Raw genomic sequence first — 143,352 nt, 5'->3', positions numbered from 1 at the left:
TCCCCATTCATTCTTTCCTTTACGCGGATCAGTCGTCCTGGTCCCTTTGCAGAAAAACAGCCCCAAAGCATGTTTCCACCCCCATGCTTCACAGTAGGTATGGTGTTCTTTGGATGCAACTCAGCATTCTTTGTCCTCCAAACACGACGAGTTGAGTTTTTACCAAAAAGTTATATTTTGGTTTCATCTGACCATATGACATTCTCCCAATCTTCTTCTGGATCATCCAAATGCTCTCTAGCAAACTTCAGACAGGCCTGGACATATACTGGCTTAAGCAGGGGGACACGTCTGGCACTGCAGGATTTGAGTCCCTGGCGGCATAGTGTGTTACTGATGGTAGGCTTTGTTACTTTGGTCCCAGCTCTCTGCAGGTCATTCACTAGGTCCCCCCGTGTGGTTCTGGGATTTATGCTCACCGTTCTTGTGATCATTTTGACCCCACGGGGTGAGATCTTGCGTGGAGCCCCAGATCGAGGGAGATTATCAGTGGTCTTGTATGTCTTCCATTTCCTAATAATTGCTCCCACAGTTGATTTCTTCAAACCAAGCTGCTTACCTATTGCAGATTCAGTCTTCCCTGCCTGGTGCAGGTCTACAATTTTGTTTCTAGTGTCCTTTGACAGCTCTTTGGTCTTGGCCATAGTGGAGTTTGGAGTGTGACTGTTTGAGGTTGTGGACAGGTGTCTTTTATACTGATAAATAGTTCAAACAGGTGCCATTAATACAGGTAACGAGTGGACAGAGGAGCCTCTTAAAGAAGAAGTTACAGGTCTGTGAGAGCCAGAAATGTTGCTTGTTTGTAGGTGATCAAATACTTATTTTCCACCATAATTTGCAAATAAATTCATTAAAAATCCTACAGTGTGATTTTCAGGATTTTTTTCTCATTTTGACTGTCATAGTTGAAGTGTACCTATGATGAAAATTACAGGCCTCATCTTTTTAAGTGGGAGAACTTGCACAATTGGTGGCTGACTAAATACTTTTTTGCCCCACTAACTGGCCAATGGGAGCCCACCTGAGCGGAGGTGGTGCATGCGAAGGAAGCTGAGCGTCACCCTCATGATGGCGGCCTTGTCCAGGTCGGCGGAGACTCTGCGGGGGAGGGGCAGGGTGTGGGCCAACTTGTAGAACAGCTCCGTCTCCAGACTTCGCCTGCAGCGCGCCGCATCCCGGGAACGCACCTTCCGCTGATCCGTACTCGACCTGGATAGAGGGAAGAGGGAGAAGAAAAAAAATTGTGAGGAAGTGATAAGATAGGAAGAGAAGTAGAAGAACAGACCAAGACATACTGAGGAGGTGTTCATTCAGGAAGATAAATCCTTTGAAATTTATTGACATCCCTGCGCTCACAAATGTAATCAAATTTTCCGATGTGTGAAATTCTGACCATTCAAACGACTAAAAACCTTTAAAACAGATTTCAATATATTTTTTTTGTTTAGTCAATCATTGTGTCCACAATGCCAAACTAGATATTTAACATCCACTTCGTATCTACAGTGTAATATCCACTTCCTTCTCAGACACCAAACAAAATTCTAATTTCAAACATTGGTTTAATACTCTTCATTATCAAACTTCTGACCTTTTTACTCTCGCTATCACACCTCCATAACCGAATAAGCAAATATGGAAATATTCAAACTCACACATACAAACAGATGGAACAAAATGTATTTCCTAAATTGTTTCTGCTTTGATTCAGCATGTAGGGGCCACCATTTGTAGTTTACGTGTTCACCAAGTCACACTATGTCTGGGAGGGAGAAGGGAAACGATCCTACCTAAACCACAGCCCTCAAATCTCCTCTTACCTCCCTCCCCTGATTTCCTCCCTCGCTCCACGGGGGGACAGGCAGGCTCTGTTAACCTGTTTATGGCATCTGACCCCAATCAAGTCAGACCCCCACTTCCGCTTCTCCCTCATGTCCTCCATTGTCGTTGCCCCCCCCCCCCCCCTGAACATTTTACAACAACAAAACTGTGCAGATGCAAAGTTTGGTACCAGAGGTTTGGTAAAATCTCCCTTTTTATGTGACCACGTTTTTCAAAATAATTTGCCCCGAATTAAGATTCAAAAGGTGCAGAACTACAGTAAGTAAAGTGGATTTACACCCGGTAACAGAAATGCGGTAACGGAATTCCATCATGGGTCCCTGATCTGTACCACACAGAAATGCATAATTATGGATGCCATTCTCTTCATGGTGATGCATACTAAATATGTACACAAAAAGGTAGAAATGTGCAATATCCTCCTTCGCATATTTGGGTATTATTCTACACACTGGCTATTATTTTAATGCCATCCGCTACCAAACAAATATGGTTGGTCCAGACCGGACAAAATCTTAACCAATCATAGAAGTCTCTGTTTCACAAGTTTGGACATCAAAGTACAGCTCAGTAGAATACAGTACAGTGTGGGACTGATTTCTTCATTCCGCTCCTGCTGCTTTTCATTCCACACCCGCCCGCTCCCACTGATGTCTTGTCCGACTCCCACCTCCACCCGCAAGAACTGGTCCTGAACCCGCCCACAGTCCCACAAAGTTATTTTAGGTGTATGTGAGGCTACTTGATTAGCAGTCCTGGTCTTTAGTTTTGAACAATTTGGGCTACAGATGAGCGGTTTTCTGCATTGTTAAGGTGCAACCAGGGACACAAACCATGCTCCGTTTGTTTCTATAGCAGAGGCTATGCCCAAAGCCATACATAAAGAAATAAATTACTTTGGCTAAGCCTAATCAGACTTTCCTGTGCTAATTGTTTTCAAAGACAAAGTAAAATAATCCAAATGACTCATGATGTGTGCCCCTCAAATGATACATTTGTAACAGCCTGAGCGCACTGGACCTGAAACAAGGGTACAGATGCAACCATGTGCCATTTAAATGATTCTTACCGACACTAGTGCTCCCAAGTAAAAATTCCATGTGCATACCACATCTACAAATGAGTTTCAAAAAAAAAAAAAAGTTTAATCAAGATTAGGAAAAGTTTCATGGCACACTTAAGAGTTACTCAAGGCACACTAGCGGGCATCGGAAAACCGGTTAGGAACCACCGGCCCATCATACCTAGGAAGTTAATTTCCATGGAAAAACAACCACGTGATTCTCCGCCCATGCATATAGCCTACAGCAGGGCTTTCCAACCCCATTCCTGGAGACCTACTGGAAGGTAGGTTTTAGCTCCAACCCTAATCTAGCGCACCTGATCCTAATCAATAGCTGGTTGATAAACTGAATCAGGTTAGTTCCAACTGGGGTTAAATCCTACAGGAGGGTAGCTCTCCAGGAACAAGGTTGGAGAGGCCTGGCCTAGTTATTTAACTGAGAACATGCATGGGCACATTTGATCTTGCACACCCAACACAAAAAAAGATGATGTAAGCAACTGAACATGAAGAATAATTATCCTGTGAGAGTTTGTGAATAGTGCGACAGGTGCTTTAATACAATCGATTACAAACAAAAAATTAAACAAAGACAACCATTCAAAATAATCTGCAGGACTAAAAAATCTGATAATGCCAAAGTTGTCCGTCTGACCGCCCGCTCCCAGCATGAAAGAAATGCTACCGAATGGCAATGCTCTCTGTAGGGACCCGCAGGTCCCGTGGGATTCAATGCTCTACAGTACAGCAGGGAACAGAACAATAGAGGTCAGTTCAGTCAAGTAGAGTATAGTTCAGTAAAGTTCAGTACATTCGTGTACACAACTCTAGTGTACTCGTGTGCTGTACTGAACTCTACTATTCTTCCTTACTGTACAGTACTAAACTATACTTTTCTTGAATAATGTACTGTACTATACCACACTGTGCACTACTGTACTGTCCAAACTTGTGAAACAGACATCTATGATTGGTTCAAATTTGGACCTGACCAAATCTGAACCAATCACGGACTTCTAGATTGGGGCAAATTAAAACCAGCCTTAATTTATCAACCGTGCGTAAATGTCTTACTAGGTTCTGACATACGTGAAGATTCTAAGATTTTTGTGTGCCACAAATTGGGATTTATCAAACTGTCATATGCAACATACATGCATGTTTTCATTGATAAATCAGAACCATATTATATTTACTCTCTTGTGAACGAGCGTTACAACCCCCCTGAAAAACACAACCCCCCCCCCCCTGAATAATAAACACTGGCCACGCATTCACCTTTTATGGTAAGGAAAACACCCTCATTTGTTGTATGATTTGGAAATGTTTAAACTAGGCCATGTTACTTTCTAAAATAAAGCACAATGGCAAATTTGATTACATTTCTGTAGAGGTGTGGCCAGAATGTTTTAATATTTTACAGTCACCTTTCCCAAACACACTGGCCACGCATTTTGCACGATTGATTGTTATTCAATTATTCAAACAATTTAAAAGTAAATGCTACAGCCCACACTATGCAAAATAACATTTTGTTTGTCAATAGATGATTGTGTTTCCATCTTCTGCCTTGGTATAGGCTATGATGTCACACTCGTATCTCACAGCAATACTGCAGCCGGCCCATACTGTCCCATAATGTACTTGTTGCTGTTGAAGTAACAGTTGTTGTGTTGAAGGGGTCAGAGTGCATTGCCTGCAAGGCCCTGACTGCTGATTGGTCAGTTCATTGGAGCCAGATCCTTTTAACTCCTGGGATCTTTATAGCTCAGTGGCTGGTATGCTGGGATGGGGGAGGGGTATTTGAGTGAGATGGAGCCTCTCAGCCAGCTCGTTCGTCTGCTTTTTTTTACATGAAGAAAGAGTGCAAGATATTTTGTGAATCTGTCTTAAAACATAATTGTATTTGTAGGGGTTGAAAAAACATGAAGGAAAAAAAAGGTCTATATCAAAGAATTTAATTTTGGCCATAAAAATACTGTCTTAAGTTACAGGAATGAAAAGATTTTATACAATTTGATATGAGATTTTTGACACCTAAAGAACACTTGGGCCTTGTTACAGTTAAACATTTATACAGACAGATTGTTATGAGATATCTGCTCCCTTTTCTGTGCACATGTTGACAAGATGTTGGGGAATCACTGAAGTGGAATATTGACCCACTGAGCTTGCCTTATGACTCAAACTGAATTTTTCCACTGCTCTATGTTCGCTACATACTTCAATTTGAGACTACCATCGTTGAAGTAATTTGTGGTGATGTCAAAAGGAGGGGTATTGTACAAAACAAAGTAATCAGCGATTGGGTCATCTCTAACCAGAGTATCAAAGCCAATGACTAATTTTCAAAATGCCGCTTTATCCACGTGTGTTCTTGCTCTGGCCCAACCCATCGGTTTCTGGGACCAATGAGAATGGTTAGAATGTTTTTGTGTTCTAGAAATCGTCGGGGAGGTACTCAGATCCGGACTCATTGCGGAGAAGAAACTTATGTCCATGGGTGTGGCGTAGCATTTGGCCAGAGCAAGGAGTTTGGGTAGCCAGCAACCACTGAGCATTTCTGAATAGTCCTTTCATGTACAGCTCAATAAAGAAACAAGGCATTTTGTTATATTTCAATGTAATATTGGGATGTAAACTCAAACTTAAATACATTTAAATTTGTATTTGACATGGTATATGTGTCTTCAATTGAAGCCCATACTGTGTGAGATGTACACTTTTGAAAAGGTAGATTTGTTTAAGACTACCAAACACTGAACCTGTCTAAGCCCTCCACAGAAACATGAGAGTCCTATAAAAGGTGTTTAGTTCAGGGATAGTTCAGTCAAAATGTATATTTGGGTCTAATTATCCTGACATTGAGTTGTGTCTGAAGGCCCATGGTGAATCTACAATCATATATCTATTACTTCTGCCACAGCCAGCATGGCCAAATTTCATGAATGTAAACAACCAAACCGATGTTAACAATGCCGCATTGCAAGCTGAAAATTCCCACCCAAAAAATATTGTTGTGGACTCTCGTCACCATGGGCTTTCAGTTCAGACAACTCAAGGTAAATCTACCCAAATATAGATTTTGACTGAACTAAGGCCTCTCTCTTTAACCTTTTTGAAAAAGATTTATATTCGATATATATATATTTTTTTTAAAGTTAGCTTCTAAAGGGTTCCAAAACCGTAGATCACAATCGAGGGGTATCAACATTTAGATAGAGCATTTGGGCAGCATCAGACCATTTCCCACACCCGGCATATAAGTAGCCTACATGGAATGACCCAATGCAATGCAACTGGAGTCACGATAAGGGCAAGATTGATGATATTGAGGTGTGTAAATTGGGTAGGCTCAATCCTATCCTGAATTATAGTTAATCCCTCAACCAAAACTATGTATCAAAATAAATACTTAAATATGCTCAACGTGTCCTACAACAAATAAAATAAGGTTGTCTAATAGTTGTTGGACTATTTACAAAGCCAATATCTAAATGCAGTGACAAATAGGTGTCATGGCCATTGGGGGGGCACAAGCCCCCGCAGAGTTGTCATGTGTAAAAACATATATATATATATATATATATTATATATAAATGATAACATTTGTCTAATACTACTAGCCATAGTTTTTATCAAGTTGGCTTTAGCTAGCCCAGATAGGTTCCTAATCTCCCAACTTCATAACTAGCTACCAAGAAGCCATTTCAGGCTATCAATCAAGTTAGAGTAGGTAGCTTGGCTGACTAGCTTAGCTGGCATGTGTAAAGGACATCACGCTGCTTGCTTAGCGAGTACCACTTCGGACCATACCTGGAGCGAGCTCAGATCCTCTGCCTTGCTAGCTAGCACAAGTAACCACTCTCCTGAAGAGTCTTACCAGTCAACGCCACATGAAAAGATAGCTGAAGCCTGAAGTGGGGACCCTTCAGGCTGAGGAGTAAGTTTCACACATCCCCATCAGCTACACATGCCTGTGCGGCAAGGTTGGTAGACTTCAGAAATGCAAGCAAAAACAAAATGTACTGAATAAGACTTACATTCCTTAACCAGATGTTTGTCCCTAAATAGCAGGAAAAAGCAGTTCCTCCTCATGGACTTTGTGCCCTCTCAGATTGTGGGGGTACATGACGCCCCTGGGAGACAATACTTGAAAAATGGAATAAGTGAATTGTACTTAAAAAAAATATGTTTTAAAAATGTGTTAAACATTTTGATATTTCGGATGTGTACATGGGTGTGCACGTCCAAGTTATTTTGGAGTCGGCAGACAATAGGCTACGATAACACTTGGAATACGTCGTCGACGATGTCTAACTGAAAACATACATGTAGAACTCATTTAAAAATGTCTTACCGTTTTCCAACAGGCTCTTCTTTCGTATCCATATTCAAATCGTAAACGTTAAATCTAACACTTCAGGTTTTATTCTATACTGACCTGTTCTACTCGAGAAAGATCTAACCACAACGCCTCGTACCGCCTGCCTTCCGCCTTTGCAGACATTATAGCCAATGAGAGGGCAGATTCCCATATGAACAACAGGGCTGCGTTCAGTGCGAAAAAAAGTACGGCAACGTTCAATTAAAGGGAAATGGTGCTGTTCTAAACTACCATTTGAAAAACTAAGAGGGTTTGGGGTTAGAGAACGCTCCGCTTTCCTTTAAATGCGTACCTTATTGCTTCAAGCTGTTTAAGAGCGTTTTGAGCCGTTCGGTACAAACGGTCACGCAACGTAGCAAACGTTCAATCGACCTGAAGGCACCCCAAGCACAACTTTGATCTATTGGGCTTGTTTGATATTGTAAGACTGAAGCAACCGACTGTAGAATAAATTCGAGGACGAGGAGTGAAGTCGGGTGAGGTGCATTTGCGACAGCCTAAATCGGACACTAATGTGGTTTTCCAACAGCAAGGCTCAGTTCAGCATGGCAGGGTCATTGTTAATGAAAGTTTGTCTTTATAATGTCGAAATGAATATGCCTCCAACCCCCATATCACACACTCACAAACTTATATCAAATGTGTGCACATTGTACATTCAATTAGTGACGGTCTCAAATCTCACATTAATTTGTATATATCTACTGTGTACATGAACGGCAGCTAAATTGGTTCCTGTTTCAGTAACGTCTTTGATCACGTTCGTGTAGGTCAGACAAAAACATCCTAATTGATTGGTTGAACTTGTTAAAGAGCAACTGCAGAAACTAACAGTTGACCGTAGTCAAAACGTCATGAAATCGGATCACATGATTTATGTAAAGTGCATGCAGTCGACATGTAGTTGCAAGTCAGGCAATGTGTGTCCCCATAATGCAACACACATTGGAAGCCGGTGACTGACAAAAGTGATCAGTTTGAGCACGCCCATGATCCTTCCTATGGATGCGTTTCGCTAAATAAATGTCAAAGTGTGTTGCGTTATAGGAAGAAAACAAATCTGACTTGCATCTACATGTACACTACGTGAACTTTGCAAAAACATGTGATCAAAGGTCATGCATTTTTTTTTATGCAGTCACCTTCAAGTCACTGCAGTTGCTTGTCACCGACTGCACCATGCAGTTAGCCTACCAAGTGGGAGGCACTATTCATTATGTTTTTTTTTGTTTGACCCACGCAAATGGGACCAAAGACCTCACTGAAACAGGGACCACCTTTACCACGACTCATATGTAGGCTATACAGTGGATATGTACAATTTAATGTGATATTTCGAGGCTCTCAGTCTCACTAATTGATAGTACAATGTACACATATATATGTACAGTTTGTGAGTGTGTGATATGGGCGTTGGATATTGTCACGAGAATTTTCAATCTCTAATAAATGTCATACAATTATATGGTTTCAGGGTGGAATATTCTAATCATTACCTTTAAGCATATAATTCCCTTATCAGATATATGTTTATTTCGACATTACAATGAACCTTTATAGACAATGGCAACACTATCATGCTGCTAGGAGCCTTGCTGTAGGGAAAAGGCATAGGACACTCCTGACCTGCAAACCGATATTTAATTTCAGAATTTGTAAAAAATTAGGTTAGGGTCTATGTCCCAACCTGGCCCTAATTTGAAAGCTTTTGGAAGCGCGATCCAAGTGGGAAGATAAACACACTAGTACAGCCTTTCTTAAAGTATCGGTCGCGACGTGTCAGAGTATAATGATTTAATTCATTACTGGAACGGATTTGGCCAGGTTCAACTGCGTTCTCTTTTCAATGCACTCTCTGCCTAGCAGCCGTGTCTCTGCTCAGTTCCGCAGCTGCGCGAGTGGGAGGGAGATGCCCGTGTGCTTTCGCGGTTCATCGGATCTTTTTTTCTGCAGTTTTATTGAAGATCACTCCGCGACCCACAAGTTGCAGCTTTGTCAGACACTGACTTGTCATTCTCACTCGCCATCATCAAATGGACTCAAGCTAGCCTCATACAGTGATGAGTTCTTGGTTTCATACAAACTTTGAGAAATATCGAGGAGCGCCCACAATGTGTTTTGTGCGGGGAAGTGCTTAGTATTGAGTCTCTCAAAACGACACGCACTGACCAAACATCCACAGCATGACGGTAAACCCAGGGAGTTATTTCAGAACACCTGCAAAGTGGTTATGAACAACATCAATTGCCCAAAGTGTAATTCGTTTATCCTGACTTAAATGATCATCAGAGGGCACCCGTGCTTTACTCCCATCATTCTCCTGATCCTTAAACCAGAGCTCATATGAGGCTGATGTTTCTGTAGATTTTTTTTTTTTCAACTAGATATAGGAAATATAGTTTAACCAAAACATTAGATTGTGATTCTAAAGACCGGGCAGGTTGGAGTCCTCTTATCCACCGAGAGAAGTATGTTCTGTGAAATACTGTTTCCTCAATCGGATCCCTCATTTCTTTAGTTGCTGCAATTATGTTCCTAATAATAATTTGAGAAGCCATTGCTGCCAAACGGGAGATCGCATCAATTGAACTGACTTCAACAAACGTAGAGTAGGTGCAAGGTGATAAGTAGGTGTTCACGGGTGTGGGTGGGTTCAGACACTCAAAAAATGAGGGGTTCATCTGGAGTTCTAATTCCATAACGCTAGCTAGCTACTTTAGTTCAGAATAATTCATGTAAACGTTAGAAAGCCGGGGTTGACCGTTGTATGACCTACAGTAGCTAGTAGTAACGTTATGTCCTAACTAGGCAGAACTAGGTTTGTATTATTTACTGAACGACATTCTGCCCCATATATTTTATATATCGTTTCCATAAAGCCAACATGGCTTTACTGTCATGAACGTAAGTTTCCAATCTAGAGAAGTTCTCACTTTTGTGAGAATTAACTAGTTAGCTTCGTTGACGTTAGTTAGCTAACTAACTACTGTAATTAAGGATGGTGAACTGTCACGACGAACTGAATCTGTCATCATTGTTAATTTGTTCATCTTTCATGGAAGATTCGTTATCCATAAAATGAAGTGGCCAGAGAACAAACCCATTTTCACATTTAAGATAATTTCTAAATAATATTTAAATTCTATCAGTAACTGTAAAAACAAAAAAGAAATAGGCACCATAAAAGTATTTAACTAATTGAAAATTAATATGGATATGTAATACCTTTGTCTATTAGGTTTATGTACTCTTGTTTGTATATTTCAGTTTTTTGTATTTGTGTGTTCATAAAAAATCAAAATAAATCATTTTGAAAAAACGAACTGAATCTGGCAATGGAGGGCTTCCTATATAGCCTGCTGGAGCATGAAATGCCATGAACTCACACGGGGGCATAACATTACATGTACAATACTATCCCATTTTGGAAACGTTACATGTATGCTCCCTTGTGGAGGGAAATTATGTAGTTATACATGGGATTCAAATGCATAATGTTATTAATACAGTGACTAAACTACCTCTTGTATTGCATGCCCTTCAGAATCCAAACACAGTATTGCCATGCAGTAAAGTGTTGCCTATAATCTTTCAAGTCTGCCTGATAAAATATTGAATAAAAGATAGCTTGAAATGTGATAGGCTTGTATGGCAGTACTTGTACTGTATGGCTAGTGCTTTCTCCAATATGTTATTCTATTTAGCATTGAATTGTACGTCAATGCCATTTATCTCTCAATATTTATTTAATACAAATGCTTGTAAGACTATTCTTTGACACATTTTCCCTACCTTTGAAATTGTTATAGGACAGAACATGGACACAATGCAATTGTGATCAAGGAGAAGGTAAGTATTTTATAGGACAGCTGCATTTTGAAGTGTGAATTTAACCTACATAACAGTCAATACAAACTGAAATCGATTCAAATGGTACACCAAAGTGTCTTTGGTGAGTTGGTTTTGGTCATATCATGGGTATTCCTGGTAGGGACATGTGGTATCTTTGCTTAGACTAACTGGACTCCGGCATGAAACCTGATTCTGTTGTTTGTTTTCAGAAATGCCGAAGTATCTGGATGGTCACCTCTCCTTTCCAAAGTTTTACATTTAAATGCATCAATTGCATGCAAGGTCCAACCAAAACCTGATTTCCGCTTTTAACCCAACTACCGTGTAGCTCTTGTTATGGGGGTGTTTTAACTGCCTTACTCAAGGACAGAACAACAGATTTTTTCACCTTGTCGGCTGGACAATTCGAATGCTTTAAATCCTAGGCTACCTGCCAGTCAAAATGCCTGCTTTGTATAACTGCCTAATATGGAACAAGCATTTTTTTTTAGCAAATTTTTTGCTCAGCCACATTGGTCTGTATCACCAGAGTGAATACTGGAGCAATACTACTGTAAAGAAATGGGAATGGTTAGACTGAGTGAGATACATCTGAGTGGTGAAGAACAGGACAGAGGCAGTTTTCAATACATACAATACCTGACCTTTTGAAGAAGGTGGCACAAAATGAAGATGTTTGGGCGAGCTTAAATAGAGAAGAAGAACATGCCAATGATAAAATCTTGAGTGATTTCACAGATGAGGGATTTTTAAAGAGCAATCCCTTGCTCAAGCAAAAACAAACAATGTGGCTTCATTTTTATATAGATGAATTTGAGGTTGTCAATCCACTTGGATCAATAAAAGGAAAACAATATTTCAGCTGTGTACAGTTGAAGTCGGAAGTTTACATACACCTTAGTTTTCCACAATTCCTGACATTTAATCCTAGTAAAAATTCCCTGTCTTAGGTCAGTTACGATCACCAATTTATTTTAAGAATGTAAAATGTCAGAATAATAGTTGAGAGTGATTTATTTCAGCTTTTATTTATTTCATCACATTCTCAGTGGGTCCGATGTTTACATACACTCAATTAGTATTTGGTAGCATTGCTTTTAAATTGTTTAACTTGAGTCAAACGTTTCGGGTAGCCAACCACAAGCTTCCCACAATAAGTTGGGTGAATTTTGGCCCATTCCTCCTGACAGAGCTGGTGTAACTGAGTCAGGTTTGTAGGCCTCCTTGCTCGCATGCTCTTTTTAAGTTCTGCCCATACATTTTCTATGTGATTGAGGTCAGGGCTTTGTAATGGCCACTCCAATACCTTGACTTTGTTGTCCTTAAGCCATTTTGCCACAACTTTGGAAGTATGCTTGGAGTCATTGTCCATTTGGAAGACCCATATGCGACCAAGCTTTAACTTCCTGACTGATGTCTTGAGATGTTGCTTCAATATATCCACATAATTTTCCTACCTCATGATGCCATCTATTTTGTAAAGTGCACCAGTCCCTCCTGCAGCAAAGCACCCCCACAACATGATGCTGCCACCCCCGTGCTTCACGGTTGGGATGGTGTTCTTCGGCTTGCAAGCTCCCCCCCTTTTCCTCCTAACATAACGATGGTCATTATGGCCAAACAGTTATATTTTTGTTTCATCAGACCAGAGGACATTCCTCCAAAAAGTACAATCTTTGTCCCCATGTGCAGTTGCAAACCGTAGTCTGGCTTTTTTATGGTGGATTTAGAGCAGTGGCTTCTTTCTTGCTGAACAGCCTTTCAGGTTATGTCGATATAGGACTCGTTTTACAGTTTTTTTACTGTTTTACTGTTTCCTCCAACATTTTCACAAGGTTCTTTGCTGTTGTTCTGGGATTGATTTGCACTTTTCGTACCAAAGTACGTTTGTTTCTAGGAGACAGAACTTGTCTCCTTCCTGAGCGGTATGACGGCTGCGTGGTCCCATGGTTTTAATACTTGCATACTATTGTTTGTACAGATGAATGTGGTACTTCAGGCGTCTGGAAATTGCTCCCAAGGATGAACCAGACTTGTGAAGGTCTACGATTTTTTTATGAGGTCTAGGCTGATATCTTTTAATTTTCCCATGATGTCAAGCAAAGAGGCACTGAGTTTGACGGTAAGGCCTTGAAATACATCCACAGGTTCACATCCAATTGACTCAAATGATGTCAATTAGCCTATCAGAAGCTTCTAAAGCCATGGCATCATTTTCTGAAATTTTCCAAGCTGTTTAAAGGCACAGTCAACTTAGTGTATGTAAACATCTGACCCACTGGAATTGTGATACAGTGAATTATAAGTGAAATAATCTGTCTGTAAACAATTGTTGGAAAAATGACTTGTGTCATGCATGAAGTAGATGTCCTAACCGACTTGCCAAAACTTTAGTTTGTTAACAAGAAATTTGTGGAGTGGTTGTAAAATTAGTTTTAATGACTCCAACCTAAGTGTTTCAAAGAGAGCCTTAATGAGTTTCCTGCACTGCTTCACTGCAGCATTGTGAGTTAGCTCACACATTTGCTATTTATTAAGTATGTGAATTAAGTTAAACCTCCATAAATACATTGTGTAAAAATTATGTTTTCAGATCTTCTCAGAAATTAAGCAAGAACATGGAAATAGGCAAAATGATAATTCAAGGACTCCGCAAGGCTAGTGGCAAAATGATAGCAGAGGTAGAGAGGCGACGCAGGGGTGAGGACATCATCCTGCTATTTCGACAGTCCCTGAAGGACAATACAGATGAGGCACACAGGTATTTGCTGTTATTCCTTCCCATTCTGTAATGTAGCATATACATAGTACATTAAAAATGTGTGTTTTGTTATATAATTAGCAAGTGTAGTAAGACCATTGCTTTACTTTACTAGGACCTGACACCATAGCAGCAATCCTGCTCTTGCCCTACCTTTTCAATGAGGACCCGAGTGGCCTTTACACTATATCCGTGACAAGGTATGCCGATAAACAAATCATCTTTCTTCATAAACATAAGTGTGCATGCTTATATGAAACTACAGCTGAACATTTATGTTCTTTGTTAATTGTATGTGTATTAATCTTTTCTTACTTTTGTTGACAAAGGCGGAAATCCATTTCACCATAAGAGTGAAATCCCGCTGGCCTATGATGGGGAGAACATGCACGCCCTAGAGGACGTCCCCATGGGACTTGGGGACTTTTCTTCAGTTAAATTTCCCTAAAATGTCAGAAAAACACTTATGTTTTAAATTACTGTGTTCTGGGGATAAGAGAGTTGGGGTGAAGTTACCAGGGCGGTCATGAAGATGGCAAACTTCCTAACATAACTAAGAAGTTGTTGGGCAAGTGATTTTTGGACACACACACTAAAGCAAAAAATTTACAACCTGTACTTGGTGTCAAGTCCACAAAAAGTTTAAGAAACCCTGCACTTGTACACTACAGAGTACATGTAATATCTGCAGAAGTATAATGTAATTACTAGGTGTTACACTTCATTTTAACTAGCTAAATCATGTGTATTTTGAGGGGTACATAATTGTTATTCAATACTCCAGAAAATATGAGGGCAGAGCAAGCAGAGGAAAGTAAGAATTTCAGCTTTTTCTCTGTGAGAATCTCTGAGACCAAAGTAGTTAAGGATTTAGTTAAGGTTAGAGTTAAGGGTCAGTTTTACATTTAAGGGTCAGTTTTAGATTTCGGTTAGTCATGTTGCAGGTCAGCAGTATCCTTATAGTCTCTCTCTTGCTGTAGGTAAACCGTGCCCCTCCCCGACTTCACTCGTCGACTTTCTTCTACAATCGGTAGCGTTAAAGCCTTACTTACACCGGATGTGTTTATTGATCACTCTTTGGAAGTCATCCTCAAGAGTTTCATCAGCAACACGTGACCACGTAGGGCCCTGCGAGTTGGCAGGGGTGAGGGGCTGGTTCGGAATTCACAATACAAAAACACCCTAATGATTGGTTGACAAATAGTGCCAGGCGATGGCTGCATGATCATTTGTCAACTTACTTTGTCAACTTACTGTGCCGTGGAATCTACGTGAAAAATATACTGGATTTGAAAAAAGTCATCAACTGTTGTTTTGGGGGTTACATTTCAGTCACATGATGATGTCATCATGGTAACCAATTTTCAATATAGACACATTTTGTATAACATATGTTGAATTTGTATCTTTGAAACAATGTCAGATCTTCAATGTAATATCCACAATAAGAAAAAAAACTATAGTCTGGGCAGCACCTACTATAGTTATTTCTTCAGTCGCCCATACAGGGTTTTAACCAAGCTTTGGTATTTGTCATTGACTATTACCATTACCAATGTGCTATCGTGAGAATGATTGTTGAGAAATCTCCACTTAATAGATTCACTGTTGCTATCGAAGTCATTCCAAAGGGTAGGATCAACAGAGCAAATGAAATGTAACCATCCTTTATCAATTATGTATAATCAATGATACTATTTATACCGATATAGCATTTGGAAAGTCATCAAAAGCTATTGTTTAAATTCAGCCCAGGATTCAACTAAAAATAGACGATACATATAAGCCTAGAGTTTCAAGCTTTGGTTGATTTCAAATGGAATCTACAAGTTATGTTGGATTCACATCTACATCTCAACCAAAAATAAAAGTTAAAGAATAGGATTAAATCAAATCAAACTATTTAAATGCATTTTAAGTTTGAAATGATTTAGTCCTATTCCTCAACTTAGATTTTTGGTTGAAATGGAGACGTGAATCCAACGTATAATTAAAGCCAGACTCAGTGGCACAGATGTCGCTATCCAAGCAGAAGATTAATCTTCTTCAAATGTTTATATTTGGTTTCGTTGACAACCAAACACAAGTTAATAACTTTTGAGATAATGTAAATAGCCTATTAACTTGTCGACAAGTTAAAAAAAAGTATATGTTGGATACAAGTCTCCATCTCAACCAAAAATAAAAGTTAAAGAATAGGAATAAGCCAATGCCTCAGATGGAACTCTCCTTTAAATGTTGATTTGTTTTGTCAACCAAACACAATTCAATATGACTTTTGTAAGACAGGCAATAGCCTAATGTTAAGGCTTTCTTACAAACAAATAAAACTTTATTTATTCAAACTTAAAATAAGGAACCCATCCATGGACACATTGAGGTTACTGTAACAATACATTTATTTGATTTTTTAAATCATAGAAAGCGTGCACGTTCAGGGTCGCAGGTCTGTGGAAATCTTCACAGTTGCTATAATAATCTGCACAGAATCTCAAACGGCATTGATCACTAGCACCATGTACTTTAATGTCATCTCAACTAATTGCAATCCAGGTCATTTGGTTGTGCTATTAGATCAAGAACAGTGATTAAACAGTCAGTTGTACTTAAATAAACATTTTAGACATTGACTTTCCATTAGTTGTGCTTTTATATGGTTGAAAGCAGAGTGATAACGCATTGGGAATTCAACAAACTTTTTGCTGTCTTTTTGAGTGGGTGAAAATAGGTTGGAATATGATAGATCAACGTTTCTACCAAATATTACCCAATTCAGTGTTGTGTGTTCTTTAAGTTATTACCCAATTCTCCACATTGAAATGTGTGCCCAGTGCGAATGTTTTCATCTGATTAGGCCACTTCAGAAGTCTCCTGGAGGCTACTAGCACACGTTCGCCCACTCCCAATATAATTCCAGCTTTCAAACTGATGAATGGAAAGAGATATCCGCTACAAAACACCTAAATGTTTAATAACATTCGGATATTGTCAAGCCAAGCCTTCGATACTTGGTACAAGGTAGGGAAGGAAGGATTTTGTCTTTGTCGAGATTGACATACAGTAGTCTATTAGATTGTGGTGTTGTAAAAGCAAACCATGATTTTGAAGCGCCCAAAGTCGGTAGTCGGTATGCAGCACTATACTTTGCATATTGATTGTTTGGTGCACTGGCGCAGAAACCTGTTGGTGAAAAATGTGTTCGTTATAGCCCAGTGAAATAAAACTCTCAGTGCCGTCTACACTTACAAGAAAACTCAAACATATATGTTACATTATTGCTCTTTCTTTCAATGTAATATTTCCCTACCAGATACCATTCTCTGGCATGTTTTTAACTCAACATTTGTCATGAAAACCAGTCTCTCATGCAAGATGTAACAAATACATTGAGTAGCTGGCCAGCACAAGTGAAATGTTCTGGGTGCCGGAGATGATGAAAATCACAACAGGGTTTCAATGTTCAAGAAACATAAAATCTTCACATTTATCAAAGTAATGGAAAACAAAACTTTAAACTTTGGTAACAAGTGAATAGATCTTGGATGACAAGATAAACCTCTATTTTGTGATAATTAACCTGGAGTATTTATAACAACAAACTGAATTAGATTCAGATATTCCTATTGCAAATCAATAAGATGGAGATATTCTCAGGCTAACAGGTAGCATTTGGGTTTAGAATTTTATTAACAGATCTCCATATACAAACTTGATACTGTGATATCATTTGCCACTAACTTCATCACCTCAGGCATATGTATAATGCACACTGAATTAAACATTACATGCTATGGTTTGCTGTAAACGGTCAAAAAGAGAAACTAATGGAATGGATTTTCTTCCCTTGGCATAAAATGGTTAGTTCCCATTGTCTTGCGGTATTGAACAAGGCATTCAGTCAGTTGGTAGTCTTCAGTGTACATTAAATGATTTGAGTCTTGGTTTTAGTGTCACCTTTTACTATTTGACAACTGTTATTAGGACATACACTAATAGGACGGTAGGCCCTTGAACTTGCCAGAGTAAACGTTTCTGTTACCAAGTGTTCTTATCTGGCCAGATCTTAAAAACACAGTCACTTCTTCTCCACGCATTTTTTGTTGTTGGTCCACCACCATTTCTAGTCTGGTGTTATCACACTAGTAGGTTTGACTCATTTGTTGTCGCATGCCTTTCAGCACACCTAACCTCAAAACCCACACAAAATCATTTCTAGGTAAAACAATGGTTTGATGCAAGGCCCACAGTTTGGTAGAATATCATGGATATCACGTACAGAGAATCCACAAATAATACAGTCCAGTTAGAATCAGTAGCTTGAAATAACTTGAAATAAATTAACATAACACAAAAGAGAAATCACAACAAGACAAACTGCCTCTAGTTTCCTTCTGTGGGCTAAAATTATGACTGTCGAATGTGCAAAATCTTGCAAGAGGCATTGCAGGTGCGAGTGGAATGGAGCCTATTGGAAGCTACACTGATTGAAAGCATACTTGTGTACAGTGTGTCACTCTGTGCTGTCATGTTAGGAACAAGAATACCTGGGAGCAGACAGTCTCAGCTGAAGAGTACAGTAGCAGCCATAGGAAGATTGCTCTCTGTACTGCACGAGGGTCAAGTCTTTGATGCCGAAGACCCTAAATGCGTCCATATTTATTGACAAACCAAACCAGTTTGCTTCAAGGGACACGACAAATCAGGGACCTCTATCACACAAAAACACTACATCTTCAGGTCCCTAACTGCAGACATTCAATGTTAACTGTGTCGCTATGTACAATATAGGATCTACATATAGTAATATTATTTATTTTTTTCCACTCGCTTGAGTCATTATTTCAATACTCTTTATCCTCTGAATTTATAGAGTATTTGTATAATTATTTACAATATAAATTACTTCAGTCTTGTGATAAGGTCAAATAAATAAATAAAATGACTGACTTTTGTAGTGTTAGCAGGGTGGAGAGGAGTCTGCCTTCTCTATGCTTCTGGGAAAAGAGGGACGGTCCACATTTTGCTTTGTAGTCTTTCTAAAGAGAAGTGGTGAGAGGCAAGGGGGTACATCAGGGGTGCAATACTGTGATGACTGGGTGCAGATGCTGGCTCCTCTTCAGCCATGATGGGGGTTTGGTGGGGGAGGAGGGAGTGCAAAGTTCCACTTCCACCTATACTACCGTGCCACTGGGAGAGTTCCCGTTCTGTGCTGTCAAGTTCTGGAGGAGGGGACAGGTAGCGTCAGGGAGGGGAAAGAGAGAAAGAAAGGAAGAAAGTTTGTGCTCATGGCAAGTAATCCATAAATACTAAAGAGCAGAAGTCCTTTCAAATAACTAAGAGTGTAAACTACTACACTAAAAGCTGATAGGACAGCCTACAGAGCATTATTCATTGACAGATGTTTCGCTGCCATAACATTATGCACGCTGGGCGCAGGACTCACCACTTTACCAGGCCGTGCCCAGGTGCAGATGAGGCCCTCCTGGCACGCGGTGATGATGCAGTCGTCCATGAATACCAGCACGGTCAGTCTCTCGTGGGCGATCTTCTTACACACCAGGGGCTCCAGCAGGGGCACCTCGTGCATCCGCGGACACAGGGTGGTGCCTAGGACCTTGGCGGCGTCCAGGCGACTGCTGCGTGGCGCTACATTGATCTTGTCGTTGCTCTTGCTGATGTTTCCCAGACTATGGTAGCGCTTGTGCTCCTTCTCCCCGCCCACCCCACTCCCTCCAGACTTGTCCGACTTCCGCTCCTGCAGAGAGAGCGTGGCGAAACGGCCGATACTGAAGGGGGTGACGTTGCCCCCTCCGCTCCCTCCCCCGCCCTCTGTTGTGCTCTGGCCCTTAGAGACATTGGCCACGGCGGGGTGCGGGAGGGAGTTGGAGCGCGACAGGGAGCGGGGGAGTGGCAGGGGCATGGTGGGGGGCTGGTGGGGGTTAGTGGTGGGGTGGTGGTGGCCCTCTACCCCGCCTACGACCCCTCCACTCCCTCCGCCTGTAGTGTTGTTGATGGTGCCGCTGACAGAGGAGGGGATGGTGGGACCGAAGGTGTTGGTGAGGGCACGGGACAGGGGCAGCCTCGGGTACAGCACGTCATCCGTTAGGTCCCACAGGCAGAACTGGGTGTCCTGGCCCACCGAGCCGAAGCGGTAGGTGACGGAGGGCGAGCCGCCCTTGGAGCTGTGGCGGGAGAGGCGTGACAGCGTGCTGCTGGTGCGCACGCGGCCAAAGTGCAGCGGCCCCTGCTGTAGGTCCTCCTCGCTGCCACTCAGCTCCATGGGCTCCTCGTCCCCCAGGCTGGTGGTGAAGGGGTCAAAGGCCACCACATTCACCCAGGACTTATGGCCGTGTCCCCGGGCCACCACACGGCTCTCCGTAAACGACCACACCGTCACCAGGTCGTCCTCGCCGCCCGTGGCCAGGTATTTACCATCGGGGCTCCAGGAGACGCACAGCAGGCCGCCGAAGTAGCTCTTCATCACGCCCTGCAGCTCCATGGAGTCAAAGTGGAAGACACGCAGGCAGCCGTCCTGGCCCACGCACGCCACATGCACGCCGTCCGGCGAGAAGGCAAACTCATTAAGGCCTCCGTTTCCTACGGCCCAGCGCAGCAGCGGGTTTCGGGGCGTCTTCGTCTTGCAGGCGTAGACGGCAAAGCCTTCGCCCTGGCGGAGCAGGGAATACTGCGGGGCGGCGGTGCCACACGGGTGCTCCACGTTGTAGAGGTAGAGGTGACCACTGGCGTATGAGGCCAGGAACAGATTCTCTGACTTGGGCAGCCATTTCAGACAGGTTACCTTGGACTTGTCAATCATCCTCTGAAAGGTGACATGGGGTGTGAGGATAATAAGATTTTTATATTAGCAACACGGGAACATGAGACACGCTTATATGCTATTTTCAGCGACAATGGTAGGAGATGTATCTGAAAGAGAACCGCAACTGTCACAACAACTAACTAATATCTGAACTGTTAGTGGTTCTATGTCCTCCTAAAGTGCTTTTAGTCCAGGACTAGGTTTAATATGTGTCTGAAAAACCAGACCTACAGTGCACTCAGTATTTGGACAGTGAAGCTTTAAGCTCTACACTCCAAAAGTTGGATTTGATATGAAAAGGTTGGTATATCTGTTGGTATATCTGAGCTCTGTGACAGAGGTAGAACAGCAGAGGGAGTGGATTTAGATCCAGTGCTCCGGAGGAGGTTCATTGACTTAGAGGAGAAACCAAGCAAAGGCAAAGAAAAGTACACTTGATCATTATCACACTCCAGCTTCGGAATTTAATTAAAGGCCCAGTGCAGCCAAAAATCTGTTAATGTATTTAATATCATATTGTACAACAGCTGATGAAACATTTTATCAATGTAAAAAATCCTGATAGTTGCTGGTTGAAAATACAATCTACAGACCTTCTAATCAGCAGGTTTGCATGTGTGGTAGTTTCAGTTTTCCATGGTGAAATCAGCATTCACTAAATTGGTTAGTAGGCCAATAACAGAGAGTTCCAAACCTCTCTGTCAAACACTACTGGTTTTCAAATTTACCCTCTCCACTCAGTCCCCTCCCAGACAGTCCTAGCAAAATTCTTGCTTGAGAATTTGTTGTTGTTTCTACCCATTTTAATGGAAATCTATTACAGTAAGGTACTTAATTGTTACTCAGAAATTATTTTATATTTATATAAAAATGGCTACATTGGACCTTTAAGAACATTATTCTCCAAAAAGGCAGGCAATACTTCAAAAGAGCTCTTAATAAAGTATTTCAGTGTTCCAAATATTCCTATGAAATAAAGCAAATGGCAACACAGACATAGGCTATAGCTCACCCCCCCCCCAACACAGACATAGGCTATAGCTCACCCCCCCCCAACACAGACATAGGCTATAGCTCACCCCCCCCCAACACAGACATAGGCTATAGCTCATCCCCCCCCCAACACAGACATAGGCTATAGCTCACCCCCCCCCCCCCAACACAGACATAGGCTATAGCTCACCCCCCCCCCCCCCAACACAGACATAGGCTATAGCTCACCCCCCCCCCCCCAACACAGACATAGGCTATAGCTCACCCCCCCCCAACACAGACATAGGCTATAGCTCACCCCCCCCCAACACAGACATAGGCTATAGCTCATCCCCCCCCCAACACAGACATAGGCTATAGCTCACCCCCCCCCCCCCAACACAGACATAGGCTATAGCTCATCCCCCCCCCAACACAGACATAGGCTATAGCTCACCCCCCCCCCCCCAACACAGACATAGGCTATAGCTCACCCCCCCCCCAACACAGACATAGGCTATAGCTCACCCCCCCCCCCCAACACAGACATAGGCTATAGCTCACCCCCCCCCCCAACACAGACATAGGCTATAGCTCACCCCCCCCCCCAACACAGACATAGGCTATAGCTCACCCCCCCCCAACACAGACATAGGCTATAGCTCATCCCCCCCCCAACACAGACATAGGCTATAGCTCACCCCCCCCCCCCCAACACAGACAGAGGCTATAGCTCACCCCCCCCCCAACACAGACATAGGCTATAGCTCACCCCCCCCCCCCCCAACACAGACAGAGGCTATAGCTCACCCCCCCCCCCAACACAGACATAGGCTATAGCTCACCCCCCCCCCCCCCCCAACACAGACATAGGCTATAGCTCACCCCCCCCCCAACACAGACATAGGCTATAGCTCCCCCCCCCCCCCAACACAGACATAGGCTATAGCTCACCCCCCCCCCAACACAGACAGAGACTATAGCTCACCCCCCCCCCCAACACAGACATAGGCTATAGTTCACCCCCCCCCCCCCAACACAGACATAGGCTATAGCTCACCCCCCCCCCCCCCCCAACACAGACATAGGCTATAGCTCACCCCCCCCCCAACACAGACAGAGACTATAGCTCACCCCCCCCCCCAACACAGACAGAGACTATAGCTCACCCCCCCCCCCCAACACAGACATAGGCTATAGCTCACCCCCCCCCCCAACACAGACATAGGCTATAGCTCACCCCCCCCCCCAACACAGACATAGGCTATAGCTCACCCCCCCCCCAACACAGACATAGGCTATAGCTCACCCCCCCCCCCCAACACAGACAGAGACTATAGCTCACCCCCCCCCAACACAGACATAGGCTATAGCTCACCCCCCCCCCCCCAACACAGACATAGGCTATAGCTCACCCCCCCCCCCCCCCCCCCCCAACAACACAGACATAGGCTATAGCTCACCCCCCCCCAACACAGACATAGGCTATAGCTCACCCCCCCCCCAACACAGACATAGGCTATAGCTCCCCCCCCCCCCCCCCCCCCAACACAGACATAGGCTATAGCTCACCCCCCCCCCAACACAGACAGAGACTATAGCTCACCCCCCCCCCCAACACAGACATAGGCTATAGCGCACCCCCCCCCCCCCCCAACACAGACATAGGCTATAGCTCACCCCCCCCCCCCAACACAGGCTATAGCTCACCCCCCCCCAACACAGACAGAGACTATAGCTCACCCCCCCCCCCCCCAACACAGACATAGGCTATAGCTCCCCCCCCCCCCCCCCCAACACAGACATAGGCTATAGCTCACCCCCCCCCCCAACACAGACATAGGCTATAGCTCACCCCCCCCAACACAGACATAGGCTATAGCTCAACCCCCCTCCCCCCAACACAGACATAGGCTATAGCTCACCCCCCCCCCCCCCCAACACAGACATAGGCTATAGCTCACCCCCCCCCCCCCCCAACACAGACATAGGCTATAGCTCACCCCCCCCCCAACACAGACATAGGCTATAGCTCACCCCCCCCCAACACAGACATAGGCTATAGCTCCCCCCCCCCCCCCCCCCCCCAACACAGACATAGGCTATAGCTCACCCCCCCCCCCAACACAGACAGAGACTATAGCTCACCCCCCCCCCCCCAACACAGACATAGGCTATAGCTCACCCCCCCCCCCCAACACAGACATAGGCTATAGCTCATCCCCCCCCCCCAACACAGACATAGGCTATAGCTCACCCCCCCCCCCAACACAGACATAGGCTATAGCTCCCCCCCCCCCCCCCCCCCCCCCCCAACACAGACAAGAAGACAGAGACAGGCGGACGAACAGACAAACGCGCACACACACCTCCTCATTGAAGAGCTTGCTTGTCTCCTTCTTAATGGGATCCAGGTATTGAACCTGGCCTGCTGAAAAGCCCACAATGAGGGCCACACTGTCTGCTGTGGCAGAGTACTGGTTGAAGTCATGGCAGGTGGGCTGAGTGCCCTTGTAGATACGCTTGTCTATGGGTTTACTGAGGTCCACAGCCTACACAGAGGGGAAGAGAGTTAGGAGCAAGCAGCTTTTAGAAAGAACACGTGACAGTAAAGGTCTTCAAAAGAGCCTTTGCAAAAATGTTTCCCTGTTTATGTTCTATTTCAGTGATTCCCTTTGTGGAAGTTCAATTTGGTGCATGTTAAAAATACATTTGAATATGGCAGAATAGAGGAAATACGTGTTTTATATTGAGATTCTTCCCCATTCAGACATTTTTGGAATTCAAAACCACGATTGAGTGGTGTAAAACCGGATGCAAACGTTTGCTGTCACAAAAATGACACGCTACTTGTAACATCACTGCAGCTACATTCTTGAAACTGTATTTCTGAAATGTTGCAACATTGTTGCATTCCAGCCACACCGTCTACACGCCTTTACTTGCATGCAACATTTCCCGTGGTCTACTGATGCTTAGCAAGACAATAATGAATACACGATGATTCGATTGCCTCAAACGAACGTGGCTAACGTTAGCTAATAATCAATCTCAGTCGTCAATTAATTGCAAGCTCCGTTATTCAACTTACTTTCTTTATATTTGTGTAGGTGTAGAAATAAAGCTCTCTTCCGATGTTAAAACACACTCTCTCGGATTCTTCGCTCGGGTCCTCCGGCTGAAGCTTCACCATGGAGACCCTGACAGGAGGGAGGAATCCCGCCGGAGAGGAGTTGGCTGCGGCATTGCAGGAGGCAGCTCCGGGCCCCTGCACCACACCTACACCACCACCGGGTATCGAACCCGGTCCACCCCCGGGGCCCACCGTGGTACCTGCGGACAGACCCCGAGGTAGTCCGCCTCGTTGTTGTGAATCCGAGAGGGTCAGTAGTTTGTAAAAACCCTCTCTAGTCCTGAACTGGGATTTAATCTCATTGATATCCTTCAGAGCGCCTCCATCACCGGCCATTTTTAGAAGCCTACAAACAAGCCACACAGGAAACTGAAATTTTGACCTGGAAATAATACTCGAAACTACAATGAAAATGGGAGCGACTGGCATAGTTAGTGAGCCTGTAGATCCAATAAATTAATGGGTCATCAAGCACATTTATTTTAAAGACTACTGTTCAGTGAGCAAGCTGAGAGACCCTCTTCAAATGTCAGAAATCATTGGTCATGGTAGCCTAGTTATTACAGCCAACGAAACACGGGTAGCGCGCACCCCCTCGAATAGTGCTGCCATACATCTGTAATGAGGAGCTGGAGCTAGGCTACTGATGTTTAGAATGAGGTGATTTAAAGTTTTGCTATTCATCCCTCTGGCTGACCATCATGAACTAGCAAATCATATTCGACTTGTGTTAAAACCACATCAGTTTGCAGCAACCTCCTGATATGATTAAAACAGCCCTCCTTTCCTGTTATCAGGACAATTCACTAATTGAAGGCTTCAGTGCAGTCTGTGCAGACCTCAGAGAAGTGGGAGCTCCATTCAGAATAGTGTCTATGGGCACTATGAAATTAATTGGCCACTTGTTGACATTCCAGTGTTATGAAAAATAAGTCCGATTTGGAAGATCTTTATTGGGTAACGTTCCCCATTTATTTGAATTGATTGTGATGGGAAATGTAGGCCCCTATGTGTGTGAGCCTGTGGATGAAAAAAAGACAGCCTGGTCTCAAAGACTGGACGTAACATAGTAAATGTAATTCCGGAACACTGAATTTAGTATGATAATTAGCAATTTTTCAATAATTTACTACCTTCTAGCTACTTTGCAACTATTTAGCATGTTAGCTAACCCTTCCAATAATCCTAACCGTAACAATTTTAGCTAACCCTTCCCCTAACCCTTTAACCTAACTCTTAAACTTAACCCTAACCCCTAGTCTAGCTAACGTTAACCACCTAGCTAGAATTCGTAACATATCGTACTTTTGCCAATTTGTTACATATTGTACATTTTGCAAATTCAAAACATAATAGGAATTGTAATTTTTAACATATCATACGAAATGAGTGATGGACATTCACATATGAATACATACCATTACAAAACGTAGCATATCATACTAAATGGAGTGTCTCTGATTTACATACAGAATAATATGAAATGCTCTGAGACCAAGTTGCAGTAGAGGGCAAGTACTGTGGTACTGTTACAGGATAAATAGGTATTTGTGGAGGAATGAATGCACATGTGTGTCTGGGCACAGTCTGCCTGTGTGGGCTGGCAGTTGAAGCTGCTCACATATTATGAGGGATGAATTCAGGCTGTGCTCCTTTAAACCAGCAGCAAACAGTATTGTTTGGCATGAATGACACAGTGCCATGGCTGCTGCTTGGAGTGTTCGCAGGGGTGCTACTTTGAGCTCGGTTCCATGTTCTAGAGTTCTCAAGGTACTGGGACATAGTTCTCGGCAATCTCCAGGATGTACAGGTTACAGAGCCCCGAATGGTCCTCACACTGCCGCGTCTCCATGACAACTATCCTGCGGGGTTATTAATGAGTCAATCAAAACTATATTTACTTGATTTGGTGTGTGTAAGAGTGTGTATCCCATGAAAGTATACATGCACACATACCGGTCTGATCCCACTAGACGGTAGGTCTTCTTGGGGTCTGTGATCTCCTGCAGTATGTCTGGGCCCTCTCCTCTCCTCTGCCAGCCATGACGCCACATGGCCAGCAGAGTGTTCTCAAAATACACTGAACCAGACAGACAGAGGGTGAGAATGTAAATTAGGCCATCAGACAGACAGACAGAGGGAGATAATGTACATTAGGCCCTCAGACAGACAGACAGACAGACAGAGGGTGAGAATGTGCAGTAGGCCCTCCATATCCCAATATTCCCCCCACCCCTCAAACCTCACAGCGATTGTATCATGATGACCATACTCCTCTACTCCTCCCCTTCTTACCTACAGCTTCCACATCAAAAGTGAAAGTGGTCTCAGCTTGAAGCGTCCAGTGGCTCCTCTGCGCCCCCTCCAGGCCCACTATGTGTACTGAATCTATTCAGGGGGCAGAGAGGCACACACACATTAGCCCTTCCTACACATTTCATTTTGCTCTTATAGACTGATAGAGACACCGTCATTGGTCTGTAACTAGCCTACTCTTCCTGAGGATGGTGATGATAATAACATGACTTACTCTCAAAGAGCACCAGCAGGGTGTTACAGTCCAGCTGGTTCACCTGCACTGTGCCAGGACACCGGCTCTCTGGAACACAAACACACAGTTACAACAAATCTGTTAGATTGGTCCAAACTAAGAAGAAAGTTCACTACTTCATTTAACTGTATGTCCATAGAAACAAGCCTGTGATGTGTTCAGTTGAGTATTCAGTTCATAGTACCTAAGCCAGTGTTGGTGAACCAAGAGGTGTTGGAGTTGAGGTTCATGTTGTCCAGTTGAATGGGCTGCCCAGGACTGGGGCCCCTGTGTACCCCGAAACACACTAGAGGGTACTCTTGCTGTGGAGCCACCACCATCTCAAACACACGCAGGGGACTGGGCAGGGGGAAGTCAAAGTGCTGCAGGGGACAAATACACAGTCAGGGAAGTAGACAGAGACTGTCAGCTGTGACAGTAGACGTCAATACAGGGTTGTGTCTAGTAGGGAGAAAACTATTTGAAATGGCGCGAAACAGGGAAGAACTACCTGAACTTATCCGATAAGATCTTTTGCTAACTGTTTTGCTACGATGTGCCTACTGCTACGATGTGCCTACTGAATAGGACCCAGGAAGACAGTGGGCAGCAGGATGATGAGAAGGGATGCTGTGAGATTCTGTGTGTACTCACCTTGATGAGCATGAACTTATGCATGGGCTCGTACCACTGCAGGAGCACCACACTGGTCTCCAGGGCACAGCACAGGAACACACAGCCCCGCTGCACGTTACTGGCTGGAGGGAGCGTTAACAGTCATTTAGCAGACACTTGAAGTCAAATCAACTTTGACTTCAAACCCACTCATGTTACAACTGAAGTTCAGTGACTGATCGCCTGGACCCTTTTTAAAAAAATCAAGTTAAACAGAATTCTCAACTCCTCTTTTCTCACCAACTGAGCAGGTCTTGCAGCCTTTGGTGTCCGGTATTTTACATGAGACAGCAAACTTCCTGCAAACAAGAAATAAGATGTATGTTGATGAATAATACTAATTACAGGGGGAGAAAATTTTATAATCAACAACAAACACCAGGGTCGTATTCACTAGGAACCAAGCGAAAGGAAATGGGCCTAAACAGGGAGGGACTACTACTGAGCTTATCCAATAAGAAACGCTTGTTTTGCTCTTCTGTTGGGAAAGGCTTTGCTACGGTGTTCACTAATGAATAAGACCCGGCACTAGTGTGTGGCAATGGATTATAGGGTTACCTAGGCAATAGTCTGTGGGTTGGCAAGGCCACCATTCGCTGCTCCTTTCGGGCCTGCTCATACAACTCCTTCAGTAAGTGAGAATGGAGCTGGGATGACTTACCTGTGGAGAAAAACACACACACACAGATGATTTCAGTTTATTTTATCAATTTATTTTTACAGATGTTAGTATTGTAGAATTACTATGGCTTTGCTGAATCTCACCTGATATTGACATGAGGACATTACTAATGGTGTAAACCCAGTTGCACTTTCCTGGATAGAGCTGCAGGAGAGGGGGAAGAGAACAGCGAATGAGTCAGGCACATGTAGAGTTAAATAGAGATTACAAGCAATATGAAAGCAAAATGCAATAATGTACCTACAACATCCATCTTCCTGAATTGTGCTGTCATACTGTAGCTTGAGCTTAATCTCGAAGACCATAAATTCAGCCTGACTATAGCCCTGGTCCAGGGCTTTGGAATGCGTTCATCTCGCTATTGTCATCACGCAATGCGACCAGATCGAGCCTCGCTGCAGACATGGAAAGACATTCAAGCAGATTCTCACCAGCTCCATGGTGGCCTCTGAGCTGTTCAGGTTGAGGGTGTAGATCCCCTCGTCTGCTCCCAGGATCAGGTGGTGGTCTTTGGTTGTCGGATGGTCCCACATGGTTGAACTATTCACTTTCAACGGACAGCCATGGAATACTTTCTTAAAGTACACCTAGAGACGAGGTGGAGAACAGGACCCATATTCATAAACCATCTCAGTGTAGGAGGGCTGATCTAGGATCATTTCCCTCATGTCTATATAATCTAATTCATTAGGATCTAAAAAAAACCTCAACTGATCCTAGATCAGTACTCCTACTCTGAGACGCTTTATGAACGGGCCCAGGAGTCACTCTCATTGTTCATAGTGTGTGTGTAGTGTTCCAGATAAAGGTGTGAGTACGTCTCAGTGCATCGATACACAGCTACAGTAACTGTCGTAAACTGTAGATCGGCGTACTCGTGAGATTGGTGGACAAACTTACTGGTGGTTTCTTCAGCACAGGGCTGGGACATTCAACCGGATCCTGAAATAGAAAACAAACACCTATTCTAAACATGTATTTTGGAATCAGTTCATCCACATTTCTGCGAGCCAACAAGTGATGCGTTTTCCTGGTCCACCTCTCAGAAGGAAAAATTAAGTGCTGTTTTAATTTCTGGTCCCATCCATACCTGGGGGGGCTGTCTCCTTCTCCTGTCTTTCTTGGGGGGCAGCTCAGGCGGTTGGAGGCCCGCTGATCTGTCTGTTATGTGTAATGGGAAGGAAACAGGGTCTACAGGGGACACAATCATGTTGTTACTGTACATCAGAGAGTATGGAGAAGATGTGCTTCAGGGTAAATGTCACAGGTCAAAGGTCATTCATTGTACATGGTACGCAATTCAGAAGGGACAACCGGGTGATCAAATGAAGATCCTATATCTGTAACTGTAGGTAACAAATAGGGATAAGAGTGGAGTTGACACCAACCGGAGTTGACGTTTCGCTGGGACCGTGGACGAGGGACAGGGCGTGTGTGGGTGCCACTAGATGTCCGCAGGAGCGGCGAGGGGGCGTAGAGGGTGCGCAGTATCCGGCCACGTTCGTCCTCCCCTGTCACAAACTCCTCTGAACTGGTATAAACTTTGGGCTGCGTGGGAATACATAACGTGGAAATGTGGCCTTTATCAACTGTATGTCAACACCATATTTATAGACACATGGGATTTGTAGAGGTCACAAATTGACATACTGTAGTTTAGAAAAATGTAGTTGTTGTATACCTTAGGAGGGAGTGGGGGTGGGATGTCATCTAGTGGGATTTTTTCGCTGTTCAGGGAGAAACAGAAATAGTTCAGTGTATCAGATTGTTGTTTTTAGCCAAATCTTTGAATCAAATTTCCCATAAAGCTCTGTTATATAGACGGGTTGGCTGACAACGTCCCAAAAAATTATGTGCGCATCGATGTGGCTGGAAGGTGGGTGTTGTTATCATTCTGAAAGGTCAGATAGTTAGCAACAATAACAAGAGGCTGCCATGTGGGGAATCGTAGGTATCTCGTTTCAGCTCGTTGTATCTTCTTATTGATACCATGTCTTGTTTTGAGGTGTTTTGACTCATGTCATGTCTATGCTAATATGGCAAAACATTTGCTAGCTTGCTACCAACAACTGTAACGATGTATTTGAGAGACAACACGTGCTCATTGTGCAAATGTATTTGTATTTTCAATGAACATTTACATGTTGTCAACAGTCTAAGCCAACCCCGTCTATTTTGTCCCATCTGTATTTAAGGATCCTCATTAGATGCTGCCAAGGCAACAGCTACTCTACCTGGGGTCAAACGCAATAAATGTAGCCACTACTCCACTATCACATATTTACAATACAACATCCATCTGTACGTGTGTAGAGTGCGTGTCTTATAATGTGTATGTGTGTCTGGGCCTGTGTGTGTGTGTGTGTGTGTCTCTTCACAGTCCCTGCTGTTCCATAAGATGTATTTTTATCAGTTTTTTAAAATCTGATTGTACAGCTTGCATCAGTTACTTGATGTGGAATAGAGTTCCATGTAGTCATGGCTCTATGTAGTACTGTGCACCTCCAATAGTCCTTTCTTGACTTGTGGATTGTGAAGAGACCTCTGGTGGCATGTTTTGTGTGGTATGGATAGGTGTCTGAGCTGTCTGCTAGTAGTTTAAACAGACACCTCGGTGCATTCAGCATGTCCCATAGTTACGCACGCTTCAGTTCTGTTACTAGACAACCAACCCGTCTATGCCACAAGCATGGTAAAGACAATGATGTTGAGAGCAGTCCATCGACTCCATCCCATCCGAGAAATACAGTACACACTTAGGGGGGGGGAAAGGCTTCTTCATCATAGGAAAAACCCTTTTGGAATTCTTCTTTCTAAGAGTGTACATCCAGACCTGTGTTCACTAAGTGTATCAGAGTGGGAGTGCTCATCTAGGAAGAGTTTTACCACAATGGATAAGAGAGGGGGTGCCGACCAATCAGCACTCCTACTCTGGGACGCCTTATGAATACGGGCCCAGAAACATAGGTCAGAGGGAATGGGTGAAGTACGTATATGTCTCAGTAGGATTGCTTACCTCCTGGTGCAGATGGTGGGACTGTGGAGAGAGTGTGGAGAGGAGGAAGAGAGGGTTGTCAAACGAATCAGACAAATGTACAACTGAAGAAATGTCAAGCTGATGAATGAATAATCAAGTGTGCGTTAGGATTACATGTCCACGTCATCGTAGTCATCATCCGAGTCCAGGCATTGGTCCCTACGGGAACGAGATCAACACAGTGCTGGTTAAGATCGGTAGTCAACAGTGGTCTCCTCATTACTCATTGGATCATTTGCCCTGTAAGACTTGGAGATGATGGAGCCGTCAGTCAGTGTGTGATTGGCTTGCTAAGCAGTAATCCACTTACCTGATTAGACTCTTGTCGCTGCCAGTGGATCCCAGTGTGGAACACTGTACTGTAGGTCGTACCTGAAGCACAGAAAGACAATGACAGACGACTCTGATCAATAAGACACGCAGGCCTACGTTTGTACTGGGAAGCACAGTGGTACACAGGCATGGATAGCACCATAGGTACGCACATGGACACACACACACACACACGCTTACGCACAGACACGTACCATTGCTTCTGGTGGGGCTGTCTTTACTGGTCTCTTGGTGTAGAGCTGCTCCACTATAACACACACACACCAATCCAATGATTAGTTGCACATGTATACAACCGATAACATTTCCTGGACAGGTTCACAAAGGAAAAACGAACTGAATATATCTCACAGCTGATGTCAGAGTTGGTTCTCTCTGCCTGGTTGTGTCTGTTAATGGAGTGAATCCTTCTCAAGGAGCCAGGTACCACAACCTATAGGAGATATCACCATATAGCCATGAGTACCGCATTTACATTGTACATGTCTTTTACAATGTGTGATCATGTATATTGATGTGTATTATTCATATTTATTGTATATACAATGTTTATTACTGTATGATTTTATGGTGTGTGTGTGTGTGTGTTTGATTGTGGAAGGCAAGTGTGTGATGCTCTGACCTCCACGTCCTCCTCCTCAGACGGCAGGCAGGGCTTCAGTTTCTCAGGGTGACGCAGCTTCTCCAGCAGATCCAAGATCAGATCCTGTCTCAGACACGGCTGGGTCAGAAACAGGTGCTGCAGGGCAGAGAGACAGAGAGAGAGAGACAGAGAGACAGAGAGAGCGAGAGAGAAATTAGGAAGTGAAAAAGGATTACAGGTACTACAAGACATGAATAGAGGAGCTCAAGCCTTTGATCTGGGTATGGTAGTGGGTGCCAGGTGCACTGGTTTGTATCAAGAACTGCAACGCTGCTGAGTTTTTCATGCTCAACAGTTTCCCCTGTGAATCATGAATGGTCCACCACCCAAAGGACATCCAGCCAACTTGACACAACTGTGGGAAGCATTGGAGTCAAAATGGGCCAGCATCCCTGTGGAACGCTTTCGACACCTTGTAGAGTTCATGTCCCGGAGAATTGAGGCTGTTCTGAGAGCAAAAGGGGGTGCAACTCAACATTAGGAAGGTGTTCTTAATGTTTGGTATACTCAGTGTACACAGTAGGCCTACTAGTGATCGACGTTAGCAGCACGACAAAAGTATAGCAAGCCAAAGTTGCCTAATAAGTAAAGTGCTCAGTGCGTTCTTAGATCATCTCATCAACAACATATAACAACAATGTGCTGACAAAAACTTTTAAAAAACAAAAAAACCTCATCAACGTCAACACCACCATCATCAACAACATATTACCGTCATCATCCTCAAAATCATCGTTCCTAGCCTACCTCCTTCTCTTCCATGTATTGAAAAGGGCAATGGCCATAGGGGGTGAAGGAGTGCTTGTACATTTTAGTCTTAACAGTGGGGAATCTACACTGGGAGCCAGAGGATAGCACCTGGAACTCATGGTGTAGGGGGTGGATACAGTCAGACAGGATGGATTCTGCCTTCCTCACCACTTGTCTGTTGTACAGGTCAGACAGACTACTCTGCTGGATTCTTGAGATTTTGCACCATTCTAGCTAGTGCATTTTTAGAAAAGGTGAGGCAAGGAGAAAGAGGAGAGGTGGGTGAGTAAGATCGAGCAGAGAAGAGAGACATTCTCTGTGTTTCTTGAGGTTTACTCACTGTTAGCATCTTTGAGGCACTGGGTCTCTTCTTAGTGTTCCTGATCAGCATTGTCTTGACAAAGTTATAGAAAATCGAGGACCTAACATGAAAGTGGTAGAAGAAAATACTGTTGTTTTAACCAACTGCATATTACAGACCGTAGATTAATTGACTGAATGAATGAAGGAATACAGGTATCATTTCCACAGGTCAAGTGGATAGTAATGGTCTTACTTCATACCATTTGGACTTTTCCTTTAGTTTAGGAGGCTGGTAGCCACTTTTGGACATGAGGAACAGCACCCTGAGAAAAGACAAGATTTTAATGTGAGGTTTGTGTCTGTCTGTCTGTCTGTCTGTCTGTCTGTCTGTCTGTGCGTGTGTGTCGTCACAGGTCAGTATTGTAAATAAGAATAAATTAGTTCTTAATTGACTTATAAAGTATATAATAAAGGTGAAATAAAAAGTGGGGGTAGGCATGTGCGTAATTGGTTAAAAGCATGAATGTATATCCAACTGGAACATGAGGGGGTGTGGAAGGAGGAAAGTCTAGATTCTTTCTGCGGGCAGCGTGAATGTAAGAAAGAATGTTGTGTGTGTGGGTTAAAGGAATGATTTGAGTGTGTTTGTGATTACCGTAGTGGGTGCACATCGAATAGGGGAGGCTGCAGCTCAGCCAGCTCAATGGCAGTGATTCCCACAGACCACACGTCACACAGCTCATTGTAACCTCCCTTTATCTCCACGGCAGCCACCTCTGGCGCCATCCTGGAAGACACGGGCCACCGCTACCATCAACATCAAGACCATCTGACATCACATACAACCTCGAGAAGAGCCACATGGAGGGGACTCATTTGACCTTCAACCTCACCAGTAAGGAGTCCCGATGAAGGACATCCGCCGTGCCAAAGTAGCTGTGATCTGTGCCGAAATCCCAAAGTCCGCTAAACAGCCAGACAATAAATATGTCACTTATTTAATATGTGAGGACAAAAATCTCTGATTGAAGTGTTATGATTTACCGCCTGTTGAGTGTTTTAGGGCTTCACAGACACACACCTAGCTTCACCTCTCCTTGGTCATTCAGGAGGATGTTGGCCCCCTGGACAACAGGAAGACGAGACACAAGCGATCACGACAGAGCAATGTGTACAGTATATTCTGTCTGGACAGCATGAAAACACACCAAACATTGCATCCTAACTTAAAGCAAGCCTTGTCTCAGCCAGAACGGCCCTTAGCGACAGACTAGCGTCCTGTCTAGGAGGTGTTCTAGTACATCAAGTTGACTCATGCTACTGAAACAGGAGATAGGCTCCTGCCCCTATGGGCCATTCATAACCGTTATAGAGGCCTAACTCATCCCAGCAGACTAGGGAGTCGACCCTGCTCATCTCACCTTTATGTCTCTGTGAATCTTCTTCTGGCCATGTAAATAATCCAGACCCTGCAGGTAGACAGTTAGTACACTGTTACGTGTTGATATCAAAGCAACTATTATCTATAACAACCAAAGTGACATGTTATACACTCTATACTCTATACGTGTGATATGAGTGATCTTACCTGAAACATCTCCCTGCAGATAAATGCAATCTGAAGCTCAGAGAGAGGCCCGGTCACTAGAGGGAGAAAAGAGGGGGTGAAGAAGGACACTCTGTTACAGTAGTAGAGTGTAATCTGCTCCAGTTCACCCACACACATACTCTCACTCACACACAAACACCTGTATTCAACACACATTCTCTAGGGGACGAAGTGATAAAATGTCTTAAGAAGTATAGCAGTCGATAATGATGAGGAACTCACTCAAATCTATAAAAATAGGCAAATGCAAAATATGTTTTGGGCAGAGGGGTTTTGCAGTGTAATGGTGATACACTCTTAGAAAAAAAGGGTTCCAAAAGGGTTCTTCGGCTGTCCCTATAGGATAACCCTTTTTGGTTTCAGGTAGTACTATTTTGGGTTCCACGAAAAATTCTCTGTGGAAAGGGTTTTATATGGAACCAAAAAGGGTTCTTCAAAGGGTTCTCATATAGGGACAGCCAAATAACCTTTTTAGGTTCTAGATCAAATCAAATTTCAAATTTATTTATATAGCCCTTCGTACATAAGCTGATATCTCAAAGTGCTGTACAGAAACCCAGCCTAAAACCCCAAACAGCAAGCAATGCAGGTGTAGAAGCACGTGGATAGCACCTTTTTGTGCTATCTAGTGTAGTTGACCTTTAAGAGTGTCCCTGATGTTCGTCACAAAGTAAACCCGGCTGGTTGTGAGACTGATCTGTATTCAAAGCCTGATCAAACCACTTATTTGTCTCTCATTCACACATACTGTAGATCACCTCTCGCTTTTTATTTGTCTGATATGTTCAACTTCCTCCTCAGAGTTTTCTCAGTTGAAGAGATGAATCCTAAATCAACCTAAGCTGGCACACACACCCACACACACACACACCATGGTAAACGTCCTGAAGAGAGCCTCCTCCACAGAACTCCATGCAGATCGACAGCTTGTTGGCCCTGGAAACACACACGCATGTCACACACACGGACATCTGTCATATGAAAGGGTTATACTCCCGGTAACTTTATCATGATCACAACTGATAATATTTCCAATTAGTCTGTATCATCCTATTCCAACTAGTGTATGATATGTGGTTGTGTGTGGCAGTGCCCACTCACTGTATATAGCTGCCATAGTAGGCCACAATGTTGCGGTGCTTGCAGCTCTTCACTATGACGATCTCCTGCTGGATTACTGAGAAGTCCTCCTCTGTGTGGGAAAAGGTCATATCATCTCATATCATATCATTTTATACCATGTACCACACTGCAGTGCATATGGGTGCCAGATGATGTCACAATATAGCACCACAACATCATTTTGGTTTGTTACCAACTACTTTTGTGGAATGGTAACATTTGACACCAGCATTACTGTAGAAATATGTTACCAATGTGGATTGAAAGGTTTGTTTCTTTCAGACCTGGGTTGAAATACTACTTGAAATAATTTCAAATACTATTTTTGTGCTCGATTGAGCTTGCCTGGTGTAATGGAACCAATATAAATGTCTAGAATGACCAAACCTGCCCACCTGGCACTCCAGACAAGTTAAAGTAAACGCACCAAGTATTTGAAAGATATCAAATAGTATTTGAACCGATGATGTACAGTATATAAACCCTGGATTGCTGATGCTATGTATTGGCCATTGAGAGGCTTTGAAGCCACCATGTTGGCCATATTGGCACTCCCCAGTAGGAGCAGTCCTCCATAGGAATGGATGGAATTCTACAGTATTTCAATGAACTGTTTCAAGGACAAAATAACATTTAAGTATTTTTTGTTGTACACCCAATATGTCCCCCCTGTTGATGATGCTTATTATGCATTATAGTTGAACCAAAAGTTTACATGTAACAAAAAATGAAATAGGAAACAATAAAATATATATGTGAAATTGAATTAATCAATAATATATGTTGATGCTAATATTATGTACAATATTTGGTTATGTTTCCATATGATAACAATAGCCTAATATATTTAATATGCCATAAACTATTGTTTTTTAACCGTTTCAATCAATTCTTTCTAATTAACTTAATAATTATGACACACCCCTCACTATTGTCATTGGTTGCACTAATTGCACTGGTTGTCTACATAACCTGGTTCAAGTATTCATGACATTACCCTGAAGAAGGCAAAGTGTTCATGAAACGTTGGTGATTTACCCAATAAATTACTGGGAGTTTATATATAGAGTGTGCAACTCTTTATTTTTTATAGCTTATAGTTTATTTGCCGTTAGTCAGCACCTCTACATAGAATCATTTTCTTTGGGTGTGCTCCAGCTCATGTTTTTTTTAATCAAAAACGAATGGAGACATTAATAAATGCATTTCTATATCTTCCAAAATACTTTTACAACGGTGTGGGAGTGCCAAGATGGAGGCACGGTGGCTTCAACAAAGCACCCCCTGTCAGTCATCTAGTGTATATATAAACCATTGATGTGTGGTCTCTAGTATCTGTAGTAACTTCTTTACCTGGCTCCATCTTGATGACCTTGATAGCTGCCAGCTCCCCGTTCTGCTTGTTCCGAGCCTGAGTAAAAGACAGCTGCATCAGTCAGTGGGCTTGTTATGGAAGGGGGAGTATAACCTGATTCACTGACCTCAGGACAGATTTTTTTATTTCACCTTTATTTAACCAGGTAGGCTAGTTGAGAACAAGTTATCATTTACAACTGCGACCAGGCCAAGACAAAGCAAAGCAGTGCGACACAAACAACACAGAGTTACACATGGAGTAAACAAACATACAGTCAATAATACAATAGAAAAAGTCTATATACAGTGTGTGCAAATGAGGTAAGATAAGATAGGTAAGGCAATAAATAGGCCATAGTGGCGCAATAATTACAATGTAAACACTGGAGTGATATATGTGCAGAAGATGAATGTAGAGTAGTAGAGATACTGGGGTGCAAAGGAGCAAAAAATAATACAAATAAATAAAAAACAGTATGGGGATGAGATGGATTGGCTATTTACAGATGGGCTATGCACAGGTGCAGTGATCTGTGAGCTGCTCTGACAGCTGGTGCTTAAAGTTAGTGAGGGAGATATGAGTCTCCAGCTTCAGTGATTTTTGCAATTCGTTCCAGTCAATGGCAGCAGAGCACTGGAAGGAAATGCGGCCAAAGTAGTAATTGGCTTTGGGGGTGACCGGTGAAATATACCTGCTGGAGCGCGTGCTACAGGTAGGTGCTTCTATGGTGACCATTGAGCTGAGATAAGGCGGGGCTTTACCTAGCAAAAAATAGATGACCTGGAGCCAGTGGGTTTGGCAACGGATATGAAGCGCGGGCCAGCCAACGAGAACATACAGGTCGCAGTGGTGGGTAGTATATGGGGCTTTGGTGACAAAACAGATGGCACTGTGATAGACTGCATTCAATTTGCTGAGTAGAGTGTTAGAGGCTATTTTGTAAATGACATTGCCGAAGTCAAGGATCGGCAGGATAGTCAGTTTTACGAGGGTATGTTTGGCAGCATGAGTGAAGGATGCTTTGTCGCGAAATAGGAAGCCGATTCTAGATTTAATTTTGGATTGGAGATGCTTTATTTAAGTCTGGAAGGAGAGTTTACAGTCTAACCAGACACCTAGGTATTTGTAGTTGTCCACAAATTCTAAGTCAGAACCATCCAGAGAAGTGATGCTGGACGGGCGGGCAGGTGCGGGCAGCAATTGGTTGAAGAGCATGCATTTAGTTTTACTTGCATTTAAGAGCAGTTGGAGGCCACGGAAGGAAAGTTGTATGGCATTGAAGCTCATCTGGAGGTTAGTTAACACAGTGTCCAAAGAAGGGCCAGAAGTATACAGAATGGTATCGTCTGCGTAGACGTGGAACAGAGAATCACCAGCAGCAAGAGCGACATCATTGAGTCGGCCTGAGAATTGAACCCTGTGACACCCCCATAGAGACTGCCAGAGGTCTGGACAACAGGCCCTCCGATTTGACACACTAAACTCTTTCTGAGAAGTAGTTGGTGAACCAGGCGAGGCAGTCATTTGAGAAACCAAGGCTGTTCAGTCTGCCGATAAGAATGTGGTGATTGACGGAGTCGAAAGCCTTGGCCAGGTCGATGAATACAGCTGCACAGTATTGTCTCTTATCGATGGCGGTTATGATATCGTTTAGGACCTTGAGCGTGGCTGAGGCCCATGACCAGCTCGGAAACCAGATTGCCTACCGGAGAAGGTACGGTGGGATTCGAAATGGTTGGTGATCTGTTTGTTAACTTGACTTTCGAAGACCTTAGAAAGTTAGGGTAGGATATATATATAGGTCTGTAGCAGTTTGGGTGTAGAGTGCCTCCCCCTTTGAAGAGGGGGATAACCATGGCAGCTTTCCAATCTTTGGGGATCTCAGACGATACGAAAGAGAGGTTGAACAGGCTAGTAATAGGGGTTGCAAAAATTTTGTGTGATCATTTTAGAAAGAGAGGGTCCAGATTGTCTAGCCTGGCTGATTTGTAAGGGTCCAGATTTTGCAGCTTTTCAGAACATCAGCTATCTGGATTTGGGTGAAGGAGAAATGGGGGAGGCCTGGGCAAGTTGCTGTGGGGGGGGGGGGGGGGGGGGGGGTACAGGTCTGTTGACCGGGGTAGGGGTAGCCAGGTGGAGAGCATGGCCAGCTGTAGAAAAATGCTCAATTAAATTCTAAATTATCGTAGATTTATCGGTGGTGACAGTGTTTCCTAGCCTCAGCGCAGTGGGCAGCTGGGAGGAGGTGCTCTTATTCTCCATGGACTTAACAGCGTCCCAGAACCTTTTGGAGTTTGTGCTACAGGATGCAAATTTCTGTTTGAAAAAGCTGACCTTTGCTTGACTGACTGTGTATATTGGTTCCTGACTTCCCTGAAAAGTTACATATCGCGGGGGCTATTCGATGCTAATGCAGAACGCCACAGGATGTTTTTGTACTGGTCAAGGGCAGTCAGGTTTGGAGTGAACCAAGGGCTATATCGGTTCCTGGTTCTACATTTTTTGAATGGGGCATGCTTATTTAAGATGGTGAGGAAAGCCCTTTTAAAGAATAACCAGGCATCCTCTACTGACGAAATGAGGTCAATATCCTTCCAGGATACCCGAGCCAGGTCGATTAGAAAGGCCTGCTCAATTAAGTGTTTTAGGGAGTGTTTGACAGTGATGAGGGGTGGTCGTTTGACCGCAGACCCTTTACGTATGCAGGCAATGAGGCAGTGATCGCTGCGATCCTGATTGAAGACATCAGAGTTGTATTTGGAGGGCAGGTTGGTTAGGATGACATCTATGAGTGTGCCCGTGTTTACCGATTTGGGGTTGTACCTGGTAGGTTCATTGATCATTTGCGTGAGATTGAGGGCATCAAGTTTAGATTGTAGGATGGCCGGGGTGTTAAGCATGTCCCAGTTTAGGATCATGTTGGGTCTATGAGTTTATGCTACAATTACTTTCCATTGAAGATGTGTGTTCATTATCGGATGAGAGTTGAGTTGGTGTAGCTTTACTGTGGCGTTCACTGTTTTGTTTACTGCTAAAAAGGTCTAAGGTCTGCTGTGAGGAAACACCTACCAAGACTGCCCAGACTCTGTTAATTACTTCTGCATTGCCAAATCACAAAGCCTACACACACTAGAGCACACCAATGAGGGACCCTGTTTGTTGGTTGACACAACAACACTAAACATAGCCCATGAATGTGCACAGTGGAAAGTAGACAGATAATAGGATGGGGTTGGCTGGCAGGGGGCTGGGTTGAGTGGAGAGATATGGCCACTGAAGAAAAGCCACAAAACAAACAGTGCTCATCTCGCAGACCACTGGAAACGTTGTGATCGAAGCCAGGCAGTTTCCATGGTGACGTCAATGACCTTGTTGACAGACTGACACCACATAGATACACATGCAGACACTCACAAGCTCTTACACTCAGAGGACGAAGTGACAAATGTATTTTAAGAAGCACGGCAGTCGATAATGATGAGTAACTTATGATCACTCAAATTAAATGTCTAAAAATAGGCGACTGCAGAACATGTTTTGGATGAAGGATGGGTTTAACAGTGCAATGGTAAATGGTGATAGGTGACCTTTAAGAGTGTCACTGTGTTTGAACCTTAGGAACATCACAACTTAACTTCCTCCCTGTGGTACTTCACAAAGTAGAACTGTAGATCACCTCTCACCTTTGTTTGGAAGGATTTTTCTCCCTTCCTCTTTCTCAGAGTTTCCCCAGTTAAAGTGATAAAGTCCCCCCCCCCCCCCCCCCCCCACACACACATACATTACTTGTGAAGTGTAGATTCTGTAAATACCAATGACTCTCTCACTTCTTTATTTTCCACTTTCTGTCAAAGATTGCACCCGGCACAAAATGTCATCGCATTTTATTGGCAGAGACACATCACAATAACCCACTGTGGAGTCAATGCCTATGAGCCTGTGGGATAAATTCTATTGCATCGAAAACTTGAGAATTGTGTAAGTAGTTCTTCTGAATGTCACATCAGTAGGATCCCTGCCTACAGATGTAACAAGTCTACTTGCATAGGAGGGTAAATCCATTTGAATTCAATCACTTTTTGAAAGTATCCATAAATGTTTGCCCATGGAAGAAGTGGTCAGAAAGTGACTATTTTGGACATGAATGCCAAAACATTCAGGAGGTAGAGGTGCTCAAATTGACCCATTTTGCATACCCCACCATACTATGAGACATCCATTTCTTTATCACTGGAAAATACCAATGGTTGAATTTGATTTAATTTAAAAGCAAAATAGGTCAACTTTGAGCACCTTTATTTCTTGAATGTTTTGACATTCAGGTCCAAAATAGTCACTTTCTGACCACTTCTACAATGGGCAAATACTGTATGTATGGAAGGTTTAGTTCAAATCAAAAAATGATTGAATTCAAATGGATTTACACTAGATAGAAGATAGGAGTTTAAGTTGAAAAAAATGATTCTTAGTTCAATGTGTACCAACAAATATTTTGCTTTTATGGAAGTGTGCCGAAGCAGAAGTGTTTACAGGAGGCCTAGGGACAGTTGGGAGGCCTGATAACAATGTAGATCAACAGAGATGTACCCACAGTAATGTTGTGGATACATAGAGTTCAGAATTACCAACCTATAAAAACCCACAGCTCTTTGAATTACTGAGAAGCATCATGAAGTTGCCCAACAAGAAAAACTAAAAACTAACATATGACCCATTGACAAATATTGGCAGAAGTCCAGGTATTTTTCTGGTGTTTATTTTTGTTTCCTTGACCCCCCACCCCCCTCCAGACACTGTTGACACAGACAGCATGCTAACCAAACCTATTCTCTCTCTCCCACACATGCACACTCAAGGCTGGCCTGTTTCCCTGACACTGTGGGTAAGCAAAGTGCTGCATCTGCAGGTCTCCATCAGTGTTCAGTCTGCTTGTTGAATCAACACATAGGCCGGCTTCGAGGGTGGATGAGTGTGTGTGTGTGTGCCTGTATGTGTCAGCTTGTGTGTATGCCCCTATGGGTGAGTGTATGTATGTGAAAGCCCCTGTGGCTTCAGTGCTTTGAATGTGTATTTATTCACATTCAACTGTCTGTTCGCAGGCATTGCTACCATAAGTTGTTGAATAAATGCAAACCACTGTGAAAATAGAGCAGAATCTATCGGTGGCCTCCGTTTCTCTCTGGAGAGGAAGTACGCTTCATATCCCCCCTACTTTGCATCAGTCACATGTACAGTGGACAAGCTCCTGAACACAGCAGCTGGCAAACTCTGCCAAATCTTGTCCAGTAAGGCCATTTATGACATTATAAAATCTTTGTCCTTCTTCTACAATAACATTATTGACATTGTAGAGTATACCAAGATTCTGGAAAGAGCATAAATTCCACATAAGATACACATTTTACACAAAATGTTCCTGATGGAATAAAAGTGAAAATGGTGTGCTCCACATTGAATTCATGCTATACGTAGCAACTGAATGAAATTATCATGGCTGGTGCTGAATAGCACACTCATCATGTGGTGTTCAAACAGGTGCAAAACACACTGCATTTCTGCAAAGTTCTGTGACAGGATGCAATATTCAGAGATCGAATGTGTCCTTGCAACTTGTCGGTAACAAGTGTTACTGAAAGATACAGTTGGATATTGCCTCCCAACATCCATGCATATCAATGACAAGCTTCTGGATTTGTTTGAATGGATGTGATGTTCCAACTCACCTATTGGTCACATCCTTAGGCCCTATCCTGATTCGAGGTAAACACATTGTGTACCTAATGTGGTCACAATAAATGTGTCTTTAGGACAGTGAATTGACAGGTGACAGGTTGTCTTGTTCCAACACAGTTACTGACTTAGAACACATTCTGCCCATTAACAAAACTGTTGTATACAAAGGCACAGTGTAACTGACTGGGGTTGAGCTGTGAGGGGTAAACACAACTGACCTCATGGTAAGAGTATAGGACTCAGTTACCTGAAGAAAGACAACAGATCAACCTCTATTCCCTGGTGAGCTATGACACAATCCTTCACTACTTGGGGAAACATATTCCACAGAATTGAGATAATACACTTTCATGTAATATACAAAGGGCCATGTTCACTAACCAAAAGTGAAAGATGAAGAGAAAGGAAACCCGTGTATGAAAAAAAATCGAAAATATCTGATCATATATGCTTTTTCGAAAACCACTTCCTTTTTTGAAACAGGAATTACAAAAAACTGAAGTCTAAACTTCCTGAGAATGTGAATAAACTAATCCAACAAGGTTAATTTACTTGCGACATGATTTAGGCCTACATGAAATCAAACCATAGCTTGCAGCCACAAATAAAATTTTATATTTTATTGTAAATCAGACTATAGACATTCGAAACACACGCCACCAATAGAAACATCACAAAAAAAGTAAAAAGCACAGCAACAAGGTAACATAAAACTCTCTGAAAATGTCCTGGTTGTGAGTTGTTTTTATCTCTGACCTTGTAAACCTCGCCATAAGTGCCTCCACCGACCCGGAGCAGAATCTCAAAGTCCTCCTGGGGGTTCCGGGTGGAGATGTCCAGTGCAGCCCGGTTCTGGGAGTCCATTACTCCTGGGGCATGGCGCAAACTCACACACATACACAAACTCCCTCCACTGACTGCTGTTCCTGCTGCAGGCGCACAAACACCACTTTCTCTCACCTTCCTTCTTCACTCACCAGTTAGACCCCCCTCCTTCTCTCGTCTCTTTTTTCACTCTGTTGCCTGAACTAAATGATCTCTGATTTTCAGTGAAGCTCATTTACATTTTCTCTGGTTTTATTTCCTGTTGGGTGTCAGTCTCTGAAGGTGTGAGTGTATGAGAGAGAGAGGGGTGGGGAGGAGAGACTTAGTTTCACCATTGTCTTTTTGACATTCTTTGTAGTGTGTGTGTGTGTGTGTAGCTGCGTTACTCTTGTTCTCTGTGTGGGTTTTCTCTTGTCACTTGGGCATGCCTGCAGAAGTGTGAGCTACAAATATGCAATGCTGCTCTCGTTTGAAACCATTTATAATGGCCTGACTTCCTGTAGAGCAACAGTAGCATGTCGATACACATGAAAAATTGCCATGCTTCAGAGTGGTAGAGATCATTAGCTAAAATGTTATTGTCAATGAGGAAGTAAATATATATATATATATATATATATATATATATATATATATATATATATATATTGAACTCTGACTACAAAAGGACATAAGTCAAAGGCATCACATTGCTCCAGTATTGGTGAAAAGAAATTAAAACCAAAATAAAAGAGAGGACACATTTGCTAGACCTGCTGACAGCACTAAAAGTGTTGTACTCTAATATGCATCTACTGTTGTTAGAATGACAGCAGGTTATATAGCATGATATTGTCAAATCAAATATTGTCACATGCGCCGAATACAAGACTTGACAGTGAAATGCTTGCTTATGAGCCTTCCCCAACTACGCCAAATTAATAATAATAATTAACATAAGAGGAATAAAATACACAAGAATGGAGGTATATACAGGGAGTACCAGATCAATGTGCAGGGGTACGATGTATTTGAGGTAGATACAGTGCCTTGCGAAAGTATTCGGCCCCCTTGAACTTTGTGACCTTTTGCCACATTTCAGGCTTCAAACATAAAGATATAAAACTGTATTTAGTTGTGAAGAATCAACAACAAGTGGGACACAATCATGAAGTGGAACAACATTTATTGGCTATTTCAAACTTTTTTAACAAATCAAAAACTGAAAAATTGGGCGTGCAAAATTATGAAGCCCCTTTACTTTCAGTGCAGCAAACTCTCTCCAGAAGTTCAGTGAGGATCTCTGAATGATCCAATGTTGACCTAAATGACTATGATGATAAATACAATCCACCTGTGTGTAATCAAGTCTCCGTATAAATGCACCTGCACTGTGATAGTCTCAGAGGTCCGTTAAAAGCGCAGAGAGCATCATGAAGAACAAGGAACACACCAGGAAGGTCCGAGATACTGTTGTGAAGAAGTTTAAAGCCGGATTTGGATACAAAAAGATTTCCCAAGCTTTAAATATCCCAAGGAGCACTGTGCAAGCGATAATATTGAAATGGAAGGAGTATCAGACCACTGCAAATCTACCAAGACCTGGCCGTCCCTCTAAACTTTCAGCTCATACAAGGAGAAGACTGATCAGAGATGCAGCCAAGAGGCCCATGATCACTCTGGATGAACTGCAGAGATCTACAGCTGAGGTGGGAGACTCTGTCCATAGGACAACAATCAGTCGTATATTGCACAAATCTGGCCTTTATGGAAGAGTGGCAAGAAGAAAGCCATTTCTTAAAGATATCCATAAAAAGTGTTGTTTAAAGTTTGCCACAAGCCACCTGGGAGACACACCAAACATGTGGAAGAAGGTGCTCTGGTCAGATGAAACCAAAATTGAACTTTTTGGCAACAATGCAAAACGTTATGTTTGGCGTAAAAGCAACACAGCTCATCACCCTGAACACACACCATCCCCACTGTCAAACATGGTGGTGGCAGCATCATGGTTTGGGCCTGCTTTTCTTCAGCAGGGACAGGGAAGATGGTTAAAATTGATGGGAAGATGGATGGAGCCAAATACAGGACCATTCTGGAAGAAAACCTGATGGAGTCTGCAAAAGACCTGAGACTGGGACGGAGATTTGTCTTCCAACAAGAAAATGATCCAAAACATAAAGCAAAATCTACAATGGAATGGTTCAAAAATAAACATATCCAGGTGTTAGAATGGCCAAGTCAAAGTCCAGACCTGAATCCAATCGAGAATCTGTGGAAAGAACTGAAAACTGCTGTTCACAAATGCTCTCCATCCAACCTCACTGAGCTCGAGCTGTTTTGCAAGGAGGAATGGGAAAAAATGTCAGTCTCTCGATGTGCAAAACGATAGAGACATACCCCAAGCGACTTACAGCTGTAATCGCAGCAAAAGGTGGCGCTACAAAGTATTAACTTAAGGGGGCTGAATAATTTTGCACGCCCAATTTTTCAGTTTTGATTTGTTAAAAAAGTTTGAAATATCCAATAAATTTCGTTCCACTTCATGATTGTGTCCCACTTGTTGTTGATTCTTCCCAAAAACTACAGTTTTATATCTTTGTTTGAAGCCTGAAATGTGGCAAAAGGTTGCAAAGTTCAAGGGGGCCGAATACTTTCGCAAGGCACTGTATGTACATGAAGGCAGGGTAAAGTGACGAGGCATCAGGATAGATAATAATAAGAGTAAGAATAAAGAACAGTCTAGCAGCAGCTTATGATGAATGTGAAAGTGTGCGTGTGGTATCGTTATTCCTGTGTGTTGTGTGTGTATTTAGAGCATGTGAATGTGTGTGGGTTTGTGTGAGTGTCAGTGTAGTGTGTGTATACAGTGCATTTGGAAAGTACTCAGACCCCTTAACATTTTCCACATTTTGTTTTGTTACAGCCTTATTCTAAAATTGACCAAATAAAAACATGTCCTCATCAATCTACACACAATACTCCATAATAACAAAGCAGAGGTTTTTTAGAAAATTCTGCAAATGTATTCAAAATGAAAAGTAAATAAGGTATTTCAGTTTAAGTATTCAGACCCTTTACTATGAGACTCGAAATTGAGCTCAGGTGCATCGTTTCCATTGAGTCCACCTGTGGTAAATTCAATTGATTGGCCATGATTTGGAAAGGCACGCATCTGCCTATATAAGGTCCCACAGTTGACAGTGCATTTCAGAGCGAAAACCAGGGTATGAGGTCTAAGGAAGTATTTGTAGCACTCTGAGCCAGGATTGTGTCGAGGCACAGATCTGGGAAGGATACCAAAACATTTCTGCAGCATTGAAGGTCCCCAAGAACAGTGGCCTCAATCATTCTTAATTGGAAGAAGTTTGGAACCACAAAGACTCAATTTAGAGCTGGCGGGCCTGGCCAAACTGAGAAATCGGGGGAGAAGAGGCTTGGTCAAGGAGGTGACCAAGAACCCGAAACGCACTCTGACAGAGGTCTAGAGTTCCTCTGTGGAGATGGGAGAACCTTCCAGAACAACCATCTCTACAGCACTCCACCAATCAGGCCTATATGACAGTGGCCAGACGGAAGCTACTCAGTAAAAAGGCACATGACAGCCAGCTTGGAGTTTGCCAAAAGGCACCTGAAGGACTCTCAGACCATGAGAAACAAGATTCTCTGGTCTGATGAAACCAAGATTGATCTCTTTGACCTAAATGCCAAGCGTCACGCCTGGAGGAAACCTGCCATCATCCCTACGTTGAAACATGATGGTGGCAGTATCATGCTGTGGAGAACGTATTTCAGTGGCAGGGACTGGGAAAGTAGCTAGGATCGAGGGAAAGATGAACGGAGCAAAGTACAGAGATCCTTGATGAAAACCAGATCCAGAACACTCAGGACACCAGACTGGGGTGAAGGTTCACCTTCTAACAGGACAACGACCCTAAGCACACATCCAAGACAACGCAGGAGTGGCTTCGGGACAAGTCTCTCAATGTCCTTGAGTGGCCCAGCCAGAGCCTGGACATTCTGCAGAATATTTTTGGTACCCTTTCTCAGCTCTGTGTCTCAGCACTCTACGGACAATTCCTTCAACCTCATGGCTTGGTTTTCGCTCTGACGTACACTGTCAACTGTAGAACCTTATATAGACAGATGTGTGCCTTTCAAAATCATGTCCAATCAATTGAATTTACAGGTGTTCTCCAATCAAGTTGTAGAAACATCTCAAGGATGATCAATGGAAACAGGATGCACCTGAGCTCAATTTCGAATCTCATAGCAAAGGGTATGAATACTTATGTGAATAAGGTGTTTTTTTTTAATATACATTTGCAAAAATGTCAACCTGTTTTCGCTTTGTCACTATGGGGTATTATGTGTAGATTGATGAAGATTTTATTTTTATTTAATCAATTTTAGAATAAGGCTGTAATGTAACAAAATGTAGAAAAAGAGAAGGGTTCTGAATATTTTCAGAATGCACTGTAGTCCAGGTAACCGTTCAATTAACTATTGTGTTGTAGATGAGTGAGTGCACACATTTTGCATTAGTTGTCACATATCATAAATATAGAAAAGTATGACATTTAACACCCCGCCCCCTGCCTGGTCTTTGCCACCCCCTGTCTGATCATACAAGCAAGCCCACAGTGTGTCTGTCAAAAGCCATAGCACAAACACCCACTGGTGTTAGACATACACTAAAGTATGCTCGTCGAACATCTCATTTCAAAATCATGGGCATTAATATGGAGTTGGTCCCCTTTTGCTGCTATAACAGCCTCCACTCTTCTGGGAAGGCTTTCCACTCAATTCCATTCAGCCACAAGAGCATTAGTGAGGACGGGCACTGATGTTGGGTGATTAGGCCTGGCTCGTAGTCGGAGTTCCAATTCATCCCAAAGGTGTTCGATGGGGTTGAGGTTCTTCCACGCCGATCTCGACAAAGCATTTCTGTAAAGTGAGGTCCATTAATTTTGGAAATATGTTCCCAAGTATTTTCACGCAAAATAGAGAGCAACATGTGATCGTAATTATGTTTTTGTCAAATATATGTTTGGGATTATTGCGGTCAAATTGCAGTCTACAAATGATTTATGTTCCGGACCCCCACACCATTCGCTCAAGAAGAAAATCGGCCCGCGGATGAATCTAGTTGCTGATCCCTGCTCTAGGGGTAAATTAGTTCGCTAATTACCACAACTTTAACTATAGAGCATATTACAATGTGAAAACAATAATAGATCTACTGACTTTACAGCAACCAACATATTTATCTTCCCAGTTCATACTCCATCACAACAATAGAAGGCAGTAAAATTACCATGCATCTATCATTTTGTTTGTGTAGGAACCAAAGTCATTTGAACCAATGTGGTTCCATCACGTTTACGCTCCTCGGTACATTCACGCCATTCGAAACGTTTGTCGATTATAATATAGTGCATATATTTAGCCATTCGTCTATATGCTCACAAATGAAACATACTGATCTGTTGAATTAGGCTGTCTCCAATGCATGTTTCAGAGACATGTCCTGTGGTCCGTCAGTAATCCAACTTCCCGGTCACGTCACCACAGCCCTTTCCGTCTTTTTCTCCCTCCGCGCGCTCTCTTTTCGGTCCACGTGCGGATGTCTTAGATTTTACAATCAAAAAGACCGCAATAAGAGTTTGGACCAAATGGCGGCATCATTCGAGCAGATGAGAGCTAACGTGGGAAAGCTCTTACGAGGAATTGATAGGTATGGAGACTTGTTTGATAATTACTAGCTTAGCTAGGCCATTCAGTCTGCTACCTGCCTGCTGCTACGTAATGCTAGCAACATGTGATTGTTTGAAATTATGCAGAAAGTTGGTTCTGTTTAATTTATTAGACATATCTAACGACGTGCAGATGTCACAAACCTTTGGTTTACCTAATGTTACTTGTACACGTTAGCTAGCAAGGTACAACTGCTTGTACCGGTAAACTTTAAGGAAACGTTTAACTGCACAACAACATCCTTTGACAGCTGGTTGGTTGTAAGGCAGATTGATTGTATCACTGCAAGTTTTTGCACACCTTGTTGTAGTTTAAGTAGTTAGCTAGCTGTGTCGGCTATCTGAATTCATGTTTAACCGATGTGAAATGGCGAGCTAGTTAGCGGTGGTGCGCGCTAATATCGTTTCAATCGGTGATGTCAGTCTCTTTGAGACCTTGAAGTTCCCCTTTTGTGGAGCGATGGGTAACGATGCTTCGAGGGTGAAATGTCTGTGTGCAGATGGTCCCTGGTTCGAGCCCGGGTAGGTGCGAGGGGACGGACTAAAGTTACAATTTTACACATGCCCTTAATGTTACATTGTTTATGATCTCTTTCAGATACAACCCAGAGAACCTGGCAACATTGGAACGCTACGTGGAAACACAAGTTAAAGAAAATGCCTACGACCTAGAGGCCAATTTGGCTATTCTCAAATTGTGAGTCACCCTACCGCTGACTGACTACTGTCACATTGGTTAAGCCTGTAAAAAATAGTTAACTTATGTAGTTCCATTTTCTTGCTAGTTTGTAGGTAGCCCTTGATCATGACTCTCAGTTCCATTACACAAGAGTCATTGGACAAAGGCTTCTTCTGTACAGGGGAGTTTTGTTAAAAAGAGCCCCTGCGCTCAATAAGAAAATGAGCAGGCGTCGTTTCGTCACGGTTTTGGAAGCATAAGGAACTTATATTTCATATCAACAAGAAATAATTTTCAAAAACCAAAATGTTAAATTGATACACCTTGATAGGTTTCCCACATGACCATATCTCCATATAACATTGCGTGTTTTCACAAGACAGAGGTTGACCACCTGTGCTAATTAGCTATCTAGTAGTGATGTAACGGTACACTGATAATAATAAGTCGCCGGTTCAAATGTTTAAGATGCGAGTGCATCAGTCTGCGGGGGCCCAAATCGATCCAAATGGAACATCCATCGGCAAGAAACCCGATTCAAATAAAAAATGCCTTATTCCCAAAATCCTCGAATCTGTTGTGACTGATTTGATGCGTCCTCTCCTTCAACCTATCAAACTGTTAGGCGTGTATGACATTGATCTTACAAGGCATATAACTGTATACAGTGCGAGAGACGCACCTGCTGAGCTGGTTTTACACTGTGCTAATATTCGTAGACTACATCTCCGAGTCACCTTCAGCATTCAGATTTTTGTAAAAAGGCTTTTCGCAATATTAAATCATAAGCTTTATTAATTTGACAACTAATGTAATTTTCTGGGTCGTTGTTACTAAATAAGCTGTAGAAAATTGTGATTTACCAGTGGAGCTGTGTAGGGTAAAGGAGTGGACACAACTGCTCACGCATCTAACTGTTGATTGGGGCTTTTCGATTGCCAGGTTCACCGTATGAAATAGTGAAACAGTCAGTGCATTTGGGGTTAATTTTTACAGGAACAGTGGTAGCTGCTCGGTCTGCCTTATGGCTCAGCTCACACACTACATTTCACACACACACAGGGCTTCTCAGAAGAGTCAGGTCAGAGATCTAATTCCTGAGCTCCATATTAATTTAGAATGGAAAATGAATGTGTTCATGCAATATTTGTTAGTGCATCGCTTCCCGTTCCACTAATCAAATCTCACAATCGGTTCAAATGTAAAGTATTGTTCCTGCGTCGGAGCGCATGCATTTAGATGTGTATTGAATCATGCTTGTAAGGAGAGATGCGCATCCCTACTATCTAGCATGCTCCCAACACCTGTGTGTAACTGAAGAAGTCCGGCAGAAACGTTTTGTAACTGAAAAATAATGTTGGCTGCTACTGTGATAAAGTAGCTTAACCTCTTGGAACCACCATCCCGGATCCGGGATAATTGTCATCAACTACGCTAAATAGCATAGCGCAACGGTCAAACAATCTTACTAGAAAATATTCATATTCATGAAATCACACGTGAAATATAGCGAAACAAAAGGTTAAGCTGTGTTAATCACCCTGTCGTCTCAGATTTTGAAATGATGCTTTACAGTGAAAACAATACAAGCGTTTAAGTTTATCGATATACTAACAAAACATTATGTACACCTAGCGGCAGGTAACTTGGTCACAAATCAGAAAAGCAATCAAATTAATCGTTTACCTTTGAGCTTCGGATGTTTTCACTCACGAGACTCCCAGTTAGACAGCAGATGTTCCATAAAGATATTTTTATATCCAAATACCTCCGTTAGTTTGATGCGTTATGCCTAGGAATCCACCGGAAATAGCGGTCACGACAATGCAGTCAAATTCCAAATTATATCCATATTATCGACAAACATGGCAAACGTTTTTTATAATCAATCCTCAAGGTGTTTTTCAAATATCTATTCGATAATATATCAACCGGGACAGTTGGCTTTTCACTAGGACCGGGAGGAAAAATGGCTACCTCTCTGTTTTGCGCAAAAATCACACAGAGCCAACAACTGACCACTTATGCAATGTGGATGTTTACGCTCATTCTTCAAAATAAAGGCCTGAAACTACGTCTAAAGGCTGTAGACGCCTTAGGGAAGCCACAGAAAAAGGAATCTGGTTGATATCCCTTTCAATGGGCAATAGGGATGCATAGAAAGACAGGGGTTTCAAAATAAGAGTCACTTCCTGATTGGATTTTTCTCAGGCTCTCGCCTGCAATATCAGTTCTGTTATACTCACAGACAATATTTTTACAGTTTTGGAAACTTTAGAGTTTTTTTCTATCCTAAGCTGTCAATTATATGCATATTCTAGCATCTGGTCCTGAGAAATAGGCAGTTTACTTTGGGAATGTTATTTTTCCAAAAATAAAAATAGTGCCCCCCCTAGCTTCAAGAGGCAGAGTACAGTAAGTGTGTATTTTAGCATTTGTGAAATTATTTTGATATATATGAAGGCATAGGGCTTTGTTTCTAGAACATTATTGTAATTGAGAACTGATTCACATGTATTTTGGCTGCCAGAGCCAGTAACTATGATTCTTGGGCTAGCAGAACACCACTCATGGCTATATCAGTAAGATATGCTGTTCTTGTTCCTGCAGGTACCAGTTCAACCCTGCCTACTTCCAGGTCACAGTGACGTCGCAGATTCTGCTCAAGGCCCTGACCAACTTACCACACACAGACTTTACTCTGTGCAAGTGCATGATTGACCAGACACACGTATCCTTTTGGTGCTCAGTATAATCTAGTAGTATAATCCTGCAACAAGTACAATTTGTCCACTTCTGTACTCCCTGTCATTAAAAACATTGACAATCTTTTAGGCTTAGGCAGTATTTTATTTAACTAGGCAAGTCAGTTAAGAACAAATTGATATTTAAAATGACGGCCTAGGCACAATGGGTTAAGGTATACTGTATTCCTAGAGTATTTGGAAATGGCTACGGTATGTTTTTTTAAATGCTGTTAACTATTTATTTTGAAATGTTTTATTTTAATATTTGTAGCTACTTTTTAAGTAAATACTTGCGGTCAACTTGTGCAATACGTTAGGAGATAAAGAAGATTGTGTTCTTCATGTCACCTGTCAAGTTTTAGTTATGAAACTTACCGGTAGTCCCCAGTCGTGGTGTTTGTTTTGCAATTACACAATGATGAGGGACCAGAGCCTTGAGAGTCAATTGCAGTTGTACAGCATGCGACAGCTGATCTAGTTACAGTATGGAATTCACAACTACATGTTTGCTAGCTAGATATCTTAACTATTAAGTTAACTGTCTAAAATGTGCTAAATGTTCTAGTTGTGCATTTGGTTTATTAACTTGGGCTTCCGAGTTGCGCAGCGGTCTAAGGCACTGCATCTCCGTGCTAGAGGCGTCACTACAGACCATGGTTCGATTCCAGGCTGTATCACAGCCGGCCATGATTGGGAGTCCAAAAGGGCGGCACACAATTGGCCCAGCGTCGTCCGGTGTAAATAAGAATTTGTTCTTAACAGATTTGCCTAGTTAAATTAGGGTAAATAAATTCAATATAAAAAAAGCTAGTTAGCTAAGTTGATTTTGTTTGGTAACAGCAGATAATCCCCTCCTGGATCAAGAGCCTTGCTGTCAATATTTGTTTTGTGCGTGCAAAAAAACTGTCGCTTTTTTTGTTGCTTGTATAACTTTATGAGCTGGGATGTCTGTCCTGCAAATACTTTAGATCAGAGACTGTTCCAAGATGGCATCGCTGTGGGATGTCTGTCTTGATTGTCTTGTCCCGTGTGTATGTATTTATAATCTCAATTTCCATCTACGGACTGAACATACACTCCTGCAACCCGCCTCACACAATGTGGTACGGATCTGCTATTTTTATACTTGAGAACCGGAACCCCCCTTCAGAAGCTATCCAGCTAACTAGCTTGGTTTCTCAAATGACTGCCTCGCCTGGTTCACCAACTACTTCTCAGAAAGAGTTCAGTGTGTCAAATCGGAGGGCCTGTTGTCCAGACCTCTGGCAGTCTATGTGGGTGCCACAGGGTTCAATTCTCGGGCCGACTCTTTTCTCTGTATATATCAATGATGTCGCTCTTGCTGCTGGTGATTCTCTGCTCCACCTCTATGCAAACGACACCAATCTGTATACATCTGGCCCTTCTTTGGACACTGTGCTAACAAACCTCCAAACAAGCTTCAGCGCCATACAACACTCCTTCCTTGGCCTCCAACTGCTTTTAAATGCTAGTAAAACTAAGTGCATGCTCTACAGCCGATCGCTGCCCGCACCCTCCTGCCCGACTAGTATCACTACTCTGGACGGTTTTGACCTAGAATATGTGGACAACTTCCAATACCTAGGTGTCTGGATAGACTGTAAACTCTCCTGACACCCATTAAGCATCTCTAATCCAAAATTAAATCTAGAATCGGCTTCCTATTTCGCAACGAAGCCTCCTTCACGCATGCTGGCAAACATATCCTCGTAAAACTGACTATCCTGCCGATCCTTGACTTCAGCAATGTCATTTACAAAATAGCCTCTAACACTCTACTCAGCAAATTGAATGCAGTCTATCACAGTGCCATCTGTTTTTTTAAAGTATAAAATGTTTGCAAAGCACTCATTAGCGTTATCTATGGGATATTACATGTACTTATCATTGCTATCCTCCCGATTTACAAAGGCTCATTGGGGTTTGAAAATAGAACCCCTTGTGTTCAGTGCTGGTATTAGAGAAGTGCACAAGGTCAATATGAAAGTATGGCAATTTGTATACCGCCCAAGCCTATATTTTGTTTTGGTTGATTCCTGGGGTTTGTGTTGAAGTAATGGTGTGGACATCAGTCTTATGTGGCCAGTTTGCGCTTTCCTTGACTAGCGTGAAGCAGCAGGAGGAGCGCCCCATTAGGCAGATCCTGTACCTGGGGAACCTCCTGGAGACCTGCCATTTCCAATCCTTCTGGGTATACACAATACATATCCCTTTTTGTTTAACCAGCCTTTTGCCCTGCTCATTTCACTCAACTTTCCAGTCATTGTTAGATCATTTTTGGGATCATATCCTTTTACCTTTATTTAACTAGGCAAGTCAGTTAAGAACAAATTGAAAATATTAATGACTACCTAGGAACAGCCTGTTCAGGGGCGGAAAAACCTATTTTGTACCTTGTCAGCTCGGGGATTCGAACTTGCAACCTTTTGGTTACTAGTCCAACGCTCTAACCACTAGGCTACCCTGCTGACCCATGGAGCAGTTCCAATCTGAATGTTGAGGTTCAAGCATGACTGTACATTGACTTGAACTGGAAATGGATGGCTGTGCTAATAGACAACCCCTATCCTGACTTCATTACATCTATATGAAATGTGACCTCCAGTTCTGATTGTATGGTACTCATTCCTTTGTCTGTCACTCAGTCCAGTCTGGAGGAGAACAGGGAATTCATTGACGGCATCACAGGCTTTGAGGACTCCGTGCGCAAGTGTGAGTAGAATATTTGGAAATCAAGTTTAGTTGCAGACTGCATAATATTGTAATTAACGTGATGATGGCTTGTTTAACTGCTGCTCTCTCCAGTCATCTGCCATGTGGTTGGAATCACATACCAGAACATTGAGCATCGACTTCTGGCTGAGATGCTGGGTGACCCCCTTGGTAAGGCCATTAATTTCAAATGTACATCTTTTGGAGAGTGCTGTCCTATTGATTTCCTTTCTTTGTGACTACAGTGTTAATTATCTAAGTCATATCCCACTTCCCCCTGCTCAGTTGACTTCCTGATCCCCATACAGACACACAGGTTAAGGTGTGGATGAGCAAGTACGGGTGGACGGAGAACGAGGAAGGGCAGATCTTCATCTTTAACCAGGAGGAGAGTGTCAAGCCCAAGAACATTGTTGAAAAGATTGACTTTGAGAGTGAGTGTTTCCTTGTCTTGTTTGTTGGTGTCCAGTGACGTCGCTTTGTCTGTCTGTAGTCACTTTTAGCATACATTTTCAAAGTTCAACTTCCTTCCACCCTCTCCCCCTTGTCAGTGTAGCTTTATGTAACCTAAGACTTTTCATGGAAGTACAATTTTGTTGACATTCTTTCCTTTTTTTTTTTCTCCTGCTCTCCTCTGTCTTCCTTTCCCCCTTTACTCTACTCTACTGTCTTCCTTTCCCCCTTTACTCTACTCTACTGTCTTCCTTCCCCCTTTACTCTACTCTACTGTCTTCCTTTCCCCCTTTACTCTACTCTACTGTCTTCCTTTCCCCCTTTACTCTACTCTACTGTCTTCCTTTCCCCCTTTACTCTACTCTACTGTCTTCCTTTCCCCCTTTACTCTACTCTACTGTCTTCCTTTCCCCCTTTACTCTACTCTACTGTCTTCCTTTCCCCCTTTACTCTACTCTACTGTCTTCCTTTCCCCCTTTACTCTACTCTACTGTCTTCCTTTCCCCCTTTACTCTACTCTACTGTCTTCCTTTCCCCCTTTACTCTACTCTACTGTCTTCCTTTCCCCCTTTACTCTACTCTACTGTCTTCCTTTCCCCCTTTACTCTACTCTACTGTCTTCCTTTCCCCCTTTACTCTACTCTACTGTCTTCCTTTCCCCCTTTACTCTACTCTACTGTCTTCCTTTCCCCCTTTACTCTACTCTACTGTCTTCCTTTCCCCCTTTACTCTACTCTACTGTCTTCCTTTCCCCCTTTACTCTACTCTACTGTCTTCCTTTCCCCCTTTACTCTACTCTACTGTCTTCCTTTCCCCCTTTACTCTACTCTACTGTCTTCCTTTCCCCCTTTACTCTACTCTACTGTCTTCCTTTCCCCCTTTACTCTACTCTACTGTCTTCCTTTCCCCCTTTACTCTACTCTACTGTCTTCCTTTCCCCCTTTACTCTACTCTACTGTCTTCCTTTCCCCCTTTACTCTACTCTACTGTCTTCCTTTCCCCCTTTACTCTACTCTACTGTCTTCCTTTCCCCCTTTACTCTACTCTACTGTCTTCCTTTCCCCCTTTACTCTACTCTACTGTCTTCCTTTCCCCCTTTACTCTACTCTACTGTCTTCCTTTCCCCCTTTACTCTACTCTCCTGTCTTCCTTTCCCCCTTTACTCTACTCTCCTGTCTTCCTTTCCCCCTTTACTCTACTCTCCTGTCTTCCTTTGTTTCTGTCCCTCTTCCACAGGTGTATCCAGCATCATGGCCACATCTCAGTGATATCCAGACACATCGGCACAAACACTCCGAATGCACCAAAATTCAACCAGACAGAAGTACATATATCACAAACCAGCGTTTCACAATAAATGTTAGTTATCCATTCATACGCAGGCCCAAAGTGTGCTGATCTTTTCACTGACTACATTGAACTACCCTGTGATGTTAACCTTTTTAAGTCCATTCCAGGATGGTATTTTTAAAAGTTTTAACCTGTGATAAGATGTGGGTGTGCCTAAGGAGAGTGCTATTTAATATTTGACTTGGCATGTCAGTAAATTAACACTGTCTGTATCCTTTTCACACCTGTTCTGAGTGTGGTGACAAATCATCTACATTTTTGCATGCGAGGCCGAATTATCATTTGTCACAACTTCACACAAAACATTCCTTAGTCTAATTTATGAAAAAAATATAAATGCAACAACTTCAAAGATTTTACTGAGTTACAGTTCAAATAAGGACATCAGTTAATTGAAATCAATTCAATAGGCCCTAATCTATAGGTTTCACGACTGGGAATACAGATGTGTTGGTCAAAGATACTTAAAACAAAACAAAGTAGAGGCGTGGATCAGAACCTGTCCGTATCTGGTGGGACCACCATTTCCCTCATGCAGCGCAACATCTCCTTCGCGTAGAGTGGATCAGGCTGTTGATTGTGGAATGTTGGCCCATTCCTCTTCAGTGGTTGTGATGCCGGTTGACCGTACTGCCACATTCTTTAAAAGGATGTTGGGAGGTGGCTTATGGTAGAAAAACAAATATTCAATTCTCTGACAACGCCTCTGGTGGACTTCCTGCAGTCAGCATGCAAATTGCACGCACCCTCAACTCGACATCTGTGGCATTGTGTTGTGACAACTGCACATTTTGGAGTGGTCTTTTAATGTCCCCAGCACAAGGTGTGCCTGTGTAATGATCATGCTGTTTAATCAGCTTCTTGATATGCCACAACTGTCTGGATCAATTATCTTGTTAAATAGGAAATTTTCACTAATAGGATGTAAACAAATTTGTGCTCAAACTCTTAGAAATAAGCATTTTGTGCATGTGAAACATTTCTGGGATCTTTTATTTCAGCTCATGAAACATGGGTACAACACTTTACATGTTGTGTTTATAATTTTGTTTAGTGTTTATGACTTGGGTATCATGCAATAACTTAATCATGGGAATGCGAAGTGCGCACGTAAGCGACTCAACTTTTGGGAAGCTGCACAGGTGAGCTACTGTGCAGTATTAAGGGTATGGCCATTTGACAAGGTACATTTGTTCATGGATAGAAAAGTTAACGGTAACTCCTGGAAAAGTGGATAAAGTTGTAGGATTTCGTTGCACACCGTTTTAACTCTACAACACAGGTTATTAGTTTTGTAAGGGCATACAGAAATAATTGCGACAGTAATGACTCCGGTCTCGGATAGGTTCAGCGGAGGCAACAACGGAAGATCTCAGTATGACATTGTTATAACAGTTAAAGCTGAAAAAATAGACTAATTCATTAATGGAAATACTCTATTTAAATGGAAACCTATTTCTTACATAAGTGTATGAATCAAACCATTGGACATACTGTGTTATGTATAATCACAAAACACTGAGTGATATATTTTTGCATTCTATTTTATTTCACCTTTTTTATTTAACCAGTTGAACAAGTTCTCATTTACAATTGCGACCTGGCCAAGATAAAGTAAAGCAGTTCGACAGATACAACACAGTTACACATGGAGTAAAACAAACACAGTCAATAATACAGAAAAATAAGTCCATATACAATGTGAGCAAATGAGGTGAGATAAGGGAGGTAAAGGCAAAAAAAAGGCAATGGTGGCGAAGTAAATACAATATAAGAAAAACACGAATGGTAGATTTGCAGTGGAAGAATGTGCAAAGTAGAGAGAAATAATGGGGTGCAAAATAAATACAGTAGGGGATGAGGTAGTTTGGGTTAAATTACAGATGGGCTATGTACAGGTGCAGTAATCTGTGAGCTGCTCTGATAGCTGGTGCTTAAAGCTAGTGAGGGAGATAAGTGTTTCCACTGAGATTTTTGTAGTTCGTTCCAGTCATTGGCAGCAGAGAACTGGAAGGAGAGGTGGGCCAAGGAAGAATTGGTTTTGGGGATTGACCAGTGACATATACCTGCTGGAGCGTGTGCTACAGGTGGGTGATGCTATGGTGACAGCGAGCTGAGGTGAGGGGGGATGAGATGAGGGGGACTTTACCTAGCAGGGTCTTGTAGATGACCTGGAGCCAGTGGGTTTGACGACGAGTGTAATGCGAGGGCCAGCCAAAGAGCGTACTGGTCGCAGTGGTGGGTAGTATACGGGACTTTGTTGACCAAACCGATGGCAACGGGTAGACGGATGTCTCACCTGGATAGTTCTTTTCAATGCATGACAAATGCAGGTTTTGAGGGGTGTGTCATATACTGTACTAATCTTCAAGGTCTTATAGACGTGCTAAGAATCATGCATGTACTGACAATGGCCATAACAATACACCCACAGATGCATATAAACTCAGAAAAAAATAAACATCCTCTCACTGTCAACTGCGTTTATTTTCAGCAAACTTAACGTGTAAATATTTGTATGAACATAAGATTCAACAAGTTTGACATAAAACTGAACAAGTTCCACGGAAATGTGATTAACAGAAATTGAATAATGTGTCCCTGAACAAGACGGGGTCAAAAAGAAAAGTAACAGTCAGTATCTGGTGTGGCCACCAGCTGCATTAAGTACTGCAGTGTATCTCCTCCTCATGGACTGCACCAGATTTACCAGTTCTTGCTGTGTGATGTTACCCCACTCTTCCACCATGGCACCTACAAGTTCCCGGACATTTCTGTGGAGAATGGCCCTAGCCCTCACCCTCCGATCCAACAGGTTCCAGACTTGCTCTGAGTGATTGAAATCCGGGCTCTTCGCTGGCCATGGCAGAACACTGACATTCCTGTCTTGCAGGAAATCACGCACAGAACGAGCAGTATGGCTGGTGACATTGTCATGCTGGAGGGTAATGTCAGGATGAGCCTGCAGGAAGGGTACCACATGAGGGAGGAGGATGTCTTCCCTATAACGCACAGCGTTGAGATTGCCTGCAATGACAACAAGCTCAGTCTGATGATGCTGTGACACACCGCCCCAAACCATGACGGACCCTCCACCTCCAAATCGATCCCGCTCCAGAGTATCCTCGGTGTAACGCTCATTCCTTCGACGATAAACGCGAGTCCGACCATCACCCCTGGTGAGACAAAACCGCGACTCGTCAGTGAAGAGCACTTTTTGCCAGTCCTGTCTGGTCCAGCGACAGTGGGTTTGTGCCCATAGGCGACGTTGTTGCCAGTGATGTCTGGTGAGGACCTGCCTTACAACAGGCCTACAAGCCCTCAGTCCAGCCTCTCTCGGCCTATTGCCATCCTGTACCTGTCCCGCAGGTGTGACGTTCAGATGTATTGATCCTGTGCAGGTGTTGTTACACGTGGTCTGCCACTGCGAGGACGATCAGCTGTCTGTCCTGTCTCCCTGTAGCGCTGTCTTAGGCATCTCACAGTACGGACATTGCAATTTATTGCCCTGGCCACATCTGCAGTCCTCATGCTTCCTTGCAGCATGCCTAAGGCACGTTCACGCAGATGAGCAGGGACCCTGGGCATCTTTATTTTGGTGATTTTCAGAGTCAATAGAAAGGCCTCTTTAGTGTCCTAAGTTTTCATAACTGGGACCTTAATTGGCTACCGTCTGTAAGCTGTTAGTGTCTTAACGACTGTTCCACAGGTGCATGTTCATTCACTGTTTATGGTTCATTGAACAAGCATGGGAAACAAGTGTTTAAACCCTTTATAATGATGATCATAGGTGGGTGCTATGAATTATCAGAGAGAACAGAAAACCAGCAGGCTCCAGACTTCGTAGGGTAACAGTTGAATACCCCTGCCATAGCACAACACTTTATGAATACAGGCCCTGGATTGAAGACTTCTGTGTTAGGGCAGGATTAGGTCATAGTGATGTTATCTTCAGAAGGCTTAGCCAATTGTCAAGCTGTCATGGCTAAATGTGAAGAAAAAAACCCACCCTGGGCAATTTTTTAATTTTACTAGGCAAGTCAGTTAAGAACAAATTTTATTTTCAATGACGGCCTAGGAACAGTGGGTTAACTTCCTGTTCAGGGGCAGAACGACAGAGTTGTACCATGTCAGCTCGGGGATTCGAACTTACAACCTTTCGGTTACTAGTCCAACACTCTAACCACTAGGCTACCCTGCCGCCCCAATGTTTCCATACATTATGAACATCCAATCCCTGGACTGGACAGAGCCAAGTCTGTTAGGTTGTTTTTTTTGTCATGAAGACACAAAGTTCTCCTTGCCTACTGTATACATGTTGTATTCACTTTGTTACTCTCCATTGAAGATGGAGTCTTGGGTCAAAACGCCTGTCACCATAGATCTAGGCACTTTTTTCAGTTTATTTGTGGTAGGCCTCGTAGTGATCAGTCAATCATAAATCATAAAAGCAACAGTGAGAACCGGTGGGTTAAAGTCTCTACACTACTTTAGAATATGTAAACAGAGTAGATTTATGTCCCTGGTATGTTGTTATCTACTTCATCTTACCCAGTAAAGAGGGCACTCAGCTAAAAGTTTGTTAAGAGGCATGTAGTGTCTTGCTTTCTCTCCCTTCTCCCAGGATATCTGCCCTTCAGCACAGATCATACTGGATGGACCACCACATATGGACGCGTGTCAACGAGTTCTGAGTAAGTGGAACATGCCATGTGTTTGTTGCCCGACGCAGTGTCTTTTCACCTGCCTCCTTACATATTAGGGCCCTGTTCAATCCGCAATGCGGAAGTTCAGCTTTACTGATTGAATATAGCCCTTAGTCTTGTTTCCAGCCATTGCAGTACCACAATAAACTGGGATGCGGTTGATCTGTTTCCTTCTTACCCAAAGTTTTCTCCCATTGTCTCCCAAAGTGAACAGAATTGCTTGGACATCATGAATGAATTGAATGTCTGACATAATGTACAGTAAACGCCAGGTGGCCATCATCAAACTACTTACACAGTGAAGTGAATGTGATATAATATACCTTTACCTGTTCCTCTGTCCTCCTTTGCTCTCTGTTGATTAGATGATTGCTGGTTCCTGTCTTCGGTGGCATCCCTCTCCATGCATCGCCCGCTGAGAGTTACAATGGCAGCTTTTACTTCCAGTTCATCCTCAGGACTTTAAGCACACCTAATTAGGCTGTCATTATCTGTTGAATTTGCACTCCTGTATATAGGAGATATATTTTTTTACCTTTATTTAATGCAAGTCAGTTAAGAACAAACTCTTATTTTCAATGACGGCCTAGGAACAGTGGGTTAACTGCCTGTTCAGGGGCAGAACGACAGATTTTGTACCTTGTCAGCTTGGGGGTTTGAACTTGCAACCTTCCGGTTACTAGTCCAACGCTCTAACCACTAGGCTACGCTGCCGCTCCGATAAGGGCGAATAACTATTAGGTTGGAGTTTGTTGATGCCCATCGCTGAGATTAAAATTAAAACCTGTGTGTGTTTAACTGACTGTAGTTCTGCAATACGACGAGTGGGATAAGGTGAAGGTTGACATGTGTTGTGTGTGTGGGGGTTGATTTTCCCACAGCGTCCCCTTGAGCATAGAAATGAGTTTGGAATCCTGTCCAGTCATGCCTACTCTGTAACCGGGATTGAACAAGTAAGACTACCCCCTCTGCTGGATACTAAGCACTGTTGTCAAATTCACACTCAGATTCATGACTGCACACCAAGGCCGACAGTGTCCAAATGCCGCCAGCCAAAACCTGCACACATACAGTGGTATTGGGTTTCCTGTGTTTAATAGTCAAATATGTTTTCAGGTTGGGCGACTCTGTCTCCCCCCACTCCTCCACTCCCTCAGGTGAAGACTATGTCCTGTGCGTACTTGTGTGTGTGTGTGTGTGTGTGTGTGTGTGCTTGGGGCAGGTTCCTCAAAGTGTTTGTCCAAAGGCCTGAGTGGAGTTGTCCGTGAGGAGGGGCAGAAGCGTCTGGACAGGGTTCAGAAGGAGGATCGGGGTGGACCTTCATAGACTCTCACTTTGTGCCTCCATACTTCACCTGTTCTCATATATTAATAATCTCTCTCTCCCTTTACTCTCTGTTTGTCTCGCCCCCTCGCTCTTTCTCCATCTCCCCCTTCTCTCCCTCTCTCTCCCTCAGGACGGCGGTGTCAGACTTCCGTTGGAACTTGGACACGGTGGAGGTGTTTCACCTGAGTGAGGAGACCCTGAGCGAGCCAGGCGCCACACAGAGACCATGGAACTGCACAGAGTTCTGACGGAAGTCTGACACCACCACCCTGAGGGAGAGAGGGGGAGAGAAGAAAGAGAGAGGGGGAGAACTGGGTACCACACATCTCCACCGGGGGTTCCCCAGAGGGGGTAAGATAAGGCACAATCCTACTGACCCACACACACAACTATGACATAAAGATGAATTTGATCATACATAATCTGAGAAGAATAGATTGATATCCATGTGTTTCCCTTATTGTACATAAATAGTTAGTAATGTACATATTGCACATAATCTTTATGTACTGGATATGTATGTATCCAAGCTGGTTCTGCCAGAACCCTCAGTTCCACTTGACCCTGTTGGAGGAGGACAATGACCCCAGTGACCTTGAGCTGACCTGTTCCTTCCTGGTGGCCCTCATGCAGAAGCACCAGAGACTTAGAGGAGTCCACCTGGGCATCGGCCTGGATACCCACACACCTGCACATGAACGCATGCACACATACGCAAACACACCCAACAGGAAATACAACCAGAGTAGATTTAAATGAGCCACAGTAAATGTGAGAGAGAAAAGAAGAGGGGAACGAGTGAGGGAATATTTGAGTGTGGCAGCATATTTCTCAGTGTGGAAATGTGTGCACACCCTACGGTATCTAACCCTCTCTTCCCAGGCATGCTCAGAGTGTGCTTACCTGTCCTCTCTGGACCTGAGCTTGCTCCGCCCACTCATCAGCACCCGGAGGTGGTGATTCGGCCATTATGTCATCATCCCCTCCACCCCGGAGACCAATCAGCAGGGAGAGTTAATTCTGTGGGTGTTGACAGAAAAGTGACTGGACCAGTCCATGACTGGAGGTTGGAGGAAGAGTTACCTATGATATATGTTAAAGTATCAGGGCACTCAGTCAAGAAAATGCTCTCTAAATTACACTGAGTTTACAAAACATGAGGAACACCTACTCTTTCCATGACATAGACTAACCAGATGAATCCAGGTGAAAGCTATGATCCCTTACTAATGTATCTTGTTAAATCCACTTCAATCAGTGTAGATGAAGTGGGGAGACAGTTTAAAGGAGGATTTTTAAGCCTTGGGACAATTGAGAATGTGTGTCTTTCAGGGGGTGAATGGGCAAGACAATATTGAAGTGCCACCAGTTTGTGTATCAAAAACTGCTTCACTGTTGTGTTTTTCACACACAACAGTTTCCCGTGTGTATCAAGAATGGTCCACCTCCCAAAGGACATCCAGCCAACATGACAACTGTGAGAAGCATTGATGTCAACATGGGCCAGCATCCTTGTGGAACGCTTTCGACACCTTGTAGAGTCCATGCCTCGACGAAATAAAGCTGTTTTGAGGGCAATAGGGGGTGTGTAACTCAATATTAGGAGAAGCACGGCACTGATAGAAGCCCCACAGGTAGTCATGGCATGCTATTGAAGTCCAAAGTATCCACAATCCATCACCCCCTGTTGAGTGTCTGTGATGTGACTAAATGGTCCTGTGTGTTTCACTGTGGATCTCCTGAAGCCACACGACAGCTCTTTGAAGAAGCACTGCAACAAGGTGAGAACACCACCTCTGTGTAGTAGGTTCCATGTAAACTCTTCCATTCTAGCCTGAGATATGCAATATTTACTCTCCAAACTTTTTCCTAACCTCCCAGCGAAAGGGGAGTGTCGACCTTTGGAGCTTCTCAACCTGCTAACAACGGCCATAAAATGCGGAGGTAAGGGTTTGGCTCCAAACATGGAGACCTATCCTCCCTCAAAAATGGGAGCCAAGACACACCTTTTGTGTACACACTTCCCCTTTTACAACATTGCCTCGTCCACATGCATCTTGGAAATTCTGGAGAGCTCTACGAATCCCTCTGCTGATTTAGTAGTCTTCCATAAGCCATAACCACTGTGGGAACATTCAGGAAAAAAGTGACGTCACTGCAGGAGGAGGTTTTAACTTTTCCTAATTGATGTTATGTCTGTGTGGAGCAAAATACGCTGGTCCTGGAGCACTGCAAGGGCTTTGTGGTCCTCATGCATGTATCCTTTCTCTTGGGGAAAGAAATACATGTATGTCTGAACCAGTGTGCATCATGTCTCAGCATGGCTGTATGGTTAGTAGTTGATATAGATCAATAGCCATGTTAATATAGGTTAAATGTATGCCAGATTCTGGTGTAGCGGTTTAAGCGCATATGTTGCCCCCTGGCGATACGGGGTTCGAGCCACGGCTTGGCAGGATTGTTTGAATATCATAGCTCCCCCCAAAAAAGGGCTATGCAATGTGTAACATTACACACATGCCATGTATGTACATAGACATACAAAGGTAGGGTAACTTGTCCACCATGACCTCACTTGGTCTGCTGATCTACCAAAACCTTCATTTTGTCATGCGTTTTTGATGGAACATTCCCTTGACTGCAGTGTCAACCCAGAGTCGGGGGTTAGCTCACTGTGTTCTAGGCACTGTGGGACAAGATCAGGAAATGTAAATGGACGATAAGGTCTAAACCATACTAAACCGTCTGTCAGTGGAAGGTTTACAGTTTCATTCATTCTGTTCTTTCAAAATGATGAGAAGTTTGGAAAATATTTTGATTGGCTAAAGCATGCTTTGTGTCTTGGATGTCTAATTTGGATTGGCTAAAGGAAATATTATAGTGACTTGTGACTTCTGATTCAATCATGTGTCACTGAGCTAATTCAATCACACAACCTGTTGCGATGCATGTGAAGTGATTGAATTATATTTGTCTGAAAAGATTATGCTGGCCTTGATCTTCCACTTAACAAAAGGATATATTCATGACGTTTGACAATAACAAATCCCAGTTGCTGGAGTACCCTGAAGTCTCACCTGCCTCGAAAGCTGGAGGTAGGACACACTTATGATATGACAAGCTTCCATTGGTGCCTTTTAGGGGGCACCAAAACACCATTCTTCATGTTCAGTCCCTATTGGTCCATATGAACAGTATGCCAACAGCATTTACACTGCTGAAACAGCAGGGGATGTGGTTGAACATGAATTGATCTGTGTTCGTCTGGTCTGGTCTAGGCATGGTGGTGGATGACTTTGTCCTGCAGCTGATTGGCCTGCGCAACACGGAGCCGGACATGACAATCAGTTACCCCGGTTTCCTTTACCTGCTGATGGAACTGGACAACATGATCCGTAAGTGAGGGCAGAGGTGTAGAGAAGGGTGTGGTCCAACAAGGGCTGAAAATAGGAATTTAGGAAGACTAATTGATGTGGGATTTAAAATGAGTGAAGAGAAATGGAAGAGAGGTTGAGATGTTACTTTTGGGGTGCACTTAGGATTTACATATTTTTTTAATTATCATGAAAGAGCTAAATGTGTGTGTGTGAGGGGGGGCTAATTGGTCTAATTCATCATATTTTGTCCATTCACAGATACATTTCAAGACTTTGTATGGCATTGTGGGAATGGGGATCATGTCAGTCAGCTACAGATAGGTAAGAGCATACAGGACAGATAATCCAAACCTACTCTTTTTCTCACAGCCTAGTTATCATGCAGAATACGTCAGACTTAACATGAATTAAAAAACTGCTTTTGCATATGATCACACATATCCAGTGGTGTAAAGTACTGAAGTAAAAATACTTTAAAGTACTACTTAAGTCGTTTTTTGGGGGTATCTGCGCTTTACTTTACTATTTATATTTTTGACAACTCTTTCTACTTCACACATTTTCCCCGACAACCAAAAGTGCTAGTTACATTTTGAATGCTTGGCAGGACAGGAAAATTGACTAATTCAAGCACATATCAAGAGAACACATGGTCATCCCTACTGCCCCTGACCTGGTGGCCTCACTAAACATATGGTCATCCCTACTGCCCCTGACCTGGTGGACTCACTAAACACATGGTCATCCCTACTGCCCCTGACCTGGTGGACTCACTAAACACATGGTCATCCCTACTGCCCCTGACCTGGTGGACTCACTAAACACATGGTCATCCCTACTGCCCCTGACCTGGTGGCCTCACTAAACATATGGTCATCCCTACTGCCCCTGACCTGGTGGCCTCACTAAACACATGGTCATCCCTACTGCCCCTGACCTGGTGGCCTCACTAAATACATGGTCATCCCTACTGCCCCTGACCTGGTGGCCTCACTAAACACATGGTCATCCCTACTGCCCCTGACCTGGTGGCCTCACTAAACACATGGTCATCCCTACTGCCCCTGTCCTGGTGGCCTCACTAAACACATGGTCATCCCTACTGCCCCTGACCTGGTGGACTCACTAAACACATGGTCATCCCTACTGCCCCTGACCTGGTGGCCTCACTAAACACATGGTCATCCCTACTGCCCCTGACCTGGTGGCCTCACTAAACACATGGTCATCCCTACTGCCCCTGACCTGGTGGCCTCACTAAACACATGGTCATCCCTACTGCCCCTGACCTGGTGGCCTCACTAAACACATGGTCATCCCTACTGCCCCTGACCTGGTGGCCTCACTAAACATATGGTCATCCCTACTGCCCCTGACGTGGTGGCCTCACTAAACATATGGTCATCCCTACTGCCCCTGACCTGGTGGCCTCACTAAACACATGGTCATCCCTACTGCCCCTGACCTGGTGGCCTCACTAAACATATGGTCATCCCTACTGCCCCTGACCTGGTGGCCTCACTAAACACATGGTCATCCCTACTGCCCCTGACCTGGTGGCCTCACTAAACACATGGTCATCCCTACTGCCCCTGACCTGGTGGCCTCACTAAACACATGGTCATCCCTACTGCCCCTGACCTGGTGGACTCACTAAACACATGGTCATCCCTACTGCCCCTGTCCTGGTGGCCTCACTAAACACATGGTCATCCCTACTGCCCCTGACCTGGTGGCCTCACTAAACACATGGTCATCCCTACTGCCCCTGACCTGGTGGACTCACTAAACACATGGTCATCCCTACTGCCCCTGTCCTGGTGGCCTCACTAAACACATGGTCATCCCTACTGCCCCTGTCCTGGTGGCCTCACTAAACACATGGTCATCCCTACTGCCTCTGACCTGGTGGCCTCACTAAACACATGGTCATCCCTACTGCCCCTGACCTGGTGGACTCACTAAACACATGGTCATCCCTACTGCCCCTGACCTGGTGGACTCACTAAACACATGGTCATCCCTACTGCCCCTGACCTGGTGGACTCACTAAACACATGGTCATCCCTACTGCCCCTGACCTGGTGGACTCACTAAACACATGGTCATCCCTACTGCCCCTGACCTGGTGGCCTCACTAAACATATGGTCATCCCTACTGCCCCTGACCTGGTGGACTCACTAAACACATGGTCATCCCTACTGCCCCTGACCTGGTGGACTCACTAAACACATGGTCATCCCTACTGCCCCTGACCTGGTGGACTCACTAAACACATGGTCATCCCTACTGCCCCTGACCTGGTGGCCTCACTAAACATATGGTCATCCCTACTGCCCCTGACCTGGTGGCCTCACTAAACACATGGTCATCCCTACTGCCCCTGACCTGGTGGCCTCACTAAATACATGGTCATCCCTACTGCCCCTGACCTGGTGGCCTCACTAAACACATGGTCATCCCTACTGCCCCTGACCTGGTGGCCTCACTAAACACATGGTCATCCCTACTGCCCCTGTCCTGGTGGCCTCACTAAACACATGGTCATCCCTACTGCCCCTGACCTGGTGGACTCACTAAACACATGGTCATCCCTACTGCCCCTGACCTGGTGGCCTCACTAAACACATGGTCATCCCTACTGCCCCTGACCTGGTGGCCTCACTAAACACATGGTCATCCCTACTGCCCCTGACCTGGTGGCCTCACTAAACACATGGTCATCCCTACTGCCCCTGACCTGGTGGCCTCACTAAACACATGGTCATCCCTACTGCCCCTGACCTGGTGGCCTCACTAAACATATGGTCATCCCTACTGCCCCTGACGTGGTGGCCTCACTAAACATATGGTCATCCCTACTGCCCCTGACCTGGTGGCCTCACTAAACACATGGTCATCCCTACTGCCCCTGACCTGGTGGCCTCACTAAACATATGGTCATCCCTACTGCCCCTGACCTGGTGGCCTCACTAAACACATGGTCATCCCTACTGCCCCTGACCTGGTGGCCTCACTAAACACATGGTCATCCCTACTGCCCCTGACCTGGTGGCCTCACTAAACACATGGTCATCCCTACTGCCCCTGACCTGGTGGACTCACTAAACACATGGTCATCCCTACTGCCCCTGTCCTGGTGGCCTCACTAAACACATGGTCATCCCTACTGCCCCTGACCTGGTGGCCTCACTAAACACATGGTCATCCCTACTGCCCCTGACCTGGTGGACTCACTAAACACATGGTCATCCCTACTGCCCCTGTCCTGGTGGCCTCACTAAACACATGGTCATCCCTACTGCCCCTGTCCTGGTGGCCTCACTAAACACATGGTCATCCCTACTGCCTCTGACCTGGTGGCCTCACTAAACACATGGTCATCCCTACTGCCCCTGACCTGGTGGACTCACTAAACACATGGTCATCCCTACTGCCCCTGACCTGGTGGCCTCACTAAACACATGGTCATCCCTACTGCCCCTGACCTGGTGGACTCACTAAACACATGGTCATCCCTACTGCCCCTGACCTGGTGGACTCACTAAACACATGGTCATCCCTACTGCCCCTGACCTGGTGGCCTCACTAAACACATGGTCATCCCTACTGCCCCTGACCTGGTGGACTCACTAAACACATGGTCATCCCTACTGCCCCTGACCTGGTGGACTCACTAAACACATGGTCATCCCTACTGCCCCTGACCTGGTGGACTCACTAAACACATGGTCATCCCTACTGCCCCTGACCTGGTGGACTCACTAAACACATGGTCATCCCTACTGCCCCTGACCTGGTGGACTCACTAAACACATGGTCATCCCTACTGCCCCTGACCTGGTGGACTCACTAAACACATGGTCATCCCTACTGCCCCTGACCTGGTGGACTCACTAAACACATGGTCATCCCTACTGCCCCTGACCTGGTGGCCTCACTAAACACATGGTCATCCCTACTGCCCCTGACCTGGTGGACTCACTAAACACATGGTCATCCCTACTGCCCCTGACCTGGTGGCCTCACTAAACACATGGTCATCCCTACTGCCCCTGACCTGGTGGACTCACTAAACATATGGTCATCCCTACTGCCCCTGACCTGGTGGACTCACTAAACATATGGTCATCCCTACTGCCCCTGACCTGGTGGACTCACTAAACACATGGTCATCCCTACTGCCCCTGACCTGGTGGACTCACTAAACACATGGTCATCCCTACTGCCCCTGACCTGGTGGCCTCACTAAACACATGGTCATCCCTACTGCCCCTGACCTGGTGGACTCACTAAACACATGGTCATCCCTACTGCCCCTGACCTGGTGGACTCACTAAACATATGGTCATCCCTACTGCCCCTGACCTGGTGGACTCATTAAACACATGGTCATCCCTACTGCCCCTGACCTGGTGGACTCACTAAACACATGGTCATCCCTACTGCCCCTGACCTGGTGGCCTCACTAAACACATGGTCATCCCTACTGCCCCTGACCTGGTGGACTCACTAAACATATGGTCATCCCTACTGCCCCTGACCTGGTGGACTCACTAAACATATGGTCATCCCTACTGCCCCTGACCTGGTGGACTCATTAAACACATGGTCATCCCTACTGCCCCTGACCTGGTGGCCTCACTAAACACATGGTCATCCCTACTGCCCCTGACCTGGTGGACTCACTAAACATATGGTCATCCCTACTGCCCCTGACCTGGTGGCCTCACTAAACACATGGTCATCCCTACTGCCCCTGACCTGGTGGACTCACTAAACATATGGTCATCCCTACTGCCCCTGACCTGGTGGACTCATTAAACACATGGTCATCCCTACTGCCCCTGACCTGGTGGACTCACTAAACACATGGTCATCCCTACTGCCCCTGACCTGGTGGACTCACTAAACACATGGTCATCCCTACTGCCCCTGACCTGGTGGACTCACTAAACACATGGTCATCCCTACTGCCCCTGACCTGGTGGACTCACTAAACACATGGTCATCCCTACTGCCCCTGACCTGGTGGATTCACTAAACACATGGTCATCCCTACTGCCCCTGACCTGGTGGACTCACTAAACACATGGTCATCCCTACTGCCCCTGACCTGGTGGACTCACTAAAGACATGGTCATCCCTACTGCCCCTGACCTGGTGGATTCACTAAACACATGGTCATCCCTACTGCCCCTGACCTGGTGGACTCACTAAACACATTGTCATCCCTACTTCCCCTGACCTGGTGGACTCACTAAACACATGGTCATCCCTACTGCCCCTGACCTGGTGGACTCACTAAACACATGGCCATCCCTACTGCCCCTGACCTGGTGGACTCACTAAACACATGTATCTTTTGTAAATAATGTCTGAGTGTGGGACTGTGCCCCAGGCTGTCCATAAATGTTAAAAACAAGAAAATGGTGCTGTTTGGAAGTGTAAGGAATTTTATACTTAAGTATATTTGAGCAATTACATGTACTTTTTATACTTTATACTTAAAACCAAATACTTTAAAACTTTTACTCAAGTAGTATTTTACTGGCTGACTTTCACTTTTACTCGAGTAACTTTCTATTAAGGTATCTATACTTTTACTCAAGTATGACAATTGGGTACTTTTTTCCACCTCTGCACATATCCACATTGGCCTGGACAGCTATTTAAATAAATATTGATTTGATGTGTCTCACCCTTTTTCTGGTTGTAGTGGCTCCACATGACGCTATACAACTGACGATGGCTCCACATGACGATGTACAGTACAACTGACCCGGTGTGCAACTGATCTCACTGGATTTCAGCCCCTCCTCCGCCTGTTCAACTGGTTTTTGTTGCAATATTGTTTTAAATAAAAATTTACCGTAGATTCACTTTGCAATAAAGACTTCCATTTATTTGTTCCGAACATCAGATTTGAGTCATTCCATAACAATGCTATGTCATCATAGCAACTAAGTGCATGCTGTCATTTTGTTAACTTTCTGTTGCCTCCTTTTCAGCAGACTGAATAAGTGTAGAGAAGAGGAGTTTGACACTGAGAATGTTTTGAGAAATTTTTATTCTGCAGAGAGACCTTGACTTTTGGTATGTGTAAATATCCGCTTCAAAGCATCACTCTCTATGGACGGTCTTAATATAGAGTACCAGTCAAAAGTTTGGAAACACCTACTCATTCCATGGTTTTTCTTTATTTTTACTATTTTCTACTTTGAAGAAAAATAGTCATGACATCAGAACTATGAAATAACATATATGTAATCATGTAGTAACCAAAAAAGTGTTTTATTTTATATTTGAGATTCTTCAAAGTAGCCACCCTTTGCCTTGATGACACTCTTGGCATTCTCTCAACCAGCTTCATGAGGAATGCTTTTCTTGAAGGAGTTCCCACATATGCTGAGCACTTGTTGGCTGCTTTTCCTTCACTCTGCAGTCCAACTCATCCCAAACCATCTCAATTGGGGTGAGATCAGGTAATTTTGGAGGCCAGGTCATCTGATGCAGCACTCCATCACTCTCCTTCTTGGTCAAATAGGCCTTACACTATTTGACTCCCGAGTGGCCCAGCGGTCTAAGGCACTGCATTTCAGTGCTAGCAGCATCACTACAGACACTCTGGTTCGATTGCAGGCTGTATCTCGACTGGTCGTTATTGGGAGTCCCATAGGGCGGTGCACAATTGGCACAGTGTCGTCCGGGTTTATCCCGGCATAGGCCGTCATTGGAAATAAGAATTTGTTCTTAACTGACTTGCCAAGTTAAATAAAAATATATATTTTTAAATAGAGAACCTGTAGGTGTGTTTTGGGTCATTGTCCTGTTGAAAAACAAATTATAATAAAGTGCAAACCAGATGGGATGGCGTATCGCTGGAGAGTCACCAGCAAAGCAACCCCACACCATCACACCTCCTCCTCCATGCTTCACGGTGGGATCCACACATGCGGAGGTCATCCGTTCAACTACTCTGCGTCTCACAAAGACACGGCGGTTGGAACCAAAAATCTCAAGTTTGGACTCATCAGACCAAAGGACAGATTCCCACCGGTCTAATGTCCATTGCTTGTGTTTCTTGGCCCAAGTAAGTCTCTTCTTATTATTGGTGTCCTTTAGTAGTGGTTTCTTTGCAGCAGTTAACTTTTAACAAGGCACACCTGTTAATTGAAATGGATTCCATGAAGCTGGTTGAGAGAATGCCAAGAGTGTGCAAAGCTGTCATCAAGGCAAAAGGTGGCTACTTTGAAGAATCTCAAATATAAAATATGTTTTGATTTGTTGAAAACTTTTTGGGTTACTATGTGAGTAGATATGTGTTATTTCATTGTTTTGATGTCTTCACTATTATTCTACAATGTAGAAAATAGAAGAAATAAAGAAATAAAGAAAAACCATTGAATGAGTAGGTGTGTCCAAACTTTTGACTGTTACTGTATGTACAGTGCCTTGCGAAAGTATTCGGCCCCCTTGAACTTTGCGACCTTTTGCCACATTTCAGGCTTCAAAAATAAAGATATAAAACTGTATTATTTTGTGAAGAATCAACAACAAGTGGGACATAATCATGAAGTGGAACGACAATTATTGGATATTTCAAACTTTTTTAACAAATCAAAAACTGAAAAATTGGGCGTGCAAAATTATTCAGCCCCCTTAAGTTAATACTTTGTAGCGCCACCTTTTGCTGCGATTACAGCTGTAAGTCGCTTGGGGTATGTCTCTATCAGTTTTGCACATCGAGAGACTGACATTTTTTCCCATTCCTCCTTGCAAAACAGCTCAAGCTCAGTGAGGTTGGATGGAGAGCATTTGTGAACAGCAGTTTTCAGTTCTTTCCACAGATTCTCGATTGGATTCAGGTCTGGACTTTGACTTGGCCATTCTAACACCTGGATATGTTTATTTTTGAAACATTCCATTGTAGATTTTGCTTTATGTTTTGGATCATTGTCTTGTTGGAAGACAAATCTCCGTCCCAGTCTCAGGTCTTTTGCAGACTCCATCAGGTTTTCTTCCAGAATGGTCCTGTATTTGGCTCCATCCATCTTCCCATCAATTTTAACCATCTTCCCTGTCCCTGCTGAAGAAAAGCAGGCCCAAACCATGATGCTGCCACCACCATGTTTGACAGTGGGGATGGTGTGTGTTCAGGGTGATGAGCTGTGTTGCTTTTACGCCAAACATAACGTTTTGCATTGTTGCCAAAAAGTTCATTTTTGTTTCATCTGACCAGAGCACCTTCTTCCACATGTTTGGTGTGTCTCCCAGGTGGCTTGTGGCAAACTTTAAACAACACTTTTTATGGATAGCTTTAAGAAATGGCTTTCTTCTTGCCACTCTTCCATAAAGGCCAGATTTGTGCAATATACGACTGATTGTTGTCCTATGGACAGAGTCTCCCACCTCAGCTGTAGATCTCTGCAGTTCATCCAGAGTGATCATGGGCCTCTTGGCTGCATCTCTGATCAGTCTTCTCCTTGTATGAGCTGAAAGTTTAAAGGGACGGCCAAGGCTTGGTAGATTTGCAGTGGTCTGATACTCCTTCCATTTCAATATTATCGCTTGCACAGTGCTCCTTGGGATGTTTAAAGCTTGGGAAATCTTTCTGTATCCAAATCCGGCTTTAAACTTCTTCACAACAGTATCTTGGACCTGCCTGGTGTGTTCCTTGTTCTTCATGATGCTCTCTGCGCTTTTAACGGACCTCTGAGACTATCACAGTGCAGGTGCATTTATACGGAGACTTGATTACACACAGGTGGATTGTATTTATCCTCATTAGTCATTTAGGTCAACATTGGATCATTCAGAGATCCTCACTGAACTTCTGGAGAGAGTTTGCTGCACTGAAAGTAAAGGGGCTGAATAATTTTGCACGCCCAATTTTTCAGTTTTTGATTTGTTAAAAAAGTTTGAAATATCCAATAAATGTCGTTCCACTTCATGATTGTGTCCCACTTGTTGTTGATTCTTCACAAAAAATACAGTTTTATATCTTTATGTTTGAAGCCTGAAATGTGGCAAAAGGTCGCAAAGTTCAAGGGGGCCGAATACTTTCGCAAGGCACTGTATAGTCAAAAAAGCACACTCCGGACCCAGGGGGACTGTGGCAAACTTTCAAGCTATTTCCTGTTGCGCCATTATTACGCTTGTGTTAGATAACTCAGAAGCAAAAAATTGAGCTTGAAGAAGTACAGCTGCTCATTTTGTACTTCTCTCAACCCACACACACCCCAGACTTATTAAACTATCTTGAATAACCGAAATTACGATCAATAAACATTGATATTAAAGGAGAACAGCTGTAGATGCACACATTGAATTAATTTTCCTTCTCATCATGTATTAGCTTCACCTGCAACAGGCTGACTTTGGGGATAAAAAAAAAATAGGTGCCAAATATCGGCCTAACTGTCATTACAATGAGATAGAATTCATTATAAAATGGTACGACGCTTTGATGTGTAATCATTTAACCGTGACATTGTACACACCACAATGATTCATTATAGTAATGGGGATGGAGTCCAATGCGAATGGGATTTCTGTATATCAGAAAACTATTAGGAATGTGGCACTATGTGGCAGTCATGGAAACATCACAAAACATGAAAGGGAGCGATGGCGGCCTGCGATCATTTATATGGTATGTTGGGCCTCGATGATGATAATTGGCACAGACACACAGTTAGAGCGTGACCTACTTAATATAGTGTCTGGGCATGTCAGCCAGACCCAGCCCATGAAATTTGAATGGTAAATATAAGCTGCTTTACACACGACAAGCTTTCAAACAAAAGCATAGGCCGAAGTGAATTTCATACGGTTTTTGTTTCGATACACCTGCATGAAGGACTATTAGTTTGGGCACCAGTGAGGTGGCATAGGCTCTCCATGAGGGGACAACAAAAATCTGAGTAGGGTAACAACACCAATGGGCTCACTGGCTAAATGATTCATGGTGTAGCATGTCCTCATTAATATTACATAGACTGGGTGGGTCTTGTTATGGGCTCCATCTGATTCTTGTCTTGCAAGAAGAAGAAACATTGTAGAATGTTGCAGATAGAAATTCCATTAATAAAGCTGCCACAATTCAATTCAGAGAGGCATGTTTGTTCTACATAGTATATTTGTATCCGAACGATCCAAAATGTTGCACTGCTGAAAGCGCCCCTGTGTAGAGTCATATACTTACATATATGACTCTGCCCCGTGTGCTTAAAGTAACTCTCCAGATTTCTATTAAATATGACCTGAAATGAATTACAATATGAGATAAATAGTTTATGTTAAAAATAAGCTTTTCTGTGTTGGAATGGTGTGGGCGTACCCCTACAACAGAATGGTGTGGGCGTACCCCTACAACAGAATGGTGTGGGTGTATACTGGTTGGTAAAAAAATATGACTGTGAGTAGACCCCTGATTGGCCAGCCTATCCTCCTCAGGACATCATCCTCAATGAGGAAATAGCAGGCATTTTTTAAATGTCTGTTTAAGATACAAGTTGAGGTGGGGTTTTTAAAGTTTTTTTTCTCTCAAATGTATGAGAGAAACATATTGGCCACGTATAAGATGAGTCAACAACATTATTTGGATATGAGTTAACAGAATATGAACTTCTAAAAGTGAAATTTTAGCTGGACAGTTACTTTAATATTCTATGGATATTATACAGGTAGCAGTTATCAGAACTATTGTAGTTTAGAGCTCCAAATAATGTTTTAATTCGTAAATCTGTCTATACTGGCTACAAATACATTTGTGCATTATTTTATTTCACCATTGTATCGTTTTAAGGGGCTGGCATAAATTGCATTTTACATTTTGATACAATGTTGCAATTATATAGCAACATGTACAGACTTCCATCTGTAATGATTTGTGCTACTTGACAAAGGCATTAGGCTACATATCAGGCATAATACTATTTAGAACAATACTTTTAGTAGGCTATAGTCTACTACTAAGTTATGTGTTCTCCAGCCTTTCGGGTGCAGTTTTTCATGAGCTCATGAATAATAAGCAGGTCACTGAATATTCATGAGCTATTTGGGCCTGGCAACCTACTCCAGTTTTGTAGGAGCGGCTCTTTGCTTGCGACCACACCATTCCCTCCTCGGTTGGAGATTAAGCGTTCTTGTAGCGGGTATTTTCAGTGTATAGACCGGATATTCCTGACCGAACGTTGAAAGCAAATAGAGTTACCGCAACTGGGTCACATCCCCTTTTATTCCTCTTTCTATAGCTAATAGCTTGACTACCATAGACTATGGTAGATTATCACGCTTCTAATAGTCAAGCATCGTCTGGAGGTCCAGCCATTTACATGGACCCAAGAGAACAAGAAAATGACTGGGACCGGGACCTGCTGCTGGACCCGGCCTGGGAGAAACAGCAGAGAAAGGTAACATGACAGGGAGAGGTCGGGGACTGAATTTGGGCCCTGGTTGCATCTATAAAGCAACGAGATTGTATTCCGTCTCAATGTAACGAACTTTCCTGTGTCGATATACGTTTAACAAGAAATGGGCTATAAAACTCTTTCCACATGCGTCATTTCGACAACTACCGGTATTTTCTAACTCGACTGGGTACAACGGTGATTTTTCTTTTTATTGGAATGAAACATTGTAACCTATATAGTTCTGGCGTTTATTTAGCCTTAATTTTCCAGGCGATATTTCTACCATTTTTCTTGAGAATAACAAGATTCAAGATGGCCAACGTAATATGCATAATTTCGATGTGACTCAAAAATAGCATACGGAATGGTGTCCTCTAAGTCCTATCAGATGTTCTGGGTCGAAGCAGATCAAACACTGCTGAGTTCAATTGTTTTTTTGTTATCTACTTGTTCTGTCGCACATTATCGCAGCACCATTTCCAGCTGAAAATATTTTTACGGTTTTTAGACTTGACTTAATCGTTTAATGTTCGAGCCCATGTAACTACGATCAATCCCTGGAATTGTGAAATGTGGAGTAAGAACAATTGATGATAATTTGAAGCAACGTTGCTTGACAGTCTGGGATGATTGAGGGTGTGTAGTGTTACACATCTCACTGTCAAAATTGTTTGCGTTAATTTAGTGGAGTGACACCACACCGAGCATTATATTACAGCCCGTCGTTACTCAGCGTTTTGACGCTCAGCATTATTTATTAAACTAATTGATATAGCCTAACCCTGCGTTCAGCTTTACCCTCTATGTATGTCGATATACTCCAAATAAGTCTGCCTGTAAAAGAAGGGAGGCCAAAGTTTCCTCACAGGAAGAAAAATAATCAATGATTGACTCAGATGGCCTACAAACGCAGGCAATGGGGACTAATTAACTGAAATCAACACCGGTTACTGAAGAATGTATAGATTTTTGGAACACTTAAAATGTGTATCCTTAAATGTAAGGAATAAAAAATAAAAAAAACACGTTACTTAAATTCAACATGGAGTTTGATTGGACGAGAAATTTGGGAGGAGTGGCATTAATTTATTTCAGAAAAGTCGGCGGGGGAAAGAAGGGCAAATTCCTGTGGTGTTTTCACTGTCGCTGTGCCAGTTGCATAAAGTTAATGAATGCCTCCCACCAATGATTCTACACTTAATGTAGCCAATGTATTTAGACCTACTGCATGTTTGTGGAAATCAGACGTCAAGTGGAGGCATTAAGCAGAGAGAGTATGGACAAAGTGCTCATGTCAAAAGAAACTGTCAATTATCTATGAATGGCCTACCTAAAGTGTTTTTTTTCCAACACCCAAGTTTCGTCCTGCTCAGTCTAGTCCAACTTGGTTACAACTTAACACACTTCAGAGAGCTCCATTTCAGCTTGAGAAACATTAAGTCCAACCTAATTGCATTAAATCAACTGCAGGCTGAGACATGTTGTAGTACACAAAATTCTGTGAGGCCATTCTTTTTGTTTTATTGCAATTCTAGTGGGGCAATGTTGGAATCAGTGTCCATGCAAATGTCTCTCGGGATGTCAGTTTGCCAACCCACTTAAAGGCAAAAGGACATTCAGCCACCAAATATGTGCAAAAGGGGTAAAAGCCACCCAAAACCCAACCACTGTCAGTCTGATGTGATGGCAACACTTTTTCATACACTGTTTTCATATGGTCGCTCACATTATTCAATTGAACGGGAATTTGTATCACTCCTCATTTCCCTATTATCACTGCGCTATCAAAGTACCTGCCTTGTTTGCATGACTGTGATTTGTTGGTGACTGACAGTCTTTTACAACTCAGCCCCACCGAGAGAAACACTTATTCTCTCCTAACCTGACTCACCCATGTCACAGTGCCCTGACTTGCACAGATTAGCACACTGCTAAGGTGGGCAGTGTTCTAAATATCTTACTTCCCCTCCCAGTTCCCAAAGATATTCATTTGACTGGCTGACTCGATCAGTTTGGGGCTGGCTGGCTGGTTTGGTTTCTCCACACGTGGCCACCATGGCTGTTTTAGGGAATTGTGGCACAAAGCACTGGACTACTGGGAGTGGCTGATTCTGATTTCCATGTTAAAATAAGCCAGTTCTCTCTCCTTTGTTGATTTGATGTGACTGGGGCTGATGTAGGGATGAGCAGGAAAGACTTGGTTGTGGGTGTGGATATACCTGTCTCCGCCCATAGAGAAACTACACCTGAGTTTCAATTGTTTCATCTGCCCGAGGGCCTTCTAGCTGCCCACTTTTTTTTTTACAGGTGTGGCCCCTCCCTAATCTCACGTCAGTGTTCGACCTGTCATCTGCCTGGGAGCAATACTGCTGACCCTGATCTGAAATCAGCGGAATGTAAAACGACCAGGCGGCGAGAGGGACAGAGCAGAATGGAATGTAACCCCTCTCCCTCGCTCCCTTTTTCGCTCACTCCCTCTTCTCTCTCTCCCACAGCAAGAGCATGCAGGGGGAAACATTCCATTTGTGGCCCATTATAGCTAGTTTCAGGGGGGTGGGGTGTCCTGTTTTTTTTTTTTTTTTTTGCCTGACTGAAAATAAGGGGGTTTTGCAGGATTGCAGATGTGGACAATGTGGCGCGCTGGGAATGTCCTCCAGGGCAGGCAGGCCGGCTAACAGGGAAATTGCGTGGTCACATTGAGGGCAAGGGGTGTCGTCCTACCCATCTTTGGGTGCACTTGTTTTTGAAGTGGTCGGTGGGGGGCTGTTTGTGTTTTTCCATGTCAGCCATTCTTTCTGTTTCTCGCTCCCCCTCCTGTTTGTTTGTGGGGCTACATTTTAGGGGAGTGTGGAGAGGTCCATCATGCCTTCACATGGTAGACGCCATAGATGGGGTCTTTGAAAACAACCCACACGCTATAGTAGTGTTGCTGTTGGCTAAGGTTAGTGACTTGTACATCTTGTATATCCTACTTATCATTAGTACTACTACTCTGCGTTTCTGTTGGGAGATTGTGTTCTGAGCTGGTGCCAACATGCCACTGTGTTTGGCTATAGATATCAACCCCCAAATCTCATTTTGGATTTGCAGCAGTCAAAAAAGTCAGCAGTCAAATCTGCAATGTGCAGCTCCCCTACTTCCGTCTGTGGTTTCTGTCTGTACGTGTGAGCTGTGATGTATATCACATCACATTTTTACATCAACTAGAAGTACTGCTTGTTTGTACATACTTGTGTGTGTGTTTCTGTGCTGATTGGACCAGGCCCTGTGCTTTTGGGGACTTGTAGGCAATTGGGAGAAAGGAATGTGTGTTTAGGTGTGGTGGTCTGTGCAAAATTGGGAGGGGCTGCATTATTATGGGGCAAAGAGTGGAGTGGGAGGGGGCTTTAGGAGAGAAGTTAAGTTTCTCCACATAGCAGAGAAATGACTGTGGGGTTTCGCCATGGGTTGGTGGTAAACATTGTTCCGTCTAACCAAACAATGTTCCCCCTCCTGTTTCATGTTTTGGCAATTTAGCCAGTCAACGCTAGGAGATTGGTGTGTGTGGAAAAATAAATGCATGAGCATTTTTTTTGTCCCTTCAGTCAGCAAAGGTGTGTGTCTAGCATTTGTCTGTTCTGATAAAAGCCTCACCAAGGACGCAGTGCAGGTAGCATTTTTGGCAGTTGTGGACTAGGCATTATTTAGTCTACCTGTGAGAGCCAAACTTAGTGACGCAGGGGAGCCAGACCACAGTGCTGCACAGCAGGGCTTTTAGCAAGTGGCCCTCTGTGCTGCTATTAAAAGCACCACTACTGCAATCCACTGTCTAATCATGGCCTTGTGTCTGAGACTCTAATTTCATAGACACCCATATATTATTTTGTATGTATTCTAATGCAGAAGTGGGCTAAGTTAGCAGCCTAAGTAACCCATACAAACTATGACCGGGGTAGTCAACCCTGTTTTTGGAGTGCCACAGGTCCTGCAGGATTTTGTTCCAACTCGGCACCACACCTGACCAACTGAGCTAATTGATCAGTTCAGCGATTGCCTATATTCCCCACACCTGGTTTTCCAGGTCGGTTAAATGAAAAACATACCTGTGGCACTCCAGGACCTGGGTTGCCTACACCTACACTATGAGATACTTTTCTTTAGAAGTTCAGATTAAGCATCTTGCTTTAGTGAAAAATGGCAGTTCTAACCAGTTTCCGATCTGAGTCACCACCATCAACACTGGCTTTTAGTCACCAGTGCGTTTGTCTAGCTAGCTCTACCACAACGCTCATAGTCAAGGACTTAAGTGTAGGACCTGAAATACCGTCCTCTAGTGCAGCCTACCAGGTTTCACTAATGTCATTTGTATCTCTGTCAATTGACCCATGTTACTGGTCTTGCCAAGTGCCACCACCGCAGCAGTAGATGTCCCCAATCTGTTCTGGAAGTTAACCCTGGCCTGAACCCTACACATCGTCTGTCCCACAAATCCCCTGAACCCCCCCTCAGGAAAGACTGTCTGGATAAAAGGCTGGTTCTAATATTTGATATCATATCCAGTCAGTGTCAGGCCACAGGGAGACTCTGTTACTGGGAGCAGATGTGCAGAGAGACTACGTTGTACTTTACATCAATATGTTGCTGCAGAGAAACATGTTGTCTGTCTGTATGAGTCTGCTGAAGGCCTTCATCTCTGCTATTGGAAAGGCTCCTCCACAGTGAAACCAAGACATTTCGGCTGGTAGAATGCCTACTACAGCTACGCAGTCCACCTGAATTCACAATGAACCAGGGACCAGTTACTTTTAAAGGTGACCTTTGACTGGGTCATCATCACCAGGGCCATGCCATCATTAGATGGCTCTATCCCAACCACATCAGTGATGTACTCCAGGTGGTTACAGTCTGGCGCTATACCATTTGGTAAAGATCTGCCTTGGACCACACTGTTTTTAAAGTCGACTCGCAATAGAACATTTTCTACCATTGACCCCATCCTCCCACTGACTTGTCATTGAGTTTTTAATGTATCTAGTGTTTGTTTAACCGCAGCACGTGTCTGAGCTGCATCAAGCTCTGGTAGCAGGCTGGCCCCTGACATGATCTCACCGTTATCCCAGCTGGAGGAGAGGCAGCTGGATCAGGGGACTTAATAAGAACATGGCTCTGGTGGAAGGGCTAAGGAGGATCAGGAGGGCATGGTCAGAGACCCACAGTATCCGTAAGCCTTTTGGTCAGTGACTTTCCATAGCTGTGGAGAATGCTGCTCAAATGGTAACCTTGAGCTGAAGGACACATTCCCAACGACCTACTTTACAGATCTGTTTGGGTAGAAGTGATGCAAGTGTTGGCTTATAAACTGCAGGTTTGATGGGTTTAACCGTCGGTCAGCTGAGTTTGGGTCAGGACTGGTTGGTCTGGATAGATGTGGTTCGATCTGATGAACCTGCTGCTGGGGTGATCCTAGCAGGTGTGTATTAACAACCAAAGTGAACTGCTTCCTGTCTTTTTGAAGGATCTATACTAGTTAGTTCATTGGCAGACACTACTGCTTCTCACAACACCTTTTATGGGGCTCCTGATACCCTGTAGCCATGATAAGGGAAGGTCATAAAGAAGAGCAGCTCTTTGAAGTGTTTTCTCTGAGGCCGTCTCTCATTTCTATTGTGGCTTCTCGTTTTATTATTAAAGACCCTGGTAAGTGGGGCACAGTGTGAGAGAGGGTCTCAAAACTAGGCCTGTTGGGACTTGGGATGTTGTTAATTGCTCCCGGCCCTTGGAAAACAACAGAAAATAAACAAGTGCCTGAACACACACACACAGTCCCTGTCTGACTTTGTCGCTGTCTGCCGGTTCGTGGTTTCACCCTGCATCCAGTCAGAGGGCACAGAGAGAATCAACCACAGCAACACTTCCTCTGTCCTTGGCCCATTGTTTGCATCTAATGTCTGCAGCGCCACTGAAAGACTTAAGTGTACAGGGCCCAGACAAAAGACTGTAAGAGGATTAGAGCACTGCCCACGGGAATACACAGGCTTATTTTTAGGATTTAGGCTATATATTTATATTTTTAGGATTTAGGCTATATATTTATATTTTTAGGATTTAGGCTATATATTTATATTTTTAGGATTTAGGCTATATATTTATATTTTTAGGATTTAGGCTATATATTTATATTTTTAGGATTTAGGCTATATATTTATATTTTTAGGATTTGGGCTATATATTTATATTTTTTTGGCCAGCAGCCGGTTAGATTTTGTCTTCATCAGCAAGCTAGTGCGGTTTAACATTTCAGCCGTGTGGTTGGGTCCTCATGTGGGAGGTGCTCTTTCTAGTCAGGCATTTACAGAGGCAGACCTGCAGATTGTAAGGGAGGAAGTGAAATGCCTGGCTTTTTTCCCTCGAGTGTGTTGCAACACAAAGGCAGCTCTTCAGAGACTGTTGCTAGCACACAAACAACCTTACAAAGACCAGAAGCATACAGCTATGCCAGACAGTTCACCCACTAGACTCATAAAGGTTTGTCCTCTAACTTGAGAGGTTATTCGGCCTAGGTTGGGCACAGCCATCACCATCTCTCTAGTATGATGTGTCAAGACTACTGGCTCACCTCGTGCCGTAGATGTCCCCATTTAAACTCGCCCAGTCCCGTGGGCTTGTTTGCCCTAGTTCAGCCCAGTATGTGACTCCTACTAGAGTCCATCTCAAGGGAGTAGCAGGAAAGGGGAAGAAAGGTTGTGGCTTCTGTGGTTTTCTGTTGCTTCCTTATTCAACTCCAGTTGTAGAAGTAACCCTGAGAATCAGATCACTCTGTGCCTTTCAGTTCCACAAAGTAGGAGAGATTTGGGGCCATAAGTGTTGCGTGAGGCAGATTGGGAGCGAATACAGAGTGATGATCCGTGTTCACTGAAGGAGGAGGATTGCCCTTGATGTGTCTCCCCCCACCCTTAACCAGGCCTGTTAGTGGATAACCTGCCGGATGAGAGATGAGGAAAGGACTTGGGGTGATTTATCTCTGTCTGTACTGTGACCTGCCTTTCCCTGTTGGTCACTGGCCAGCTGACAGAGGACCTTATCACAGCAGGCCCAGGGTGTGGGTCAGAGATATGTTTCCCCCCAGTGAATTCCTTCCTCTCCTATACTCACTGGGGAATCATCCAACTGCCTGCATCTCTGTTCTCCTTCCTCAAAGAGCAGTGCAGGCCAGGGAAGTGCACCAGACAATATCTTGGACAAATCAAAGCCCCCAAAGGCATTATTTAACAAGAGAGCTTTTAACAAAGAGTGCTCTGTACAGGGGGCCCTCCACCGCAGCTGTGTACTGGAAAATCTAACAACCTGCAGCAGTGTAGGCCCAGCCAAACAGATGGGTGAATCTCATGTGTGAATGAATGCCTCAGTGTGTCACCGTTCACACCACCAGCGTTCACGCTGTTCTCATGTGTCACACAGTACCACTGTTCTTTGAAGTGTTCTTTACATTGTTGTTGGTATGATCTTGTACAGTCTCTCTGAGCTCAGTCTTTGGTGTTGCTCTACTACCATGGTTTTTAGGGACCAGGCCAGTGTAATTCATTTCCAGGATGTAAGAATGTGAAGATATCGGTTTCTGAAGCTTACACAGGACTGGTCCACGCAGCAGCCCAGAGGGGGAGGGGGGTGACTCCAGTGCATTATGAAAGTCATTAAGAGGGCATTACACTCAACGGCCTTGTAATATCCCCCACCTGCATGTATGGTACCCCCCCCCCCCCCCGGCTTAGCACCCCAGGCCAACTGACTCTGTGGGGGTCATTCTGAGACGGGCTCATTGTATCAAATCCACTTAGATTGAGGGGAGGGAGGGGTTAAGTACTGTACATGTGTTTATGACATGAAGCAGCAGTGAGTCTGATTCAGCGGAGACCCCTGGAGAGGGGAGGGGCGGGGGATGGGGAGGGCGGGGAGGTGGGTCGCAGCCAGTCAGTGATGTGGGTTGTGGCCGAGACAGAGATCCTGCTCCGGGTTGGTCCTTAAGAGGCTCTGTCTGCCCCCCTCTTCTGCAGAGGGGCTGAGCTCCAGGGCTCCCTCCCTGCCCACTCTCACCACATCACACACATCACCTGTCACACACTCTGACTGCAGGAGAGGGGTGTGGTGTCTGGTGATGTTCTCTCCCTCAGCCCCGCCCCCTTCTCGTCGTCTTCATAATGTTTGGGATCAGTGTTTTGTTTAGAAAAGGCTGGTTGGATGTTTATGTGTTGGGTGAGAGTTATGTGAGTCTGCTCTCGACTGTGTATAGGTACGATTAGGCAATGGCCATTTGGATAATATTTAAGCAAGAATCTTGGCATCCTGTGTGTGTAACTAGGTTTGTATATGCCTTTGCAATATGTGTTGAAGAGTTTCTTGGCATCCATTTTGTGTGTGTGTGTGTGTGTGTGTGTGTGTGTGTGTGTGTCAGACATGAAGGGCTGTGAGTCATAAAGGGTCGGGTTAGCTGTGGAATGTCTGTCGGTGGTGGGGCGGGTTCTGACTTCCTCCTCCTGCCCCCCTCCTAATGACCCACAGGACTGTGTAACTCACCAGCCTCCACTGCAGGTTATCTCAGGCCACGCACATGCACACATTGGACTTTGCTATAGGAGACCTTTCCTGAGACCGGGAGCATGACGCCTTCTCCAGTGGCAGGATGGAGGGTGCTGTTTGCACAGTTACAGAAGCTACAGCAGTAATGCAGTGTGTTTTCTCTCTCTTCTTCTTCTGGCTCATAGGAGGTGGGTGTGTGTGTCGTGTTTCACATTCCTTCACTTTAGAACAAACACACACACATCCAGGACACAATTGTTGTGAAAGGATGTGGGGGTTGTCGTTTTAAGATGCAGGCCATTATTTGAACAAACTTTTTCATCTGATAAAGAGGTGTTTTTGAAGAAGAAAATGGTTTGCGGGGGGGGGGGGGTGCACTTTAAGCTGTTACATCATCGCCACAGTGATAACGCCACCTTATAAGGCAACGAGTGCGAGAGGCAGGCAACGACAGGAAGAGGCAGTTAATGTGACAATGCTGTCTACTGGGCCAGCCTGCCTTTCTGGTTTGGTTACATTTTCCTCAGGCTCGCTCTCCCGCTCCCTCTGTTTCCCCCTCTCTGTCCTCCACATTGGATTTCAAAGGCTTTCTACAAATAGCCCACACCTTCCCCTCTGTCACATTCTGGCTTTTGCCTTTGTCTTAAAGCCTTTGCCTGACTTACTGTTAATGAGAAAGATATTTATGATTGATTATTCCACTGCCATGTTTTGTCCTCATTTATTTATTAATATATAATATATTTTTAATCTCCGGCCTCGCAGGAGGCCCTGTGCTAGGCTGTCATTGTAAATAAGAATTTGTTCTTAACGGACTTGCCTAGTTAAATAAAAAATGTAGTCTGAACCAATTTCACAAGATGAAACATTAGTTGAGTAACTTCAGGAGAATTTAATCTATAAGCCTAGGCTATGTTTCATAAAACAGGCCGTGGAGTCCATAAAATCATCAACTAAATGATTTTTATTTTTTTTCTTAAGTGGAAGTTTGGGTTGCAGGAACATAATTACAAATTGACTGCAAGAAGCACAAACAGATATGTTTGAGTTAAACATAACTTCAAACCTTGCTTACATTGTGCACACCATCGTGTGTATACGTGGGAACACTTCAACAGATTTCTTAAATTTAAAATCACGTGGAGCTTATTTCCTGATGTTTTTAGTCTTATTTCCAACCATGAGAAGGATTTTTTGGGGAGGGGGGGGGGGGCAAGTAAAACTACACACTGGCCAGTTAGGGAACCCTGCCATAGACCATTTATGTTTAATATTTTCTGATCTTGCAGACCAGGCTGACTATCGCTATTAAAGAGATGATTCCAGGCTGTGCTATTGCTTGAAGCTGTTTTAGACATCTCCTCTGACTCTGAGAACGTGACAGATTTAGAGGAGGTGACAGATTTAGAGCTAATGAGGCCGGAGTTACACACTCCTGCCCCAGTGGGAATGTCTGGAATAAAGCAGAAATGTCACACTCCTTTTTCTCTCCCACCATCGCTGTGAAACGAGTCCCAAGGGTTACCTAAGCATGTTCATCTGGGCACAAAGGCCAGCGTTCCCACTGAACATCTCTTGTACTTACATCAGTGCTGTTGGAGCCATGAAGTTCAGACTCTTGCCGACCGTTCACAAATTCCTTCGTCTTAGGACGGTGGTCATTCCAGCCCTACACCCATTTGAGGAAATGACTCTCCTCCCCCATAATCCTCTGTCTTTGACTAAATGGCTCATTGGTAGTCCAGTTCAGTCTCAGTGTTGAGATGTTTGGGACAAGGGCAGGCATCAAGTTCACAGTAACCTGTTAAAAATGTGCTGTCTCTTGGCTACACACTGCGAGGAGAATGTCTGTGTGTAGGTGTCAAGCAAACTGCGCACCCACACAATCTTGGCTGCCTGTCCAGCTTTACTGATGGCGGGGGCTGCTGGAGATGTTATGTGGGCCAATGCAGAGGAGGCAGATGTGGTTCTACCAACCAAGCACCCTGTTTGGTTACAGTGAGTCTTGGGATAAAGTTTGAAATAACTCGCGCCTGGTTGAGTAAAGTGAGAACTACCGGTTTGAGGAACGTCCTGCTAATATTTGACCACAGTTGCCTTGTTTAGAGTGCTTGCGGTTGCTGTATTTGTTCCTCAGCTGTGCTTCACTGTCCTGTACTTCTTGTTTCTCTTTGTAATGGCTTCCTCTTTCAATGGCCAGAAAGATAAGGTCAGCAGTCACTCTGGTTGGACTGCTTCACGCTCTGGTAAGCACCTACAGAGAAGGAGATGCTGTGGCTTAGCCTCTGTACAGTCAGGAAATAACACATTTAAACTGTATGTGTCATCCATAATGTTACTCAAATAGTGTTGTTTCATGGTAATATAAAAAATAGCATGAATAGACAACTCACTTCTCATAAATGTGTTAAAAAAAAATCTATTGTAGTTTGAGTGATGGGTGGAACCACACCCTTAAGTTGTGACCCATCCTCCCATCATCGTTTAGCCCACAGTAGGGTAAATCTGCGTGTCTGGATGTATTATGTGGAAAGTCTGTCATCATGATGGTGACCAGCCCCATTGATGCTGTCATCAATCACCGCTTACTCATAGAGGCTGCAGGAAATGCTGACTGATCTGAGCCATATCAAAAGCATCCATCCTGTTGGGTGACTCGCCTCACACTACACATCCTCCCTGTTTGGCAGGATTGGACCTAGATTCCCTCCAACCCAGCACAAACAAACATGCATATCCCTAGAATGAGCCATGTAATGACATCAGCATATTTTGTGATTGGCTGAACTGCTGCGTTGTTATTAAAGGTCAAAGGGTGGATAAAGAGCTTCTGGAAAGTAAATAAATGTATTTTGGGGTGGCTGAAGTCTAATATGTAACTCGATCAAAGGTCTTGCATTACAATCGCAAATTCACTCAAGGCCATTTCTCATTTCAAGCTGTGGTCAAGGTCAATTTTGATACTCTGATTGTATATAATTGATGTAAATACAGTTTCATGACTACTAATATACAGAATAATTCAAGCAGGTGAAGAATCAGACCATGATTTATGGTCTATCAGAATGTCTGGGCCATAGACAATGGTCTGGATGTGCCCCCATAGAGGTCAGTCTGCACGCCTCCATTGTGTGGGATTCAATGGTTGTGTTTCCAGGCGTTGGCCTCGAACTGGGAGGAGACTGAAAGGGATCCTTATCTTATGTTTGCCATTTGAAGAATCTGGATAAGGCACAATCCTTAAGCGCTCGCCTCTGCAGAGGAGTGGGGGTGGAGGGTTTGGGACGGAAGGAAAACCCTTTAATTGAATTTTTCATTTATTTCCGTACCTCCTGTCATGCGTTCTACATTTACCATGTGAACCTTGCCACAGTATCTCCATCTGACGTGATTTATTTGGGTTATGTACCCAATGTATTTAATAAGTGTCCATGTCATAGTGGAATGTGAGTTGGGGAAGAGGTTTAAAAGGGGAAAGGCCCAGTCCTCCCCTAAGCCAACTGCCAAAAGGATGAGGCCTGAGCTCGCTATTTAGTCTGCACACTCTTATCTCCTTTCCGTACGGGCTGGGTTTGTTTACATTTGGCATATACTCTGAAAGTGATCCTTGAGCGGCTATGAAAGCATTTCCTTGACAAAGACGTCGGCTCACAATAATCGAGATGATCATTTGTCTTTGGGCATGAAATAGCTGTAAACTTCACATCTGAGCCATTGGAATTTGAGGATGTCATGACCTGAAAATACCATTTTGAGGACTTTGACCAACTTGTCGCTACCTAATTTATACTAGAGGTGTGGCTCTTGGTCAGGAAAAGTCACGGGTAACAAGGGACACCACTAGACTGCTAGATGTTCACATAGACCGCCGTCTATTGACAAAGCTCAGAATGTGGGGGATTTAACCACTTGACTGTAGTTCCTTAAGGTTTACACTTTCACTTGCTATTATAGCACAAGTTCCAACCCATAAAACTGTAAAATACTTTAAAATACCCTTGTGTTGCTGTACCTAATGAACCCATGAACAAACACGACTATCCCCATCTTATCTTGAAGTGATCTCAGCTATTTACGGCACATTTTAGATGCACCAACATAGCGTGATACTCTAAGGTTGACTTCATTTCCTGTGGTTTAGTTTCCTGGTTTCTACATTGTTAACTGTGGTGGTGTTACACTGATGGATCACTATCATTCCTAATGATTCATCTCAATACAATCTTCTTCCTGGATGGATGTAGACTAAAGGATGGACGTCACACCCCCCCCCCCCCCCCCCCGTTTTCCTGTCCTGTGGCTCGTTAAACAGGAAGTTGATTTGCGGGCTGCCGATTTAGCCTGTGTTTGTGAACGGGTGGTGTGAGGCGTTGCAGTGAAATTTCATACTGACTCAGGGTGACTAAGGCTGCTTACTCCAGTGGCTGCAAGGGCTGTCATCGACACGGTCTCTTAAATATCCAATGTAGACGTTTTTTTTAAACTCTATCAAATTATTTCTGGGTAACAATTAAAGCTACTATATGTAACTTTTTGGGCGACCTGACCAAATTCACATAGAAATGTGAGCTATAGATATTCCATTCTCATTGAAAGCAAGTCTAAGAAGTGGTAGATCTGTTCTATGTGTGCTATTTCTTAAGTTTTGTTTTTGAGTTTATCATTTCGGTTTTGTACACCAGCTGAAAATAAACCAATTAAATTTATGGAAAATATATTTCACAGCTGTTTTAGATGGTACAATGATTCTCTAGACAATGACTGCTTGTTTTGTCACAAACTAAAATTAGGCAAACCATTTTAGCAACCAGGAACTTGCAGAGACTTCTGCATAGTGCATCTTTATGTACCTTACTGTGATTGTTTCCAGTTAAAATGGTTAAAAAAAGAAACCAAAATAGCTCATTAGTTAAGAGCAATTTCTCAAGCAATAATTCTGCTAGAACGTCTGGGAGTGGTCTGAGCAGGGAGGGGAAAACTAGCTGGTATTGGCAGAGAGGTTGGGAACTTTCTTATTGGTCTATCTAATTTTCCACCTGGTGATTTTCACCGGGCAGGCAAAATCTCCATCCCACCAAAACAGGCTGAAATGTCAGGCGGCCTTTTCAAAAAGCTCTTACTGCCCTTTTAGTGTATCACATTTTTCACAATTTCACAGTATTATTCCAACCTCAGCGTGGAAATGTATATTAAACACATGAAAATCCTTTCTAGGGAGTTTTTCCTAGCCACCGTGCTTCTACACCTGCGTTGCTTGCTGTTTGGGGTTTTAGGCTGGGTTTCTATACAGCACTTTGAGATATCAGCTGATGTACGAAGGGCTATATAAATAAATTTGATTTGATGAAAATCACATTTTTGACAGCACTGGGCCTTTAAGGTTAGGTTAGATCTTTTTTGTAGGTAGTTTTCATCTATAGCATCACTAACATATGTCGCTTAAGAAACACGTTTAATGAAATCAATAATTTGCTAGTAATAGATGACGTTCATTCTGTCGATCTCTGAAACTCACTTAGATAATACTTTTGCTAGTGGTAGTAATACAGAAATGTTTATATCACTGAAGGATTTTGAGGCTGATTCCCTGACCTGTCAATGTTTTTAATTTGCTGTTTTATACTCTGGTGAATTCAATGGTTTTTACTCGATTACTTGTAGTTTTTCATGTTGTCGGCCTGTAATTTTTTTGTAATGACTTGGTGCTGCCTATCTTGGCCAGGGCACTCTTGAAAAAGAGATTTAAATCTCAATGAGCCCTTCCTGGTTAAATAAAAAAGAAATGCCAAAGGTGGAGGTGTGGCCTTTTTTTATATTCAGAAGCACATTCCTGTAAAGCTTAAAGAATCTCATGTTTAACACCGTTGCCGTAATATGGCGACAGGTTCATCACCTCACCTCAAGCCCATTCTGGTGGGGGCTGTTTATAGATCACCAAGTGCAAGCAGTCACTATCTGGATAACGTGTGAAATGCTTGATAATGTATATGATATCAACAGAGGTATATTTTCTGGGTGTTTTTAAATATATACTGGCTGTAACCAGTGCCTGCAACCTGGTTCAGATTATCTGTCAACCTACCAGGGTAGTTAAAATCAGCACAGGAATGAAATCATCATGTATTGATCACATCACTATTGCTGCAGAAATTTGCCAAATCCATCGGATGTAGTTATCACATTATATTAGCCATATCTAGGAAGACCAAAGTTCCAAAGGCTGCGCCTATTACAGTGTACAGAAGGTCATACATAACGTTTTGTAGTGATTCCTATGTTGTTCATGTAAAGAATATTAGTTAGTCCGTGGTGTGAAATGAGGAGCAACCAGACGCTGCACTTGACGAATTTATGAAATTGCTTATTCCTGATTCTAATTAGCATGCATCCATTAAAGAAATGACTGTAAAACAGTTAAATCCCTGTGGATTGATGAGGAATTGAAAAATTATATGTTTGAGGGATGAGGCAAAAATAAACAAAGATTTATAGTAAAAAGCTTTAGAGCACCTTAAATGACATTTTGGGCAAAAAGGCAAACTCCGCTTCATCATTAATTGAATCCGATGGCTCGTTCATCGCAACACCCACTGATCTTGGTAATTACTTTAATGATTTTTTTCATTGGCATTATCAGTAAATTTAGGCTTGACCATGCCAGCCAACAAACACTGACACTACACAGCCAAGTATCTCTGATCAAATTATGAAAGAATTACTGAGGATAAATCGGATGATATTGCCACTCCTATTTGCCATATCTTCAATTTAAGCCTACTAGAAAGTGTGTGCCTCCTCAGGCACCTGTCTAACAGAACACAGAGGGTGTTCTTTAATGTAAGCCTCGTCAACATAATCCAGGTAGAAATATGAATTCCCCAGGTCAGCTGTCTAGGCCCATTACTACTTTCAATCTTTACTGATGACACAAGTTAGGGACAAATCATTCACTAAACCTCAACTAAATATTGTAATGACTAATGTGGAAATTGAGCAAGTTGAACTAAACTGCTTGGAGTAACCCTGGATTGTTAACTGTCATGGTCAAAACATATTGATACAACAGTGGCTAAGATGAGAAGTCTGTCCTCCATAAAGTTCTGCTCTGCCTTCATAACAACACTATCAACAAGGCAGATCCTACAGGCTGTAGTTTTGTCGCACCTGGACTACTGTTCGGTCTTGTGGTCAGGTGCCACAAAGAGGTACTTAGGAAAATTGCAATTGGCTCAGAACAGGGCAGCACGGCTGGTCCTTGGATATATACAGAGAGAGAACAATAATATGCATGTCAATCTCTCCTGGCTCAAAATGGAGGAGAGATTGGCTTCATCACTACTTGTATTTGCAAGAGATATTGACTACTGGCACACAGCTCGGACACCCATGCATACCCCACAATATATGCCACCAGAGGTCTCTTCACAATCCAGAACAGATTATGGGAGGCCCACAGTACTACATAGAGCCATGACTACATGGAACTCTATTCCACATCAGGTAACTGATGCAAGCAGTACAATTAGATTTTTTTTAACTGATAAAAATACAGTTTAAGGAACAGCCGGGAGTGTGAAGCAACACACACAGATTTTGTGTTGTAGATATGTGGTAGTAGAGTAAGGGCCTGAGGCCACACCACTTAATGTGTTGTGAAATCTGTTAATGTAATGTTTTAAACCTATATAACTGCCTTAATGTTGCAGGAAGAGTAGCTGCTTTCTTGGCAGACTAAATACAAAAAATGGCCCCCTCCAGCCTCACTGTTCCTTCTGCGTTTTTGCCCAAAATGCCATGACCCAAACCAGCCGCCTCTCAGAAGTTTGCTCTCAATAGACATAGTTGGCATTCCTGACATCTCTATCGTTCTAATTAAGATGACGGTCATTCCTTCGACGGCTCTCCTGGCTCTCGTCACCAACCCTCCCTTTTCCCCCTCACTCTCTCATCCCTCCCCTCCCCTGATTTGAAGGGGGTCTATACTGGACCGCAGATGAAAGGAACGGTGCACATATTTGGAGATTCCCTCTCAGGTCACTGCCACAGCCTCTCATTAAACACTCTTTTATCCTCTCACTGAGCAGGGAGTGGGAGGCTAGGGTGGGCGGCCATATTGCCTGTGTCAGCTGAGCTGCCTGTGGCCTACATACTTTACCCAGCCATGTCCCATGCTGCTGCTGAATGGATGCTACTAGGCCGTTTCACCTCACTGTGACTGCTGCCTGGTGCCTCTTTTAATGTCATCCTTTTAAGGTAACAGAGATTCTCATAGGACTGCCTGCTCGGCCCTACTAAATCCTAGGCCAGTAACTAGAATTACAGCATGTACGTCAAATGTGTGTGTCCATGGTCAGATAAAGTTGTCTAATTTGTTCTGTGTATTGAGCATGGGAGCTGCAGCTGTTTAAGACTTGAGTATTGACACATCGTATAGGCTAATTGGCAGTTGTTGACATGAAGCAACAGACTGTGCTCAGAGCACTACTATTGACACACAGTGTGTCCTCACTGTCCTGAGTGTTGACATGCTGGTCTGTAGGATGTGTGGCCCTATCCTGCTCTACTTCTGTAGCTGTACCTCTCCTCCCAGTCTGTCTCATCCCCCGGGTCTTGGCTTGTAACAGAATCTGGCCCAAGGCAGGTCACTGAAAGGGTTAACAGCGCAGTAGAGCCCCCTTGCTCGGTGCAACCCAACCTGGACTCGCACAAAGACAGGAAGCCACATAAATAAATCAACAAATAAACACTGCTTCCCCCTGCTGGAATTTCCTACGGTGTGAAAAGTCCAACATTTTGACCCCGGTATTTACTCTCTCTCTCTGTTCTACCCCCCCCCCCCCCGTTGCAGGAGACTTCAAAAGAAAGTCCAGTAACCACACAGAGCTGCAGCACTAATACTTCTAGGTCACTACTTGTCTTTAACCAGAGCTTCCTCTAGTTGAGTCTGACCTGGGGACAACCCTCCTGCCCACCACCGTTGTGCAACACTGTGTCCCACTCCCAAGTCTCTAGTTCCGAAGTGTGCAGTTGTTAACGTCCCTTCACGGATTTGAAAGAATTTGAGGAATCTCCCACCAGCCCATGCCTCCACCAATCCAACGCTTTTATTTTTGTGGGCTGTAGTGAACATTAGGAGGAGGGAGTGATTTATTGGGACACATTCTGAGACTCTTCCCTACTAGAGGTGTACCCTACACCATCACATAACATGAGGTGCAGGTCATGTGTGGGTCACTGTCATGCTGCAGGGCTTTGACATTCATGTTACGTCGTACCTTCATGCATTATGCTCACACCTCAACCAAATTGTGTTCCCGCTTTTCATCTCTGTTTTTCTGGGCGACCATAAGAGAGCCCACTAGAGATGTGTCAGGATAAGCTCTCATTTATCAAACTGTTTGTCAGCTTCTGTTTACAGCAGTTTGCCCTAATGGTCACTTCTACTGGCAAACTGAAACAACACTTTCTCACTGGATGAGAATCTGTACTCCGATCAGTTCCTCTTTTTAGTGTTGGCTTGTCAGCACACGAAGAGAGGGAGGTTTGTGTGTGCTATGTTTGTTTTTTAATGATCACCTGTCCAGACCTGACAGGGTAATGAGAGCAGAGTGACTTCAACACCAGGGCATACTCTTTAAAGGCTTCTGTCATAGATGGCCCATCCCAGGGAGGGAGCGAATTGCAGGGAAGAGCCCAGGGCTTCTGTAATACAGGGGCAGGATCAGGGAGGGAGCCAGTCAGGGAACAGCCCAGGGCTTCTGTAATACAGGGGTAGGATCAGGGAGGGATCCAGTCATAGGGAACAGCCCAGGGCTTCTGTAATACAGGGGTAGGATCAGGGAGGGAACAGCCCAGGGCTTCTGTAATATAGGGGTAGGATCAGGGAGGGAGCCAGTCATAGGGAACAGCCCAGGGCTTCTGTAATACAGGGGTAGGATCAGGGAGGGAGCCAGTCATAGGGAACAGCCCAGGGCTTCTGTAATACAGGGGTAGGATCAGGGAGGGATCCAGTCAGGGAACAGCCCAGGGCTTCTGTAATACAGGGGTAGGATCAGGGAGGGAGCCAGCCATAGCGAACAGCCCAGGGATATACTACTCAACCATTAACTATCTCTAACAGAAAGTCTCTGGGAAATGGCTAGATTATTACCATGCGTGAGTTTGGACTGGAGACCGGAGCTATGTAGATGGTCTGTAGGGCCTACAGCAATAAGAACATTCTGGCCATCAAAGAATCCAATTCCCTCAAGGTTGCCTTTTGTGTTGCTGTATTGAGTCATTGATAAAAGGTGGGCAACATGGAAGACCAAGGTGGAGTGGTGCTTCACTGTCTATGGTAGAGCTGACCTTGAGAGAATTCTGATATTGTACAAACAGCTGTTTATGCGTTCAGCTGGCGTGTGGCTCTCTCTCTCTGGTGTGTGTGTGTGTGTGTGTGTGTGTGTTACAGAGGCTGAACACTGGGGGAAATTAACCCTGCCAGTGGTTTTGCATTTTAGTGCACCCTAACCCCCACTACCTCACACCAGTCCTGTGTGCCCTATGGATGTGCTGATGCATTGCATGGTTCCCTAGCTATGTATCGTGTGTGTGTGTGTGTGTGTGTTTGTGTGTGTGTGTGTGCTAAAGGTGAGAGGTGGTGTTATAGAGCAGCAGGGTGTGTTTGTGTGCCTCTCCCCTATAAGCTGCTACAGGGGGTAGGTGAAAGTCAGCAATGTACAGCCTTCCCAGATTACATAGCCAGCCAGCTCCCCCAGTGTGTGTCATGTTAAGCTCTGTTGGGGTACTAGGTGGGTTCGTTCTATAAGGAATGTGTCTAAAATGAAACCTGGGCCCGTATTGATAGTGCCTCAAATCAGGATAGCTGATCCAGTTTGTTTTAGATCATAATGAATCCGATTAGAAAGATCGGGGGGACCTGATCCTAGATCAGCACTCCTGCGTTGCTTTATGAATACGGGCCCTGGTCATTCTTCCATACATGATTTGATCCGAATGGCCAGCCAGCCGTCGAACTTGAAGGAAGTGGTGTTGGATAATCAAGCTTCCTCCTGCTCCAAGTGTGTTTGTGTGCTCTTGTCAGGAAAATGCTATTACTTCTAATAGTCATCTAGTGAAATATTCTGGCTGGTGGGCAGGCACAATGAGCTACCTGTTCCAGTGTGTTTGAACAGAGGGGCTATTATGCGACTACTGACTGAGACGATGGGCACCTCACAGACCTCTAGTGCGTCGGCCACCAGGCAGACCTAGCTAATTGAGCCGTAGCCTAAGAATAGGTGGCCTTGTGTGGGCCAAGGTGTTGACGACTGACTCCCAGACCTCTGCCTGCCTGCTACCTTCCACTCCCTGTACTCAGTCACAGGTGGGCGACACACACCTTTGCTGTCGCCTCTCACGAAATCCTCACAGGATCTCCATAATAGCACACAGCCCCCTCCACACCTCATACAGGAGCAGTTATAATGATGACAATAACTTTATAATCAGTAGCGTGGGAGCTTCCTCCCTGTTAATTGGTTTCCTCACGTCTGTGACTATTGAGAGCACACACTCACTGTACCCACCACCAGTCCATGTCCCTGACTGGGCCTGTCAGCCGTTGTCCCTTAGGCCTTAATGATTTTAGGGCACACACACATGGTTGGGGCGTAGCTACTAGCTGACACTCCCAGAGCTAAGCTGGCCCTGCTGCATGTTGCTGCCTGCCTTGTTTTCTGACTGGGAGACAGCGTGTTACTGACTGGGAGACAGCGTGTTACTGACTGGGAGACAGCGTGTACATGTATGTAGTTACAGAACGAGCACAATATGGTGAGAGAGTGAGCTCATCAGTGAGTGATTGGGTAGGCTGTCATTCATTACAGCAGTGGGCGGGTCATCACATCACGGAGTCATGCGGAATGCACAGCGGTTGTGCAATAGCATTGTGTTGCGAGCCTATGTCATTCTTTCTAGGTGCAGCCAGCCACACCCATACCCGTTTTAGTGTGTCACAAAAGCAGGTGTTTGATTAGGGTGCTGCGTGCGTCGTCAGAGATAGTGTGTGTCAGAAGGAAGGAATGGGTGTGTAGGTTGTCGGTTCTTGCATCTCCCTTGCATTCCTGCTCGGGGAGTGCTGCTGGTCGGTTGGCAGGCAGAGACCTGAGTTGTTTGTCTCCCTGTTGTCTAAAACCTGGGCTATCCGTCCATCTACATGACCCTTAAGTTAACCCTTGTTAGGCCGAAGGTGACCTTTTTTTCTGTCGTCAAATTGAGCAGAACACAGCGGAATTCAGAGTTATTCTGATCCTCATTAGTCAAGCGTGGACATACCGGTAGCTTTGGAAAGAAAAACGCATGGCTTTTATCTCCAGATAGTGAGACATTGTCTCAAGGTTTCCTCTTGGCTGTTGCCCTGTGTGTCTGTGTCCAATTTTAGTCGAGGTCATTGGTTGTAGACTGAGAGAGCAGAGATCCCTGTAATCCACTTGACCTGTTTTACTAGGATCTGTCCTGAGTGGCAATGATCCTGCTCTGTCCTTCAACACGACAAGAATAGTGTCCCCTCACGGACACTTAACCAACACGTACCTGGCCATAGAAGGGCCAACTATTTGCTCACTGCGGAAATGGATTCAACCTTTGAGCAACACTGAGGTGTAAAATGCCACCGTTAATGCTAACAGGTCTGCCCAATCCCTTCCTGACTTAGAGATGCCCACCTGTGTCGCTGTGTGACATCATGCCTGTTGGGGATATGGCGCCGGAGCCTTGGCGCTTCCTATTAGGGTTAGTAGTAACCTAGTGGTGTCGCTGAACACTTACCACAACAAGGAAGTAGAATACAATAGATATTTTCAGCTGGTGGTTTTGTATCATATAGGCTATTGGTGTCTAGTTAGAGTAATTAGAATGTGACCTGGTTTACTCTGTCTATGTTCAAGTTAGTTTGTTGTGTTGGTAATTATCTGTGCATGTTAATGCTGCTGTGCTGCGCCACATCCCTGCTCTGTTACAGAGGCTGATGGCGAGCTACACCGTGCGGGAGCAGTGTTTGCAGGGGATGTTTGTTTGTGTGTCAACCCTCCTCTCCTGCCCCTCCCCTGTCCCCGTGGGTCTCGCTCAGGCAGGGGCTGGAGGGTGCTGAAGGGACTCATTATATACATGCTGCTCAATGGGCCCTTTGTGTGGCAGCCCAGTGGAATGGGGAGAGTGGCAGGCCCAGGCCCAGCACCCTGTCATAATGTTGTCATACTTCAACACACATCGTAACACCCTGCCATGCCTAACCTTGGGGGAGGGAGGGGAGACTGATCCCAACTCGGGGTTGTGAAACGGGGTGATACGGGGAGACGGTGAAACAAAGTTATGGGGGGGGCAGGGCAAAAGGACAAAGTGGTGTGTTCAAATGGTAGCTCAGAGTTTGAATGGAGCCATGTTGGGTCTCGTTGACTCTGGACAAGGAGAAAGGTGTACGAGGGTTAGTGTCCCCCATCTCTACTGTTTAACCCACTCAGGAATCGCTGTGTTTTATTGGTGTTGGTGTGGATTACAGAAGCTATGTTCCAGTCGACTACAACCCACAGAGTTAAGAACTGCAAGTCCTCTTATAATGCCATTTCTGCCGGATAAAGAATAACCCAGTCAGGAAGGAACACTATTTAGCTCACATTTCAGACGCTAGTTTCCTTCTCTGAGGGATTTTTTTCTTTTTTAAAGAAAGACCAGGAGTTTGGGGAGAACATTTTTAACCCTCCACTAATGAAGTGTGTGCCACAACTTTTTCAAAATAAGCAGATTCAAAACACATGTTTTCCAAACACTGTCACTAGAAAGAAAGTGCCTCGTGAGCTAATGTTGGTGGGATAAAATGCAAAAAAAAATGTTTTGCGTTGGTGCCGGCCTACTTTTTAATAATGTGTACAGTTAGCCCGGTCCCATATCTGTTTTGTGCTATCATGTCAACTACTTGTCATGCGAGCCCTTTTTAAAGAATGTGTCACTGAGCAGAGAAACATGTTTGGCATGACGGTGAGGGACTAGGAGTTAACGTGATGGTACAAGCGGATATGTGACCAGGATAGTGTACACTGCAGTATATCAACCTTACAGCTCACTCACTTACCTCATGAAGCACTCTGGTAAATACTGACTGTTAGTTGAATTAAAGAGATCAGGGTCTATATTCACAAAGAGGCTTGGAGTAGGAGTGCTGAATTGGGATCAGTTTTGCCATTTTAAATCCTAATGTATAAGATTGTATGGCCCGGGGGAGACCTGATCCTTCAATAAGCACTTATACTCAGAATTACGTCAACCAATCACAGCGCACTTCCGGTCACCTGTAACCTACTGTCTGTGCGCCCTGAGGAACTGCAGCTCCCCTCTTCCTGTTTTCTGTTTGTTCCTTTGTCTGTTTTTTACATTTTTATTTAACCCTTATTTTACTAGGTAAGTGTACAGCAACAACCTGGGGAATAGTTACAGGGAGGGGGGGGGGGGGGGGTTGGATGTGCCAATTGCAAGCTGGGGTTGACTGGGCCAATTGCAAGCTGGGGATGATGGTGGCGATGATGGTATGGACACCGAGGTTAACACTCTTACGATAAGTGCCATGGGATCTTTAGTGACCACAGAGTCAGGACACCCGTTTAACATTCCATCTGAAAGACAGTGCCTTATGCAGGGCAATGTCCCCAATCACTGCCCTGGGGCATTGGGATATCTTTTTCCCCTGGTCAAAAAGAGTGCCTACTACTGGTACCTCCTATTGGTTACACCAATCTGTGACCTCTCTTTCGCCCACTCTGACCTCACTTCCTGTCTCTCTCCAGACGTTCACGGCCTGGTGCAACTCCCACCTGAGGAAAGCAGGCACGCAGATCGAGAACATCGAGGAGGACTTCAGGGATGGCCTCAAACTCATGCTCCTGCTGGAGGTCATCTCAGGTGAGCCAGCCCATCGACTAGATCATCATGACACATGCAGAGCGCTACTACCACAGCTAAGCGCTAATCTACTTTACTGCACTCAGCACCAGTCTACTGTGGCAGAAAGTGCGGTGCCAGAAAAGGACTCTAACGCATTAGTGTCCCCTGGTCTTTTGATACCTTTCAACTAAGTAGTCTGGTCGTAGGCCATGGTTCTGGCCCTGTAGAGGATGCTGTCTGTTTTGACTGGGAAGGTTGATACTGTGACTTTAAAAGGAGCTGTGCCTGTCTGTTCTGCTGAGACAGTGGAAAGGGCTGTTTTTGTCATGAGACTCTCTGGGCTCACTGCATTTTGTTTGCCTGTGTTTTTGGCTGTTTTTGTGCGTGTGTGTGTGTGTGTGTGTGTGTGTGTGTGTGTTCACCCACAGGGGAACGGTTACCTAAGCCCGAGAGAGGCAAGATGAGGGTCCACAAGATCAACAACGTTAACAAAGCGCTGGACTACATCGCCGGCAAAGGAGTTAAGCTGGTGTCCATTGGCGCGGAGGGTCAGTTTACCTACCACACAAGCACTCTACACACACACACACACACACACAGAGAACATTGACAAACAACTCCAAAGCTCACAGCATCCTGCCAAGTACATCTCCCACTCGGGAGCGAAGTCATTTGGCTGGAGAGGAAGGGAGCTCTAGAGGAGAGGGAGCAAGAGGCCCTTCACAAGGCCAGTAAATCAGCCCGAGAGTGCACGTCTGACTCTGTCGCCGTGACAATGACCTTTCTGCTCCAGCTATCTTGACAAATGGCCCTGCCAGCCTCCACCCCTCATTCCTACTGCATGATACACACGGCCTAGTTGTCAGAGGTTCAGCTTAGCCCCCACCACCCTGACCAGCAGCCCACCACCCTACACTGCCAAAGGTCACCTGCTGGAAGCATCCTGACTCCAGGGAGAGAGGCGGACAGAGATGGAGAGACAAGGACAAATGGCAAGAGAGACCGAGGCAGGCACAGACAGAGAGACCGAGGCAGGCACAGACAGAGAGACCGAGGCAGGCACAGACAGAGAGACCGAGGCAGGCACAGACAGAGAGACCGAGGCAGGCACAGACAGAGAGACCGAGGCAGGCACAGACAGAGAGACCGAGGCAGGCACAGACAGAGAGACCGAGGCAGGCACAGACAGAGAGACCGAGGCAGGCACAGACAGAGAGACCGAGGCAGGCACAGACAGAGAGACCGAGGCAGGCACAGACAGAGAGACCGAGGCAGGCACAGACAGAGAGACCGAGGCAGGCACAGACAGAGAGACCGAGGCAGGCACAGACAGAGGCAGAGAGAGAGAGAGAAAAAAAAAACACCTTGGGACTTTGCTTAAATGCATTATTCATGCTGTACCCAGCCCATCACTGTGCATATTTGTATTTGCACTATTCATATTTTAAGCCTACAAATATATGTAGAACTAGTCCCAGATCTGTTTGCGGTATTATGACAAGGAGTTGACGTGATGTCACAAACAGATCTGGGACCAGGCTAATGCACAAGAGTTGATATTTATTGTATTTCTGAGTGATTATCTTGTCTCCCCTCCTTAGAAATTGTGGATGGCAACGCCAAGATGACCCTGGGCATGATCTGGACAATCATCCTCCGTTTCGCCATCCAGGACATCTCTGTGGAAGGTCAGTCTCTCTCGCTCTCCCCCTGTTAGGCCTCATCAATAGGCAGCTAGGATTTTAATCAGCTCCTAATGTTGCTTTAGAAAACACTTTGCTTTATGTTCTTCCTGTTCTCTTTTAAATCAGAAACACACCTGGAAACATTGACTGTTTTTAAAGAATGTTCTTTGAACCTGGGGGAAGACACTGTCCTTAAATCACCCCTCATTCATTAGATCCTTGCTGCTCCATGTTCTTATGCCAGGAACAGAGCAGGCATTTCCCTCTTCCTCCACACACACACACACACACACACTTTTATTCAAAACACAGCTGTGCTGAGGGGATTCCACCGGGAAGTGGAGTGGAAGCAACTGGGTCTCTCAGATGCAATGCATCTCCCCTGCTCTGAACTGTTCTGCTGAGACCACAGGAGGTTGAGTGAGCCGAGCCAAGTGAATACAAGTCTGGCCTACATGCCTGTTCTGCTCTCACTGGTACTTGACTAAGACGGACAATGGCAGGAGAGATCGTTAACCCCCGGCTCCACGGCTCACTCTGACCGGGAGAGAAGTTAAACACGTTAGCTATCTATACTGCACTCTCAAACATGGTGGAAGATAGGTCTAGGCTGCGTCTGACTCTGAAATGTCAACTTATTCCAAGAGGGCTCTGGTCAAAAATAGTGCACTATATAGGGAATAGGGTGCCATTTTGGACATACCATAGACCCTTCAAATTCTAATCTGGACCTCGAAGACAGTTCCACTGCTTTTTTCCCTTCTTCCCCTCTAAGCAGGGACTGATTTTTAAACCTGGGACACCAGGTGGGTGTAATTTCATGATCAGTGAACAACCGGCAGTACATCACACTCCGGAGCTCCTGCTGTAGACGGGTATCTAACTCCCCTTCTCCCCTTTCCAGAGACCTCTGCCAAGGAGGGCCTGCTCTTGTGGTGCCAGAGGAAGACCGCGCCCTACAAAAACGTCAACGTGCAGAACTTCCACATCAGGTAGCAGCGCACACACACACCACACACACACACCCAAACCTCGACAAGAGCTAGACGTCATTCCTGGCGACAGAACCTGAGACCCGAACAGGTTACAGTATTTCTCCAGACATTCTTGTTTGACCTCTATAAAATTCCACAGTAGTGAAGCCTGTTCAAACATTACGTTACCCACACACTCCACCAGTGCTTCTAGAAAGGCTGCCCTCTGCTGGTGAAACTGTAACGGTGTTGACTTGAGGTTATTATTTATAGGGGTGCCAGGTAGGTTGTGCCTACCAGAGAAAACATTGGTTTCTCCTTTCGGTTTGGGAGGGAATGAGTCCCATCTGGTCCGTCAAGTCTACACCAATACAAAGGACTTATGTAAAAGTCAGGATGGAAATAAACTTTTCATAAACCCTTAACATTGGAAAGAACTTGAAAAACAACTATTATTTTGCGTGGGTTGTATTACCGACATAAATGATTACACACACATATCATAGTATACACAATGAGTTCTGATTCCTCCAGAAATGTCCTGTACCTCGGGCCTAAAAAAGAGTCCAGCCCGGTAAAGGAGTTCAGGGAACTCAAGTGACTTTTGTCACGCAATGTTTGTCCGTTCATTCAAGTGTAGCGTAAACCCAGTATTAATCATACAATCAATATAACAATTATTTTACCACAGAACTTTAAAGCGTATCAACTCTTACTAAGTCCTCAACTACAACTAACTACACAATTCATCACAGTAAAATACATCACATCAAAACAAATGAAATACCGTATACAAAAAGGTTGTAGTCAGTCGGTCAGTCAGACAATCCAATCCAACGGAGAGGTGTAGTCCACGGACACAAAGAGTGGATCCGATCCTGGGTAAACACTATTAGGCTACAAAACACACGTTTAACGGCAACAAAACAACCGGAATAGAGAAGCTTCGGGAACTGAGGGTTGAACACATCCTCTTTCACGTCTCCATCACAACCTCACTTTTGGGCAGCTGATGCTGGCTATTTAATTGGGAATTAAAGGGAAAGTGCCCTATTGGAAGGAGCACTATTTAAATGGGAATTGAAGGGAAAGCGCCCTATTGGAAGGAGCACTATTTAAATGGGAATTGAAGGGAAAGCGCCCTATTGGAAGGAGCACTATTTAAATGGGAATTAAAGGGGAAGCGCCCTATTGGAAGGAGCACTATTTAAATGGGAATTAAAGGGGAAGCGCCCTATTGGAAGGAGCACTATTTAAATGGGAATTAAAGGGGAAGCGCCCTATTGGAAGGAGCACTATTTAAATTGGAAGGAGCACTATTTAAATGGGAATTGAAGGGAAAGCGCCCTATTGGAAGGAGCACTATTTAAATGGGAATTAAAGGGGAAGCGCCCTATTGGAAGGAGCACTATTTAAATGGGAATTAAAGGGGAAGCGCCCTATTGGAAGGAGAAGCACTGAGACTGTTCAGAAAAATTCAGGGCCGTCACCAAACGTAGGAGAGACGTTAGAAGTGTGTGCATAAGGGAAAGGGGGGTACCTAGGCAGTTGTCCAACTGAATGTATTCAACTGAAATGTGTCTTCCGCAATTAACCCAACCCCTCTGAATCAGAGAGGTGCGAGGGGCAGCCTTAATCGACATCCACGTCTTCGGCACCCGGGGAACAGTGCATGACCTATGTATGTGCTTTGTAGAACCGTCTTCCTGATCTCTCTCGCTCTCTCATATATTGCCAGCTGGAAGGATGGCCTTGCCTTCAACGCTCTGATCCACAGACACAGGCCAGAGCTCATTGACTACGACAAGCTAAGGAAGGTGAGTGTGTCAGCACATACTCCCGTCAGCACATCTGCCCCTTCTGTGGCTTGTTTTTCTCACCTTCTAATTGGTTGCTCAGGATGACCCCTTGACCAACCTGAACAATGCCTTTGAGGTGGCTGAGAAGTACCTGGACATCCCCAAGATGATGGACGCTGAAGGTATGCACAGGGCACAGTTGCGTGCGTGTGTGTGTGTGTGTGTGGCGTGTTTCTGCATGTTCATATCGTATTCATTCATCTGACTGCTCTTCCATCCCAAGACTCCAGTGTGCAGGTGGATGTGTTGTGACATCCCGGCTGCTGTGGTCATCCTTACACACAGACCGTTAGCCTCAGCCCCCCCTCCTACCTCCCCCTCCATCTCTCTCACCGTGTTTTCTGTTGGATTGTCCATCCCCCCTTTTCCCTTGTCTGTGTGTTCGCAATTCTATCCTCCAGTTTGTATACCTGTTGTAAAGTGTTTGTCTGTCCGCCTGTGTCTCCCTCTACGTGTGTAACTATCTCTGTCTCCGTCTGCCCGTATGTGTGTAACTGTGGTTTCCCTACAGACATTGTGAACACTGCCCGTCCGGATGAGAAAGCCATAATGACCTATGTGTCCAGTTTCTACCATGCCTTCTCTGGAGCCCAGAAGGTACCCCATTATCCCACCCCCACCTTACCCCTGCTCCGATACTAACCCTAACCCCCCCCCCCCCCCCCCGGTCCTGTCCTTCACATCTACCCCCACCCTCTGCTCCTCTCCTCTCCAGCATGGCTTTCTCCCGCAGCATTGGTGTCGGCCTCATGGGAAACTGGTTCGGGACCCTCCTTTAACTCAGACACAACACACACGCTGTCTTGAAGTCTCTGAATCTTCCTGTCCTGCTGGTAATAACAGGGCCCTCTTGCTCCTGTGTATAGTGATTGAGTTGGAGTGCATCAGGCCTCAGGGGCCCTTGGTAGTTAAACAGATGATTTTAAATGAGGCACTGAGCCCTGGGTCAGATGGTATCTGAGCAGAGAGGAGACAAGTCAGAGGGACTTTGAGAACTCTACATAGATGTTTTATCTGTTTGTGGTTTCACCCTCTAGCTCTCTCTGTCTGCTGTATTCATCCTCTGCCCCCCCCCCCCACCTCTTTTCCCTCTCCTTTTTACCCTTCTCTCTCCCTGTAGACTGAGAACAGGAAGCCTGCTGACGGGCATGTTTTTTGACAGCGCTTTAATTAGTTTTTTATTCATTAAGAAGTTGTTTATGAGCTCCAATCTCAGGAGAGGTGCACGTGCAGAACTGTTTGCCACAGTCCCACTGTTGCCTAGACTACAGAACACCACAGGAAGCTGCTAGTGGGCCGGGTTACATACGGCCATTTGAACAATCATTGTTCATTTTGGAAAACAGTCGTTAATCCTGAAACAGTATGGACACTGGTTAGACTAGTGTACCCTTCTCTTTAGTTTTGGAACCAGGAGGGCCTTTTCTGTTATTACCAGCTTGACAGTTGAAATATTATAGTGTGTGTGTATTGAGTGAAGAGGTGTGTCCCAACCTCTGCATCGTGGCCCCGGCAGACTCCTCCTCTCTCCCGAGGTGGACACGCCCGCTCTCTCTCCTGGTTACCATGGTAACCCCCCAGTGCGTCATTGGAGGCTTCAGAGTGGGGGGGGGGCAGTGGAGTCCGGGGTCTATCCCCTTACAACCCCCCCTCATCTCACCCCACCCACCTCGCTGTGTGGCGGGACCCTCTTGCTTTGGGTAGCTTTGCTTCACCACCTCTCTCTCTCTCTCCCTCCGCTCACTGCCTGGCCGTGGTTGTGTAGACATCGTGGGCACGCTGAGGCCCGACGAGAAGGCCATCATGACCTATGTCTCCTGCTTCTATCACGCCTTCTCTGGCGCCCAGAAGGTGAGCACCGCCACTACGCCACCTTTAACCCCTGACCTCTGTGACACCAGCCGGGGTCACAGGCAATGTCATACTGGCCAAGGACACTCACTGACGCTTTGGGCTCACCTCTATGGAACAACAAACACACACTCTTCCCTGCTCTAGAACTGCCCTGTTTCAACTCTGCCCCCATAGACTGGTCGTGAGCAGTGTTTCTCATAGCTACAGTTAAGGCATGACATTTCATAACTGATATGTTAGAGTATAATCTAAAGTGGGATGAAATAAGCTTCCACTGATCTGTGGGAAACACTGTTAACGACAGTTCAAATGTCCGCCTATTAACAGTACAACTGTTTCAATGTGTATAATGTGTTTTTCTGAGATTACTCCGTAGTGTGTGAAGTTCCAAGGGCATAATACAGTTTCTTACTGTTTCTTTATTTCAGTGGTTTAAGTTTAAGTCCCTAAACACACCAGCTGACGTGGACAAAAGCGGTACAGAACCAGACTGAATGCTCCCATTGTATAGGAGAAGCATGTAGCTTTCTGAGGCACAGAGTGTGGAGTTGGCACACAGAGTCCGTGGAACTAACCATTGTCAGCTGTAGCATGTTGCATTAGCCTGTACCCTTACCACTGTACAGCCATCCAATGGGTTTGTGTGTGTGTGTGTGTGTGTGTGTGTGCACGGTGTTGAAATAATCTGTGAATTCAAGTCACGGCTAGTGTGTGGTTTTTGCGTTCACACTCAGTTTACTATGTTGTTCATAGCTAAAAACTAGAAATGACACTCCGTCCAGTTGGACATGAAACTAACTGGAGTTGAGTAAGGCCGGCACACGGTACGTAGTACTTTCAGTTTCAGCTTCCACTGCAGTTGTCCGTTGTCTTTGACTGGTAGGCAGCTGATCTGAATTGTAAAAAATGTGTCCAAGCCACACACGTTCGTGCACGTGCTCCTAATCCATAACAAGCAACCTGTATTGGCTCTGCTGACGACTTTCATCCGTGATAGGCTGAGACTGCAGCCAATAGGATCTGCAAGGTGCTGGCTGTCAACCAGGAGAATGAGCACCTCATGGAGGACTACGAGAAGCTGGCCAGTGACGTGAGTAGTACACGTCTGTCTGTACCTCCCTCTATCCTCACCACACGTCTGTCTGTACCTCCCTCTATCCTCACCACACGTCTGTCTGTACCTCCCTCTATCCTCACCACACGTCTGTCTGTACCTCCCTCTATCCTCACCACACGTCTGTCTGTACCTCCCTCTATCCTCACCACACGTCTGTCTGTACCTCCCTCTATCCTCACCACACGTCTGTCTGTACCTCCCTCTATCCTCACCACACGTCTGTCTGTCTGTACCCTCCCTCTATCCTCACCACACGTCTGTCTGTCTGTACCCTCCCTCTATCCTCACCACACGTCTGTCTGTCTGTACCCTCCCTCTATCCTCACCACACGTCTGTCTGTCTGTACCCTCCCTCTATCCTCACCACACGTCTGTCTGTCTGTACCCTCCCTCTATCCTCACCACACGTCTGTCTGTCTGTACCCTCCCTCTATCCTCACCACACGTCTGTCTGTCTGTACCCTCCCTCTATCCTCACCACACGTCTGTCTGTCTGTACCCTCCCTCTATCCTCACCACACGTCTGTCTGTCTGTACCCTCCCTCTACCCCCCTCTCCTCTGCCCTAGCTGTTGGACTGGATCCGCCGGACCATCCCGTGGCTGGAGAACCGGGCTCCAGAGAAGACCATGGCCGAGATGCAGCAGAAGCTGGAGGACTTCCGGGGCTACCGCCGCGTCCACAAGCCCCCCAAGGTGCAGGAGAAGTGTCAGCTGGAGATAAACTTCAACACCCTGCAGACCAAGCTGAGGCTGAGCAACAGGCCCGCCTTCATGCCCTCTGAAGGGCGTATGGTGTCGGTGAGTGGGACTGGTGGGCGCATGGACACTCTCTCTCTCTCAGTATTAGACATTTAGAAGCAGTTGTACCAATGATGCCATCCATATCTATTGGACAATTCACCGGGCCATCCTAACGCTCTCCTGTATTATTCCATTCTTATTTAGATCGTAGTGGTTCACGTTGTTGTCCCACAATGGGAAATTGGTTTGTGATTAGTTTAAAAAGACATGACTTATAACAGCAGCATACATATCACCAAATGCATCTCCATATAAATTGCGCCGGAGGGAATAATGCTGGTATACAGTGTAGTGCTCTTTCTGCTGTATGGTGGGTCAGTGTCCTCTCCCTGGCTGCAGGACATCAACGGGTCGTGGCACAACCTGGAGGGGGCGGAGAAGGGCTACGAGGAGTGGATGCTCAACGAGATCCGTCGCCTGGAGAGACTGGACCACCTGGCCGAGAAGTTCCGTCAGAAAGCCACCATCCACGAGTCCTGGACCGATGGTGCGGAGACATTAGTTACTGTACAGACAACACTGATCCCTCACTCTACCGTAGGGTCGCAAAATTCCAGTCACTTTCCCAAAATTCCCAGGTTTTCCGGAAATCCTGGCTGAGGGATTCTGGATTTCCTGCCTGTTCCCTCCTCCTTGGGCTCTTCCAACTGGGATTTCCTGCCTGTTCCCTCCTCCTTGGGCTCTTCCAACTGGGATTTCTTGCCTGTTCCCTCCTATTTGGGCTCTTTCAACTGGGATTTCCTGCCTGTTTCCTCCTCCTTGGGCTCTTCCAACTGGGATTTCCTGCCTGTTCCCTCCTCCTTGGGCTCTTCCAACTGGGATTTCCTGCCTGTTCCCTCCTCCTTGGGCTCTTCCAACTGGGATTTCCTGCCTGTTCCCTCCTCCTTGGGCTCTTCCAACTGGGATTTCTGGAAAACGTTAGTTTGGGGAAAGTTGACCGGAATTTTGCAACCGTACTTAGACCCTTGTTGGTGCCACCGCTCCCTATAGATCCCAAAGTACTAGGTGGAGCTTTGACCATATTGATAATGAGGACGTAAAATGGTTTGAGTGAGTTGATTTGGGTTTGGATATCTTGAAGCTTACTGTCTTTAACCCTTCCCTCCCACCCCAGGTAAGGAGGCCATGCTGACCCAGAAGGACTATGAGACAGCCAGCCTGTCGGAGGTCAAGGCTCTGCTGAGGAAACACGAGGCGTTTGAGTCTGACCTGGCCGCCCACCAGGACCGCGTGGAGCAGATCGCCGCCATCGCACAGGAACTCAAGTGAGAGGGAGAAAAGAGGGAGGGATGGGAGGAGTTGATGGGGGGTGGAAAAGGATGGGAGATCGTGGGAGGGGAATGAGGGTGGATGGGAGATCGTGAGAGGGGAATGAGGGTGGATGGGAGATTATGGGAGGGGGCTGAGAGTGGATGGGAGATTATGGGAGGGGGCTGAGAGTGGATGGGAGTTGTGGGAGGGGGCTGAGGGAGGATGGGAGATCGTGGGAGAGGTCTGAGGTTGGATGGGAGATCGTGGGAGGGGCCTTAGGGTGGATGGGAGATTGTGGGAGGGGTCTGAGGGAGGATGGGAGATCGTGGGAGGGGACTGAGGGTGGATGGGAGAACGGGAAGGGCCGGGAGGAAGAGGGGAACTGAGAAATAATCCAGAAGAATGAAAAGATGGAGATTGTGGTCAGGTTGAGTAGGACTCATGTAGAAAGATAGTAATTCCACGTGTGTGTTCCCTGTGCCTCAGTGAGCTGGACTACTATGACTCCCCCAGTGTGAACGCCCGCTGTCAGAAGATCTGTGAGCAGTGGGATGCCCTGGGGTCTCTCACCCAGAGCCGCAGGGAGTCTCTGGAGGTACCTTTCACACAGTCCCATCTAGTCATACACTACAGGTCATAACAAGGACACGTTTACACTGCGAAAATGGGTAGACGCACACACAACCAACCCCACACACACACACAGACTATCTGCCAGGGTTCCCTTCCCCCACTTCTGTGTCTCATGGTGAACCCCTGTCACATAGATGCTAGTGTTCCCAGCAGACACCTGACCCCAGTCTCCCCCCCCCCCCCCCCCCCCCCCCCCCCCCCCCCCCCCCCCACAGAGGACAGAGAAGCAGCTGGAGTCCATTGACGAGCTGTACCTGGAGTACGCCAAGAGGGCGGCACCCTTCAACAACTGGATGGAGGGGGCCATGGAGGACCTGCAGGACATGTTCATCGTTCACAACATCGAAGAGATCCAGGTAAAAGACTTGGGGACACCGTCACCAACCGTTTACTGCTTTACGTCCCCAGAGGGTCTCCACTACCGCAATGTATCATCATGACCTGTGCTGTTAACAGTAGGTTGTCAATAAAGTTGTCATTTAGTCTCATACTGGGTAACGAACATTTAGCAATGCTACCGTACCCGTAGACTGCCAGTCATAGCTCTAACGCTACTTAGCATTGTCTCGTGAAGCTACCGGTAACTTCCTTCACACTGCGCGCATGTTATCCATGAGTTCATCTGGCTGATGTGGGTATGCACTGTGATACCATGCTGATCTCGCTCTTCATCTGTCCTTTCACTTTGTCCTTCACCTCGTTTCATCTCTCGTTTTCCTCCTCCTCCTCCTCTCTCTCTTAAAGGGCCTAATCACAGCCCATGAGCAGTTCAAGTCCACCCTCCCAGAGGCCAACAAGGAGCGGGAGGCCATCCAGGCCATTCAGGCGGAGGTGCAGAAGATTGCCCAGTACAACGGCATCAAGCTGAGCGGGGGCAACCCCTACACCACCATCACACCCAAGACTATCGACAACAAGTGGGACAAGGTGTGTACCTGTGGCTGTATGTTCATATATGCTTTGCGATGTGTGCAATTACTGCTTTTGCCGGTTTGAATTCAATCCATATATATTTATTTAAGTCTGTTCCCACGTGCTCGTTAATACCTAAAACAGGCCCCTGAGTGAGCCTCAGCCTTGTGGCATTGCTTCTACAGTGGGAATGAGTGTCTGCTGTGCTGACTGGCACCCCCATGTGGTGTGTTTTGTAGGTGGAACAGCTGGTTCCCCAGCGTGACCAGGCCCTGCAGGAGGAGCTGGCCAAGCAGCAGTCCAATGACCACCTGCGCCGCAAGTTTGCCACCCAGGCCAACATCGTCGGGCCCTGGATACAGACCAAAATGGAGGTACAACAAAGAAACCCAGACCGACTCGTACTACATAAGATTGATCCAGCCCTCTTAGTGCCATGAGTTCTGTTGGCGCTGTGCCTGCTGGGTCGTGTTCATTAAGGCATTCAACAGAAAATGTTTTGTAAACGGGGAAGAAAATTGAGCGTCCAGGTTGACCCTACCTGTTTCAGCTTGTTTTCTCTGGCCTTTTTGGGATCTGGTCCTTGAATGTGTGTGTGTAGGAGATTGGGCGGATATCCATTGAGATGAATGGAACTCTGGAGGACCAGCTGGTGAACCTGAGAGAGTATGAGCAGAGCATCATAGAGTACAAGCCCAACATCGACCAGCTGGAGGGAGACCATCAGCTCATCCAGGAGGCTCTCATCTTCGACAACAAATACACCGCCTACACCATGGAGGTAGTTCTACACACAACACTGACTTTTCTCTGCACCCTGGGCAGCCCAAATGGCCCCCTATTCCCTTTATAGTGCACTACTTTTGCTCCAGGCCTGGTAATAAGTAGTGCACTGTGTAGGGAATAGGGGGCTATTTGGGCTGCCACACTGCTCTTGACTATCTGTTGGTTCTATGTGGAGAATAGGTCACTGTTTCGCCACCCTTTTTTTTTCTCTTCAGATTTTCATTGTCTGTTCTGTTTTTATATTTTCTTTGACCAGGCAGGTTAGTTGAGAACCAGTTGTTATTTACAATGAAAGCCTGGCGGTTTCTGGTGTCCTCCCTCTTTTAGAGCCGTTTGTCCGTTCGTCTCTGTTCTACATATTACGTTTCTATCTCTCCTCCTTACTCAATACCGTTTCTTCATGTGGTTAACCTTCAATGTATGTTCTCTCTCTCTCTTTCCCACCCTCCCCCTCTCACCCCTTCCATTCCTCCATCTCAGCACCTGCGGGTGGGCTGGGAGCAGCTCCTCACCACCATCGCCCGCACCATCAACGAGATCGAGAACCAGATCCTGACCCGTGACGCCAAGGGCATCAGCCAGGAGCAGCTGCATGAGTACCGCACTTCCTTCAACCACTTTGACAAGGTCAGGGGTCAACACCGGGGGTCAACATGGGAGATCAGGCGAGAGGGAACAGGGGGGCATCTTTCTGTAGAAAATAACGTCTTAAAAAAGTCTGAGAATGCTGTTATTTCCCCCGGCTTTTGCAGTTGAGTTGTCTTACTCTAGAAGTGTTTACACTTAACTCCTGTATATGTCGAGTCTTAAGTCCCCCCTCTTATTTCAGAAGGGAAACTCAGGTGGGACTAAGAAATGGACTAGACTTGTGAGGACGAACCTATTCCTTATTTGTTGACATTCACAGGTGGAACTAGTAGTGTTTCACCCTGGGTTGGAGGTGGCTGGGGCTGTGTGGAGCGGAGTGCCCTGAGAGAGAGAGGGGGGAGGGGGGTAACCCCCGAGTTCACCTCACCCATCCCACAACAGCGTACCTCATCACTTCACCTCACTGTCTTTATGCATGCTGTGTTTGGCTCAACATCAAGATAGAGTTTGTGTCCCAAATGACACCCTATTCCCTATATAGTGCACTGCTATTGACCAGGACCCATATGGCTCTGGTCAAATGTAGTGCACTATAAAGGGCAGGGGTATTCAACTATCACCCTATGAGGTCCGAAGCCTGCTGGTTTTCTGTTCTCCACACGCCTGGTGTCCCAGGTCTAAAGCAGTCCCTGTTTAGAGGAACAGTGTGGCGAAAGAGCCGTGGAACTTTGAGGTCCAGAGTTGAATTTGAGGGTTATAAGGAATAGGGTGCCATTTGGGACGAAGCTGTGCTGTCACAGTAGCACTGTGGTGATCTTTGAGGACTTGTCATTCCCATAAAGAGCTATAGGGGACACCGTTTAAACAGCACTTTGCTCTCCTTTGGAGAAGCTGACCCCTCACTGTCACTGGTGTGACTGTCTGTCTAGTATCACGGATGTGTTTCCCCGTAGGCTGCTGTCACTGTTTACCATCTTACATCTGTTTGTTTGTCTGTCCATCATCATCATCATCATCATCATCATCACCCTCGTTTTGCCTGCCGTGTCCCCATCACCTGACCACTCCCACCTGGCATCCCTGTGTTGTGATGGTTCCATCATGGCTTCCGTCGTCATGGTGTGGTCTGTAATTGGCTGATGGTGACCTCACAGGACCACAGCGGAGGCCTGATGGCTGAGGAGTTCAAGGCGTGTCTGATCAGCCTGGGCTACGATGTGGAGAATAACAAAACGGTAAGGAGCACAGACAAGCCAGGGGGTGAGAACGTAGGAGAGAGGGGCTGCTGCTGTTTCCCCTGTCTAACCTGCGGGTGGTGCTCTCTGCCTGGCTCTTCTCCTTGCCGGTGCTGTAATTCACTCATTTCACTCACCCACTCACTCACTGGCCTCCACTCCAGCCTCAGCCTCGGCTCCAACAGCGCTGCTGCATTACCTTGATTTGACTCTCTCTTTTAAAGCTGTTTTTGCCTTTTCCTTTTGTTCCCCACTCTCCTCACATTACTCACCTCTCCTCACCTCCCCTCCTTTGTTCCTCCTCTTTCCATACTTCTATCGGTTCCTCCTCTCGTGCTTTTCTGTCCTCCCCGAATCTACTCTCCCTCTATTGCTCTCCTTTTTCTGCCATATCTGTTCCTATTCCTCCATCTCTCGGCCCCTGGGAACAGAAGCGCACAGGGCAGATGGACATGGACAATTACCGCGCTCTGCTCGTTGCCACTGGAAACAGCCTGGTACTGCCTTTCTCTGCCTTTCTCTGCCTCTCTCCCTGGCTCTCTCCCTGGCTCTCTCCCTGGCTCTCTCCCTGGCTCTCTCCCGCTCGCTCTGTCTCGCTCGCTCGCTCTGTCTCTCTCGCTCGCTCTGTCTCTCTCGCTCGCTCTGTCTCGCTCGCTCGCTCTGTCTCTCTCGCTCGCTCTGTCTCTCTCGCTCGCTCTGTCTCTCTCGCTCGCTCGCTCTGTCTCTCTCGCTCACTCTGTCTCGCTCGCTCTGTCTGGCTCGCTCGCTCGCTCTGTCTCTCTCGCTCGCTCTGTCTCTCTCGCTCGCTCTGTCTCGCTCGCTCGCTCTGTCTCTCTCGCTCGCTCTGTCTCGCTCGCTCTGTCTCGCTCGCTCGCTCTGTCTCTCTCGCTCGCTCTGTCTCGCTCGCTCGCTCTGTCTCGCTCGCTCGCTCTGTCTCTCTCGCTCGCTCTGTCTCTCTCGCTCGCTCTGTCTCTCTCGCTCGCTCTGTCTCTCTCGCTCGCTCTGTCTCGCTCGCTCGCTCTGTCTCTCGCTCGCTCTCTCGCTCGCTCTCTCTCTCGCTCGCTCGCTCTCTCTCTCGCTCTGTCTCTCGCTCGCTCGCTCTCTCTCTCGCTCTGTCTCGCTCGCTCGCTCTGTCTCGCTCGCTCGCTCTGTCTCGCTCGCTCGCTCTGTCCTCTCTCGCTCGCTCTGTCTCTCTCGCTCGCTCTGTCTCTCTCGCTCGCTCTGTCTCTCTCGCTCGCTCTGTCTCTCTCGCTCGCTCTGTCTCTCTCGCTCGCTCTGTCTCTCTCGCTCGCTCTGTCTCTCTCGCTCGCTCTGTCTCTCTCGCTCGCTCTGTCTCTCTCGCTCGCTCTGTCTCTCTCGCTCGCTCTGTCTCGCTCGCTCGCTCTGTCTCGCTCGCTCGCTCTGTCTCGCTCGCTCGCTCTGTCTCGCTCGCTCGCTCTGTCTCGCTCGCTCGCTCTGTCTCGCTCGCTCGCTCTGTCTCGCTCGCTCGCTCTGTCTCGCTCGCTCGCTCGCTCTGTCTCGCTCGCTCGCTCTGTCTCGCTCGCTCGCTCTGTCTCGCTCGCTCGCTCTGTCTCGCTCGCTCGCTCTGTCTCGCTCGCTCGCTCTGTCTCTCTCGCTCGCTCTGTCTCTCTCGCTCGCTCTGTCTCTCTCGCTCGCTCTGTCTCTCTCGCTCGCTCTGTCTCTCTCGCTCGCTCTGTCTCTCTCGCTCGCTCTGTCTCTCTCGCTCGCTCTGTCTCTCTCGCTCGCTCTGTCTCGCTCGCTCGCTCTGTCTCGCTCGCTCGCTCTGTCTCGCTCGCTCGCTCTGTCTCGCTCGCTCGCTCTGTCTCGCTCGCTCGCTCTGTCTCGCTCGCTCGCTCTGTCTCGCTCGCTCGCTCTGTCTCGCTCGCTCGCTCTGTCTGTCTCGCTCGCTCGCTCGCTCGCTCTGTCTCGCTCGCTCGCTCTGTCTCTCTCGCTCGCTCTGTCTCGCTCGCTCGCTCTGTCTCGCTCGCTCGCTCTGTCTCGCTCGCTCGCTCTGTCTCTCTCGCTCGCTCTGTCTCGCTCGCTCGCTCTGTCTCTCTCGCTCGCTCTGTCTCGCTCGCTCGCTCTGTCTCGCTCGCTCGCTCTGTCTCTCTCGCTCGCTCTGTCTCTCTCGCTCGCTCTGTCTCGCTCGCTCGCTCTGTCTCGCTCGCTCTGTCTCGCTCGCTCTGTCTCGCTCGCTCGCTCTGTCTCGCTCGCTCGCTCTGTCTCGCTCGCTCGCTCTGTCTCGCTCGCTCTGTCTCGCTCGCTCGCTCTGTCTCGCTCGCTCGCTCTGTCTCGCTCGCTCTGTCTCGCTCGCTCTGTCTCGCTCGCTCGCTCTGTCTCGCTCGCTCTGTCTCGCTCGCTCTGTCTCGCTCGCTCGCTCTGTCTCTCTCGCTCGCTCTGTCTCTCTCGCTCGCTCTGTCTCTCTCGCTCGCTCTGTCTCGCTCGCTCGCTCTGTCTCGCTCGCTCGCTCTGTCTCTCTCGCTCGCTCTGTCTCTCTCGCTCGCTCTGTCTCTCTCGCTCGCTCTGTCTCGCTCGCTCGCTCTGTCTCGCTCGCTCGCTCTGTCTCGCTCGCTCTGTCTCGCTCGCTCTGTCTCGCTCGCTCTGTCTCGCTCGCTCGCTCTGTCTCGCTCGCTCGCTCTGTCTCGCTCGCTCGCTCTGTCTCGCTCGCTCGCTCTGTCTCGCTCGCTCTGTCTCGCTCGCTCGCTCTGTCTCGCTCGCTCGCTCTGTCTCGCTCGCTCTGTCTCGCTCGCTCTGTCTCGCTCGCTCTGTCTCTCTCGCTCGCTCTGTCTCGCTCGCTCTGTCTCGCTCGCTCTGTCTCGCTCGCTCGCTCTGTCTCGCTCGCTCTGTCTCGCTCTGTCTCGCTCGCTCGCTCTGTCTCGCTCTGTCTCGCTCGCTCGCTCTGTCTCGCTCTGTCTCGCTCGCTCGCTCTGTCTCGCTCGCTCGCTCGCTCTGTCTCGCTCGCTCGCTCTGTCTCGCTCGCTCGCTCTGTCTCGCTCGCTCGCTCTGTCTCGCTCGCTCGCTCTGTCTCGCTCGCTCGCTCTGTCTCGCTCGCTCGCTCTGTCTCGCTCGCTCGCTCTGTCTCGCTCGCTCGCTCTGTCTGTCTCGCTCGCTCGCTCTGTCTGTCTGTCTGTCTCGCTCGCTCGCTCTGTCTGTCTCGCTCGCTCTGTCTCGCTCGCTCGCTCTGTCTCGCTCGCTCTGTCTGTCTCGCTCGCTCTGTCTCGCTCGCTCGCTCTGTCTCGCTCGCTCGCTCTGTCTCGCTCGCTCGCTCTGTCTCGCTCGCTCGCTCTGTCTCGCTCGCTCGCTCTGTCTCGCTCGCTCGCTCTGTCTCGCTCGCTCGCTCTGTCTCGCTCGCTCGCTCTGTCTCGCTCGCTCGCTCTCGCTCTCTCGCGTGCTCTCTCTCTCTCTCTCTCTCGCGCTCTCTCGCTCTCGCGCGCTCGCTCTCGCGCGCTCTCTCTCGCTCTCGCGCTCTCTCTCGCTCTCGCGCTCTCTCTCTCGCTCTCGCTCTCGCTCTCTCCTCTCTCGCTCTCTCTCTCTCTCGCTCTCGCGCGCTCTCTCCTCTCTCTCTCTCTCGCTCTCGCGCTCTCTCTCTCGCTCTCGCTCTCGCTCTCTCCTCTCTCGCTCTCTCTCTCTCTCGCGCGCTCTCTCCTCTCTCTCTCTCTCGCTCTCGCGCGCTCTCTCCTCGCTCTCTCTCTCGCTCTCGCGCTCTCTCTCTCGCTCTCGCTCTCTCCTCTCTCGCTCTCGCGCGCTCTCTCCTCTCTCTCTCTCTCGCTCTCGCGCGCTCTCTCCTCGCTCTCTCTCTCGCTCTCGCGCTCTCTCTCTCGCTCTCGCTCTCTCCTCTCTCCTCTCTCGCTCTCGCGCGCTCTCTCCTCGCTCTCTCTCTCGCTCTCGCGCTCTCTCTCTCGCTCTCGCTCTCTCCTCTCTCGCTCTCTCTCTCTCTCGCTCTCGCGCGCTCTCTCCTCGCTCTCTCTCTCGCTCTCGCGCTCTCTCTCTCGCTCTCGCTCTCTCCTCTCTCGCTCTCTCTCTCTCTCGCTCTCGCGCGCTCTCTCCTCTCTCTCTCTCGCTCTCGCGCTCTCTCTCTCTCTCTCTCGCTCTCGCTCTCTCCTCTCTCGCTCTCTCTCTCTCTCGCTCTCGCGCGCTCTCTCCTCGCTCTCTCTCTCGCTCTCGCGCTCTCTCTCTCGCTCTCGCTCTCTCCTCTCTCGCTCTCTCTCTCTCGCTCTCGCGCGCTCTCTCCTCTCTCTCGCTCTCGCTCTCGCGCGCTCTCTCCTCTCTCTCGCTCTCGCGCTCTCTCTCCCTCGCAACCTTTATCGTTAAATGTATCATTAATTAGTGGTTATATTGCTTGGAGGTTGGTCATTGGTCAATGAGGCCCTCGATTTCCTATTGGTGTGTCTGGGTTAACCTGTGTCTTCCTGTGGTGGTGGTTTCCAGGGCGATGCAGAGTTTGCCCGCATCATGGGCATAGTGGACCCCAACAACAGCGGCGTGGTCACCTTCCAGGCCTTCATAGACTTCATGTCCCGGGAGACCACGGACACCGACACAGCCGACCAGGTCATCGCCTCCTTCAAGATCCTGGCTGCAGACAAGGTGAAGGGTTTTGTGCGGGTGGAATGGTTTTGGGCTCGTGTGAGAGAGAGCGAGAATGTGTGTTACAGCTACTTGAGACTGATAGTTTGCCTATTTCAGCACTCTGTTATTCACTGTCCCTCTCTTTCCCTCTCCCTCGGTCTCGTTCCCTCGCTCTGTCAGAACTTCATTATGGCTGAGGAGCTGAGACGTGAGCTGCCTCCAGACCAGGCGGAGTACTGCATCGCCCGCATGGCGCCCTACTCGGGCCCTGACGCGAAGCCCGGAGCCCTTGACTACATGTCCTTCTCCACCGCCCTCTACGGGGAGAGTGACCTCTAAGAGCACACCACAGGAGGGGGAGGGGGAGGGGGACGGGATGAGGTTTGGGGTGGAGGGGGGGGGGTACGTAGAGGCTTGCCAGGCCCAATGCAGAGCAGACACTCTCCACCCCTCTAGGTCTAGCCTGCAGTCACTGGGAGAAGAGGGGAGTGAGTCTGAAGCCAGTGGTTTGATTGGCTCTGTAGAAGAGGGAGGGGCTGCAGGTGGAGGGTCGTGGGAAGTGATTAGTGGACAGCGCTACTGCTCCCTCTACATTCTGGTCCCGCAGTGCCCCTGAGTGTGCAGGTTTTCATCTGGTTGGCTGTCGCAAGCTGTTATCCTCAACTTTGTTCACAGATCAACTACAATCAAATGCACATCATGTTATGGGGTGAAAACTAGCAACCACAGGTGCACTTCTGGGTCAGGACAGGATGGGAACCCAAGTCCCACCTTCACCTTCTGCCTTGGAGATGGGGTGGGGGGTGGGGCACGAGCTATTCTGATTCTTATACTACTTTTTTTGTTTATTTTATTTTATCTTGCTGGGGGGTGGGGTGGGTGGAGAGTTTGCGTATTAGAACACAGAGATATATGAAGGGGAGCGGGGCAGGGGGTTGAACAGAAAATAATGACGTACCCGTACCACATTTTGCTGGATAAGTGGAACTCTGATATCTAACCTCAACGCTTTCCTTTTCCTGTTTGTTTCTTTCTTTTCTCCAGCAAATGTGAGTAAGTGGTTTCAGTGCTGTACATACTTATTTTTCCAGTACGCAACAGTCAGAATATTCTTCGCAGGCTTGTAGGGCCCCCCAAAAAAGTGGCATTTTTTTAAAGCAAAACAACAAATAGAGGGGAAAAAAATATCAGTTTGACACATTGAGTACCGTAGATAGGTTTGAATTACTGAGAGTCTTCATTTGGATTAAGTGATTTTTCAACGGTCAAATATGGAATCCTGTCCTATTAAAGATATGGTGACAATTTAGTTGAAGGAAGTATATGTGTGGCCTTTATAGCTATGTAACCATCACATGACATAAACATGTTGGCATTTATGAAACTTTGCTTATGTGATATATCACTTTCACACGGAGGTGTATAAGGTGCTCATGTTCACACAATCTACTCATTTATTATAGTTTCAACTGAAGAACATATTAAGAAATATCCCCTAGAAGCACAGCATGTCAGGTCATGTAAAGCTTACATGGACAAAGTGAAGGCCCACCGCTACCATCGGCTGAATTGTTTCTATAGGAACACCGCTTTAGAGTTCCCCGAGGAAGTTGGAAACGATGGGAGAACTAAAAAAATGTGCCTGTTAGTGGCTACAGCCCTGTCTCTCGCTCCCTCGTAACCCTCCAGCTCCTTGTCTGTCTTCTCTACACAGCAGGGTGGGGAGGGACCCAGCATAAAGAAGGGCGAAGGGAGGGGGCCAGAGTCTTAATAAACATTCCATTATGTCTTAAATAAATAAAAAATTACTGTCTACCAATCTATGCAATCATCTATATCCAATATCACAGAGTTCAGAGAGAAATGGTGGGAATTGATTTGAAGAAATTAATTGACTAAATTAAGTGCATGACATTTTGTTTTATTTCTTTAATATTTGTAAAGGGGGGGGGGGGGGGGGGTCAAGGAGCTTAGGGGGGGAGAGGGATGTGAGCCAGAGTGACGGAGGAAAAAATAAGACTCGGGCCAAAAGCTTGTACTTTTACCTGCAAGGTTGGAAAGCAGTGAGCTTTGGATTTGTGATTTCTTCTCTTTTTTTGTACTCTTTAATATCAAACCTTATCTGCTGTACTGGAAACTGCAAAACAGCCTTCTGTCTAAAAGTGAATTTCACAAGCACACATAAAGTTTCCTTATAAAATACTATGACTTGGTCTCTGTTTTTATTTTCCTTCTCTAGGCCTACTTCTATATAGGCCTACTTCCTACTTCTACTTCCTACTTCTATATATATATATATATATAAGGTAGTATGAGTAGGCCCATTAACTGTTCAGAGTCAAAGGCTTTGTGTGTGCGCATATATAATATATTATGTGTGTGCTCATATATAATATATTATGTGCGCATATATAATATATTATATATGCGCACACACAAAGCCTTTGACTCTGAACAGTTAATGGGCCTACTCATACTACCTTTTTAAATAAGCAAATAGTCATTTCCTCCTGGTAGGATACGTGTAAATCAGCTGCTTGCCCTATGGGCTGTCTAGTCTGCATGTTTATGTCCACGTGAGGGAGACTTGGGACCAGCAGTAGCCTAGTCGTAGACGGACCACTAGGCGTAGACCGTTTTAACCTCTACAAATGAGCCTATTAACGTTTTATAAAACACTAGTAGATTTGGATTTTAAAAATAATAATAATACTGTGTATTGCTATAACTACTTTTTATACAATAGCCACTGTGAACAAGTAGGCCTGAAGTATGGCAACCAGTTGTGCAGCAGTTACGCACATGTTATTGTCGAACGGAAAGGGGCTGGCAACTTGGGGATAAAGCCACGGTAGGGATTTGACAGGGGAGGTCTTGATGCTCATGTAGTCTGCGTTCAAATCCAGGATGACAGAGAACCATATTTACAATTAGTGTGTGTTTTTGAAGAAATTTCTCCGTGAAACTATTTCTGATTATTCATCACTTGCCACCGGTTTTGCGGAAAGCGCAACAATTTGGGATCTACCCGTTTTGTCGTTCCACTTGTCAAGAGATCTGCCGCTTACCAACAAAATGGCCTGCTGAAAGTGAAAAGAAGATAAAAAGCTGCCCTTAACGTTCTTGCGTTAACGGTGCCACCGTAGGCTGGATTGGCTGGCGATTTGTACACGGCGCTTTGCCACAGAGACAGAAGTGCGCGCAACACCTCCAGCAGAGCCACGCGCCTGGGCAGTATGCTGGTGTTCACGTTCACCTGTCTCGTGCTGCTCATCATCTTGTTCTCGGAGTCTATTCAAACTGAGAGGTCACCGGTAAGTCCTCAAGGATTTACACTTTCATACTTCAGAAGTGCTCGTTTTGAGAGACCGTCTAGCATGAACTGTTACATTTTTTATTATCATTCTGTGATTGTCACCTGAACTTAAACCAACATCCAATCACCGATGGTGCGTTTTCAAACATAACTAAACGTGAATGCAAAACGTTTTATTACATTTGTGCTCTGGCTGAGTGAAGTAGACTATAATAGACAGAAAGGAATGGTTGCCATCTCCAGCAGTGTTGAAACCCTTTTCATTCAGATTGGTTACAGCCATGAATTAAGGGCATACCTGTTACCTTGAGTCATAGAGCTCTCAACGTGATCTAAAGTCGGTTTAGTTTAGTACTGACCATAATCATTTAGGAGATTAGAGTATGACAAGCTGATCCGAGATCAGTGTGTAAGGGGCCACACCTACCTCCAAGCCATGGAATGGAATCTGAGAAAGTCTATAAAGCCAATGTTCCCTAAAGAGGTAGTGTATGGAGTAGACAAACACTGGCTAACTAGCCCAGACCGCAGGCCAGAAACCGCCTAAAGGCAAATATTGAAATGTATTTTTTAATTTTACCCGAGGGAAAACAGGTGTGTGCCTTCAAAAAGAATTCACACCCCTTGACTTTAGTCACTGGCCTAACCATAATGTCAAAGTGGAGTTATGTTTTTAGAAATGTTTCCAGATTCATAACAAATGAAAAGCTGAAATGTCTTGTGTCAATAAGTATTCAACCCCTTTGTTATGGCAAGTCTAAATAAGTTCAGGAGTAAAAATGTGCTTCACAAGTTGCATGGACTCTGTGCGATATTATTGATTAACATTACTTTTGAAGGACTACCCCATTTCTGTACCCCACACATACAAGGTCCCTCAGTCGAGCAGTGAATTTCAAACACAGATTCAAGCACAAAGATCAGGGAGGTTTTCCAATGCCTCGCAAAGAAGGGCACCTATTGGTAGATGGGTATAAAAAAAAAGTAGACTTTGAATATCCCTTTGAGCATGGTGAAGTTATTAATTACACTTTGGATAGTTTATCAATAAACCCTGTCCTTCCTAATTCAGTTGCTGGAGAGGAAGGAAACTGCTCAGGGATTTCACCAGAATTGAATGGCTGTGATAGGAGAATTGGGGATGGATCAACAGCATTGTAGTTACTCCACAATACTAACATACAGTAAATTAAAGGGTGAAAAGATGGAATCCTGTACAGAATTAAAATATTCCAAAACATGCATTCTGTTTGCAATAAGCCACTAAAGTAAAACTGTAAAACAACTTTATGTCCTGAACACAAAATGTTAGGTTTGGGGCTCATCCGAGTTTTTAGGATACAAATAAACGGATTTGAGGCAAAATCCTAGAGGAAAATTACTTCAGCCTGCTTTCCAACAGACACTTGAAGACAAATTCACCTTTCAGCAGGACAATAACATAAAACAAGGCCAATTATATACTGGAGTTACTTACCAAGATTACATTGAACGTTCCTGAGTGGCCTAGTTACAGTTTTGGCTTAAGGCAAGACATGAAAATGGCTGTCTAGCGATGAACAACAACCAACTTGACAGCGCTTGAATCATTAAAACAAAACGAAAAAATGAAAAAATGAAAGTGCAAATATTGTACAATCCAGGTGTGCAAAGCTCATATAGACTTGTGCAGTAAGACTCAGAGCTGTAATTGCTGGCAAATGTGATTCTAACATGTATTGACTCAGGGGTGTGAATACTTGTGTAAATGAGAATTCTGTATTTCATTTTCAATACATTAGCAAAAAATGTCTAAAAATATGTTTTCACTTGGTCATTATGAGGTATTGTGTGTGTATATGGGTGAGAATCTATTTAATCCATTTTGAATTTAGGCTGTAACACAACAAAATGTGGAATAAGTTCAGGGCTATTACTGCTTTCTGAAGGAACTGTACCTGTGTGAGTGTGTGCATACAGTACATGTGTGTTTGGTTACCATGCCAATTTTGAAAGGTGAGAGATGGTGTACTTGTACAGGACTCGGCTGTGAAAGTGCACATGTTTAGCATGTCTGCGTGTGTCTGCAATGTTTGGTGGTTTTGTATTCTGCAGGCGCATGACAAATTGCACACACAGGCTGTTTTGTCTGTCCAGACTTCCTGCCATGCCATAGAGATGAATGGAGGAAAACTCTTCATGTGCCTGATTCACTGGTCTCATTACTTTTACTCCGCATACGACAGGGGAGGGGGCTTATTTCAACATAAAAGTGACTGATATGGATATAAAAATATACATGTGCCAGTCTTTCAGCAGCATTTCAGTCTCAGCCAAAACATCGTATTTCATCACACTAAGGCGACCCTCTCGAGATATATCTATATTTTCATATATAGTTATAAAATCTAACACCAGGTTGCCTAAAACATTGCCGCCTTGTTCGTCCACGCTTCAACGCTCTGCCCAGAACACTGACGCTAATTGTAGCTGGAACACGTAACACTGCACCTGGACAGAGAAGCTCACTCAAGGCTACTAGTTACTCTTTAGACCTGAACCTGGTCCATTCAGTGGTACTGAACTCCTAGTTAGAAAGCCATGTCCCGTCCTCCAGCCACAATGACACCACTTCCAACTTGCACACACACACATCCAAAGTATACGCTGTCCTCCACAAGGAATCAATCGATGAAATGATGCCCTCACCACCTAGCAGCACAGGCAGGTCCTTTCATCAGAGGAGAGTTTTTTTTTTTTTTTTTCAATCAGGAAAAATAATGCAAACAGTGAAACACACACCATGGCAAATTGACTGAGCTATGACAGAGTGTGAGGGAGAGCAGGAGACAAAGAGGTATTGAAGATCGGGCCTGGAGGATGGCTGGGGCTTTGGGTGGGGGGGGCAAGGTCTGGGTCCAGGGTTATCTGAGTGGGAGTGAAGGTCAACGACAAGAGAGGGACCCGTGTGTGAGTGCATGTGTGATACCTAGCTTTTAGTGCAATGTCTGGCACTGGGCAGCATGTGTTAGCAATTTAGCAGAAGCCTATGGCCTGCGGTCCGAGTACCTCTCTCCATCTCTGTTCTCGTCTCTCCTCCGCCCACCTCACTGGAATGTGGATGTAAAAAAAAACACATGGTGTGTCAATAGAAGTTTATCAAATGCAGTCTAGGCCTCGGGCATCCTACTAACGATTAGGAATACCACTGTGACTATGAACAAGGCTGGAAAAAGCTGCGGTGTACCATACTATAGCAGGGATACAGGGAAAGCCCTCGGACAGCCGTCGTGTTCTGCAATAAGTGTCCTCTAGGATGGTGTGTGTCATGTACTGAAGCATTGACTCAAGGACAGGTAAGAGATTTTAGAGGTCATGCATGTCTGGTGTATGGTCCAGTATTACAGCAATATTCAGATGACCGAACAAATGTTCCAGCATCTTCCCTTTGGATGCAGGCCTGTAAATAAAATACAGTACTTTACTCCAGCCATGACAATGAACTACAGACTGAGCCCACAGTTGGCAGGCAGGGGGGTGAGGCGGGCCTGAAGAGTCTGGAACCTTCCCCTCAATTAGACCTGTTTATTTACAGAGCAGTTAGCTAGCAAAAACAGCTCTCACAGGTACAGGTCAGGTGAAATCCAAGATATACACACACACACATTTCCTTATTCTCTATTTTAACATACTTTGGCCATGTGTTGACTGCTGCAGTGCTTATCTTTTACGTGCTCCCTCTCTCAGCTTTTCCCAGCGTGACACTGAAGCACTGTTCGTGTGCCAGACAAGCAGCAGACTGAGTGTCCACTAGCCAAGGCACCAACAAATAGCTCCTTTTTAATCCCTCTCTTTGACCAGCTCCGCTTAAGTCTATCCACACCAAACAGTCCAAACGTGTATTTACCCGTGTTCTGATTGGTCACACAACTTCAGTGCGAGCCCTTCTCTGCTCTTTTCCCATCCATCTCTCTGATACAGTACGCTGCTGGGGGGGGGTCAAAGTGTGTCATATGAGAGTACAGGTCAGGAGGGTGTAATTGCATTGTACTGCCTGTGTTGCTGCTTGTTTCCAGCCGTTTCTGATCCCAGAAAACATGTGGCCCCGGGGCTGTGCGCTGGACTGCCACAGGGAGCGCCACCGGACAGTATGTGGCAGCAACGGACGCCTTTACATGTCCCTGTGTGCCTTCCAGAGAGCCCAGTGCATCAACACTCAGCTACGGATGGCACCACGAGCACGCTGTGCAGGTATGTACCCTTTAGTGACCATAAACTGTGTACATTCTATGAAAGTCAGTAAAGGACGCCTCCATCTATACACGCGTATTCACACTGTACACATATATACATTCCATCTATTAATCACCATATATACCAGGGATGGGCAACTTTTATGGGGGTGAGAGCCACACAAAAAAATCTGAACTCATCATGAGGTGCTGCAGTTGTTCGTGGTTCTGTGTCCACCGCCTCTCACATTGCGAGTTCATTTCGTGCAATTCTACACATTTTGCCATGGGAGTGTAGAGAAAATGTTGCAGTTTTAAAGCAAATTTGTTAAGATTCCACTCATTTTGCCATGGGGCAGAGAGGAAAATGAGCTGTCTTAGGGCCTTCAAAAGGGCCGCCAGTTGACCATCCCTGATATATACAGTACACACAATCTATACACACTTCTGCATTGATTATATATGCCAATGGAAGTAGTAGAGATGGTTGCTGGACATCCCCCTTCAGATTCCACCCAGTCCAAGTGCCAGCTGGCTCGTAGTCAGGCCCTGGAGTCCAGCGTCCGCAGCCACACCGTCCCAGAATGCGGTGCAGATGGAAGTTTCCTGCAGGTACTGTCTGTCTTTCAAATGACAGAAAATCATAGCAAATCAAATTGGATTTGTCACATGTGCCGAATACAAAGGATGTGGTCTTTACCCTGAAATGCTTGCTTACGAGCCCTTCCCAACGATGTACAGTCAAAAATTATAATAAAAATAGTAACACAAGAGGAATAAAATACACAAGAATGGAGCTATATACATATATAGTACCAGATCTATGTGGAACTATATACAGGGAGTACCAGTACCAGATCTATGTGGAACTATATACAGGGAGTACCAGTACCAGATCTATGTGGAGCTATATACAGGGAGTACCAGTATCAGATCAATGTGGAACTATATACAGGGAGTACCAGTATCAGATCAATGTGGAGCTATATACAGTGAGTACCAGTATCAGATCAATGTGGAGCTATATACAGGGAGTACAAGTACCAGATCTATGTGGAGCTATATACAGTGAGTACCAGTATCAGATCAATGTGGAGCTATATACATATATAGTACCAGTACCAGATCTATGTGTAGCTATATACAGAGAGTACCAGTACCAGATCAATATGGAGCTATATACAGGGAGTACCAGTACCAGATCTATGTGTAGCTATATGCAGGGAGTACCAGTACCAGATCAATATGGAGCTATATACAGGGAGTACCAGTACCAGATCTATGTGGAGCTATATACAGAGAGTACTAGTACCAGATCTATGTGGAGCTATATACAGGGAGTACCAGTACCAGATCTATGTGGAGCTATATACAGGGAGTACCAGTACCAGATAAATGTGCAGAGGTATAGATCTGGTACTGGTACTCCCTGTATATAGCTCCACATAGATCTGGTACTGGTACTCCCTGTATATGTGGAGCTATATACAGGGAGTACCAGTACCAGATCTATGTGGAGCTATATACAGGGAGTACCAGTACCAGATCAATGTGCAGAGGTATATACAGGGAATACCAGTACCAGATAAATGTGCAGAGGTATATACAGGGAGTACCAGTACCAGATCAATGTGGAGCTATATACAGGGAGTACCAGTACCAGATCTATGTGGAGCTATATACAGGGAGTACCAGTACCAGATCTATGTGGAGCTATATACAGGGAGTACCAGTACCAGATCAATGTGCAGAGGTATATACAGGGAGTACCAGTACCAGATCTATGTGGAGCTATATACAGGGAGTACCAGTACCAGATCTATGTGGAGCTATATACAGGGAGTACCAGTACCAGATCTATGTGGAGCTATATACAGGGAGTACCAGTACCAGATAAATGTGCAGGGGTATATACAGGGAGTACCAGTACCAGATCTATGTGGAGCTATATACAGGGAGTACCAGTACCAGATAAATGTGCAGGGGTATATACAGGGAGTACCAGTACCAGATCTATGTGGAGCTATATACAGGGAGTACCAGTACCAGATAAATGTGCAGGGGTATATACAGGGAGTACCAGTACCAGATCTATGTGGAGCTATATACAGGGAGTACCAGTACCAGATCAATGTGCAGGGGTACGATGTATTTGAGCTAGATATGTACATAAAGGCAGGGTGAAGTGACTAGGCATCAGGATAGATAATAATAAGAGTAAGAATAAAGAACAGAGTAGCAGCATACAAAACATTAGGATCACCTGCTCTGACCAGGTGAATCCAGTTGAAAGCTATGATCCCTCCACTTCAGTCTGTGTAGATGAAGGGGAGGAGACCGGTTAAAGAAGGATTTTTAAGCATTGAGACATGGATTGTTTATGTGTGCCATTCAGAGGGAGAATGGGCAAGAAAAAAATATTTAAGTGCCTTTGATGGGTATGGTAGTAGGTGCCAGGTGCACTGGTTTGAGTGTGTCCAGAACAGAACTGCAATGCTGCTGGGGTTTTCACACTCAACAGTTTCCTGTGTGTCTCAAGAATAGCCCACCACCCAAAGGACATCCAGACAACTTGACACAACTGTGGGAAGCATTGGCATCAACATGGGCCAGCATCCCTGTGGAACGCTTTCGACATCTTGTACAGTCCATGCCCCGGTGAATTGAGGCGGTTTTGAGGGCAAAGCGGGGGGGGGGGGGGGGGGACTCAATGTTATGAAGGTGTTCCTAATGCTTTGTACACTTTGCGTATGATGAGTTTAAAAGTGTGTGTGTGTGTGTGTGAGTGAGAGTGTATGTGAGTGTGTGTGGGTTTTGTGTGAGAGGGTCAATGTAGTGTGTGTCTGTATATATAGTCTTGTGAGTGTGCATAGTCAGCACAAGATGGGGTCAGTGAAAAGAGTCTGGGTAACCATTTAACAGTCTTATGGCTTGGGTGTAAAAGCTGTCTCGAAGCCTGTTGGTTCGAGAGCCGATGCGTCGGAACCGTTTGCCGGACGGTAGCAGAGAGAACAGTCTATGGCTACCCTTTAGTGAGCATACATTTCAGCACTTGGCTTTGATGAAGTTGGCAAAACGCAGGTTCTGACAAATGTCCCACTTCCTCAGATGCAGTGCCACAACCAGACTGGTTACTGCTGGTGCTCTACTCCAGATGGGAAACCTGTCAGTGGGACATCTGTCCTGCACCTCAGACCCAACTGCACAGGTGAGACAGAGTTTAGACCCAAACGGCCAGCGGGAAATAGTTGTGAATTAGCATCTATCAAGCCACCCATTAAACAGATCTTCACCCAGCCCTCTTTGTAGTATGTTGTGTTGTGCCATGAGTCATTTGTCTGAAATTACACAGATGACTGATCTGGAGTCAGCCCAAAGAGGTGAGAATTCACCTGACTGACACGCATAAGTACTGTACATCAATCAATAGTGCTCCACTGACACTAATATAAAGACTCACTCAAACACTGCCACACACGTACCTACTCTGGTACGGGCTTTTATCACAGTCACTTTGGTCCTTGAAAATTTCTTGTCTCTGTGGACACAGGTGAGGGTGGTCCCTCCCGGCCCACCGCCGACCCTAGCAGGACCAAGTCTGCAGCAGGTGAGAGGAGTGGACTTGGAGAATAACCGTTGAACATGCTTTTAAGTCTAGCACTAGGCTTAATCTGTCTCTGGGAAACCGTCCCATAATGATGGACATTTTCAGAATGATACTACCATATTGTTTGTTTACACTAATATCGCTGTATTTCCTGCACAGGAATCACCGCTCCTCCGCTCTGGGTGACCATCCGGTTGAATTCTGACCCCAAAGGGAATCGTTCTGTAAAACGCCCTACAGGTAAGGAGTTTTTCTTTTTATGAGCTTTCATAGCTATCACTTCTGTGAGATAATGATTAGTGTGTGTGTGTGTACATGTGTGCGTACATTCATGCTTCCACAGACAGTCCTCAGACGTGTGAGAGGGAGAGAGCAGCTTTGATGGACAAGGTGCATGTTCTGTGGCAGGAGGAGCGCTTCATCCCAAAATGCAGTGCAGACGGGCGCTACAGCCCCATCCAGTGTCACGTCTCCACGGGGTACTGCTGGTGTGTCCGGGTGGACACGGGACGGCCTCTACCAGGCACCTCTGCCAGGTATGGCCTCGAACAAGGCACCTAGTAGATAGAGAAATGTGGCTAACACTTTATTTTACAGCCTGATAATTACCAGGTAGTTACATAGGAATGACTTGTAACAGTTTAACTTGGCAGTACAATAAAGTTTTACCTAAATGCATTCTACACTCCAATGACACGCACAGTCCGCTATCAGAACTCTCCCACTCCACACTTTACTAAACTGATCAATGCACCCCATGTAGCCCAGGAGCCTAAGAAATGCCTACCGAAGAACTCAAACAGTGAGTGTACAAAACATTAAGAACACCTGCTCTTTCCATGACATAAACTGTCCAAATCAAATTCTATTGGTCACATACAGGTGTTTAGTAGTTGTTATTGCGGGTGTAGTGAAATGCTTGTGTTTCTAGCTCTGACAGTGCAGTAATATCTAACCATTTCACAACATATGTCCGATACACACAAATCTAAGTAACGAATGGAATTAAGAATGTATAAATATATAGACAAGCAATGTCAGAGCGGCGTAGACTAAGATACAGTAGAGTAGAATGCAGTATATACATATCAAATCAAACTTTATTTGCCACATGCGCCAAATACAACGAGTGTAGACCTTACCGTGAAATGCTGACTTACAAGCCCTTAACCAACAGTGTAGACCTTACCGTGAAATGCTGACTTACAAGCCCTTAACCAACAGTGTAGACCTTACCGTGAAATGCTGACTTACAAGCCCTTAACCAACAGTGTAGACTTTACAATGAAATGCTTACTTACAAGCCCTTAACCAACAGTGTAGACTTTACCCTGAAATGCTTACTTACAAGCCCTTAACCAACAGTGTAGACTTTACAATGAAATGCTGACTTACAAGCCCTTAACCAACAGTGTAGACTTTACCATGAAATGCTTACTTACAAGCCCTTAACCAACAGTGTAGACTTTACCCTGAAATGCTTACTTACAAGCCCTTAACCAACAGTGTAGACTTTACCATGAAATGCTTACTTACAAGCCCTTAACCAACAGTGTAGACTTTACCCTGAAATGCTGACTTACAAGCCCTTAACCAACAGTGTAGACTTTACAATGAAATGCTTACTTACAAGCCCTTAACCAACAGTGTAGACTTTACCCTGAAATGCTTACTTACAAGCCCTTAACCAACAGTGTAGACTTTACAATGAAATGCTGACTTACAAGCCCTTAACCAACAGTGTAGACTTTACCATGAAATGCTTACTTACAAGCCCTTAACCAACAGTGTAGACTTTACCCTGAAATGCTGACTTACAAGCCCTTAACCAACAGTGTAGACTTTACCCTGAAATGCTGACTTACAAGCCCTTAACCAACAGTGTAGACTTTACAATGAAATGCTTACTTACAAGCCCTTAACCAACAGTGTAGACTTTACCCTGAAATGCTGACTTACAAGCCCTTAACCAACAGTGCAGTTCAAGAAGAAGAAAATATTTACCAAGTAGACTAAAATGAAAAGTAATAATAAAAAGTAACACAATAAGAATAACAATAACGAGGCTATATACAGGGGGCACCGGTACCGAGTCAGTGTGCAGGGGTACAGGCTAGTTGAGGTAATCTGTACATGTAGGTGGGGGCGAAGTAACTATGCATAGATAACAAACACACAGCGAGTAGCAGCAGTGTACAAGAAGAGGAGGGGGTGGGGTGTCAATGTACATTTTTATGAATTGTTCAGCAGTCTAATGGCTTGGGGCTAGAAGCTGTTGAGGAGCCTTTTGGTCCTAGACTTGGCGCTCTGGTACCGCTTGCCGTGCGGTAGCAGAGAAAACAGTCTAATGGCTTGGGGCTAGAAGCTGTTGAGGAGCCTTTTGGTCCTAGACTTGGCGCTCTGGTACCGCTTGCCGTGCGGTAGCAGAGAAAACAGTCTATGGCTTGGGTCACTGGAGTCTCTGAAAATTTTATGGGCTTTCCTATGACACCGCTGAGTTGAGTTATGCAAGATATGTAAACATTATTAAAGTGACTAGTGTTCCATGTAATATAGTGGCCAGTGATTTAATGTCTATGTATATAGGGCAACAGCCTCTAATGTGTTAGTGATGGCTATTTAACAGTCTGATCGACTTAGGATAGAAGCTGTTTTTCAGTCTCTCGGTCCCAGCTTTGATGCACCTGTACTGACCTCGCCTTCTGGATGATAGCGGGGTGAACAGGCAGTGGCTCGGGTGGTTGTTTTCCTTGATGATCTTTTTGGCCTTCCTGTGACATTGGGTGCTGTAGGTGTCCTGGAGGGCGGGTAGTTTGCCCCTGGTGATGCGTTGGGCAGACTGCAAACACTCTCTGGAGAGCCCTGCGGTTGCGGGCGGTGCAGTTTCTGTACCAGGGGGAGGAGGGAGGAAGGTGGGGGGGGGGGGGGGGTCGCAACTCAATACTAGGAAGGTGTTCCTAATGTTAGGTATACTCAGTGTATACTGTATATTGTATATTTTAACATTGTATTATATTTAAAGTGTTGTGCTAGTTTAGGATTTTACCATTCCATACTAAAGTATTGATAGTGCAAAGCTATGGTTTTATTGATGACGTTTAATATCCTGGTTCCTTAACATTATTTAATGGACATTTCCATCCATTTTCACTGTATTTTCCCTTAGCTTCATATACTTATCTGGCTAACAATGCCACTGACACCCTTGTGAGCAAAATTGCTTGAAGACATCTTTTCAAAGTCATCTCAACCACCTAGCCTCTACTGCATCTCCTCCTGTCCATGGTGAATAGTAACAAAGATGATAACAAATGGCAAAAGGGAACAAACCATTGGGTAAATGCATTGTGATGTATGATCACAATGATTAAATGGTGTGAGAGGAGTCTATGAATTTCGGCTGGAGATCATTCCCATGGCTGTTGTTGCCCCCTTCAGGAACCGGCTGCCAGACTGCAGCCTGGAGGAGCCCCACAGCAGACAGCCTGACAGGAGCTACGGAGACAGATCTCTACCAGGTCAGATCAGCAAACTGCACTGCACTATACCTGGTTAGATCAACAAGGATCTTTCTCGTTTTTACTAGCCTGGTCCCAGATCAGTTTGCTCTTTCTGCCAACCTCTATGGTCACTGTCACTCCTATGGCCATTGGATAGATATCACAAACTGATCTAGGACCAGGCTAACACTAACACTGTACATCTGATTGGTACTTTCTATGCTGAATACTGTGGGTACTGTGTCCTTGAGCTGTGGCGAATGCAACGTGGACTCTTGTCTAGATTACATCATAGCGGGTAGGCGTATCTCATTTTGTCAAGAGTCACAACTTAAACTGACCCCATTGCCTTGCCTTAATACTCTCTCTCTGCTCCCAGGGTGCCCTGGGGCCCGGAAGAAAGAGTTCCTGCAGAGTCTGTTGAGAGCTCTGCAGCTGGAGGTTGAACAGTCTGGAATACTCAGCCCTCACAGGTCAGTCTGCATACCACTCTATTTATACTAAACACAAATATAAACACAACATGTAAAGTGTTGGTCCCATGTTTCATGAGCTGAAATATTAGATCCCAGAAATGTTCCGTATGCACACAAATATTATTTCTCTCAAATGTTGAGCAAAAATGTGTTTATATCCCTGTTAGTGAGCATTTCCTCTTTGCCAAGATAATCCATCCACCTGACAGGTGTGGCATATCAAGAATCTGATAGGTGCACCTTGTGCTGGGGACAACAAAAGGCCACTCTAAAATGTGCAGTTTTGTCACTTAATACAATGCCACAGATGTTTTGAGAAATTGTGCAATTGACATGCTGACTGCAGGAATGTCCACCAGAGCTGTGGCCAGAGAATGTAATGTTAATTTCCCTACCATAAGCCACCTCCAACATTGTTTTAGAGAATTTGACAGTACGTCCACCTGGCCTCACAACCGCAGACCACGTGTAACCACGCCAGTCCAGGACCTCCACATCTGGCTTCTTGGATGTGGGATCATCTAAGACCAGCCACCCGGACAGCTGATGAAACTGAAGAGTATTTTGATCTGTAATAAAGCCCTTTTGTGGGGAACAACTCATTCATGTTAAATCTATGGATTTCACATGACTGGGCAGGGGTGAAATCCAATTAGTGCCTAATTAATGTATTTAAATTGACAGATTTCCTTATATGAACTATTACACAGTAAAATCTTTGAAATTGTTGCATGTTGTGTTTATATTTTTGTTCAGTATAATTAAACCCACAGGACTTACTTTCCCTACCACCTGTTTATATCTTCACTCCATCCCTCTTTCTCACTACAGGCCAGTCTGCATACCACTCTATTAAACCCCACGGACCTACTCACCCCATCCATCTGTCCAGTTCATCCCTCTCTTTCTCACGCTTACATCTCTCCTCCCTCTCGTGGCCACTTAAATGCTCCGTACCTCTTTTCCTTTCTCTCTCTCTGATTGTCTGTTTTTCACTCAGTTCATTTATACACACAACTCTCTCCTTCACTCGACCTCTTCTGTTTTACATAGCTGCCCATCTGTAATTCCCTGTTTCTCTCACCCCGCTCTCTCCAAAACCTTCCTCTATTCGCGGACAGATATTAGTACACAGGAGGTTGGTGGCACCTTAATTGGGGAGGACGGGCTCAGGGTAATGACTGGAGTGGCATCAGTGGAATGGTATCAAATACATCAAACACATGGTTTCCAGGTGTTTGAAGCCATTCCATTTGCTCTGTTACGGCCATTATTATGAGTCGTTCTCCCCTCAGCAGCCTCCACTGTATTAGTAGTATAGTGTATTTCTGAATACATTACCAATTTACCAGGCCACTGATTGGCTGTTGTGCTGTAATGGATCTGATAGTACTCCAGTATGTGATTTAAATATTTAAAAGAAATCTTTTTTTATACCGATTGCCTTTCTGTTTATTTCGGCTCGACACAGAAATTGGAAAATGGTTATATGTTCAATATGACTGAGGCTAGGGTTCAGGAATGGAGTGCTTGTGTGAAATGACTTATTTTATCCTGACTGCGGGAATCTCATCAATATAGATTCACTGACTTGTCAGGCTCTGTGGTTCTGTAAAGAAACACAGTGGAACGTCGTCTTCAGTATGTCAGCGGGAGGCCGTTTAAGAGGTCTTGTGTCTGCTAGATTCTCCCTGCATGTGGCTCATCTTAAAATAAACGTTTGATTTCAATTCAAGACTATACAAGCCAATGCATGACTGTTGTCCGCAGAAGAGCAATGCTACTGGTCTGACGTGTGTCATTTCTATACCAGGGTGTCGGACGCTCCCCTGTCAGGCCCCATGTCCCCTCCCCCATCCACCCCGGTCCCGTCCCTGAGGGTTGAGGTGTGGGACATGTCAGACCCAGGCGGGGAGGAGGAGGTGCTGCGTTGGCACTTCAGGCAGCTGGATACGGATGACAGTGGAGTGCTGAGCGAACGTGAGGCCCGGCCGCTCCGCCTCTACCTGCGCAGGAGGTTAAAGCCACGCCGCTGTGCTAAGAAGTTTGCCCAGTACTGTGACCGCGATGGGGACCGCGGCCTCACCCTGTCTGAGCTCAATGCCTGTCTGGGTCTGTGAGGTGGGTTTGGTTCTAGGAGAGAGTTGAGGTTGTAAGGTGGGTTTGGGTAGTTGTGAGGTGGGTTTGGTTCTAGGAGAGAGTTGAGGTTGTAAGGTGGGTTTGGGTAGTTGTGAGGTGGGTTTGGTTCTAGGAGAGAGTTGACGTTGTGAGGTGGGTTTGGGCTTTGTGATGTGTTTATTTTGTTACCACTTTGAGCTGAGAGGCTTTGAGTTGTGAGATTAGCCCTTTTGTAGATGTTATGTAAGATCTACTGTATTTGATGCAAAGTCCAAGATCGGTTTAGAAAACCACTCAGGGATATATTAAGTGGACACTTTATTTGTTGGGGTCGGTGCCAGGTACATGTTTTGTCAGAAAAAACAAGTTCTTTCTAGCTGGGAAATTGGATTTCCCTGCTCTCTTCTTCATGAGTCGCCTTTGAAGTAGTGCCAGGAGGAGGAGAGTGTAGGACAAGTGTGTGTTTTAGAGATGAGTGAAGCGGAGGTTAAGTAAATGACTATCAGTGAATCCACATTGAGAGAGAGAGAGAGGGGGACGACTAAATACATTTGTGTGTATTTCAGTACTGCGTCTCTATAGTTCTCGTCTCTATAGTTCTCGTCTCTATATAGTTCTCGTCTCTATAGTGCGCATCTCTATAGTTCTCGTCTCTATAGTGCGCATCTCTATAGTGCGCATCTCTATAGTTCTCGTCTCTATAGTGCGTGTCTCTATAGTTCTCGTCTCTATAGTTCTCGTCTCTATAGTTCTCATCTCTATAGTGCGCATCTCTATAGTTCTCGTCTCTATAGTGCGTGTCTCTATAGTGCGTGCCTCTATAGTTCTCGTCTCTATAGTACGCATCTCTATAGTTCTCATCTCTATAGTGCGTGCCTCTATAGTGCGTGCCTCTATAGTGCGTGCCTCTATAGTGCGTGCCTCTATAGTGCGTGCCTCTATAGTTCTCGTCTCTATAGTACTCGTCTCTATAGTACTCGTCTCTATAGTGCGTGCCTCTATAGTGCGTGCCTCTATAGTTCTCGTCTCTATAGTACTCGTCTCTATAGTGCGTGTCTCTATAGTGCGTGTCTCTATAGTGCGTGTCTCTATAGTACTCGTCTCTATAGTGCGTGTCTCTATAGTGCGTGTCTCTATAGTGCGTGCCTCTATAGTGCGTGTCTCTATAGTGCGTGTCTCTATAGTGCGTGCCTCTATAGTGCGTGTCTCTATAGTGCGTGTCTCTATAGTGCGTGTCTCTATAGTGCGTGTCTCTATAGTGCGTGTCTCTATAGTACTCGTCTCTATAGTGCGTGTCTCTATAGTGCGTGTCTCTATAGTGCGTGTCTCTATAGTACTCGTCTCTATAGTGCGTGCCTCTATAGTGCGTGTCTCTATAGTGCGTGTCTCTATAGTGCGTGTCTCTATAGTGCGTGCCTCTATAGTGCGTGTCTCTATAGTGCGTGTCTCTATAGTGCGTGTCTCTATAGTGCGTGTCTCTATAGTGCGTGTCTCTATAGTGCGTGTCTCTATAGTACTCGTCTCTATAGTGCGTGTCTCTATAGTACTCGTCTCTATAGTGCGTGTCTCTATAGTGCGTGCCTCTATAGTGCGTGCCTCTATAGTGCGTGTCTCTATAGTGCGTGTCTCTATAGTGCGTGTCTCTATAGTGCGTGTCTCTATAGTACACGCCTCTATAGTGCGTGTCTCTATAGTGTGTGTCGCTAGTGTGTGCATGCGTGAAATTAGAAGCGCTCTGTCCGTTACGGCTGTTAACACATCCCTTGCGCAATAGTGAATTATGGGACCTCAGCTTGCCCTGTTGAGTGTCTATATTTCAACAGCACAGAAAGAACATCTGAGTGAGTCAGCAGAATGAGAATGTGTGTGTGTGTGTGCATATGGCTTTCCATTTGTTTGATGCCATTTAATTTGCTCCATTCCAGCCATTATTGTGAGCTGTCCTCCACTCAGCAGCCTCCACTGTCCCAGACCCACTCCTTACCAGCTCCAGATGGGTCTCTATGTTTTGTTTTCTCTCTCTCTCCTTCTCTCCCTTCCACATACGAGAGGGTGAGAGAGAGGGAGAACGAGACAGAGGAGAGAAAGAGGCTCTTTTACCTCAAGGTTAGTGCTAGCTCACCAGGGACCGCTGTTTTTGGCTTGGTGTCAGATAAATTAAAAGGCTGCTGCGTGTTTATGTACATTTAGAAACCAAAACAAACCTCGAGCCAAAATTACCAGTCCCACCCCGCCCTTAACCTCCAATTATTCAGTCTAGCTGAGGCGTACTGACAGCTAGGGGAGAAGGTGAGAGGTGTTGTAATGGGTTCTACCTAACACACGTATCTGGCCTCCAGACACTCCTGATGACAGTAATGGGAATAATGAGGAAGGCCTCCAATGATTCAGAACGACTCGTCTGAATCAGAACTAGAGCCCACAAGACGTAGGTTAGAGGTCCTGTTGAATTAAACAAGACAGTCATTCATACATCTGTCTCTCTCTCCTCCCCTCCCCTCCCCTCTCCTATCCTCCCCTCACCTCTCCTATCCTCCCCTCCCCTCTCCTCCCCTCACCTCTCCTATCCTCCCCTCCCCTCTCCTCCCCTCCCTTCACCTCTCCTATCCTCCCCTCCCCTCACCTCTCCTATCCTATCCTCCCCTCCCCTATCCTCCCCTCCCCTCTCCTATCCTCCCCTCTCCTCCCCTCACCTTTCCTATCCTCCCCTCACCTCTCCTATCCTCTCCTATCCTCCCCTCTCCTATCCTCCCCTCCCCTCTCCTATCCTCCCCTCACCTCCCCTCTCCTATCCTCCCCTCCCCTATCCTGTCCTGTTTTAACTACAGTATCCGTCAGTAGAACCGAGGAGAGAAGGCAGAGAGCATTGAGCTACAGAAGATCGAAGATCCAAGTCCTGGGCCTGTATTTGTCAAGCATCTTAGAGTAGGAGTGCTGATCTTGGATCAGGTACATGTCATCTTATTCATTATGATCAAAAAGCAAAACTGATTCTAGAACAGCAATCCTACTCTGAAACGATTTGGTAAATACAGGCCCAGAAGACCTGAATTCTACTCCACTCCTGTCAAGTTGTCATTGGAAGATCCAGTTCTACAGCACTTTGTAAAGCACAAAAAAAAGGCCTCAATTAAAGCGTCGTTGCAGAATATACAGCTCACAGAATAGAGTATAGAGTCGCCGCTTTATTTGAATGTGTCCTATGTCTTTTGTGTTGCCTTGTCGGCTCTGATCATTTCCTCATGTTCATATTTATCAGTAATGGTCTTCTGCTGTAAAACCACAATGTCATTTGTGTATTTGTCATTTTAATCCGTAAACCGTGCTCAAATATTTGTCGACTATAAATAAAATGGGTTTTAAAAATACACTACTCTATTATGCAGTGTACAGATCCCTATATGGGTTAACCCATCTGGGGAGCAAGTGGGCATAGTAAAATGATTTAAGGTTTTCATCTGTGTGTGTTTAGGATGAATGCAACAAGGGTTTCCAATATCTTTCAAAGGAATCACTAACAAAGGGAGGGTTTAGGACCCTGGGTTCCGGTTTGACACTCGAATGATACGGGCGGAGCATATTAACAGACTAGTTGTCAAAGGAAATCAAATATTGAATGTGATGCTTTGCCCGTCCGGATTGGAGTGGGGGGGGCAGATAGAATAGCGTTGATGGGGCTATATATAGCGCATTTCAAGTCATCACTGGGTTATGGAAGTGGAGCATATGGATCAGCAGCTCCGCCATCTTTTAAAAAGCTACATGTAATCCAGTCCCAAGCCCAACGAATATGTTGTGGAGCACTCAGTACCTCCCCGGTGGCAGCGATTCAGGTAGAGTTGAGAGAGATGCCGTTAAGGTTAAGAAGACAACATTTAGCCATGACATATTGGGTAAATCTACAAGGACATAAAGCTACACATCTTACAAAAAAAAGGTACTTCTAGAGTGCTGGAAACATGAATGAAATTTGAAAGCAAATTTGGGGTGGATAGGCAATGACATGGTGAGAGAGATGGGGTTGTTTGGGAGGGAGTTTAGCCTCTCTATGGTTCTTCCTGCTATCCCACCTTGGTTGCGCCCTCAGCCAATGAGGGAGGGTTCCTTGAGAGGGTAAGAGCTGTTGAGGAAAGAGTAGATTCAGTTGTAAGTGAACATATAAGAACACAATACTATGCTTTCTTGAATATATTCCCAGATGGATTTAAGGACCCTAAAACAGGGGGACAGGTGCAGCTTTTAGTGTTCCTGAGTTTAAGAAAAAATCATGAATCCATTTACACAATGCAGTCGAAGGCCATACTCTTGGCTGCAGAGTGGGTGCAGGTGAGTATGGGTAGTGATCTGCTCTGACTCCTGTGCAGCACTGATGAGCTTAAATTCATTTGTGCCTCTGAGCAGAGTATAGGGTGAAACAGGTGGGGGTATTTGTGATGTTCCTCTGGGTACCAGCTCATGTGTGAGTAGAGGGGAATGAGGAGGAGGATTTTATAATCAAGCAGGCTCTTAAGCATCCTAGTGTTGAGATGGAATTGTCAATCAGTAAAGCAGAAACCAAGGGGTTGATTAAAAACAAATGGCAAGAGTTGTGTGACAGGGAGAGAAAGGGAAGACATCTGTATAAGATTTAGGAAAAGGTGGGTGCAGGGAGGTCCTCGGGCTGAGAGAGAAGGGAGGAACGTGTAAACACAAGGCTGAGACTGGGACACAAAAAGGCTCAATAGTACATTGAAATTGGTGGGGAAACATCTGACTGGGCTGTGTGATCATTGTCAAGAGGAGATGTTAACAGTGGAACACGTTCTATTTCAGTGCCAGAAATATGGGAATGAAAGGGAGTGATTGTTATTAGATTTGAGTGGTAATCGGGTTGAAGAGCCAAGATTAAGTGACCTGCTGGTGAAATCGTCACGGGATGTAGTATTTAATTATGTATTTTGTTTATTTAGGGAGACGAGAATATTGGGTAAGATTTAGACCGTACCCGTCTCTGGGCCACACTCCAGTCCAGTTGGTGGCGGTAATGCACCTTAATGCACCTCAACCTCAGGAGCCTAAAGAAATGTGGCTTGTCACCTAAAACCCTTACAAACTTTTATAGATGCACAATTGAGAGCATCCTGTCGGGCTGTATCACCGCCTGGTACAGCAACTGCACCGCCCACAACTGCAGGGCTCTCCAGAGGGTGGTGCAGTCTACACAACGCATCACTGAGGGCAAACTACCCGCCCTCCAGGTCACCTACAGTACCCAATGTCACAGGAAGGTCAAAAAGATCATCAAGGACAACAACCACCCGAGCCACTACCTGTTCACCCCGCTATCATCCAGAAGGCGAGGTCAGCCTTCACTAGCACAGAGAGGCTGCTCCTATATACACAGGCGTTTAAATCATTGGCCACTTGAATACATGGAACACTAGTCACTTTAATAATGTCA

The 143,352-nt window shown here is 45.3% G+C and overlaps 6 protein-coding genes and 1 long non-coding RNA gene across 12 annotated transcripts in view; 4 read left to right on the top strand and 3 right to left on the bottom strand.

The window, feature by feature from the left end:
- LOC109905559 (hypoxia-inducible factor 1-alpha-like) overlaps positions 1-7,404 on the bottom strand; it is a 22,275-nt gene extending 14,871 nt beyond the window's left edge. The window contains exons 1-2 of one of the 2 annotated variants that reach the window (XM_020502988.2): positions 7,266-7,404; positions 1,022-1,209 (exon numbers count right to left, since the gene is read on the bottom strand). In XM_020502988.2, coding sequence (XP_020358577.1) covers positions 1,022-1,209; positions 7,266-7,297 — 220 coding nt within the window. In that variant the 5' untranslated portion in view covers positions 7,298-7,404. Of the gene's footprint in view, positions 1-1,021; positions 1,210-6,788; positions 6,899-7,265 lie in introns of those variants that run through there. The other variant, XM_031790622.1, reaches the window with a different exon arrangement.
- Positions 7,405-10,538: 3,134 nt separating this feature from the next.
- LOC109905560 (uncharacterized) lies at positions 10,539-16,535 on the top strand. Of its 2 annotated transcripts, XR_004203131.1 has the most exons (4): positions 10,539-11,141; positions 13,738-13,905; positions 14,021-14,105; positions 14,235-16,535. It is a non-coding gene; the product is annotated as an uncharacterized LOC109905560 (long non-coding RNA). The 2 variants fall into 2 exon arrangements; XR_004203130.1 differs by lacking the exon at positions 10,539-11,141 and having other exon boundaries at positions 13,534-13,905.
- Positions 16,173-25,657, bottom strand: LOC109905558 (WD repeat-containing protein 20). The gene is made up of 4 exons (XM_031790621.1): positions 24,789-25,657; positions 24,067-24,249; positions 19,349-20,725; positions 16,173-19,124 (listed from the first exon to the last, which is right to left on the bottom strand). Exons 1-4 carry the CDS (start codon positions 25,257-25,259, stop codon positions 19,077-19,079), a joined length of 2,079 nt encoding a protein of 692 aa, XP_031646481.1. The 5' UTR covers positions 25,260-25,657; the 3' UTR covers positions 16,173-19,076.
- Positions 25,658-25,773: 116 nt separating this feature from the next.
- LOC109905557 (mitogen-activated protein kinase kinase kinase kinase 5) lies at positions 25,774-45,009 on the bottom strand. Its single transcript, XM_020502986.2, has 31 exons — positions 44,361-45,009; positions 37,868-37,925; positions 36,494-36,584; positions 36,264-36,328; positions 35,372-35,427; positions 35,205-35,252; positions 34,865-34,907; positions 34,677-34,749; positions 34,439-34,570; positions 34,044-34,106; positions 33,821-33,902; positions 32,710-32,826; positions 32,439-32,520; positions 32,282-32,334; positions 32,065-32,126; positions 31,869-31,913; positions 31,734-31,754; positions 30,399-30,444; positions 30,106-30,265; positions 29,808-29,908; positions 29,618-29,659; positions 29,149-29,304; positions 28,801-28,861; positions 28,594-28,696; positions 28,276-28,334; positions 28,015-28,118; positions 27,566-27,743; positions 27,361-27,429; positions 27,126-27,218; positions 26,787-26,910; positions 25,774-26,692 (listed from the first exon to the last, which is right to left on the bottom strand). The coding sequence occupies exons 1-31, from the start codon at positions 44,499-44,501 to the stop codon at positions 26,596-26,598; spliced, it is 2,625 nt and encodes an 874-aa protein (XP_020358575.1). The 5' UTR covers positions 44,502-45,009; the 3' UTR covers positions 25,774-26,595.
- Positions 45,010-49,519: 4,510 nt separating this feature from the next.
- LOC109905556 (eukaryotic translation initiation factor 3 subunit K) lies at positions 49,520-58,158 on the top strand. Its single transcript, XM_020502985.2, has 8 exons — positions 49,520-50,145; positions 50,763-50,861; positions 53,454-53,574; positions 55,725-55,802; positions 56,257-56,323; positions 56,417-56,494; positions 56,632-56,757; positions 58,013-58,158. Exons 1-8 carry the CDS (start codon positions 49,934-49,936, stop codon positions 58,042-58,044), a joined length of 813 nt encoding a protein of 270 aa, XP_020358574.2. The 5' UTR covers positions 49,520-49,933; the 3' UTR covers positions 58,045-58,158.
- Positions 58,159-78,630: 20,472 nt separating this feature from the next.
- On the top strand, positions 78,631-122,889 carry LOC109905555 (alpha-actinin-4). 4 transcript variants are annotated; one of them, XM_031790618.1, is made up of 22 exons: positions 78,633-78,953; positions 102,323-102,437; positions 102,848-102,967; positions 104,021-104,107; positions 105,009-105,096; positions 106,817-106,895; positions 106,978-107,059; positions 108,703-108,788; positions 109,789-109,881; positions 110,477-110,707; positions 111,050-111,197; positions 111,825-111,975; positions 112,448-112,556; positions 112,810-112,950; positions 113,339-113,521; positions 113,746-113,880; positions 114,108-114,287; positions 114,773-114,919; positions 115,122-115,160; positions 116,035-116,115; positions 120,544-120,702; positions 120,865-122,889. In XM_031790618.1, exons 1-22 carry the CDS (start codon positions 78,819-78,821, stop codon positions 121,021-121,023), a joined length of 2,748 nt encoding a protein of 915 aa, XP_031646478.1. In that variant the 5' UTR covers positions 78,633-78,818; the 3' UTR covers positions 121,024-122,889. The 4 variants fall into 4 exon arrangements, with proteins under 4 accessions (XP_031646480.1, XP_031646479.1, XP_031646478.1 ...); XM_031790617.1 differs by lacking the exon at positions 108,703-108,788 and adding an exon at positions 107,449-107,534; XM_031790620.1 differs by lacking the exon at positions 115,122-115,160 and having other exon boundaries at positions 78,631-78,953.
- A 257-nt stretch (positions 122,890-123,146) lies between these two features.
- On the top strand, positions 123,147-141,280 carry LOC116353630 (SPARC-related modular calcium-binding protein 1-like). Its single transcript, XM_031790616.1, has 11 exons — positions 123,147-123,998; positions 128,056-128,230; positions 128,720-128,823; positions 131,320-131,419; positions 131,762-131,818; positions 131,978-132,058; positions 132,162-132,354; positions 135,257-135,336; positions 135,698-135,791; positions 137,608-137,915; positions 140,741-141,280. The coding sequence occupies exons 1-10, from the start codon at positions 123,921-123,923 to the stop codon at positions 137,912-137,914; spliced, it is 1,269 nt and encodes a 422-aa protein (XP_031646476.1). The 5' UTR covers positions 123,147-123,920; the 3' UTR covers position 137,915; positions 140,741-141,280.
- Positions 141,281-143,352: the final 2,072 nt, after the last annotated feature.

The sequence above is a fragment of the Oncorhynchus kisutch genome, linkage group LG15, assembly GCF_002021735.2.
Source record: "Oncorhynchus kisutch isolate 150728-3 linkage group LG15, Okis_V2, whole genome shotgun sequence".
In the NCBI taxonomy this organism is placed as follows: Eukaryota; Metazoa; Chordata; class Actinopteri; order Salmoniformes; family Salmonidae; genus Oncorhynchus; species Oncorhynchus kisutch.
Note: the sequence above shows the minus strand (reverse complement) of the source record. Positions and strands in the feature narration are given on the sequence as shown.

Excerpts from the sequence above, each read along its gene's own strand:
- LOC109905558 (XM_031790621.1), bottom strand. The coding sequence starts at position 25,259 with ATGCCAGTCGCTCCCATTTTCATTGTAGTTTCGAGTATTATTTCCAGG. Across the intron at positions 20,726-24,066 it reads GCAAGCTCTTCAATGAGGAG|AGGATGATTGACAAGTCCAA; the intron begins GTGTGTGTGCGC and ends GTCACCTTTCAG. Across the intron at positions 19,125-19,348 it reads GGGCACGGCCTGGTAAAGTG|AACTTGACAGCACAGAACGG; the intron begins GTGAGTCCTGCG and ends CCCCTCCTCCAG.
- LOC109905557 (XM_020502986.2), bottom strand. The coding sequence starts at position 44,501 with ATGTGTGTGAGTTTGCGCCATGCCCCAGGAGTAATGGACTCCCAGAAC. Across the intron at positions 34,908-35,204 it reads AGATTCACAGAGACATAAAG|GGGGCCAACATCCTCCTGAA; the intron begins GTGAGATGAGCA and ends CCTGTTGTCCAG. Across the intron at positions 33,903-34,043 it reads CTAAAGGAAAAGTCCAAATG|GTCCTCGATTTTCTATAACT; the intron begins GTATGAAGTAAG and ends CTTTCATGTTAG.
- LOC109905556 (XM_020502985.2), top strand. The coding sequence starts at position 49,934 with ATGTCCTGTGGTCCGTCAGTAATCCAACTTCCCGGTCACGTCACCACA. Across the intron at positions 53,575-55,724 it reads GCATGATTGACCAGACACAC|CAGCAGGAGGAGCGCCCCAT; the intron begins GTATCCTTTTGG and ends ACTAGCGTGAAG. Across the intron at positions 55,803-56,256 it reads GCCATTTCCAATCCTTCTGG|TCCAGTCTGGAGGAGAACAG; the intron begins GTATACACAATA and ends TCTGTCACTCAG.
- LOC109905555 (XM_031790618.1), top strand. The coding sequence starts at position 78,819 with ATGGTAGATTATCACGCTTCTAATAGTCAAGCATCGTCTGGAGGTCCA. Across the intron at positions 102,438-102,847 it reads CCTGCTGGAGGTCATCTCAG|GGGAACGGTTACCTAAGCCC; the intron begins GTGAGCCAGCCC and ends GTTCACCCACAG. Across the intron at positions 112,557-112,809 it reads GCCGCAGGGAGTCTCTGGAG|AGGACAGAGAAGCAGCTGGA; the intron begins GTACCTTTCACA and ends CCCCCCCCACAG.
- LOC116353630 (XM_031790616.1), top strand. The coding sequence starts at position 123,921 with ATGCTGGTGTTCACGTTCACCTGTCTCGTGCTGCTCATCATCTTGTTC. Across the intron at positions 128,824-131,319 it reads CAGATGGAAGTTTCCTGCAG|ATGCAGTGCCACAACCAGAC; the intron begins GTACTGTCTGTC and ends CCACTTCCTCAG. Across the intron at positions 131,420-131,761 it reads CCTCAGACCCAACTGCACAG|GTGAGGGTGGTCCCTCCCGG; the intron begins GTGAGACAGAGT and ends CTGTGGACACAG.